Below are 144,179 nucleotides of genomic sequence, written 5' to 3' on the forward strand. Positions count from 1 at the left end.
GTTTCTACCTGACCCTGAAATGCTCCTCCCTTTCCAGTAGTCTTTTTCAGTACCGTCCCCTTCCATCCCCCACAACCTGACCACTCATGTTCCCATCCCCACCTGCCCAAAGTTCACCCATGAGATCTCTTCTATTTTCCCCTCCCAGGGGTATCTGGGTGTCCCCCCTTGAACCCTTGTTAGTTACCTAAGTCTGTGGGTTATAGCATAGTTATCCTTTATTTTACAGCTAATATCCACTTGTGAGTGAGTACATACTATGTTTGTCTTTCTGAGTCTGGGTTACCTCACTCAGGATGACTTTTTTCTAGTTCCATCATTTGCCTGCAAATTTCCTGATGCCATTGTTTTTAACAGCTGGGTAATACTCCATTTGTGTAAATGTACCACATTTTCTTTATCCATTCTTCAGTTGAGGGACATTTAGGTTGTTCCAGGTTCTGGCTATTACAAATAAAGCTGCCATGAACATAGTTGAGCAAGTGTCCTTGTGGTAGGATTGAGCATCCTTTGGGTATATACTCAAAAGTGGACTAGCTGGGTCTTATGGTAGATTGATTCCCAGTTTTCTGAGAAACTGCCATACTGATTTCCAAAGTGGCTGTACAAGTTTATACTCCCACCAGCAATGGGAGAGTGTTCCCCTTGCTCCACATCCTCTCCAGCATGAGCTGTCACTTGTGTTTTTTATCTTAGCCATTCTGACAGGTGTAAGATGTCATTTCAGAGTTGTTTTGATTTGCATTCCCTGATGGCTAAGAATATTGAACATTTCTTTAAGTGTTTCTCGGCCATTTGAGATTCTTCTGTTGAGAATTCTTTGTTTAGATCTCTACCCCATTTTTTAATTGGATTATTTGGGGTTTTTTTGATGTCTAGTTTCTTGAGTTCTTTATATACTTTGGAAATCAGCCCTCTGTCAGATGTGGGGTTGGTGAAGATATTTTCCTATTCTGTAGGCTGCCATTTTGACCTGTTGATGGTGTCCTTTGAATTACAGAAGCTTTTCAGTTTCATCAGGTTCCCTTTATTAATTGTTGATGTTAGTATCTGCACTATTGGTGTCCTGTTCAGGGAGTTGTCTCCTGTGCCAATGCATTCAAGGCGATTCCCCATTTTCTCGTCTATCAGGTTCAGTGTAACTGGTTTTATATTGAGGTCTTTGATCCACTTGGACTTGAGTTTTGTGCATGGCGACAGATATGGATCTATTTGCAATCTTCTACATGTTGACATCCAGTTATGCCAGCACCATTTGTTGAAGATGCTTTCTTTTTTCCATTGAATATTTTTGGCTTCTTTGTTGAAAATCAGGTGTCGATAGGTGTGTGAGTTTACATCTGGGTCTTTGATTCAATCTCATTGATCCACCTGTCTGTTTTTATGCCAATACCATGAGGTTTTTTTATTATTATAGCCCTGTAGTATAGCTTGAAATCAGGGATAGTGATACCTACAGAAATTCTTCTATTGTATAGGATTATTTTAGCTATCCTGGGTTTTTTGTTTTTCCATATGAGGTTGAATATTGTTCTTTCAAGATCTGTAAAGAATTGTATTGGGATTTTAATGGGGGTTGCATTGAATCTAGAGATTGCTCTTACAACCCCTGTATGTACTACATACTTAACCCCCAAAACCTCCCCCGTAAGACTGACTTCATCCTGCTCCTCTACTATTCTTTCACAGAAACTGATTCTTTTACAGGAACTGATTTATTTGCTTTATTTCGGAGCCATTGAGGGAGAGGGTGGAAAATACAGTCAACAAAGGGAGGGAAGAGAACAGTTTAAAGGAATCTTGGGAAAGAACAAAATAGGAAATTCAATAAGCCCATGATACCAGATAAAGTGTAACCAGCAATTGCCCCAGTACAACACAACAATCTGAGCTTAGGGGGCCTGGTGAGCTAGCTCAGACGGTAAAGACATGTTACCCGAGTTTGACAGCTAGAACCCATGTAAAGGTGGAATAAGTGGCTCCTCAAACCTGTCTTCTGACCTCTGCACACTCACCAGAGCATGTGTTCCCCCAAACAAATTAAACAGAGTAAAATCTAAGGTCACTCCCTCTTGGGTTCAGCTCCATACTCCTATTATTCCTAATCATCAACCCGAGTAGAATCTGGGAGATGCCCTCCTGTGAAGCCTCTCCCAGGTCCGGACTGCTGTGGGCTGCCACAGCTGTTCCCAGTTACTGAGCATCTCTATCAATGGGCACTACTCTAACAATGTACTTTGTTAAAGTACTGCTTCTTTCTAGTAATGTAAAATATAGAGACACAAAGGTCAATCTCTGCCCCCATTTAAAACAAACAAACAAACAAACAGAAAAGCAAAACACAAAGGTCAACACCATGGACTCAATTCAGGCCAATTCTATACACCCACCAGCTTCAGTTCCCTAGTGGGCTGTAGGCTCAGCTGAGGCGTCTACTGTCTCTGTGTTGAGAGGGGCTTGTCTTTCCAACCAGCGCTGCCAACCTTATTTCCTTACAGGTGCCTCCTTCAAAGAACTGCAGTTAGAACTTCTTTAGGAAAGGCATTTCCAGGATACTGCTTCAACGACACAGCACAAATTCACAGGGCACCTTAGTGTCCGTCAGAATCCGGACTGAAACTCATTTTCTCACCTCATTAACCCAGATCATTCCTGATGCCTACAGCTCTTTCTGTGGCCAAGGCTCGACCTATGAGAGCATAATTCTTCTTCCTATGAGGTGTGGGATACTGGTGGCTTCTATAAACAGGTCTGGTAGTAGCTAGCTGAGCTTGTTGTTACTTTAATAGCTGTTATTTTTGCTTGAGATTCTGTAGAATCAGAGCCTGTGATGAAGAAAGACTCAAGTGAAACTGATGTATCAGAAGCTAGGCCAGCTCCACTCCTGTGCAAGGGAAGTCACACACCTGCGCACTACACAGAAACCTGTGATTGACTTAATGCTCGGCCATAACGTTGTGAACTTCTTAAATAATTTTGAGCCTTTTTTCATTCTGTATTGAGTCACATAAATCATATTGCAGGTCCTGGTTGGGACCTATTCCCAAGAAAATTTGTCAGGAGAGTGGGAAGAAGAACAGGGAAGACCAAGGGCAAGGGAAGACACCCTAGGCAAACCGCTGGAGAAAAGGGGGAGCTGCAGAGAGTGCCAGGACAACATAGATGCAGCTTCGCCATTATCCCAGTTAGGGTCAAAACACAGTATTTTACCTCCACACTGCCGCCACTGGTTAAGACAAGATGCAGACAGTAAGCGGGGTGGTGGTGGTGCACACCTTTAATCCCAGCACTCAGGAGACAGAGGCAGGTGGATCTCTGTGAGTTCAAGGGCAGCCTGGTCTCCACAGTGAGTTCCAGGACAGGCTCCAAAGCTATACAGAGAAACCCTGTCTCAAAGAAAAAAAAGTGTAGGAAGAATGTTAGCCACCAGGCACTTCCGGCTGTCCTGTGCCCAGGCAAAGGACATCCTGAACTGAAAGTGGTAGTTTGACCATGACATGTAGATGCTGGCAGGCAAGAAGTACACTTGGAATCAGTGTTCTTAAAACTGGAGTAGGATCACAAGAGAGACAACCAAATGTTAACGGAAATTGCTGAAGTTGTGCATACACTTTAATAGGAACAGGCAAAAAGGAATGTTTGATGATCCAACTATGATTTCATGAGTGGAATTACTAACTGAAAAGGCATATACTCATTTACATGAAACAAGTGAGCCTATATATATATAATATATACATTATGTATTATATATACTATCTATATATACTAAATGCATATATATCATATGTATAAATTTTATATTTATATATATATATAAATAATAGGAGGCATGGATACATAGAGATGGAATGTGAGTTATCGAAGCTCAGGAAACAGGTCTGGAACCATGGGTAAATGCACAAACTGTGCAAACACCCTGCATTTAAAACCCGACTCAGCTCCTTTCAGATTGAGTGGGTTAACTTTGCTGTGGCTACCTACTAGGGTTGCCAGGAGAATGAAAAGATTTAATGTATGTAAGGCTCTTAAAGCAACATCTGCCACACAGGAAGTACTAGTTAAATGTTAGCTCTCATGGTTCTTGCCTTTTGGCTAAATGATCAGAACTTCCCAACTCTCTGTAGTACAGTTGCCCCTCAGTGCCCATCCTTCATTGATACGCTAAAATCTAAGGATGGAAAACTCTCAGATCAAATGACATAGTATTTGCATATAACTTACCTACATCTCACATATAATAATGTTTTAATTATTCCTAGATTATTTATTATCTAGTTCTATACAATGTAAATGGTAATTTTGTTAGACTGTAGTATAGATGAAATAAAGACAAGGAAAACATACTTGTTCAGTACAGACTCAATTTTGTTTTCAAATTATTTCTCAATCTGTAGTTGAATCTGAGGGTGCAGACCCACAGATATTAATGATTAACTGCATTTTAATCTTAATTTGTTGTAGGCTGATATTTTAGTACAAAACAGAGAGGCGGGGGAGAGAGAAATACAAAATGGGGGAGATGGGAAAAAACCAAAGGCCACATTTCAAATGACTTGACTTCAAGAGACAATTTCTGCAAAAGTTTGTACATGCTCTTGGATTTCTGTTCTCTCCTTGTGCGGATAGCTGTTTATAGACTGTTCTGTGGTTACAGTCTGAAGAGCACTGAAACAAGAATTCTTCAACAAGCCGCTTGGTTGTTTTTGTCCCAGACTAATGAGAGGAAAATTAAAAGTACACAAAAACACCTAACTGAGCTAGAGAATGGTCACAAGATGGAAATCACTGGTGTGACCGTAACAGTCCCTTCTTGTGTCAGGCCACTCTGTTTAGGGTGTGTCTTTGAACTGTCACTATCTGAATCAGCCGAGTGTATCCTAACCCGGTACAAAGTAGGAACTAAAGGGCAGGCTGTGGTTTGCACCCCAACAAGAACATTCTCTGGAGGCTGCCAAGCAAGGCACACTTGAGTAAGTGTAAACAGCAGTGGATTTAATGCTATCAGTGGGATTCAGTGCCTAGATCCCAGCATCCCAACAACTCACTTCTCTTCCTCAGTGAAACTCCAGTGAAAGACTCACCCACTTCTTGTATTTATTTATTCTTTGATTACCACAAATACTCGTGTGTTTCTTGTTTGATTTCTCACTTTAAAGAATGTTTTATTTATTCTTTGACAATTCATACATGTATCTTGATCACACCCAACTTCCTCTCCCACTCTCCCATCACAACCGTCAACATGTTTCTTCCTTCCTTCCTTCCTTCCTTCCTTCCCTCCTCCCTCCCTCCCTCCCTCCCTCCCTCCCTCCCTCCCTCCCTCCCTCCTGTAATGCACTGGGTCCAATTAGAGCTCCCTGCTCTCACCCAATACTTTAAAGGACTCTGCCCACATTGGTTCTTAGTGACCTACTTTGGCCTTCTATCTCTATCCTGCTAAAGGAGAAAGCAGATACCTAGGAGTGCGTTAGCAGATTGCTGATTATTACCATTTCTGCTGAACTCTAGCTTTTTGAAAGCAACCCTCCCTTGGGTTGATATCTCCTATCACGTTTAGCATAATACTTGACACGCAACAGGTGCTTCGTTTCGTTGAATGACTGTAAGCAGCTACTGTGGAAGCAAAAGTGGCCCTTCAATCTACCAAACTCTAAATTCATACCAAAAAAATTTAAAAAAAGACCAATCTGATCCAATTAATTTATTACGCACAACTTTGCCAAGTATGGGGCATTCGGAAGCACAGATTTCACGGGGATCTAGGGGGAAGGCACGGCAGATGATGTCCTTAACATTTAACAATCTGGCTTTACCTCCGTTCCCGAGAAACAACATCCCCGTGGCCCCAGAGCCCTTTAAATGTGATGGTGGCCTTTTCCTCAGACCTTTCTGGATCAGAGCCTCACTTTTGTGTAAGGGTTTGGCAGAGCTCATCTTCTCAGGCCGGGCACTGCGGAGAACTTGGGCGGTGCGTGGTGATTGCGGCGCGTGGGTCCTACCGCACCGCAGCGAGGTGCACCAACCTTGCCGCGGGCACGCGTGTCCACACACACAGACACACACACCGGACGGCCCCAGCAGAGCGCGGGGAGGGCGTCCCGGGCCGGTGGAACAGAGCAGGGGGGGGGGGGGGGGTGGCGGCGGCTGCCCCGCCCCCCGGGCCGCGCGCCCCGCCCACGCGCGCGGGGAGGAGCCGGAGCCGAGTCGGGAGGAGAGGTCGGGCGGTCCCGGAGCGCAGAGAGACCTTCTCCCTGGCTGCGGCGGCGAAGGCGGCGGCGGGTGAGTGCCGAGCGATCGCGGGGACCGGGCCGCGGAGACCCAAACAGGACGGGGCGGGACGCCTCCACTTAAGGGCCGCCGGCGGGCCCCGCGAACCGGCCGTGGGCTGGAGCGAGGGAGCGGAGGAAGGAAGCGCGGGCTGCGGGCGCCCTGGGCCGCGGGAGGGGAGTGGGAGCGAGGCCCGCCGCGGCCCACAGTCGCGAAAGTCCGTGGACACGAGCGACCCCCGAGGCTTGGGTCCCTGCTGCCACCCAGCCCGGCCTCGACCCGCCCGCGGGAGGCCCGGGAGTCACCGCCCAGCTCGCGGTGGTGCGGGAGGAGCGGGTCCGGGCCGCCACGCACGCCCCTCCTCTCCCCGCGACGGTCTCCGGACGCGCGTGGGCTGGCAGCCTAGGTGCTGGAGTCCGCACAGGGCGGGTGGCAGCGGGGAAGGAGAGGATCGTGGAGAGAACTCGGGTGACACTCCACGAGGGACCCTGCGGCGGTGACTCAGACAGGAAGGTCGGAGTTTAAACTTGAGCCTTGCGAGATTTCTTTCTTTCTTTTTTTTTTTTTTTTTTTTTAAATGTAGCGCCGGACGCTTAGCCCGTGGGTTAGAGAAACTCGTTTTCATTTTAGTAAGGGCCTGCCAATTAAACCTCATTTTAAGACGCCATTGCTAGTGTCTACTGACACTCACGTATCCTGGCCGTGGGTGTCTTGTAAACTTGACTTAAATCATTCATAACTTTCGCAAAGGGAGCCGTGATTCTTGTTAAACTTTGAGCAACTGGGGATCAGCTGGAAGGATCTGCCAAGGCCTGTGGTTTCTTGGTCCTGTGCGGGCGTGGCAGTGCACAAACAAGTGGGTAGGCAAGGAAGCAGCCCCATGCCTGAGCTGGAGGGGAGGTCTGTGCCCATGTGCCAGGGCACGTTTAACCGCGGCTCCCAGTGGAAACACTGGGGATGTCTTAGGCCTGGTTGGACAGACTTCACATGATTCGCCTCATTCCGGTCAGTTATTTCCTCTCCCCTCGGCTGTCTTTGGACACTGTTTATATTTCCTGGGGCGGTCGAAGCGTCTCCTGAATAGATTGTCTATAATGAATCTTTTGGATGTTGTCAGAGCCAGGCTCTGTGTCTGTGTGTTCTCAATTTTTAAAGCAATAGCTTGGCTTTGTTTTTAGAATTCTGGTCACCCTGCTGCACCATTGCTTGGCACTTCAGACCATGGATGTAAATTACCACTGGATTCCAGCCCTTCCCCAGGGAAGCCCGCAAAGCAGGCCACTCTAGAACAGTGGGGTTAAATCTAGCAGTCACTTTCAAGTAAGGAGGTTCTCCCGCTTTTTAGAACAAAAATGTCTATGTCGGCAAGGCCATTTTCCAATAAATAAACACGTGGTTCTCACATGTTCTTACTTTTTATTTTTGTCTGTTTCATACATGTATACCCCCTTACTCTCTTTCAACCCCCTCCCACCGATCACCCCCTTCCTCCTAGCCCCATTTTAAAAAGCAATCAATTGCAGATTGCTAACTAGATAAGATAGTAAGACCCTTTGCCTTCCTTAGCAGTCAGCCAGCACCATAAAGCTATGGATTAAGTCCAGTGAAGGCTGAACTACGATACCTTCGTATTTAGCACAAGCAATTTACTAGGCGTAGAACCCCAGTGCAGTGCACAGCACTTAGGTTTGTAGAGAACTGTGTAAACATGAGGATCAATGCTTCACAAGAGACTGCCAGTGTGGTACGGAAAGGCTACACTCACCTGTGCAGAAAGCTCCGAGCCTACTTGAAAGACAAAGCCTCTGACAGTTGGGTTGCTGTTGTCTCTTGTGACAGAACATGTGTGGTGATCTGGTTGTGAGAGCAGAGGACTTCAGAATAAAGGAGACCTCTGGAAAAGTTAGCCAGCGCCCAATGGTTTTTATTCCAAACCTCTCCCCAGTAGGAAGAAAGTGAGATTTAGAATGACATCACTGATGATGCTGGGTTTTCATGAGGTGGGTTTTTGGTTGTTTTTGTTTGTTTGTTCGTTTTAGTATAAGTCTTACCTAGGAAGGTAAGTTCTAGAAGCAATTTTTTTTTTCAGCCCTGACTGGGAAGAGAAGAGGTTTCACATTGGTTTACTGTGTAGGCTTTCTTGTCAGACCAGGATGAGAATAGTACTTAGCCTTTTCCAAGTTTTAATGAGATTGTATCAGCTAGGTGTTGGAGAACTGTAGACGGAGAATAACTATGGTAAGTGCTTAGAATGATCGCTTTCTTTCCTTTTTTAACTTTCTTTACTCAGTCAGCAGGACAAATCGGTGCATTGTGATAGCTAGAACCTTCTGGAAATGCCAGATACCACAATTTTAAGTTCCAAAGAATGATGAATGCCGCCATGGTAATCACATCTGTAATCTCAGCAGATGGCAATGCTGAGGCAGGAGAATTGCTGTGAGTTGTCAAATCCAGTCTGGACAACATAGTAAGTTCCAGACTAGCCTATTACTAGAGTGAGATCTTGCTCAAAAAACTAGAAAGATGACCAGATTATTTTGTGTGCGTAAATATGTATAAGCTTGTATGTCCTGTTTCTGCCATAGCAGCATGAATAATAATGATTGATGGACTGATAATTTTAATATGCTTTTGGTGTTGTTAAATACATAATATTTTAGGGCTAGGCAATTAGGAACATAAGTTAGCCTTTAAATTTAAAGAGAGTTCTTTTTTTTTGTGTGTGTGAGAGTGGATGGTTAGTTGATTCAGGGAATTAACAAATGGAGTGACTGCATCATTTGCTAAAATTTGCAAAATTGAAAACCCCCCTGCTTTTTTTTTAAATACATATCAGTTGCCTGGAATCAGTTTGGTCTGGATTGTAGCTGTGTCAGTGATAGTGACACAGAAATCCTAGTTTATAATGATTTCCAGTATAAAGGGTACAGTGTTCATTATGAATTGTTTTGGGCCCATGACATTGTGTAGTGAAAGACTTGATTGAATAAATTATTGCTTGCTTTTACTCCTAGAGGATTAGAGCATAATGATGGATTGCTGGCTTGTGTTCCTAGGCATGTAGATTGGACGACATGGTTAATTTCTCTGTGCTTCTGTTGAGGTTGTGGGGAATCATGAATTTGTCTTCACAGACCATGTGGACCATTGCCTGACATGGAATCTATATTCAATAAGTATTGGCATTTATACATCTTTGTACAAATAATGAGCATGCATTACTTTTATGACAGGAAAATGGCCACACAAAATTTTTTATATTTCTCTCAAATCCAAAAAGGCAATTATTATTCAAAACATCCTGCCAAATTGTACTTACAAAGTAAGAGACTATGCAGTGATTAGGCCATAGTATTTTGTCTTTTAAATATGAAATGAGTTGTGACATCAACTTTGTCAGCAAATAAATTCTAGATCTCAATTTCATTTTCCTTTCTAACTGCTAGCTCATGCATGAAATCTGTTTTGGGTTACACAGTTGGAAGACAGGTACAAATATAGTGCATTATTCACAATTACAGCTAGCTATGTATTTTTATAAAGGCTTGAAGGAAATACAAACAAGTGGATGCCTCCATTTTCTCTCAGTAAGCATGTACATATAACAAATCATTTGTAATATTTGTTACTCAAAATAAATTCTGGTCTATAACTGCATATAGCAAAATTTTGTTGCCTTGGGAAAAAAACACACCAACTTTTGTGACATATGAATGCCATCAAATTAAGTGCCAAACCTTTGCAGTAAATTGGAAATCCTTCAGAAGTTTTTAGATTTATCTTCGTAAGAGGTGTGTGTGTGTGTGTGTGTGTGTGTGTGTGTGTGTGTGTTACTGATGATTGAATCCAGGGCCTTGTACATGCTAGGTGGTGCTGCACACTGCTACAGGCAGGGGCCTCCTACCACCACCTCCCAAGTACTGGGGTGATAGATCTCTGCTGCCATAAGAGAGATAAGAAAGAGGTGTATATAAGCCAAGTCTGAATTCACAGAAGTTGATACTTCTCAGATCTAAGTCTTCTGCCTTGACAAGCTGCATTTATAGAGCACCTCTGGTCTGTCCTGGATACAGGGATGAGGAAGAAATGGGTGCTCTGAGGCTAACAGGAACATTGGATAAATACAATGCGGTTGCAGCACAGTTGAGTGCTTCTCGTCATTAAGCTGCCGTACACCCTGGGCCTTTTCTAGGCCTGTTCTGAGTCCAGACCTTGCTCAGTTCTCACCAAGTTCCGCATGAGGCTGGTGTTCCTTAAGCATCCACACCTTAAGGGGTAGAGCAAATTTTCCTCCAGAGTTGCCGTGATGCCATAGCTGATTCAGCACTCTGCCAAGAGTCAAAGGAGAGAGAGCAGAGGGCTTAATGCAGGGGGGTGGAGGGTGTAGTGTACTTTGGAAAGCTGTAAATCAAGTCAAGAGAGATAGAGAGGACATGAGAGACAAGCAACCAGAAGAGAATTATGGGTGCCTCTCCATTGGGGCTCACTGCCTCTTTGGCTGTTGTAGTTAGTGCCCCATATAACATCTGAGACTCAACAGGCCTGAGATACATCACAGGCCAGTCTTTCAGAGACTTGTCTTCCCACAATTCCCAGAGGAAGCCTTAGCCAGGCAGAAGAGAAAACTGGCCTACAAAGTCCCGACCCAGAGAAGCTGCTGCCAGCAGGTGCACAGCACCCAACGTTCTCTCTCAGGGCCAGGGGAGCAGTGGCGAGCAGCTTGGAGCTGGGTAGAGTGATTGAACTGGAGGTGACTTCCAGCTGGATTCTTCCCTTCCAGCTGGATTCTTCCGTTTGGGCCAAGTCTCTCTTGACAGTCCTTTCTGGTATCACTTAAATGTTTGGTTTGTCATGGCAGGTGTTATTGGGTATCGTAAAAATGCTTTGCTTCGGAGTGTCTGGTTGCTGTCCTCCACAAGAAGGGATTTTTGTCTTCTTTTTTTAATAGGTCTCCATTGCAGAAGGTTACTGAACAATGAGCCAGAGTGTTGCAGAGCTTTCAGACTTGTTACTTTGAGCTGTTCCCAAAGATTGTAGCTAAAAGAATTTCTTTTCTGGATCTGTCTGAATGAATCAGTTGTTAAGAACTCCTGCTTTTCACATTTGTTGACTTTAAGATTGTGCCTGTGGGGCTAGGGAGTCAGAAATTCATATATTATGTATCCTTTCGTGCAGAATGGTCTGTTGTCTGTCATTCCTTCTTGCAGGCAAGGTCAAGTAGTTGACATTTGGCTGAGAAGTACAGCCCAGGTTGGATTTTAAGTGGGTGTGGTCACCCGTGGTCACTGAAGTGTGGGTTCCACTGCCATGGTCTGCACTTGGTTTTTCTCTGGAGAGACGCCATGCAGCATGGCTGTGTGCAAGCCCCCACGAGACAGTCAGAGGGACATTTCGTTGATTGGTAATCTGCAGATTTCTTTTTAGCTGTAGGTGCTGCTGGCCAAGGTACCCCTGACTACGGGGCACTAAGCCAGTAGTTCCCACTGGAGTGCACTGACTCAGATCTCGAACTCATGGTAACTTCAAATTTTGTCCACTAGAATCTCTGTCAAATTAGGGGGGAAAAATAGGCCATATTGGGCATGGCAGTATATACCTATAATCCCAGCACTTAAGGGGCAGAGGCAAGAGGATAGCTAGAAAATTGAAACCAGCCATGTCTACATAGGGATTTCCAGGCTAGGCAGGGCGGCACAGTGAGACCCACTCTCAAAAACAAGCCCCCTCACATCATCAAAACAAAACAAAAACCCCAACAGAACATAACCATGTCCTGCAGTAGGACTGTTCTAGGATGGAGAGGTGTTTCTTTCTAGTTCACTTGGGGGTTTTGAGTAGTGGCGATGGGCTTTGTTTTCCTAACCAGAGAAATGCAGTGTCTGGCAATAGCTCTGCCTCTCAAGGCCTGTTCAGTTACAATAGCCTTCTCAGTGCTCTGAGCTGTGTGGCACATAGTCGGAGCTTAATGAATGCCAGAGGAGTGAAGAAATACGGCCATGTTCCCTGAATGTGTACCAGCAAGGTATGTAAGTCGCTGTCTTTTTTGTTTTTTAATCAAAAAAGAAAATTTAGTTGTATTTACTGGGAATCACACCATCAGAGGTACCCAGATCCTTGAATGTCTTCTTTCTCTTAGATTCATCATGCTTTAAGGGACAGCTAAAGACCTGGGTGCCCTTGACATTGTGTAGTGTTGATGGCACAGCAGCATTCTGGGCATCACCTAACACTTGCTGAACTGGAACAGTGCCTACATTCCTCTGCAATAATTTCTGCCCCCTAAAGCACCCCAATGTCTGTCTGTCAGAGGGAAGGGAGTCATAGGAACTGCTGGGGATGTGGAGAGGGATTCCTGTAGGTATTAAACAGATGCAGCCCTGCTCTTTGGGATGAGCTGGTAACTGTGGGACTCAGGGACTGCATCTTTTGGAAAAGCCTTCTCACTTGGGAGAGAAGTGGGGAATCTAGTGCCAGATCCACCAGAACTTCTGCCTGCTGGTTCTTACCATTCTCTTTTTCAGCAGCTTCTTCCTGGTTGCTGTCAGAATTAGCTTCCTCTCCCTGCATATTTTGGGAGGCATCTGAACAGCAGATGGGGGGGGGGGGCAGAGCCCTGATGGTGGCCTTGCCTGTGTGAAGGTGAAGGAGCCGGTCAGTACTCGGCCCTTTGGTTCACTGATGTTTTATGGACAGACCACCTTGTGAAAAGATGCCAGCATGTCTAAAATACTGAATACTTTCCACTTTTAATCTGGTTAAATGGAATCAGTCATCTTCAGTCGAACTTGTTTCTCCAAAGCAGAAATAGCAGAGGACAGTTCCTCATAAAAATTTCCTACAGACTTCCTTAAACAGCAGACTCATCTGCTATATCTCCATATTATTTCAGTTTTTAAAATCCCACAAGTTTCAGCTCTTGAGGAAGCTCTGTGCTGTGCCTTGCCTCCCGTTGAACCAGCTTAGTCTGTGAGCAGGAGGCCTCAGCCACTACTTGCTCCAGTTGCAAACCAACAGTCTGGCTGCATGCTCCCTGGGAGGCAATGCAGGCTTTCTGCCTTCCCCCTTCCCCTCCACTTCGCTGACTTCCTTCAGGCTATAATACATTAACAGGGACTCCAGGCCACCCACACCCAGGAGGACAGAAGTCACCCTCTCCACACTCACTGTGCTCACCTCCTGAACTCTGGCCTGAGCGTCTCTGACTTACAGACTTTGGCCTGAGGACGTGTCGCCCACACCCAGCTCCTCTAGTCCCTGTCTAGGCAGAACTCCTGGCATTGGTTTTCTGTTTTGTCTTTCTGAACTGATCAGACTCCATTTGTCATACTCCTAGGGATAACTTCATTAATAATAATAATAATAATAATAATAATAATAATAATAATAATAATTGATCTGTACTTCCCCAAGTTTAACAATCATATTAGAAGGGACAAATACTGAGACATGTTTCCATTCCTTTCTCATACAGGCCTTTCCCATACCACAGGTATCAACTTGTAAATATAAGCTATTATGAATGTGTATATTGTGTTTCTTCCCATTCTTTCATATAGATGGTTTCCATGCTGTTGCCTGCCATGCTGTTTCAAATTAGCAGTGTGTCAGTAAGTGCATAGAAATAGCTTCTCTTTGATAGCATCCGTCTTTCATTGTGTGGTCTGCCCCTGGAGCTGTGGGGTGTATCTAATCCCTTGATCTTACACTGCTGTGACAGTTTGCTAAGGACAGACAGTGGTCTGCTGAGCCACAGGGCTCAGTGATCACCTTGGGTAAGTATTGAGTCAACATGCTCCTCAAAGACCACCAAGGGAGTGTCAGTTCTTTTTTATTTTGCTAATCTGGTTGGCGAGAAATAACAATTTAGTGATTTTTTTTTTTTTCATAATTAGAAGTGAAGGAAGTTTGAGTTAATTGTGGGTCTTTGGGATATTGTCCAGGATGGCAGGCTCTCCTGTGGCTCTTTGTAGCCTTTCTTCTTGTGTGTAGTCTGTCCGAATTTCTTAAACGTAGACTTAAGAATGTGGCCTGGCTAGAGTGGGCTGCCAGACCTTTAGTACAGAATCAAGGCAAGTACAAAGTAGGGTTTTGCTGCATTGGCTAATGTCTGAATTACAGTCTTCAGCTAATGGTGTTATTAACCTGTGGCTTCTCCAAAGCCATGGAAAAAAAAAAAGAAAGAAAGAAACTGTCTTCCAGCCTAGAACTTTTCCTCCTTCTACACACATACACACACACACACACACACACACACACACACACACACACACTCACACACTCAAACATTATACATGTACACACACAAATGTGTGTGTAGGGAGATTAAAACACATAGATTCCAATGATATTTCCTGCAAAATCTTTTCAGAAGTCTAGAATTTTCCACATATTTGTATCTCTAGAAAGGTTTTACAGGTCAAATTAGTTTGTTTCTTTGCTCTGTGTGTTAGGCTGTTCTGTTCGATCTTCACAACTGGGAGTTATCGGCCATTCCAAAAGTAAAAATGGCTTAAGACCAGCAGTCTAGGAAGATGAGAGGCTGGAGTTGCATTCTGCTTTTGCGGTGCCCTGTTTAAAAAAGGTTTTTGTCCGTCCATCCATTTGTCTATCTATTCGTGTGATAGTATCTGTGTGAGTGCATGTCATGTGCACACTTTGGATCTTCTGAAGCTGGAATTACAAATGATGTCGAGCCTTCTGGTGTGGGTGCTGGGAACTGAACTTCGGTCATCTGGAGAAATAGGACTCAACCCCCAAACCATCTCTCCAGCCCCCCCAAGATACTCTTTAGTCATAGTAACCTTTTTGGGCATTGTTAATATCAAACTGATTTTCATTTTTAATGTTTTTTATTTATTTTTTTATTTTATGTATATTGGTGTTTGCCTGCATATCTGTGTGAGGGTGTCAGATCTTGGAGTTACAGACAGTTGTTAGCTGCCATGTGGGTTCTGGGAATTGAACTCAGGACCTCTGGAAGAGTAGTCAGCGCTCTTAGCCACTGAGCCATCTCTCCAGCCCCCTGATTTTCAGTTTTTAGAAGACTGAATTCTATCAAAAGAGAGGGAATCTGATTCGGTGAAGAGAAAGCATGGTCTTTTTTTTTTTTTTTTTTTTTTTTTTTTTTTAGAAATTCATAAAATGCAGTCCTATATAAAACTGGTTTACCACTACATAATAAACCACCTGGGCATGGTGACACATGGCTGTAATCTTACCTTTCAGGAAGCTGAGGCAGGATGATCATAAGTTCATGGTTAGCCAAGGCTGCAAGAGAGATTGAAGCCACTGTGGGCTGTCAGCAAGACTGTTCTCAAAAACAAACAAAAAACCCTGTAACAACAAACTATTTGTCAGAGCTCCCACACTAGCAGTAGTGAGGAATGACCTGCGAAAAGAGTCTCAGTCTCTCTCTCTCTCTCTCTCTCTCTCTCACACACACACACACACACACACACACACACACACACACACACACGTATATTGGTGAAATTATTAAGGCCACTCCACGTAGTTAAAAGGGAGATTTATTTTGTGGGGTAACTTACAAATGAAGGGATAGGTTGTAGGGCCTGGCAAAGGTATGGCGCAGTCATGCGGTGTTCTCTGGAGAACTCTGCTCAGTCTACCTCCAGCGTCCAGGGTCCCAGAACCAAGAGACAGGCCTCTCCTCTCAATCCTGGGTCTTCTGCTTCCTCCTCTGCCCCGCCTTGTGGGCGTGACCATTACCGAAGCCTCAATGGGGGTTGGAACTTCCAGGCCAATGCTGGGATGGCTACCCACTACACACAGATATGTATTTAATATGTGGTTCTTTTGTAAAAAGCATGGGCGTGCTCTAGATGCTTAACTTCTCTTCTCGCAATCATTGTAATGTGCCCTTACATCACATGACATTGATGTTCTCTGCTGTAGTGTTAGTGTCTACTCCATAAGGAAAAGTATGTGACCTATTTATCCCAGTACCTAGAAGGATACCTGGCACTTTTTTGTGTCTAATCCTTAGAAGATTAATGTATTTTTCTGAGGGTAAGTACCTTTGGGTCTTTGTTCAACTGTGTCTGGGATCTCGTGTTAGATGTTGGCCTGGGCAGCATCCTTTGGCCTTTATGGTGTACTCTAACCATTGGGAGCTTTGTGGAAGTGTACTCAATGCTTTAGAACTCAAGCCTGCAGTCTGAATTACCTGATGGCTAATCTTCTGTCCATTTACAAAACAGTTAATGCTGTATTTCCACTCATTTAAGATGCTGTCAGTTGTGAAATACGTCTCTGGACCACTAGGGAAAGAAATGCTGTCAGTTAAACTATAGCAAACACCAGCATAAGAGGGTTAGTTTTAGATGACTTCTATAACAGCTTACCATAAACTGGCCTTAAGACAACCCAGATGTTTTATCTCTCAGTTCTGTAGGTCAGAAGGTGTATGTGACTGTTGTGTTTCATTGTTAGCCAGCTTGGCTCTTATTGGAGGTTCTTTGGGGTTGTTGCTAGACTTCAGCTCCTTGAAGTTTGTTTCTTGCTATTTCTCAGTTGGGGGCTCTCCTCACTTCTTAGAGACTTTTCTGGTATTTGCCGTTGGGATCGAGACCCCAAACCCAGCATTAGCAGCGCTTTCTAGTGCTGGGACTTTCCCTGCCGGCCTCCCTGCTCTCTTTTCTCTAGCGAGGGAACATTCTCTGCTTCTGGGGGTTATTTGGTTATATTGAGTAGATTTGGTCCACCCATAGCATGCTTTCTTTGCTTAAGGCCTGGGGCAAAGTCTCTTTTGCTCTGTAGCAGCATTCACAGGTTCCAGGGATTAGATTTGAACACCTTGGGAAGAAAGTTCCCTGAAGAGTCATCCTAGTATCAGAAGTGGCAAGTGACTGTCTCTGTGTTAGGCGTAGAGGAGCAACTGATGTGTCTAAAGTACTGGGCATGTTAGAGAGCATGCTTGAGTGTTAACTCCTTCCATACAGATGCTATGATCACCGTGGTTCCACATGCCTACCACCTTTAATCTCAGTGCATTTGTCACACCCTAGTTGAAAGAATACATTTTGCTGACTGTAAACTTGACAGTAACAAAGGTGATGATTGCAGCCTAAGTGCCAGTGGTAGGCATGTGCTAGGACACTTTCTTGCTCCTTGTGGGAACCTGAGGTAGGGTGCCCCAGCTCCATTTACAGGGGAGGAAGTAGGTTTGGAAAGGTGTAGTAATCAGTGCTAATGACATTCCTGGTCCGAATCCACAGATACATGATTCTGAAGTTAGTATATTTTTTATGGGCCCATGTTGCTTGGCTCTCTGTCCCTGACAATAGCATTTGAAAAATGCCACAGGAGAGGTGTCCACCCACTAGATCAGGTGGTCTGCTAGCTAATGGAGGAGATTCAGGGGAGGTGACATTTTCCTCTGATGCCTTCCTTGGACCTTTGCTACTAAATGTCTATGAATTAGACAAAGGCCCTGAGTCTTCATCCTTTTAAATACCCAGATGATCTTTTTAAGTCAACAGAGCAGGTGTCTGCTCTGTAGAGATATGGCTTTAAACGTGATGTGAACAGTTCCTTAGTAAAACCACACTGACAGTATTGATTTGGGTCAGGATAAGTACTGTGAAGGCCGTAGAACTGGGAGTGAGGGTAAGAGGTAGCTGTCAGGAGAATAGGAGAGCTGCTTAGTGAGGAACCTCAGGAAAGACCTCTATGCAAGGTGGTATTTCTGCCAAGACCTGGGTGAGCAAAAGGCAGCCTAAGCTTAACAGTAAACTGGGTGCAGCTGAGCACACAAAAAAAAGGATCCTTCCTTCCTTCCTTCCTTCCTTCCTTCCTTCCTTCCTTCCTTCCTTCCTTCCTTCCTTCCTTCCTTCTTGCAGGAGTGAGGGAGAAGTCCAAAGAGCCAAATGACAAGACTAGGATAAAGTTCACTGAGAGTGCCTGTGTAGCATGTGAAAGGCTATGGGTGCAGTTATAAGCCACATAGACACACACACACACACACACACTCGCCATGTGGTAGCTTGAATGAGAAATGTCTCCCATAGTCTCATATGTTTGAATTCTTGGGCCCCAGCTAGTGGAACTGTTTGGGATGGATTAGGAGGTGTGGCCTTGTTGGAGACAGTGCATCACTGGGAATGGGCTCTGAGGTTTCAAAAGCCTATGCCAGGCCCAGTGTCTTTCTCTCCGTCTGCTGCCTATGGATCAGGATGTAAACAAAGCTCTCAACTGCAACCCCAACACTATGCTGTCTGCTTCGCACCATGATAATCATGGACTAACTCTGCAAAACTATAAGCAAGCCCCCAATTAAATGCTTTCTTCTATAAGTTTCCTTGGTCATGGGGTTTTGTCACAGCAAGAGAACAGTAACTGAGATACTAGGTTTAATGGAAATGCCAACAAGACTTCATAGACAAATAGCTGTTTACAGATAAGTGATAGTGAGCTGGGAGCCTTTTTTTAAAACAACAACAACAACAACAACAAAAAAAAACTATTTTAACTCTTGCTTTTAAAACCATTTTAAGTGTACCAAAGCAAAGCATATGAGTAGGAGAGTAGTTTGGCAGAACCAGATAAAAAGAGGGAATACCTGAACTCAAAATACTCAGGGATTGGGGCACAGATTTTGCCAAGAGAATTACATTCAGGTAAACATTGTTGAAAGCTGATCTCATCTTCCCCTTTGAGTCTGCTTTTCTTTTTGCCTCTTCCTAGATCATTTTTAGGACCTGCCGCTCCCTGCAGGATGTCAGGCTCTGAACTCCAGAGTTATCTGGAGCTCTCTCTCCCTGATACCTCCCTCCATCCCACACAACCCCGTACCTGGCCACTTACTAACCAGCCTCTGCCTCATGCCTGACTTTGCATTCTTCTGTCATCAGGTGATTTCTCTGAAATGAAGATCTGAATGGTCACTTCCCAAATGACAGTGGGTTTCCCTGAAATCACCCCAGTCCAGTCCTTAAAGACCCTTCCTGTCCAGGTTCAGGGCCAGCTGTGCTTCTTACCAGTCCTGCAGTCTCAGAAGCCTTTGAAGCATTTTGTCTCCGTTTCAATTCCTATAAAATGGAGGTGACAGTAGCACCTACCCCACAGGTAGACTGTAGATTTGAAAGGAGTGAATAGTGAGGATCAGCAGTGCCTGGTGTACAAATTCTCCATGAACATTATTAGCAAGCTGCCATCTGGGTGGCAGGCTCAGCTGGTCCAGCCTGCTGCTTTCACATCAGCCTCACCCAGCCCTTCCAGCAGACAACAAGATAAGTGCAGAAATTGAGACGCTACGATTAGTAATCTATGTAGCAGCCTCACCATCAGTGTTGAGCTGTTAAATCCAATTTTTTAAAAACTGGACTTGCATATTGTCCAGCTTATAGGAATTTATTTTTATTGCATTTTACAATTGCATTTACAAAAACATTCTTATTTATTGGAAATAAATAAGTGGGTCTGTTCCTGTGCACTCTTTCTGCTAGAGTTTATTGCACAGGCCTACTAAACACTTACCATAAAGTTGAGGACACAAGGAGGTTAATGCCTTACTTTTGAGAAAGTTTTCCTTAAATTAACCAAGGGTTTCTGCCTCTTTGACCAGCCTAATTTTGTGGATTGTTGACGCATTAAGAAGATGTGTATGAAACACCAGTGATTATTTGATCTCCTCTGGCCTAAGGACCAATGAGGGTCCTAAGCTAATGAGGGAGACAAGATCCGGAACAGGGAGTGTAAGGACAGTGCAGGGGAGACTGGGCCTGGCTGGGGAGGAGTTGGAGGAGTCAGGAGCGGTTTCACAGGTAAGGCCAAGGCAGCGTGATAGAAGATGGACGTGCGTGTCTTAGTGTCAAGCCAGTGGCGGAAGCCTTGCTGTAACACTCTAGCCTCGTGTGGGGTTGAGTGACTTCCTCCCTAACCCCTGAGACCTTTCATTTGTGACCTGAGGCTAGCAGCATCTGCTCCTCTCAAGATTGTCCTGAGGCTCGTGTGTGTGTGTGTGTGTGTGTGTGTGTGTGTGTGTGTGTGTGTGTATAAAAGTGCCTGACTTCAGAATTTGTAAATTACTGAGCATGGCTTTGCTCTGTTTTACATCATCTCTGGTCACATTAATATTTTGTTGTTGTTGTCTGTGTTTCCTGTAGCAAGCTAGTTAACCAGTATGCTAATGATTACCTTGGGCTAGGTAGTTTTGCCTATATTTCTGTCTTTCTTCTAGATACATTTTTTTCTCTTGAATTCAGTGGTGTTTTTTTTTTTTTCATTCACCTTTACATTGCTAGTGACAGGCTGTGTTTATAGAATATAAATCTATAGAATATAAAGTATAAATTATGATATTTATAGTATAAAGAAGTCTCTGTCTAAAGAATTTGTATTTAATTAAATTAATATAACTGAGAATTTGATAAAAGTTTTGGGAAGAATTGAGTCAAAACATCAACCTTACAGATAGGGAAACTGAGGCACTTCTAGATAGCTTCTGCTATTTGCCCAGAGTCATAAAGCTAGCAGGTAAATGGCAGAGACAGGATTAGAACCCCATTCCTCTTGTTTTCCTGGCTTTGTGTTGTCTTATCAAGTCAACCTCCAGAAGTAGGAGCTTTGCAGATGATGGCGGGCAGGCTCTGTCCCTCTTTGTCTCCTGGCTTTACCTTGCCTGGAATGGCCTATGGGAGAGCCTTAGGAAACACCCTCTCCCCCCCCCCCCCAGCTCCCTGCCTGCTGCCCTGAAGGTATTTATGGGTGTGAAGGTCCACCTGGAAACCTAGGGAGAGGTTGGGAAGGGTGGCCAGCAGCAGCTGCCAGAGAGTGGAGGAAGGGAGAGGAGGCGTGGTCCCTGAGAGTGAGTGATCTGTTACTAACTAGTGACAAGGAGGAGGAGCCAGATGGAGCTCTGGGGATGGGAACGCCATGGTAAGAAGTCCAAAGGGCAGTGGAGTCTGTCACAGACTACTTCTCGGTACACAACCCTTCCTACCTGTTCCGAGCGTTCCTTTTTACTTCTGCTGGGAAGCATTTCCCGGCTTACTCACTCTGTGTTGTAATCTTTATTGTGTCGGCAGGCAGGGGGAAGGCCGCACACAGAGAAAGCTGCCCTTAGCTGCAGTAGAGTTAAGAGTTCTTTGACTTGGTGTTCTTTTCAAAGTGTTGTTTTGTTTGAAAGAAAACAATGCTCAGAGCAAGTAGGTCCAACAGCTTCTCTGAAGCAGATCTTTCCAGGGTATGGGTCACACACTTGTCTGTGTGTTACCATCCACTGGGAGTGACTGAAAAATCACAACACCCAACCACACCCAGACCTGTGGAGTCAACCCTTCTGGGTGTGATCCAGAAGCAGTGTCCTTGGGAAGTTCAAGCAAGGAACAGCATGAGAGCCTGGTAGGGAGGCTGTGTGGAGTCTCTGCATCAGGGATCAGAGACAGGAGAGACTCAGCCTCTGGCTGCTCAGGAGTGGACAGATGACATTTTGTTTTCTTCATCTGTGTATGAGGTCGAAGAGGAGCCTTTCAGCCCAGGTCCATGTTCCTTGCAAGCCTCTTCCTTGAAACTTACTGAGACTTGTGTAATCCTCCCTTTCAAAGGGGGTGGGGTCAGACCAGAAACTTCCATATTTAAATTGCTGCTGCATAAATACAAAACAGAGTGCCCTCAGGAAGAATGTCTCTCTCTGTTCCCTTTTCCACACAATGAACAGCACAGGTGAGGCCCACGGGTACAGGGTGCCATTGGCTGAGGCTCCAAGGCCAGGTAGGCCTAGGAAGTGCTTTTCCTGAAAACTCAGGATCTTGGAATTCTGGGACATGTTACTATTGACCACCTTTTGTTACATGGAGCCTGGGAGCAAACTGATCTTTGAGGGCCATGTGGACCTCTAGTTTTTACTAGAAATGGCTTTCATGCACAACAAGAATTTTATGCCCAACATATTTAGCTGTGACTGTGAGGAAGGGAGCTTGGAGCATTTGTGTTCACATGAAGTCTGCAGTTGTAGGTTCAGGGCCAGGCTTATTTTGTTTTCTTTATTTTTTGAAACAAAGGTCTTTTTCTTGTCTTGTCTTGAGTTTTTGATCCATATATGTTGTTCTCTGGAGAGCAAGAAAGTTTCGGAAGAACCTGAAAGTAGGTATTCCTTTAGAAATGTTATGATCACAAACCTGTTAAAAATTTAAAATGAAATCTCAAAGATACAACTTGGTTTTGAAATTTTTTATAACAGTTGATTATGAGAAGGTGTGTCATTTATTTTCTTTTCCCTTCCTCCCTCCTTCCCTCCCTCTCTCCCTTCCTTCCCTCCCTCCTTTCTTCCTTCCTTTTTTTTACAACTTTGTCTCTGTAGCCCAGGCTGACTTTGTAGTCCAGGCTGGACTTAAACTATTGATTTTCTTGCCTTGGCCTCTACAATTTAAGGATTGCAGGAATGAGTCACCATACCCATCCATGTGCCTACTCTTGACCAGCTATTGCCACCTTCTAAAGAAAGTACAGCAGATTTTACCAAAGAGAAAAGTACACCTAAGAGAGGTATAGTGACTTGCCCAAAGGATGACACACCGTTCATGGAGAGCACACCACCTCAAGGCTTTTTGTGTTGTTGATGTTTGTTTTAGTTTTTGTACCTTTGGAAGACTGTCTTTTACTGGTCACGAGATTGTGTATAAAACACAAAAGGTATTTTCAAGCATTCTAAAGAGTCCAAGGAAGAGAAAGTAGAACCGTTCTGGCAGGTCACACGTTCCTAAGAGCCCAGTGTCACGCAGTCACGTGTAAACCAGTTTACAGCAACTTGAAGGACTTCAGTCCCCAGGACCCACTCGGTCTCTGTTTACTGTGAGGTGCCCTTGCTACGACCACAGCTGGAATTGCAGTTTTGCTGGCAGATAATGTCTTGGAGTTTTGGGGTTACTTTACCAGAAAACAGCGCTCAGGGGGTTTAAGAGTAAATGTTGGGAAAGTGGCACAATTAAAAGATCGACATTCTTTGGAACCTCTGAACAGAAAAGACTCAAAGCTGGCAATCTGGAAGAGTGTTCGGGACATGTCTGGAAACTGTTTGCTAAGAAAGTCCAGTTCTTTTTTTCTTTTTGGTTGCATGTCCCTGAAATGTTTTCTAATGGTCTTTCAAATGTCCATTGTCAGTATTAAAAACGGGCTTGCATACTGGCGACACAGAAGCCTGGCAGGACTTAAATCTCAGCCCTTTTCACTTTCTGTTTGTATGACCTTGATGAAGTTACTTAACCTGTCCACGCTTAGGTGTCTTTTACTGCAAAATAGAAACGATTTACTGTGAGGTGTGAGTCAATTACCAATGTGCTTATGACTGTGCTTGGCACTTCCTATTGCCATTTTAATTAACTAAAACTTAATTAATCTAATTGCAGGAGCCAGTAGAGATAATGGGGGGGGAGGAAGATGCTAAAATTGCCACAGTCCAGCCTTCTTTGAATCCTCCCAGGATAAATAATTCCCTTTAGCCCAGTGATTTGAGGTTTGTGTTTTCATTGGCACTGAATTCTGATTTTGGACTTCCTCAGTATAGTATAGTGAGAAGATCACCAAACCACTTCAACCCATTCTGTCCTGGAACTCACTATGGAGGGCAGGCTAACCTCAAACTCATGGCAACTCTCCTGCTTCAGCTCCTCAAGTCCTGGGATTATAGGCACAAGCCACTTACCTCTTAAAACATACTCTTTGCTTAACTACTGTTCTATTGCTGCAAAGAAATATCATGACCAAGGCAACTTACAGAAGAAAACTTTTAATTGGGGGCTTGCTCACATTTTCAGGGGGTGAGTGCACGATCATCACGATGGGAAGCAGACAGCATGGCGCTGGAGCAGTAGCCAGGGCTTTCCATCCTGATCCATAGGCAGCAGGTGGAAAGAGCAGATACAACTTCCCTTTACCCCATTATCTCTCTTGGCTCCTGAAATTACATGGCTTTGTACTTGTCACCATAACGACCTGTCTGTGCTCAGGTCAGCTGAAGTTAACACCTGGGGTGTGGGATTTTTAAACCGCACAGGCTGACACATTTCCTCCAACAAAGGCCACACCATCTAGTCCTTCCCAAACAGTTCCACTAACTGGCAGCCAAGCATTCAAACATATGAGCCTCTGGGGGCCATTTTCACTCAAAACACCACACTCTTAATTAATCTTCCAAGAGGTGGTAGATACAGCCTCTGCTTAAGATGTTTCCCATGGGTGAGATAAAAGGCCAGGAGGAAAGAGGTCACAGCCCTGTGCTAGAGGGAAAAAAGATGGTTACAGTTTCTGTGGAAAAGGGGCCTCCAATGCTTAGGCATTAATTCATACTCATTCTTCTGGAGAAACAAGATGGTGTGTGTGTGTGTGTGTGTGTGTGTGTGTGTGTGTGTGTGTGTGTGTGTGTTTTGTTTTGTTTGTTCTGACCCTAAATTGCAACCTTTTCCTCATAGGTTCATATGGGAAGGACGTTGGGGTGAGACTCTTCTCTATTTCCAGCTGGCTTTTCTGGTGAGTAGTCTTTTTATGACTGTTTCAGATGTTAACCGTTGGAATAATTAAAGCATGTTATTTAATTTGGATTTAGTGACTGATGCTCCAGGAAGTAGTGAACGCCTGATGACCCTTGATCTGATTTGATAAAGGGCCAGTAAGGGTAGAAGGACAGGTAGATTCTCCAGTCTCCCATTTTGGGTCGTGAGCAGAATCCTAGGATGTTGCTGCAGAAGGACCTTTTTTTTGTTTTTTTTTTTTTTCGTTTTTTGAGACAGGGTTTCTCTGTGTGTAGCTTTGCGCCTTTCCTGGATCTCACTCTGTAGCCCAGGCTGGCCTCGAACTCACAGAGATCCGCCTGCCTCTGCCTCCCGAGTGCTGGGATTAAAGGCGTGTGCCACCACCGCCTGGCAGAAGGACCTTTTTAAAGAGAGTCAATGGAGGCTCAGTTTTGCCTGTGTCCACAGACCTGCTTGGAAGCAGTTGCTGGACTCCCAGTCTGGCTGCAGGTGCCAGCAGTGACAGCCCTGTATGACAGGGTGCAAGCTGCAGCATCTGCATGGAAGGGCACCCTCTGCTCCTGAACTGTCCATTCTGCCTAGCATGGTGGGAGCCGCCTGTCACATGTGTCTCTTGAGCACTGGAAATACGCCCAATGTTGCTAAGATGTTGACTGGGTTGCTCTCATTCACTGGATCAATCTAGAATTTAGATGTGCATAGTTGTTTGTCCGTGTTGGACATCGTGGAGGAGTGAGTCCTGTCCTCACTGTGGTCAAGTGGAAGGCCCAACCTTCTCCCGCTTTCAGAAGGCAACTCTTGCCCAGTGAGGGCTGGACTAGAGCTCTCTCCGAGGCCTCCGCTTTGAGTGCTTTCTGACTAGACTGGGCTTTCTACCTGACATCGTAATGGCCTCTCTGTCCCCTGTTTCCTCACCTGTCAGCTGAAGTTAACACCTGTTCTGCCCTCCCAGGTGTTTGGAGAAGCTTGAGCTTGAAAGTCATGGGAGGAAGAGCCTTCCTTCACAAACTTCTTTCTTTTCTTCAAAAAGATAGTCTGTGGTGTCTGGAAGCGTTTCAGTTTGGGTACTAGTTATGGGTAGGTTTTCATTTCCCTGAGATGTAGTTGGATGAACTTGGTGTTTCCAGATGATCCTCATTGTGGGACGCAGCTCTCTGCTCTTGTGAACCGTGAGCTGGAAGGCAGAGTGCTGATGACATACAGGCCGTGCGGGGCGAGTGTTCAGGCTAACATTGCTGAGCTAGGCATTCTCTAACCCGTCATGCCTGTGAGCTGTTTCATCTCAGAAACCCAAGCAGGTGCCCTTCTGCTAGGGACTTTGTTAGGGTTTCTAATGCTGTGATAAAACACCATAACCAAAAGCAGCTTGGGGAGGAAAGGGTTTATTTCAGCTTACAGCTTTTATAGTCCATTACCCAGGAAAGTCAGGAACTTTCTCAAGGCAGGAACCTGGAGGCAGGAGCTGATACAGAGGCCATTGAGGAGTGCTGCTTACTGGTTTGTTCCCCATGGCTTGTTCAGACTGCTTTCCACGGTCTGGAAAATCTCCCATATTAATCATTAATCAAGAAAATGCCCCACAGGCTTGCTTACAGGCCAATCTGGTAGGGGCATATTCTCAAATAAGGTTCCCTCTTCCCATTTCTCTCTTTGGCTCCCTTATCTTTAGCCTTGTTAAGTCCCAATTTCAATGTTTGGTTCTGTGTGTTCTTCAGTAAGCAAAACCCTCTCTTGAGTGTCAATTTCCATAGAGCCTCAGTGGCTCTCAGACTTCTATTCCAAGACAGTAAGTGTTAGCTAGTAGGACACAGCATTTATAAATGCTCTGTTTCCCCAAGTACCTTTTCTGCTGAAAACCAGCCAAACAAACATTTTACCATGTTTTATCTGTCAGAAGCTTATTATATATTATGTACTTGTATCACGATATTTTCTGACACAAATACAAGCCTTCATGTGGCTTTTATAATAATGCTGGTTTTATCTTGATAACTTTGATATCTAATTTCATAACATTATTTGTAACAAAATCAATTCTCTATTGTAATCATTGAATTAGTGTTGAATGGCAACTGTGTCTTCCCATTAACAAAACCAGTGACCTCAACATTGACCAAATATGTGTATATTTCATGGGGGCAAAACACAGAAGCCATGCAGGAATATTTCTGCCTAGGCCAGTCCCTTAATATTTTTTATTTCCTTAATTGATTTTAAAAGGTTTTTTTTTAATATATGTATTTTTTAATTTTATAATTAATTTAATTTTACATATCAGCCATGGATTCCCCTGTCCTCCCTCCTCCCACCCACCCACACCCTTCCCCCAACCCACCCTCCATTCCTGCCTCCTCCAAGGCTCCCTGGGGATTCAGCTCAGCCTGGTAGATTCAGTCCAGGCAGGTCCAGTCCCCTCCTCCCTTCACCTAGGTTGAGCAAAGTGTCTCAGCATAGGCCCTAGGTTCCAAACAGCCAGCTCATGCACTAAGGACAGGTCCTGGTCCCACTACCTGGGGTTCTCCTAAATAGTTCAAGCTAATCAACTGTCTCACTTATCCAGAGGGCCCGGTCCAGTTCCATGTGGGCTCCTCAGCTACTGGTTCATAGTTCATGTGTTTCCACTAGTTTGGCTATTTGTCCCTGTGCTTTTTCCAATAGTCATCCTTTAAATGCAAAATTTAGTTATCTCTCTATTCTGAACCTGCAGTAGTTTTTTTTTTTTTCTTAGCCTGTTTCCATAATTAACATTTAAGAATGCCAGATCCAAGCCATTTCTCTAGGAAGCTCAAAATTAGCATTTCATTATCTACAGTTTGTTAGTCCTGACTGAAATAAAGTCTTTGAATACCATTGACTTTTTACCTCAGTCCCAAACTTAGCAGTTAATTCCTGATTTGGCTAGGCCTGGCTGAGGACCTGGAATAGCAGGTTTTCAGAAGAAGCAGTGGCAGGTTTGGAGCAGGGGCAGAGTATGATAGGCAGAGAGAGTAGGCCGTGCAGCCATAGCCTCTACACGTGAAAGCCGCAGTTGCAAGGCCGTGAATCAGCCTAAAACATTTATATTCATACGTGTACATGTTCATGGCTTAATTTAAGCATGTCAATAACAATAACTTTAGCACACATTAGGTTTAAATTGAAGTCATTAAAGATTTGTTAGCTTTAGAAATTTTATTGGCAGATTTAGTTTTGCTGCATGCTGTTTTAGACACAAATGACACAATACAGTTAACTCCTGGAGCTGCAGAGATGGCTCAGTGGTTAAGAGCATTTATTGTTCTTGCAGAGGACCTGGGTTCAGTTCACAGCATCCACATGGCGGCTCATAACCTTGCCCCCTATGAGGGGATCTGATGCCCTTCACCCCTTGGCCACTGTGGACACCTGTGTACATGTGGTGGTATACATAACCAAATGTTAACATAAATAAGTAACTGAAAATTTTAAACTGCAAAAACAATTGCAACAAACACACATAGCATAGTTACATTCAGCCAGAATGTATTCTTAGTAGAAATCTTAGTAAAAAGATCAACCAGTGAAACTTGTTATATAGAGTTAAGTTAATCTTCTGTTTATTACTTTTTTTATTAATTTATATGCATGGGGGGTATACGTTTCCCAGTTTGTGTGAAGGTCAGAAGACAGCTTTCCGGAGTCAGTTCACGCCTTCCACCACATGTCCTGGGGATCCAACCCCTCAAGTTTTCAGGCTTGGTGGCAGGCACCTAACCAGACAAGCTATCCAGTTGACTCAATTCTTGTCTTTCAGAGATAATCAGCAGAGAGGGCCACCTTTACAAAAGGAAATTTATGATTCGTTAATAAAGTCAGGAAATCCTGCCCTGTAAGTTATAATAGGGTGACCTGAAATTCTTTAGCAAATTCCAGAGTCCCGATGTGACTCGGGGAACTCATAACCAGAATGTTAACCTCGTGTTAAGCTCCTCTTAGGTTTTGTCTTCAGTGAGGCCACAACGTTTTCATTTGATGTGGAATTTTGTTCTCCTTGGGTTATCTGAGAAGAAGGGATGGAGGAGAGAGACAGAGGAGAGAGAAGAGCAGGACAGATGGGAACCTGACCTAAAGTTCGGATCTTTAGAATTTATGGTTGGTTTTGACAGTCTCTGAGGTTTTCTTATCAATTGCCTGGTCTTCAGTATCTCTCTTCAATTCTGCTGCAGTTTCCAAAACTCTTGTTATTCATCTCTTGTGAGTTAGAAGTTTTATCATTTCTGCTTATAAATGTGTTTAAGTTCCTGTTAAAGCAGACAGCTGGTACTTCATCTTTAGTTCCTTGCCTAAGACTTCTAGGTTGATGTGCAAAAAAATACCAATTTAGGAATACCACACGTTCCCCATCAAGGGAACCGTAGAGCCAAATTGTCTTTAGTTTCCAACACTTGGAAAGTTAACCATGTGCTTATCAAATGTAAAACCAGTTGGAATACCAAGTAACAGGGTCCCCCTCCCCAATATATTTCCTTCTCCCTTATATTTCTGTTTCTTATTTTCTCCTAAAGGTCACGAGTTGCTTGATGTTAGCAAGGCGGTGTGTGTTTTGAGGCTGCTTTCTGTGTTGTGTAGGGAATGGTTCCCCAGTTCTTACTCCAGGGTGGGTTTCCCTCACTGTATTGGGCTGTGTTACATGCTTATAGGAATGCCAGGCGGGGTGGGTGGGCTCACTGTTTTATGATTGTGGATGTGACGTGACCAATTGCTTCCAGTGCCCCAGCCACCTCAATGTTCCTGTCATGGTCACTATAGCCGTGAACTGTGGGATGAAATAATCCCATTCTTCTTTAAGCTGCTCTGTCGGTGTTGTATCATGTCAGGAAGATGAACTGTGGGTGGGCAGGGGTACAACAACATGGGCAAAGCCTGTTGTAGGTTTCAGGGTTGACATCTGTAGGGAGAGCCTAGTGGTCTGCTAAGAATACATTTTACATGTTTTCCTAGGCACAAGGCTGTTAGCTTGGACACAGGGCATAGGATATGATTGGCTTTCTGAGGGATTAAAAATAGCTGGGTTGGCTCTGGTCTGCAATATTTTACCATTTCTATAGTCACAAAGTTCAGTCATTTGGTCTTGTAAAATCATTACCATAGGTGTGCCCCCCCCTTTTTGAAACTTGTTTATGATGTCATAAAATTGTGAGGCTAGAGTAAATAATGAGGACAAAGCGCTCTCCTCGGGCTGACCGTGAGTGCCACTCAGGAGGCCTGTGCACAGGGTAGGGAAGAGCCTGCTTGACGGTGAGTTCCAGGACCTTTAGGACATTCTCCCACCTCCTGTGCTGTCACTGACCTCAATATCAGTTGCTTCAACCTGTTCTTTCATTACCACACGAGGAGAAAATTGTGAAGAAATTTGCGTCCAATAACTAGTTAAATGGAAATGCCACCCCTAAAGGTGGATTTAATACTGAAAGAATAAGTCGTTGTAATTGAGTCGGCTTGTGCTTTGGCAGGCTGTACACCACAGCGATGCCTAGGACTCCCTGTGGCTCGTCCCACCAAGAACCAGTTCATTCCATGGTAATGTAGCCCCACGTCCCTCAGTCTGGTTCATATGATCCACTCTGTTCTTCTGAAGCTCATCTTATACGATCTCTTAATTCTAGCTTCTCAGGCCAGAGCAAACTTCCTGCCCTGTGTGTCCCACAAGGCTCTTCCATCTGCTTCCATGGCCCCCTCACCCTTTCAGCATAGGCTGGTTGAGCATCCGCTGTGTAGAGAGCTGTAGGACAGGCTACACGTAGGAGAGGTGGACAAACAGAGTGGGAGCTGTGGGAGAGGTGCTAAGGGTGCTTATACTGGGGCAGAGGGGGTATGTGGCTGGATGTGGAGGCTGCCTGGGGCAGAGCTAGCCTACCTACAGCTGTGAGGGACCCAGGCCTTCAAAGGTAAATGTGGCACTGCTCACTTCAATTTGAATAATCTTTGTGTATATAAGAATGTTGATGCATGTGTATGTATTCTTGTGTGTGTGCATGTGGAGCCAAAAGTTGATATTAAATCTTCATCAGTTACTCTCTGTCCCAGTTAGGGTTACTATTACTGTGATAAAACACCATGACCAAAGCAACTTGCGAGGAAAGAGTTTATTTGCCTCACATTTCCACAGCACTGTTCATCATCAGAGGAAGTCAAGACAGGAACTCAAAACATGGCAGGAACCTGGAGGCAGGAGCTAATGCAGAGGCCATGGAGGGCTGCTGCTTATTGGCTTACTCCTCATGTTTGCTCAGCCTGTTGTCTCATAGAACCCAGGACAACCTCCCCAGGGGTGGTCACATCAATAACTAAGAATCTTATAGAGGCATTTTCTCATTTGAGGCTCTAGCTTGTGTCAGGTTGACATAAAACTAGCCAGCACCCTCCCCATCTTATTTTTTGAGACAAAATCTCACTCTTCTATTTGGCGGGACTAGCCATCCAGCAAGCTCCAAAGAGCCCCCTTTCTCTGCCTCCCAGCACTAGGATTATAGGCATACCACCATACCTGCTTGTTACATGGGTGCTGGGGATCTGAATTCAGGTCCTCGTGCCTGTGTGGCAAGTATTGTACCCACTGACTAGCCATCTTCTTGGCCCATTTTGCCATGCTCATAATGTGATCTTAATGTGCCGCTTTTGAATAAACATTGAATAAACATTCTATAGAAGAGTTGCAAGGGTAGAGTGTGCCCACATCCAGTGCCAAAAGCATCAGCTGTCAGGTTTGGTAGAGAGAATAGAATGGCTGGCTAGAGAACAGGGTGGGGCCAGACATGCTTGGCTGGCCAGAGTGTGGGAACCAAGTGGTTTTACAGGTATGTCTTGAGCATCCCGCCTCTCATTCTCCATCTGGCCTCATTATCAGTGCCCCATGTCCCACAGGTGTGTCTGTTCCTGTATTCTGTACCTTTCTGAGACTTAGCCATCCCTTTTCCACTGTGGAGTTGGGTGTGCTTTTCAGAGCCCTCCCCCTTGGCAACCTCAGCACTGCCTTCCTTGGTACCTTGGACCTGTGGGCACCTTCATATCAGCTCCATTTTGCTGGTCACCCAGACTTGGAACCTTGCAATGACATGGAGCTTCTTTCATATTCTGTTAGGAAAGACAGCAGGGCTGGCAGATCTGATCTCCGTGACACTGGCTTGCTTCAAACCTGTAGTCGGTAGATACTCCTCCTCCCTCTCTGCCCTGTTCTTCTTGCCCCCACCTGTTTTCCTATTCTCCACCTCCTTCCTCTTTCATCTCTTTCCTTTTTAAAGCAATGTTTATTAAGCCAAGAACTGTGTTCCTTTCCCTCCATGCATTATTTCTTTAAGTGCTCACGAAATCTGTGAGAAATTGATGTCAGTATCACTGTAAAGCTCTGCAGTGCGGGAAAGTAAGGACCAAATAGGATGTATAACTTGTCAAACCCATGCAGTTCGGCCTTGGAATGGGGACAGTCTGTGAGGTTTGTCCAAGACCCTTCCTCCTGACCAGCTGGGATCCAGATGGCCTCCCTTGTGTGGAGTCTCGAAGCTGGTTTGTTCTAATCTTCCCACCGCACACATGTGACCCTGTCACTTCCCAGAGTACCTGTATGAACACCCTCTCCCCCAGCTGTGTTTTTTCTGTTTCCCTGTACTAACACTCACCCCACCCCATCCCGGCCGTGTTTCCTGCCGTTTTGAAGACATTGATTTATGGGAAACAACATGGGTTTTGTGCCTTTGAAGGCCTGAGTTCAGCCCTAGAATTACTTCTTGTCTGTGTTATCATAAGAGGTAGTTCATTTCTCTGAGCTGTTCATCTGTTCTTTTAGTGAGTGTTGACTTTTGCATGTTTTCTCCTGCTGGTCCTGTGTAAGGGACTTGAATGTTCAGATGTCCCAGACTGGCCGTCTACTCACCTTTGACTTCTTGCTGGACTGTGTTGGGTGATCCATGTGGAGTGCAGTTTGCCTGGTGCAAGGTGCTCATCCCCCAGAGCTGTTTTCTTCTGCTTTGCCAAGCTCCCTGTGTCTTGTTAACTTCTTGTTTCAGCTTCTTCCAGCCTTTTGTCCCTTAGAAGATACAGTGCCATCTTTGTTTTTTTCTCTTCTCTGTGTGTAGACACATGTCAACACATACGTGTATCACCGCCCTAGTATGAAAGCTGGCCAGAAGTTCTCTATGGAGTCAGTTCTTGCCAGCTACCTTTATGTGGGTTCTAGAGATCAAACTCAGGCCGTCAAAGCTTGCAGTGTTGGGTGACAGAACCACTTCACTGGCTCCATCTTGTGTCCTCAGGATGGCTGAACTGAAAAGCTCTTTTATTCATTAACACTTTCTGGACCCTCCTTGCTAAATAGAATTGTGTCCTTTATGAGGGAGTTCAGCTGTTCTTGCTAAACACTTAAAAGCAGGTGTTTGCCGAGTGTGGTCCACGGACCCTGAGGAATCTCAGATCCTTTCCAGTGATTCAGATGTGTTTCTGTAGTAATAAAATATTACTTGGTATTTTCACTATGTTGACATTTGGAATATGCTGCAAAAGACGTGATGGATAAACTTCTATTGCTTAATTAGTAATCGGGCAATAGTCACATTCCTTATAACCTTATGTTCAGAGTGAAAAAAATGTTACTTAAGGATGTCCTTGAAGCAATAAAGATTATTTAACTAAGCCTCATTTCAAAACCCATCTTTTAAATCTACCATGTGACAAAATTAAAGAAATAAAGCTCCTCAGACCGGTAAGCCTGGTGTCTTGGGGAAACACTGATTATTTTATTGCATACTTAACTGGCCACCTTTTTTTTTTTCATTGGTTTCTCCAGTGAGTTCTCATACTCACATTTCTGATGTATCCCAGGCTTGACTGTGGACAGCACAGCACTGGAGAGGATCCTATAAATGTCGTTCTGCCTGTCTGACTTTGGACCTAAATAGGTGGTGCCATGTCCCGGGTCACAGTGATGTTCATGGCTGGACAGCAGTAGAGTCCCCTTTACTGAGGCGTTTTCCGTGACTGTGACTCTTTAACATGGGTAGTAATGCAGTGCATAATGCCTTTTCCTTTGGCTCTCAAACCTTCTGACACTCCTAAAATTGACAATCCCGTGGGGCTTTTATTTGGCTTAATCTGTAGACATATATAATAACTGTTGGCATATACCGTAAGAAACGGAAACTGAGAAGTTTAAAAACGTTTAATGCATTACAAATATAATTATTCTCATGGTGCCCCTCCCACAGGCAATTAAAAAATGCTGAAAGTGAGAGAGAGAGTCCTTCCCAGGGATGAGCCAGCCCCCCATTCCTTATCCAGTAGCAAGAGGTCAGCCTTGAATTACCGTGTTTAATATGCTAATGAGGTAACTGAAGGTAGGCAGCCCTTAGGTAGGTAGCTTCAGGATGAGGGTTGGCTAAGCAAAACAACCAAACAACCCAATGGCAAGAGCAGAAGGCTGTGGCAGAACCTCCTTGGAAGGAAAAGGTTATGTTGGCTGGTGATTTTAATTGGCCAGCCGTGCCTGTGGAATGAAGCCCTTCATAAAACTGAAGAGTGGGTTTGGAGAGCTTCCTGGTAGTTCCTGGGAGTTGATGCCCCTGGAAAGGGCATGATAGTTCTTTGTCTCTTCCCACATGTCCTGCTGTAGCTACCCATCCCTTTATCTGGTTTTCATTTATGTCCTTTTTAATGTCCTTTTAAATAAACCAGAAATGTTCTCTCAGTTCCGCGAACCGCTCTAGCAAATTAACTGAACGGAAGATGGGAATTCTGAAAAACCTGTTTCTGGCCAGTCAGTCAGAAGCGTGGATAAAGGTGCCTGGAGTCTGGAGTCTTAGGGGATGTGCTTTCAGAACGGGACACAGTGCTTCCTCCAGGTAGACAAGATGAGAGCTAAGTCAAATGGAAGGACATCCAGCTGGCACCCAGCTTGTTTGCTGGGGTGTGCGGGAAGCCCCATACACTTGGTTGCAGACATCTGGGTTAACTGTGGAGAAAACCAAGACTGGTTTTCTTTCCTGTTTTCAGAATCCCACTGTGCCAGCGAAGAGAAAGGCTCCTTTTGTGCACAGGAAGAACAGTGGCTGTTGTCCTGACTAGTCCTTACCCTACTTCTGCCGAAAGTCACAGCTGACGGAGGCTGATATCAGACAGGGGTCCGTAAGTTCAAGTCAGCTCACCCCAGGTTAAGCACCGTGTACCCGAATTCTTTATATGAAGTTGGAATAGGGGATTTGCATGTGAAGATGAAAGACACTGAGGTCAGAGGTCAGGGGACACCTAGGGGAGAGTCAGCCAGTGGCTGGGAAGACCACAACAGAGGCCCCCAGGCAAGGTCTGAGTGAATAGAGAGAGAAAAACTCAAAACTGTGGCAGGAGCAGTAGAAGCAGACCTCGACACCTTAGGTCCTCTTCAGCGTCGTGTCTGGCTCTGGGTGCTCACTGGAGAGCAGAGTCCAGACCCTAGCGTGTTTTGATACCACTTGTTTTTTCAGTCTCCATTGTCCTTGTTGTCATGGATATTTTTATGATTACAGTAGGGGTCGGAGAGCTGACATGATAGTGAAGAGCACTGGCTGCTCTTCAGAGACTGGACTTGATTCCCTGCACCCACAGGAGAGCTCACAACTCTAACTCCAATTTGAAGCCCTGGTGCCCTCTTCTGGCCTCTGTGGGCACTGCACAACCATGGTGCGTATGCATGCATGCATACATACATATGTACATACATACACACATACATACATACACAAGACATGTAAACTAAAAATAAATAAAATCTTGAAAAAAACTTGTAGTAGAAGAAAGCTTTGCCTTTCTGCAAGAGTTTAATGTGTATAGGGGTGACTAGAAGTTGGCCCCGTAGAGCGAAGTCTCCTTAGAGGAGTTAATGAGACCTGGCCGTACTAGAGTAGGCCAAGGCTGAGAAGCAGGGATGGAAGGGAGAGGGGTCACCAGAGCGGAGTAGGGACTAGGTTGTTAGCTCAGGCTGCCTCCTTTTGGGATGTATGCCAGAAAGCACACAGAAGAGACCCCAGAGTCAGGGAGAGGGGAAAAAAACCCTCAGGGTTTTTGAATGGGACTGAAACTGGAGGTTTGGGTGACAGAAAGAGGTGGTGAGAGATCATTTGAGTTAGAACCGGGACACTTTCTAGGGTGGTATCATGATCCACTGGTGACAGTGCTGGGCTCATCACCGCAGCCTTGTTTACAGTAAACTTGGGGATCTGGGCCTGCCTGTCACTTGGGAAAGCTTTCTAGTAAATGATGTGTGTGTGCACATGTTATACACCCACCCCCCACACACACACAGGTAGCCCTGGAGCTGCTGGACCAATGTTAGTTTTTCCATTTCCCAACCCACTTTCAAGGTAAAAACCTCTTCTGGTAGTGTGGAAAGCTTCACTGGGAATTATTTGAAGAAAATCAGTTTGGGGGATTTTTCCAAAATTCTGAACTTAAGAAGGGGGCTTTCTGCACAGGCCAGCGACCCCCTCGTTGGGCTTCCTGGGTTCTTGGTGTGCAGGTTTACTTGTGTGCTGTTTGCATTTGAGTTGATGTCTTGTTTTCACAATTATCTAAGTCACTGTTTCGTGCTGCCTTAGTTATGCTCAGCCTGCAGCAGGATGGCTGTCTGCATTGACTGCTCTGGCACCCACAGAGACCTCAAGGAGAGAGCTTTCATCCCTAGTCTTGGGCTTCATGACAGGGCAGGTTATTAGAAAACTAATCTGAGAATTTACTTCCGGGGGACATGATACTTATACTTTATCTGGTACTTGTTTTTGGAGTCGGGGGAGTGGGTTTCGAGACAGGGTTTCTCTGTGTAGCTTTGGTGTCTGTCCTGGATGTCTCTCTGTAGCCCAGGCTGGCCTCGAACTCACAGAGATCCGCCTGGCTCTGCCTCCTGAGTGCTGGGATTTAAGGCGTGCGCCACCACTGCCTGACTCTTATCTGGTACTTTTTAACTCGTGAAATCTTCCAAATGGGAACAAGGCAGAACTTAAAGAACAGTGAGCTGAGTAGGGCTGTCTCTGTCAGCCTTGGCAAACTTGTTAGCTTGAAGGACTGACTCTACCTCCATAAAAAGGCTGATAATTAGAATACTTCCTTCCAGTGTGGAGTGAGAGGTACATGAACTAAATTGTGGTGCAAGCAGCACCCTGTTTAGAATTTACTGAAGAAGCCAGACGTGACTAAGTTTAAGAACTTCTTGAATAAGTCAGAATTAACAGAGAGGAAGGTAAAGAAATACACTCCACTGGCAGAAAGCATCCTGGGTGTTCCAGCTCAGCCAGGCGTGTGTCTGGAACAGAGCCTGGGGTGTCCACATCTGTAGTGCAGTAATGTATGGGCTTCCATACAGCATTCATTTTTGTGAGGCCTTCAGATATTAGAAACAATTTACATGTTTGGTCTGCAAGTAAATGGATGTCCTTTGTCAGATGGCACCCTAAACTAAAAGAAAAAGAGAGAGCATTCATCATGCATACAAAGAACATGTCTTTTCAAAATCGGTCAAACATTTAAATTGTGAGCATACAGTTTGTAAGAATTTGCAGCATTGATAATATAATGACTCTAAAGATAAGCAGTAGAAAGAAGAGCCAGTTTCTATTATTTTATTACATTCTAAACTTGCATTGTACACTGAAGTGTTCTTATGAGTCCAGATTCACATTTTCACATAGATGGGAGACTGTGTGAGTCTCTTAGTCTGTCTTCACGTCTGCCCTTGTGTGAATTATCCTTTTCCATGTCCTCATGCTCCAAATCCTTCTTGTAGTGGCAGTAAAATAAATTGTGCCCTGGTAAGCAGTTGTTGGTTTAGTTTTTCACCTGAGTACTGGATATGTGGGTGGTTTCTGGGGTTTCACATTAGGACATACTTGTTGTACACATTGTGTGCACAGAGAGCTTAGTCAGCGACTTTGTAAACACCTTCTGGAACAGGACCCTGCCAAGGCATTAGAAATGTTATCACTTTCCGGGCTGTGGTGGCGCACGCCTTTAATCACAACACTCGGGAGGCAGAGCCAGGCAGATGTTTGTGTGTTCGAGGCCAGCCTGGGCTACAGAGCGAGCTCCAGGAAAGGCACAAAGCTACACAGAGAAACCCTGTCTCAAAAAATAAAAAAAATAAAAAAAATAAAAAAAAAGAAAGAGAGAAAGAAAGAAATGTTATCACTTTATTGCATTAAGAGTATCAAAAGCTGGCCTGCAGGGTTCCTTGAGGCAGCATCTTACTCTTTCACTTAATTTTCTCCTCATACACTCAGCATCTGCTCTGTGAAGAGCTAAGAACCACTGTGCCCCAGGGGGTGCACCGTGAAATGGTTAGCAAGGCCGGAAGGGCCTCACAGGAATGCAAGAAGAAGCTGTTACCCCAGGCATCACTCATGCTAGCACTGCTCTTCTGTAGGCATGGGTTGCTCTGACTGCCAGGTGCATGACTCGGATCACCTGTAAACTGCACTCACAGTCCAGGTGTTCCAGATGCACCACATGTCCAGAAGTGAAGAGACAGAGCTAGTAACTGGAGTAGTTTGTGGTCAGTCAAAATCGCAGAACATCGAAAAGCAGTACAGTTTCTTTGTAGACGAATTTCTAAATGGTCTTTTTAAATCAAAAGCTTGGAGCCAGAAATTTGAGTTAAAGCCTTAGAGAGAGATCGGGAAATAAGGAAAGCCACAAGCTAACCTTACCTCACCAACTCTGCAGCTTCCAAGGAGAGCAACTTCCTGTCTACCTAGGCTTATATGCCTTGCTTTTCTGCTCCCTCATTGACTCTTAGTCCAGCTACCTCACTTCCTCTTCCTACACGGTTCTGTCGCTGTCTGTCTTGTCTGTACAGACCTCCAGGTCTCTATGGTTGGTACTAGGATTAAACTCAATATATATAATTTGTATACAATACATAAAAATCCAATCCAACGTAAAGTATTTAAAACTAGTAGTTGTCTTTTAAAAGTAAATTATTCTCTCATTTCTTGTAAAATGTAAATTAGGCAAGTGCAGCAGTGGCCGACACTTGAGCATAATGAAAAGCGTGAGAGTTATGCCTTCAGATGCTGTAGATTTGAGTCCCAACAAGGTTGTAGACAGATCTCTAATGGAGAAAAAAAAAAAGTTTGAACACCGAGACCTCAGTGTCTTTGTCTCTGAAATGAGTATCATTGTTTTATGTCCCCGAGGTGGTTTGTATCACTTGTGCCTAATGCAGTGTCCGTTATGAAGGACTGGTTCCACAGTTAGCTCTTGGCGGAAGAAGGCAGCGCTGATTGGTGAACAGCTGTGCAGATGGAGAAAGCCCAAGGGCTGCTGTGTTAGACGGCATAAATACATCTAGAGTAAGCTGTCAGCTGCAAGTGTGCTAAGCAAATGTTAATTGAGAGTCTGGAAGCCTTGTCATTTCATGACTATTAAGACTAACCATATCAGAAAAGCAAACTGACCAGTCATGACCCTAAAAGTTCGGGGATGTATCGTGGAGGAGGGAGCTGTTCTGTCTGTCATGAAAGGTCTGTGCTTGTCTCAGCCCATTGAACCACCCTCTTGGTTGTATTGCTTTTTAATTTTGAATTTCCCGTAGTCACCAAATGGCTGTCACAGCTTCCAGCACTTTCAGAGAACCAGCCATGTGGCCCCCATTTTTTGCTGAGGAAATAGACTCCTTCCCGTGTTTCCCCTCGGGTCTCATTGAGTTGACCTCAGCTTGGCCGGCTTTCCAGCACTCCCAGCATCTCGACACAGGAACCCAGGTTCTGTCAGCAAGGACACATTGGGAACTGTCTGCTGAGTGACCAGTAGTGGCCTTGCACGTAACTCAGTGGAGCAAAAAGAAAAGCAAAAGATGGGTGTTCACTAGACAGGATTTATTGGTGAGATTCTGTACCCATGCTAAGGGATTCAGGAGGTGTAAGTCCTGAATTGTGGCTTTAGGGTTCTGTTAGTTTTGCATGTAGAAGGAACCTGTTGTGAAGATGTCTCTGTTGTGTATGTGAGGTTTTTCATCCCCACCCTTGCCTTTTAAAAACGTTCTTAAAAATATTTTTTCATGTACCCATCTGTTTGTGGGTACCCACTGAGGTCAGAAGAGACCAGTGGCTCTCTCTCAGCTGGAGTTACTGGAGTTACTGAATCATTTATCATAAGTGCTGAGAACCAAACACTTGGTCCTCTCCAAGAGCAGTTAGCAGCCAGCTCTCCAGTCCCAACCTTACTGTAATTTTGTTCTTTTTACTTACTCCTTCACAGTGTCCTATACATATACGTATTTTGACCATATTCACCCCATTACCCTTTCTTAGCCACTTCCTATGTCCTCTCCCTTACTTCCGTGTCTTAGGTTGTGTTCACGACTCACTGAGTGTAGTTAAGGTTGCTTAAGTAATCATGGTTGAGGGGGGGGGCGTTAAAAATGACTTTCCCTTTCCCAGCAACCATTAACCACCATAGGGCACAGTGGAGCTTCATGAATGTTGACGGACCCTGTCTTGTGCAGGCCGTGAGCAGGTAACCACAGCTGCTGTGGGATTGTAACAGCGATGACTTGTCCAGAAGACAGCATTGCACAGCACTCCTCCCACCATCCAGCTCTCCATATTCTTTCCACCCACCTCTCCCATGGTATTCCCTGAGCCTGAAGTGCTCACCTCCTTCCTTTCTGATGGCAAAAGAGTGGAGGAATTAAAGAATTCAATCAGGGAAATATTTGGAGGTTAGTGTTATGCATCTGAGATGTTTTAACCCTGACTCATGCCAGAAACGCTCTATCCAAACTGGCCGAAGGACTGTTAACAGATTGATTGCACAGCCAAGCTCAGTGAGAAGAAACTATGGAGCAGTTGAGGAGGCGGGCATAGCAGACAGGAAGCGTGTGTGCAGCGAAGCTCTGCCCAAGAGCGCGGGAAGGTGAGGGTCGCTCAGAAAGTCACCAGCTCAGGGTTTATGTTGGCTCTGCCTGTGCTGGGTTCAGAGAGTAGGGGAGAAAGGAAGCCAAGTAGCAGAGACCCCGGAATTCAGTCCCGAGTTAAGTTGTGCTCACATTCCAGGACTCCAGATTTGTGATTTTAAAGGAAAGAAAGAAAGAGGCCTTGCACGAGATACTAATTTGAATAACAACATGCTTCTCTTATAATGCATATTTAATATTTTCTTTGGATAAACTACCCAAAAGCTTAAATTCCTAAATGGTTAGAGAGCATCCTTATCACAGACAGAACCAATGGTAAGAGAACATCGTAGACCAGACCAAAGATGAGAGAGGGGTACAGCATCACAGACAGGATTAACAATGAGAGAAGGTTATCACATCAAACAGGAGCAACAGTAAGGGGGGTTGCCACATCATAGACAGGACCAATGGTGAGAGAGGGTACCACATCCCAGACAGGACCAACAGTGAGGGGGTACCGGATCACAGCCAGGACCAACCATGAGAAGGCGTTATAGCATCACAGGCAGTTCCAACAGTGACGGGGTTATAGCATCCCAGACAGGACCAACAGTGACGGGGTTATAGCATGACAGACAGGACCAACAGTGACGGGGTTATAGCATGACAGACAGGACCAACAGTGACGGGGTTATAGCATGACAGACAGGACCAACAGTGAGAGGGGGTTATAGCATCCCAGACAGGACCAACAGTGAGAGGGGGTTATAGCATCCCAGACAGGACCAACAGTGACGGGGTTATAGCATGACAGACAGGACCAACAGTGACGGGGTTATAGCATCCCAGACAGGACCAACAGTGACGGGGTTATAGCATGACAGACAGGACCAACAGTGAGAGGGGGTTATAGCATCCCAGACAGGACCAACAGTGAGAGGGGGTTATAGCATCCCAGACAGGACCAACAGTGACGGGGTTATAGCATGACAGACAGGACCAACAGTGACGGGGTTATAGCATCCCAGACAGGACCAACAGTGACGGGGTTATAGCATGACAGACAGGACCAACAGTGACGGGGTTATAGCATGACAGACAGGACCAACAGTGAGAGGGGGTTATAGCATCCCAGACAGGACCAACAGTGACGGGGTTATAGCATGACAGACAGGACCAACAGTGACGGGGTTATAGCATGACAGACAGGACCAACAGTGAGAGGGGGTTATAGCATCCCAGACAGGACCAACAGTGAGAGGGGGTTATAGCATCCCAGACAGGACCAACAGTGACGGGGTTATAGCATCCCAGACAGGACCAACAGTGACGGGGTTATAGCATGACAGACAGGACCAACAGTGACGGGGTTATAGCATGACAGACAGGACCAACAGTGACGGGGTTATAACATCACAGACGGGACCAACAGTGAGTGAGGGTACCATATCCCAAATGGGACTATTTAAGCATTAAAGAAACTTCATGTCTAAAAAGAAGTCCAAGACACATGCATGATTTGCTACAATGTATTTATTGAAGAGGTCACTGAATAGAAAAATCAGTGCTTTTTATTTATGTTATATGTGATTTTGACCACCAGATCCTTGAACTGTACTGTGAATTCTCAAGTGATTCAAAATTAAGAATATCTTTTTTGGGGGCCAGAAAAAATGGCTAAGTGGATAAAGGCACTTGCTGCCACATCCCACCTGAGTTTGATTCCCAGGACCTATGTGGTAGAACTCACTCCCTCAGTTTCTCCCCTGACCTCCACTTGCATGCCATGGCGTGAGTATACATACCTCCTCAGCCACTATAGATAAGTGCTTCCAACATTTTTAAAAGAATACCATATTGTTTAATGAAAGAATTCCAAAGTCTCATCTTTAAAAGCTCCAGAAAAATTATGCTTGAGAAGTAAGGGGCTGGAGAGATGGCTCAGTGGTTAAGAAACTGGCTGTTTTTCCAGAGGACCCAGGTTCAATTCCCAGCACCCACATGGCAGCTCACAGCTGTCTGTAACTCCAAGATCTGACATCCTCACACAGACATACATGCAGGCAAAATACAGATGCACATAAAATAAAAATAAATAAACCATTTTTTTAAAAAAGGAAGAAGAAACAGAGAGATGAACCAGGTGGGTGTTATATATCCCAGCACTCAGGACACTGGCTCAGGAATACTTCAAGTACTAGGCAAGCCTGAACTGCAAAGACCCTGTCTTACAACAAACATACAGGAGAGGGAAGAGCAGCTGGTGAGATGGTTCACCAAGTACAGTACTTGCTGAGCAAGCCTGACTCCCTGAATCCCATAAGCACACTGTAGCATAGCCCCCACCCACAACAATAAGAAATAAAATGTGAAAAAAGGAAACCAATTTGAAAAAGACAAGACTAGGCAAGTAGATGGTTGGCAGTTGATCAGACTTGCCGAAGCTGACCGGGGCTTGTTAGGAAGGCAACCAAAGAAGAGGTGAAATTGTTGGGAGAGAGTGGGCTCTGTGGGGTCCCCTATCTCCCAGCCTGGGCAGATGCCAGGGTAGAACGGCTGACCACTCGAGCTGACACTGCCCACTTAGTGTGCCCTGTCAGTGGGGCTCCTTCTGCAAGAGAAGCATCACTCCTCTGAAAGACATCGTATCAGCCAAGCCGCCCCAACCCAGAACGGTCGGAGACACTTGGGAAGGGTTTGTGCCTGTTTCTAGGACTCCCCTCTCCCAGGGGTGTTCCTGATGTTCCACAGCGTTTCAGTGGCACTTGGCCTCAGACATTATAGAACTGTGCAGCAAGGGTAGTGGTACAATCCACTTGGCACTGAGATCAGAGCCAGCCATATTAGAAATAGCTGGAAGAAACTCTGCTGCCGACCACAGACAGGACAATCAGGAGTGTAATGTTGAAAGGAGCAAAGCCTTAAGGCCTTAAGAGACCGAAGACCAAAGAACATCAGTTTCCTACCAAAAGTTTAGAGGATAGCCGTGATCTTTCCCATTGAACTCATGTCATTGCTCAGCAAGTCAAGTTGGCATTGTTTATTATTTAAATTTATTTACTTACTTATTTATAGTTACTTTTAGGAAAGAGGAGCACTTTTATAGTACTAACTGAAATACAATTCAATAGATACTATTTCTGGCTAGTTAAAAATGTGTATGTGGGAGGTAAAGGTGCTTCAGTGGGTAAAGCGCTTGCTGTGCAAATATGAGGACCCGAGTTTCCAATCTCTAGCACCCGTTAAAAGCCAGGCAGAGCAGCGCCAGTGGTACATACAGGCAGGTGGATCCCAGAGCTGGCCCCCAGTCTCGCTGAATCAGTGAACTTGAGGGTTAGGCTGTAGCATGATTGAAGAAGACACCTGGTTTCAGCCTCTCAGATCACATGCATGTGCTCACATACACACTACACATACACATAAATAAAATATTTTATTGGATGCTTATTTTTGTTAGGCTTCATTTCAGGCCCTGGGTACATCATTGAGCAAACAGTTCCCTTTATTCATAGAGTTTTCATTCCTGTGAGAGAGATGCATGTAAATCGGTAGCTAGAAAGGAGAGCATCAGGAGTACTTGGACATGCATGGCAGTGCAGTTTTAGGATGAGGAGGATGGCCCTTCTGAAGAAGGCTGGAGAGCCTGAGGAAACCAGTAGGCAGATGTAGGTGTCTGCCTAAAGTCCCAGCCGAAGGACAAGTAAATCTGAGGCCTCCAGACTGGTGCCTGCTAGCGATATTTGAAGAGAAGCAGGGTCCATGTAACTATATAGTAGGCTAGGCCGGGGGGCCTGATGGCCAGGGGATGGTCTTCAGTGAGCATGCTAAGGCCACCGAGACTTCTGAACGAACAGCTGTTTGCTTACTGGATGGAGAGCAAACTGAGGAGGTAAGTAGCAGGAATGAGGTCCAGAATCGGTAGAGGATTATTATAACATCTTCACAAGAGATGCTGGTGCCCGAGACAGGTGAGAGTCGAAGGCTGAATGGTTGGAAGGTATTTTGAAGGCAGGGGTGTTAGGATTTCCTTAGGCTCTGAATGTAGAGTTTTACTTAGAGTATTGGAGTTGGGATGATAAGAAAGGAGCCAGAAATGGCCCTGTATGGCAGCTCGTGCCTATGATCTAGCCCCCTGAAAGGATCAGGCAGGATGATTGCAATAAACTTGAGGTTAGCCTGGGCTACATAGCAAGACACTTTTCAGAAAAAAATCCAAAGGGGAGAACTAAGCCATGTGAACAGAATGATTATTTTCAACATAAAATCTCTGCCGAGAGGACTCTAATAAAACTGGAAGTTGCAGAAAGAAACATAATTTTAACATACATAACCAGTAATAATTGCTGCTAAATTCCACTTTTTTTTTCATTTCCTAAGGCTAAAACCCCTCTTTTCTTAAGTAGTTTTAGGTATTTCTTAAATAATTTGATTTAAGCGTGTTAGACTTTTACCACTGTTCATTAAGAACTAATGGTGTTAGATAGCATTGTTTTTTGTTTTTTTTTTTTTTTTCTTGGTCAGAGAAAAGTATTAAGGCTCACATCCCCATGTGTTCTTCTGACTACCAGGGAAGTGGAGCTAGATGGCATTTGCTAATCTTCCCGGGTAGATGCATTTGAAGTAGCATTTAATAGCAGGCCATTGGCACTTAATGGCTTGAAAGCTTTCTGCAGCTCCGGCTGGAAAGCCATTTAACCTGTTTTACATTTTCCTCACTACCCTGTTGTCTAGAAAGGAAGAGTCTTGAATAGTTCTGCTGCTTTAGTTAACAGCCCAAGTATATCCTACATCTTACGCAGAGTCCAAGTAGTTAAGTGCCTGGCTGTTAGTGGTTTCCTTGAAAACCACTGTCTTCAATAAGGTTTCAAAGTGAGGATGCTAGAGCTTGTGGGTTACTACTCCATTACTGCATGGTTTGCACGGTAGTTCGCTCACTTTAGGTTCCGTGAGACTAGTGTTTCTTAGGTAGTAAGGCGTCTCTCCCATCCTGAACTCCTTACAGTAAGCTCTTTGCAGCCCTGAATACCTAAGAACTCCGTCCCTCTTCTCACTAGCTCTGGTCACTCATCACACCATTTTCTCCGAGAAGCTTCCCATGAGCACTCTGGACTGGTACAGGCACTCTCCTGTCCTTAAAAAGCCCCTGTGCTTACTGCCTTCGCTGCTGTCATTGGACAGTTGCCTGATTGGGTGTCTACGTGATTGACTGGAGCTTCTCAAGAGGAAGGTCTGTTGTTTTGTTCGGTCTTATATTCCCAACATCTTTCTGCCGGGCACATACTGATAAGAGATGTGCTTAGGAAAAGCAAGATGGTGGAAGAACCAACAAGCTACAAACCTTCTGCCTCTACAGTATATCTGCTGTTCTCCTTCCCCTTCTCCTTGGGAGCGGATAACACTAGATCTCTCAGAATGGCTTATCCTTGCCATCAGGGACTGCCATCCAGTTCAGTTGGGTCTTAGTTTGTTCTATGAAGCACTGGAGATTTTATGAAAATACCTAGACCCCAACCAAGCCTGCCAAAGTGACATGAATATCAGTGGAGGGGTGTAGAACCTGAGAGCCTGATACATAGGGTGGGTGAATGTCTATCTGCATGTACAAAGACTATAAATACATTCTGTTATGACAAGTATTTCATGAGATGTGGCATCATCCCCACAGTTCTGAAGATGAGATGACACATAGGCTCTATTCTATTCAGTTGTAAATATTAGATGTTTTCCTTTTATTCACTGCTGCAGCTTCTTCTGTTTTCTTGTCAGTTAATGCTAATTGCTTCCTGTGCATTTTACTGTGTTAGGAAACAGATGTTCCATATTTCTATGAGTTCTTTCCAAATACTAACCAAGACTTTAGTACTTGTGGGATATGCAGATGTGCATACACACTGGACTTTTGAAGAATGGGTTAGATGTGAATTGCAGAAAAAAGTACACCAGATATGTTTACAGAAAGGCACAGATTGGTGCCAGGTTGTAAATATCTTGGGGCACTGTTTAATATAGTTTAGCATTGTTTAGCTGGCGCAGACTGTGGGCCTGAGGATGCTTCAAAACTGTCTCATGATAGGAGCTTGTTTGCACTGTAGCAAAGAACATACAGTTAATGCAACCTACACTTTCAAGTTTCTACCAAACTCTGCTGTGTTAACCATTGCCACTTAACTGTATAACATTCTTTTGTCTCCTTGTAAAACCCTGAATTAGGATTCTTCTGCACAGAGCAAGGTGCTAGACAGTGTGGAACTAGAACCACAGAAACAGTGGCCCCTTGAATCCTTCCTCTCCAGTCTAAGTACACTGTATTGTAAATTACAGTTGATAAAGGAAAGGTTACAGATCTTCAGGGAGTGGAGAGGTTTCACTGAACAAAGAATGAGAAAACCCTTGTGAAAAACTGTATGTTTATGTCAGGTTTAAAAAAAAAAAAAGTAGTTGTGGTGATGCACGTCTGTGATCCAAGCACTTGGGAGATGGAGACAGTAAGTTCACTGCCAGCTCTAGATTAGCCAGGGCTACATAGTGAGACCTTGTCTCAAAACAAATAAAATAGACCAAAACCTAGGTCATATCTAAGTGATTTAAACTATTAACTTCATAAAAGATGGGGTCAGGATGATTGTCATTTGGGTAGTCTTGCTGGATTTGCAAACATTTCTTGAGACCCTCCAATACAGCAGATAGTTCCTTGATGTTTTGTGTAATGGTTTCCAATTTTAAAAAATGCAACAGATTGGTGTTGTGAGACTTTATGAAAATAACACAACAAAAAAGCCAACAAAACATTCCAGAGTGGCATGAATATCAGTGGGGGTGGGGGGCATGGTTCAGAGCCTAAGAGAGTATAATGTTGCACACAATTCACCTCCTTTTTGTTGTGGAATGTTAGTTTAAGATGTGTTACATTTGTTTATGCTATGGAATATTTGATAATAATGCAAAAATATGTTGCATTCTTTTTTTTGTTGTTTTGTTTTTGGTTTTTCGAGACAGGGTTTCTCTCTGTAGCTTTGTGCCTTTCCTGGATCTCACTCTGTAGCCCAGGATGGCCTCAAACTCACAGAGATCTGCCTGGCTCTGCCTTCCAAGTGCTGGGATTAAATGTGTGTGCCACCACCGCCCGGCATTATTTTATGATGCATTTGTTGAACTCTGTGAAGCTGTGTTACTTTGCCTGTCTAAAACACCTGATTGGTCTAATAAAGAGCTGAATGATCAGTAATAGTAAGACAGGACAAAGGACAGGCGGGGCTGGCAGGCAGAGAGAATAAATAGGAGGAGAAATCTAGACTTGAGAGAAAAGAGTGAAGAATGAGAAAAGGAGAGGGAGGGGAGGATGCCAGGAGCCAACCACGGAGTAAGAAAGAAAGAAAACTATATAGGATAAAGAAAGGTTAAAAGCCCAGAGGCAAAACATAGTTAAAGAGAAACGGAATAATTTAAGTTAGAAAAGCTGGCAAGAAACAAGCCAAGCTAAGGCCAGGCATTCATAAGTAAGAATAAGTCTCCGTGTATTTATTTGGGAGCTGGGTGGCAGGCCCCCCCACAAAGAGAAAAAAAACTACACATTTTATCTTACAAAGTTTCTTTCCTGAGAGACCCAGAATCTGGTCTATAACTAAAGGACTCCAGGATTCTACCATGTCACCTGTAGTCTGCATCTCAATTTTCTGTGGTACTTGGTGGGAACTATTTTACCCAGAAGCTTCACAGACTAATTATAAAGTTCAAAGTTGATAGAAATAGATTTTGAAAAACATTAAAAAATATTTCACTAAGAAGCAACATCATAGTTTATGTGGCTTAAACAAATATGGCTGTTGCACATTTACTAAATGTCATTACTGATACAAACTACCTCAAAATTACAAATGCTGCTAGTGTGGTGGTGACGCCTTTAATCCCAGCATTTGGGGATGTAGAGGCAGGTGGATCTCTGTGAGTACAAGACCAGTCCAGTCCACATGGTGAGTTCTAGGTCCACAGCAGCTACATAGTGAAACCCTGTCTCAAAAGACAACAAACAAACAAGAACAACAAGTTTGCCAAAGTTTTAGGAATGTATTTGTAGCGGTATATGTGTGTTTCTATATTAATTGTTCATCATGAACTATGAAGAAGGCATTCATCGTTATAAGAAAAACAGCAAACTGGTACATGAATGAACAAAGAATATGAGTGTTTTCATTGTAACAAATAATAAATGGGAAATCTCCATCTTTACTAATTGTTAGAAAAAACAAAAATCATTAACAGTGTCATTTTATTTATAAACATTAAGATGGCTCAGTGGTTAACAGTGCTTACAGTTCTTGCAGAGGATAGGGGTTCTGTTTCCAACACCCTTGTGGCAGCCCACTACTGCCTGTAATCCAGTTCCAAGGATTGGACAACATGTTTTAGTGACCTCCGCGGGCTCCTGTGTGCATGTGGTGCACATACATAAACACGGACACGCACATGTCCATATACACATAAATTTCCAGAAATGCTTAGGGAACAGATCTTAGGAACTGTTCGTGATTTTGGTGGTGGTGTGTTAATGAGACAGGCTCACAAGCCCCACCCCTAACTCAGGAGCTACTGACAATTGATAGCTTCGGGAGGAAGAAGAGTCAGTCTTCCTTAATGGTGTGTCAACCCCTATTAGGTCAGCACACTCCAGTGGATGGCCCTACACCCATGAGTTGGAGGACCTAGGTTTTGTTCCTGGCACCCACATGGTAGCTCACAACCACTTAAAACTTCAATTCCAGGAACCCCTTTCTAACCTCTGCAGGCACCAGACATGCATGTGGTGCACTCATACAGAAGATAAATAAATCTTTTTTAAAAAATAGACTTTTAGTGTGCATGTTAAGGATGGTGTCTTACTCTCAGTGGACAGCTTAAGCCCGGTCTGTCAGCAAGGAGCCCATCTTGAGGTGGAAGCAAGAGTGATAACACCTTTGGTTAAAGTGGGCCGGTTCACCACCCTGGGGACATGCTGTTCCTAGGATCGAAGCCCCCCTGCCCCCATCTACACCATTGGCTAGTCTTAGTCATTTTACCTTCAGAGTCCATCCCTTCTGTCCCTGCTGTCACCATTCAAGGCCAGGACACCATCCGTTCCCACCTGAATAGCCAAATGGGCTCAGACTTGGTCGCCTTGAGCCCACGGTTGCTTCTAGGTACCTCCATGTAGCTGCAGAAGAGAAGCAGCTGAACTCCTCAGCAGTCATGACACTCTCTGCTCTTGTCAAGACTGTTCAGAGCCCCTCTTGCTTGAAATCGACTTCTTACTTTGTCTGCACATTATTACCCTCTACAGGCCTTCTGTCAAAAACACCACTGGCCTTATTCACAGCTACATCCCTAGTGCCTACAGCTAGGCCCAGCCCAGTATTTGCTTTGTAAAAACCCAAGTAAAGAGTGGGGATAGCAAAAATCAAAATACAAATGAATAATTTGGCCATAAGTGACAGGTGCTGCTGATACATTCATGAGAAGGAAGTACATGATGTCTCTACTTCGGATGGGCATTATAGCTAACTGCATTTGTCTGTGAGTGTTGTGTTGGTGCAGTCTTGGTGATAAACTAGAACAGGCTCCTCTCCCTGGAGGTCTTTGCAGGTCTCTGATCCTGAAGAGGATCATGTCCTTATATACAGTTGCTTTTTGTGGTCATCCAGAAGGAGTTTAGAAAGATGCTATAGAACTCTGGGCCATTTCCTGACAAGTAAGGAGACTTTTCATTGTGGGTCTCTTTTCTCCAGACAAAAGAATCGTATGCTAGTTAGACATGCTTTCCACAGAAGACCCATATGTAGGGCCAGGGAGGTAGCTCAGTCTGGTAAGTACTTGTTTTGCAAGTATGAGAACTGAGGTCAGCTGCAAGCACCCATATACAAAAGCTGCCTAGAGTAGCCCACAGTAATCCAAGTGTTGCAGAGAGTAACAGGCAAGACCCTTGTGGCTGGCCAGCCTGGCCTTCATGTAAAGTCCTAGGTCAGAGAGAGAGACTGTCTCAAAAACACAGACAGTGCCCGAGGAACAACACCGGAACTGCTCTTTGGCCTGCAGACACAGCAGACACACACATGCACACATGATCCCTATGCAAAGCAGAATCAAACCAATGAATAATCCCTTGGAGATATGGTTAAGTCAGTGAAACTCTCTTTGCTTGTGTTCCCTCATGCACTGAGTAGACCTAGGAGGTATCACTGCCTTGGTAATGGCGGGATTTAAAAGACTAAGGTGACCGTGCTTTGTTAAAGCAGATATCCAGTCGTTCTTTATGTTTTTATGAGTTCCTGTATCCTATCCTGGCACTGCTGCTTTGCCATGTGTCTTTATTGAGTACCTAACTATATACCAAACATCTTATGAGGTCTTGGAGACATAAAAATGTGATATAAAAGTGGTTCTCAACTTTCCAGGATTCTGTAAAAGTCTGCAGGGAGACCAGCACATCACCACCTCAAACCTGAGAGCTTCCTGTGACAGTAGGTGTAAGGGTGGTGAGAAGGCAGTGGAACCACATGGGTGGGATACGGTGTAGCAGTTAGATTGCAGGTTAAGGAAGCAGATTGTCTGGCTTCCCCATCTGGTGCTGTTACCAACATGCCTTGTGACCTTAGGCTACCAACTTCCTTATGCTTGTTTAACCTACCCGCTAAATGGGGCAATAAAGGGTGACTCACAGAATTCCTAACAGTATGAAGAAGCTTGTGCTACATTGGTACCTGGCTCCGTCAAGACCCGCTCTTACCGTGGCTGCTCTTTCCTGGGCGTTTGTCAGCTGAATTGAGCGAATGCTGCAGCGGCAACCATGGTTATCGCCGGTTGCTTGGCAGGGAGGTCTGGGTGACCGACGTGTAGCATGCCCATGGGGAATGGTAGGAATGTAGGAATGAGACAAGTGGGAGGTTCTGTGAGTCTTCTTGCAGGTTTGAGGCCCAGTGGGTGACTCTGGTGCAGCCTTAGCCTGCAGGTTCTGCAGTGTCATCGATGAGCTGGCCTGTTCATCCTGTGGGTCTAAGTTTCTTCACTGCATGTGATGTCTGCCCAGGCATTAATAAAAGAATGTGTGTTTGTTTTCTATTCAGAACTTTCTGTTTTATTCTTCCTGTCTTAACTCCCTACTGCTGCTAAAACAGATGCATAGATACATAGTTGTGACTTCTTGGAGAAGGATGGAGGTGATGGGCCTTGGGACAGATGGCAGAGACAAGGTGTTCTGTAGCTCTCATACGATCCTCCACCCCCCTCCCTCCCTCCCTCCCTCCTCACTTCCCCTTTCATCCACACAGATGCCAGATTCATTGCACTCTGCTTGACTCCAGGCCTGCTTGTGGTTTTCATATCCCCATGTCAAATTGTTTTTAATTTTCAAGCATAAAGTAACTCTCCCATCTGCCAGTACTGTGATTGTCTAACCATGTTATCATGAGAGCTGAATTGGATAGTTGGTGGTTATTGTTAAAAACAAAAGGGATGTCTTATTTTGAGATGGTCAGGCTTCCTTGAGGGTGGAGTAGCATTGCTCCAAGCATGGACTCAGGAGGCAGACTCTTATGCCTTGGCTAAGTCCTGTAATCTCATTGCACTTCTGTTGCCCCATTACATCCATACGACGCAAAGTTACCTTGAGGATTCGCCGAGGTGAAAGGAGCAGGAGCAGGTCCTGTAGGCCCCTGAATGGTGCTGTGGGATATTTGCTGCAGCCAATTCCTATCAAGATGAGGTGGTGATGGATTATTTCAAAGGAAATAGTGACCACTATCTCCATTTTGGCAGCTGGGGAAATGTCTCAGTGGATAAAAGTCTTGGCAGCCCAAGCCTGAGGACCTGAATTCAGGTTGCCAGCACCACATAAAAACAGTGCAGCGGCATACCATCTGTTTACCCTAGTTTTGTGGAGCAAAGACAGGCAGATCTCAGGGGCTCACTGGCCAGACAGTCTAGCTGAAAAGGTAAGCTTTAGATTTGGTGACAGACCTTATCTCAAAAGCATATGGTGAAAGAGCTGGAGAGGTGGCCAGGGGTTTACGAGCATTTGCTGCCCCTGAAGAGAACACCGTGGTGCACATACATAGATGTAATCAAAACATTCATACACAGAAAATAATTAATAAATAAAATATGATGAAGAGCAATAGAGGAAGACATCTCACAGTAACCTCTAATCTCAACACATCTCTGCCTGGGTGTGCCTCATACTCATATGCATGTACGTGTACACACACACATACTCCATTTCAATTGATTTTCTTTGTAGCTTGGGTTTCACTGAAAGCTAAGAATGTCTTTTTCAGTCTGTTCTGTTCTATGTACAGCCACTGGCTGTTGGCTATTCTGAGTTGAGAGGTACTGGATCCTCATGATTTAATTTTGAGCAGCGGAAGAATTGAACAGCTGCAGGTAAGAGGGCACAAAGGAACAGATGTAAGGTGAGGAAGTAGAAGCTTCGAACACCGATTCAGGTAATAATTTGTAGGAAGGATTTGAGCTGTTCTTGTTACGAAGTAACTATGAGATAAGGGGTTAATCACTGCTGCTGTGGGGACCATTTTTTCTATTTATATAATTATTTCATAATGTCATATATAACCTCAAATGTATATAATAAAGTTTATTTAAATGAAGAAATGTAAAATATCCTTATTAAAGTTTAATTTTCATGTTGCAATAGTGTTGTTAATCATTCAAATCTCTTGTGATGACTTTCATCCATTTCTTTTTACTTTCGATGTAGCTTATATTATATTTCTCTTGGGGCTTGCCATTACCAGTAAAGCAAAATGTTATTATTTACATGCTCAGGTGACTACATTGGAAGGCCTGGCACACCCTCCTAGTGTCCTTCAAGCTAGGCTTAATCCTAGCATCGGGGGTTGAGGGACCAAAGCAGGAACAACAAGGACAACCGAGGAGGCTCTTGCTCACTTAGAGTTTGGTTGAAAACACTACCATTTATAGTTATGCTGGCCCCAGCCTCCCAGCCACTCTCTGAGGCAGATGAGAGAATGCCTTCTATTCAGGAAGTTGAAGTATGTAGGCAAAAAAAAAATCACTCCCTACTCTAGTAGGAGCCAGGAACAAGCTTTGTTAATCGTTAACCAAAAGAATAAATACTCAGCATTACACAGTCACTTGGGATGAAAGCATATCGTTTCTACATGTGACTCACTTCGGGAATGTCTGTTTAATTCTCTTTCAGATTCAGCCCACCATTTAAAACCTGGAGACACTGGACCACGAAAAGCCTTGCTGGTAAGGTCTCATTCATTCATTATCAAAACAAAGTGACTGCGTAAAGTTACTCTTGAAATGCTAGACACACTTAAGTCAAATGCATCCCTAAACATGACTGAATATTTATTTGCACATTTTTTTCTCTGAATGATTTATGAATTTTCCATGCCTTAAGAAAAAGGGTGGGTTTTTTTTGCTAAGAATTGTGGCAAGGAACAGATCTGTGACTGCATGCCAGATGCTCTTAAAATAAAAATTTCTCAGGCTGGAGAGATAGCTCAGAGGTTAAGAGCACTGACTGCTCTTCCAGAGGTCCTGAGTTCAATTCCCAGCACCCACATGGTGGCTCACAACCACCTGTAATGAGATCTGGTGCCCTCTTCTGGCCTGCAGTCATACATGTTGCATATATAATAAATAAATAAATCTTTTAAAAAAGTTCTCTATACTGAAACCATTCCCAGGCCCATGTTGATGTTCTTGTTGCATATAGTATCCCAAACAACAGAATGTTCCTTGCCTACAGAATTTGTGTTGAAGTATGTTGTAGTGAAAATGGGTGCACAACCACAGCACCCGGGCTATATTCTCTTTAATACCGTTTTACCATTTTTCATTATGTGTATGCATGGTGTCTGTGTAGAGGTATGTGCACATGAGTGCAGCTGCCTGCAGAGGCCAGAAAAGGGCATTGTATCTTCTGGAACTGTAGTTGCAGGTGGTTGTGAGCCACCATCTGAGAGTTGGTGACTGAGCTGGGTCCTCAGATCCTCTGCAGGAGCAGCCAGTGCTCTTAACCACGGAGTCATCTCTCCTACCCCAGGCCATTCTTAGTGCTTTGTATTCATTCTCCTCTAACCTTAGTGTGACTGACTATCGCACTGACAGTACTTCACTGGTCAAAATCATTTTTTAAGTGACAGGCATCTGAGGATTAATATGGTATCACTTCCTGGTCTTGCAGCTTACAGCTGTAGTCTGTTTTTGTGGTGTTAGCTTTTGCTCTATAATAAGCCACCCCAAATTTACTCCTCTAATAGCAGTTGTTTATGCATCTTCAAATTCTGTATGTGTGTGTTAAGGGGTTGTTATATGATTCTTCAGGTTTGAACTGAGACTGCTCATAAGCAAAATCCAGATGAATGAGGCTTTGTTTCTGGCAGTCACGTGGCTGTCGGCTGAAGTGTGTAAAGCCTGAACATGGATAGATGCCACATTAGCTGTCCTTCAGGACGTCCCTGCTCTGCTCACAAACCATCCCTGTCTCGTCCGCTCCCCATCACACCAGCCCAGGCATCTCTCTCTGGCTTCTGTATTCCTTCTGCCTAAGTCCAGCCTCTCTTGCTCACTCCTTACTATTCTCTTTAGTCATTGCGTGTGGTATTTGTGTCCAAGCCAGAGGTCAGCCATGACCCTGTGTTTTGTTCTTTTTTTTTTGTCCTCACTGGGACCTGTAGATGGCCGATTAGGCTAGCCTTGCTGGTCAGCTCGCCCAGGGGTCTGTCTGTCTCCACATCTCCAGCATTGGGATTATAAGCATATGCCACCACAGTGGCGTTTTACGTGGGTGCTGAAGGTTGGATGTAGGTCGTCAGGTTTGCACAGTAAGCGTTGTATCTACTGAGGCATTTCCCCAGCCCCTATGCCTTCTGTTTTTGTCAGGCTAATCTGTTCCGCCCTCACATAAGGCATCTTCTTTCATTGTGCTTCCCTCTTCCACCCGAAGAGCCCTGGTGTTTTGTTGTTTTAAGGGCCAGTCGAGTCCTTTCCTGATTTTGTCCCCTGACCTCATCTGCTCCAGCCTCCTTCCCAGCCAAGTAGCACCCTCTTTTTTCACCTGGTCTACTCTGTCCTTCTTGGTGTTTTGTTAGCACTTGGAAAGAAGAAACTCCCGTCCGTCTTCCTCATCGTCCAACAGCATGAGCAGAAAGTACAACAGCTACTTAGTTAACCAGAAAGCAGCCAGCCCGGCACTCACTCTCACCAACCACCCTGGCACTCACTCTCACCAGCCACCCTGGCACTCACTCACACCACCCTGGCACTCACTCACACCACCCTGGCACTCATACCACCCTGCGGCCCAGCCCAGCAGAGGCACACTAGGCTCCTGTTACTTTCATTCACCATGCTTGGGGAGGACCACAGGAAGCAAGTGGCCTCACAGCTGGCAATCTCTTGTTAATGCAAGAACAAGAAACTTAGGTAAAGCGTGGGCTTAAACACAGCTCTAGCAGTTTCCTTACCTTTCCGAGCTACAGTTTCCCTGTCTGGAAAGTGGGGATGCAACTTAACTCAAAGCTTACTGGAAATGGGGAAATGAAAGCAAAACAAAAAACAAACAAACAAACAAAAAAGATTGTGTGTAAAAACATTGGGTAGACCATAAAGTAGAACTGAAGGACATCAGTTGCTTTTGGATCTCTAACTCCTTACTAGTTTGAGGAGGAAAGTTACCTATATAGTAGTGGTAGAGGAACAGACATTGGGAAATTGAGTGGAAAGGATGAAAGTGAATGATTTACTAAAACAGCATCAGTGGTCATAATTAGAGTCTGCTGTTCATTGGGTGGTGACTGTGTACCAGGCACTGGGCTGTCTGCTTACATACCGATTTCCTGGAACATCCCCATCCATCTGCAGGGCCATCTTTTTCTTAGGACAGGCTCTCACTGTTAAGCCCTGGCTGAACTGAAACTCAAAAATCCTCCTGCTTCAGGCCCCCATGCACACCCTGCTCTCGTACGTACCGTCCTTATAGTATATTTTTCTTTGCCATTGGTGAGCTTTCTGTGTATTTTCTTTTATATTCTTCAAAATACCTCATTAGATGGATCTGTCCTTGGCAAAGGTGTGGTGCTGAAGTTATCCCATTGACAGCTAGACTTTCTATAAGAATTTCATTCAGAGAAGTGACTGTAATACAGTCATAATTCCACAGAGACTGGTCTACTCATAGAAGGAAATCTCCTTTGGGCCTTTATTTCCCCTTAGTTAAGGTTTATTGGTTACAGTTATTCTGCTCATAGTCAGCAGAACTCCAACTTAAACTAAGTTATTGACCTACATGACTGGCATGTTTCTCCTTGAATGAGCTTTAGGCACAGTTGTGCCGAGGGACTTCAAGGCCTTCTTCATCCAGCCACATACTCCCTCTCTCTCCTGTTTCCTGCCACCTTAACTCTTCATCAGCTTCATTCTCATCCCTGTTCCACACTCCATCTCTGCACCATGGAGACAGATGGAACCATCAGTACCAGCCACCACTCTTTGCAGCAGATCTTAACATAAGTAATTCTTCTGCCGTACTTCTAATAGTAGTATCAAGGAGGTACTTTGACTGGCCTAGATGGATGGCCTGTTGGAATCAGCATGATTAAAAATGGGCAGTAGAGAGCAAGCAGCATGTCTTTAACCACACTATTTATATGTCCCATGACTGAAGGCAAGTCCACCAATACCAAATGTGGTGGGTTCCCTATGAAGGAAAAAACATTTAAAAAAGCGGGGGTGGGCGTTAGGGATTTAGCTCAGTGGTAGAGCGCTTGCCCAGCAAGCACAAGGCCCTGGGTTTGGTCCTCAGCTCTGAAAAAAAAAAAGAAAAGAAAAAAGAAGTTTTCCTAACAGTATGAGTGGGGAAAGAAGATGCCAGGCAGGCAAAAATCTCTAAGTATTAAAGTGGTCTGATTTAGAAGTTTACTAGTTTGGAATCAATTAAACTTGAAAGGTTGAAAATTAGATATAGCCTAAGTGATGCTGCTACTGGATTCAAGATTGGTGTCATGGTCCAGGCTTCCAGCAGTGAGCATATGGCGAGGACAAGAGTGAGTGGCCTTACTATGGGCTTGGTGGGAAGCTTCTGAACTGAGGATTGCGTGTTGCATCCCGAGGAGCTATGGAGTAGTTAGTGCCTAGAGGCAATGGTTGAGTTCCTGTTGATCTGCAGACCTTTTGTAATGATTTGTGCATGAGGGATCCTGGGTTCCATTACTCTCTCATTGGACCCAGCTGATAAACCATTGTTTGGCTTAACTGTGGCTGCTTTAGATTTGACTGGTTTAGTCTTTGGCATTATTCTCTGTTCTTGTCTCACCTATCAAAGTTTAGTGTCCATTGTAAACATGGCTGCTTGTAGAACAGACAATGATGTCAGTGGCTGAGCATTTTGTCTTAAATTATATATTGAGATTTTCCAGCTTTATAAAGTTTTCAGTCTTAGCTGCCATTTACCTACTGCCAGATTCTGCGACATACTTTATGTGCAGTATCTGAACTGCATATTTATGCACGTGACTAACTCTGAGAATCTTAAATCTGTCACAGTACATCCTGCTGGGACCAGCAACTTCCAGCTGCTGCTCAGGAAGCATAGAACATGGACTCTTTCTTCTCTCCTTTGTCTGCTCCAGACCCTGTCTCCACCTTCCCACCCACCAGTGATAGGATCAGAATCCCAACTTGGAAGACACTGCTAAAATCATGTGGTTCATTGCTTTCCCACTCTGCTCTAAACATGTGCATTCCACAGAAACCTGCTCACCTGAGAGAATAAAACAATTTAGGCTTAGCTCTCAGACTTGGTTCCGTACATGATCTGATTACTCTGCTTGCTTTCCTGTGTGATCCTGGACAAGCTGCTTGCCTCTGAGCCTGTTTCCTGTCAGATTGGATAGATACCTGTCTTATGGAATTGTTAAAGAGACTAAGTGAGGTTAATACCTCACCCCAACATACACATGCACACACATACACTCTTATTCATTTAGAAAATTGCAGTCCTCTCTAGGGAAGGCCACCTGCTCTTCCAGCTGCTTAGATTAGGATCTCTCTGGGTGCCACAGGAGAGAGAACACAGTCTCACAGCTGACCTGAACCTAAGGGCTGTGTTGTATTAACACTTCCTGGAAAGATGTGAACAAATGTCTGTTCACCCCAGATAAGGCAACAACAACCAAAATCCAACTTGGCAACCCAGTGAGTTTATTGGGCCTTTTTACAGCTCATTGGGGAAGGTGCTGCTTTCATGATTATCCTGAATGTCCCATGTCAGAAACAGACCACACAGTCGTGTCTTTCCAGTGTCCAAATTTCTTGAATAAATTCACAGGGTGTGGTAGTTCCAGTGTTGATTACTACTAATACTGATTCTCAGATGACACGCTACATATCACACACTAAATCTCTCTCTGCACATGCATATGTGTTAGTTATAGAGTGGCGACAAAGAATTAAAGAGGCAGGGAATTTAAGGGGCTTCGGAAGCCAAAGCTGGGAAACTAACAGGAATAGACAAGTCTCTGTTGATAAGACAACGAAGCCAAGATGCAATATATATACACCACAGTCTTGGGGGCAGGGTCTGTCTGAGAACGGTTTTACACAGTGTGGGTAGCTTGGAGCAGAGCAGAATAGAATCTTGGCAGTAGGTGAGCCCAAGCAGCTGCATCACCGAAAATTCCTACCTCTTGGTGAATAATCACCACATGGAGGCCCTCTTTCAGACAACCTTCCACTTCCTCTGTAACTCCAGCATCTCTCAAGATCCTTTGTAGCTGGGAATGTGGGGAACAGGAACAAGGACCTTGTGACCTACCCTTTCTACTAAGTCACCATCAGTAGCTGTGTACCAGTGCCATAGACCTAGCTACCACTGTTTGGTTTTGCTAATTAGGGGGTTCTTGGTGCCTTCCCAAAATTGTCTACTCCGAGATGGCATACATGAGCTGTGCATGTTATGGCTGGAGGGAAAAAAGCCATACTACAGCAGGCTGATGGAGGAAGGTGATCTCTTTATTGATGTCCTGTGTGGCTTTTTCAAGGTCCCCCCAGTGAACCTCTCTGTACCTTCGACGATCCTGCAGCATCCTCCTTCACAGCTTCTGGTTTCCAGTCCCCTCATTCATCTTTTGTAAGGGACACCCCGGCTGCCTTCCAGCGCCCAGGTTGTTTGTGTTCCCTTACTTGTGTGAAGGAGGGGACAAAGCCATTTATTCTGACATTTTGAACAACCCCTCTCACATTTGGTACCCTTGGATAAAGGTGCTACACTGTCATCCTGGAATTCTGCCAGAAGCAGATTTAAAACATGCCTCTCTGAACTTGAATCGAAAGGCCAACCTTGTCGGCACCACTTTGTGGTGGTAGAAATCAGAACATTTTCATCTTCCTCTAATAGTGTTGTCTATTTCCACTGCCCTGTCCTGTTTATACCCTTGTTATGGCCCCTAGAACTGGCTAGGTTGACTTCTTAGAAATTTCCATGTTATGGTCGGTCTGCCCCTTCCTTTGGAATTTCTTATGTGTCACAGCTTGATGGCTCAGCGGAAACTTCCACTATAGTGTCTTGTTATATTAACTCAGCTCCTGATCCAGGACAGGAAACCCTCTGCAGAAACCTAAAAAGGGTTTTTTCACCCCATTCTACCTTTCCAGGTAAAAGAGTCAGGAATGTGTGTGTGTGTGTGTGTGTGTGTGTGTACGTACGTACCATGAGGTACCTTATTTGTGCAGGAGGGTTCTAAAGTGAGTCTCAGACACCCTGTTCTCAGTGACCACACGGAAGCTTTTGACTGATGTCCCTGGGTAGGTTTCGCTGCCCTCATACCAAAGTACACTTGACATAACCCTGTAGAAAGCTGGTGCTTCTGAGGAAATGGCTCTGTCACCATTTCTCATGCTCAACACCCTGACACAGTTTCTCTTGATCAGAGAGCTGATTGCTGCACATCATGAGGGTGTTTTGATGAGGGCTCTGTGCAGAGCTTATCAGTTCCACAAAATCGAGCCTTATGGAATGTTCAACCTCTTCACTGGAAAAAAAAAAATTTAAAAGGCCCTTTTTTTTTTTCTGCTGCAGAAATAGTTCTCTTTACCTTTTTCATCAGCTTCCAAAATAGTGGATTCACTGTATCCTTTATATATTTGTTACTCTGTTCCTATTCACCTCTGTCTGTCCCTTACTCTCTTTCCTCCACTGGTCTCCTTCATCACCCCAAATAGCGTTCTTACAAGTCAGCAGCTGCCTCTCCCTTCTCTAGCTGAAGCCCTGGGAACAGAACCTTGAATCTCTGACTCTGCTGCTTTGGTTTCCTCTGTACTGGGGTCCCAGTGTCGTGCCCCCTCCTGCAGTGAAGGGGCAGTCCAGTCCAGTAAGCCATACATGTTACTATGGTTTGGGGGTCAGTTAAATTTGCAGTCACTCTGGGCACAGTGGTCTAACAGGATATTAAATGCATTGGGAACAGATTCTGTCCATAGGGCTGAGCATGACAACATTCTAAGTGTGAATCATGTTATATTTACTGGCTGTTGACAAAGGGGACACAGGATATAGTTTTCTACTTCCCTCCCAAAGACCCACGTGAGCCACATGTCCAGGTGATTCTGGGAGTCAGGACCCAGAAGAAAGAACTGAAGTCCTCCTGAACTGCTTACCTTCTTCTCTTAGCCTGACAACCTCTGGTGGTTTCTAAATGACCTTTTGAAGACCCGGGTACAGACATGAAATAATTCCCACACTCTCAGCTAAAACATGTTTACACATGTTGTTGTTACTTTCTAATGCCGTGTTAAAACACCATGACCAATGCAACTTATTGAAAGAAGAGTTGATTTCGGGTTTCCAGTTCTAAAGTGATGATAGTCCGTGGATGGCAGAGCAAAGGTAGCAGAAAGCAGGAGAAGGGGCCAGCTCCCATCTCCAACTGCCAGTGGGGAGTAGTGAGTGCTAACTTAATGCTGCCTTCCAAGACCTCAAAACCCGCCCCCAGTGACACACCGCCTCCAAGGAGGCAGCGCTTCCCAGTCCTTCCCAAACTGTCACCAAATGGAGACCAAATATTCATATATATGAGTCGTTGGGGGGGTTTGAGTTCTCATTCAGACTACCACACAGTACACCCTTTGAAGCAGGGAAGTGGATGCTGGACTAAAGAGGCCATGGGTTTGTGTTTTCTTCAGCTACTGAGACACTTGAGCAGTGACCTGTCCTTGCCGAGTCTCAGATACTTCATCTGTTAGTGGGATAATAAGTACATAAAATCTGATCTCTCCGCCAAAGGAAGCGCTGCGCATGATGAGCTGAGTGCAGTCTCCATCTCTGCAGTCAGTGGTCAGTAGTCAGCAGTTTCTAGATTATTGGCATGTGGCCATGTGGCTAGTAAGACACTTTTGAAAACTTTTAAAGTTGTTTTGTTTGTTTGTTTTGTTTTGTTTGTTTTGTTTTTTTTGAGACAGGGTTTCTCTGTATAGCTTTGCCCCTGTCCTGGATCTCACTCTGTAGACCAGGCTGGCCTCAAACTCACAAAGATCCGCCTGCCTCTGCCTCCTGAGTGCTGGGATTAAAGGCGTGCGCCACCACCGCCCAGCTTAAAGTCGTTTTTAAAGTAGCCTACTTCACCAGATTATTTCTTTAAATCAAACAGGAATTTGAGAGTAACCTAAAATATGTATGTGGTTTAGAAAAACAAACAAACAAACAAACAAACAAACAAACCTGTCTTGGGCTGGATTGATGGATCAGTAGATTAAGGCACTCACCGCCAAAACTGGTAACCTAACTTCTGTCACCAGAACCCACATGGAAGGTGAGAACTGTTTCCTGAACATTGTCCTTTGACCTCCACCCAGCACCATGATATGCTGTGCAGTCACGTGACTAAAGAAATGTTATTTTTTTAAACACCTGTTATATGAAGTCCATTATAGTGTAGCCCTAAGTGCTGAGGTAGCAGGGCTTACCTTCCTAGCTTACACGGGATAGTAGTGTCTGGTGTCATGGAAAGGTTTAAGTAAAACCGTTCAGCGCCTGGAACGGGCATGGCACACCGGAGCACCCCAGTTGTGATGGCCATTGTTTTCCCATCATGGTATCAGCTCCATTGTACAGACAAGTATTTGAAGAATGCTTTGTTCCCTGTAACAAACGACAAACAGCACCATGAAGACAGGTTCATATGTGAGAAGTTACTGTCTGTTTTGTTTGAGAAAGCTTTGGCAGTTGAGAAGCTTGAAGTCACCAAACGGTACATATAGAAAGCAGTTGCAGTGACCTAATTAGACAGCTCTCCTTTTTTAGAACTCATTTCACTGTTAAAATTTGAGAAAGTGATTCTGCTACCAGATTAGGAAAATTATTTCTATAATTTACAAGGATTAGGAAAACACATATTTACAGCTATATTTAACTAGCTGCTCTAAGTTCAGATGTTTACTTTTCTTTCTTTCAATAAAAGAGCAGGTGCCAACTAAAGGAAGCTGAGTAGGGAATGTGACTTCCCTTGGGAGGAAATGGGGAGGAAGCAGGGCCTGGGACAGTGGGGTGATACATACACACAGGGACTGATGGTTGAGAGGCAGGTGTGAGAGGTGGACCAGAGCAGAGATGGGCTAAGCCAGAAGGTGCCTGTTCACGTGGCAGGCACTCACTTCAGCAGCCAGTCTCCAGGGCAGTCAGAAGGAGATGGAGCTCCAGCCTCAGCCTCGTTATCCTGTGTCTTCCCAAATGACCGAGTGCCATGCTGTGTCAGGCACAGGGAGTGTGTAGAGCAAGGGCAGCATTATTTTGGGCTGAGCTGATTTTGTAGTTTGTGTTTTGTAATAAATACATGCCTGTGCACTTTTGGTGAATGAATAACCAGATTAGCAAGAAACCCAAGCCTGTGCTGGTCTTGACAACGCCTTTTGAGCAACAATCCTGCTTTGTATGGAAGGTGAAATATGGCAGTTGGCAGCAGGGAGGTGGTGGATGGGTCAGCGGCAATCAGCAGACCACTTTCAATGGCTGGTTAGCAAAGGCTAACCACTTGAGGCTGTAGGACTTTCTTTCTAAGGTCTTCATTCGAGTCTCAATGGCCTTAGAGAAGCACAAGGCTTATGGGAATCCCTGGTCTGCATATTTTTCAACCAGCAGGGCCCACCAGAAGCTAACTGTGGTCTCAGGTCTTGCCCTAGCAGCAACCACTCCCATCCCTGTAGCTCCTGTGACCAGCAATTTTGCATTATTTGAATGTTATTTTTGACCCAGGTTCTGCTCTTGTAATGATCCTCTGCCCCTGCCTTCCAGGCCCTCTGATTACAGGTATATATCAACATGCCTGGCTTTAATTTTGTATTCTTTATTTAAAGAAGACTCAAGGTAGTGTAAAACTCAGAACCTACAGAAACCGGATCTGAGTGTAAGTGTAGCAGGGTTGACTATCACGCCTCCAGGCCTGTCCTCTGATGTGCTGTGTGGTCACCAGCATGCCAATACTCAACCCTACTCCCACCCCCACCAGGCTTTGGCCCTGTGTGTGCAGCTAGATCTGGATTTTTAGTGGGGACACCTGACCCTCTTATGAAAGGAAAACAGCCCAGTGCGGAACTGTTTCCGGAGTCATTCCTGGCCTCCCAACCCCTTCCATGGTATGATGAAGTCCTGAGACTCCTGCAGGAAGGGAGGCCTTCATCCTCAACCCCTGCAGCTGGTTAGAAGCTCCCCAGAGGATGCGTTGGGAAGGAACCATGGAAGAAGCATCCACTGTCTGAATCAAACACTGTGGAAAGTTCTCTTAAAAAAAAAAAAAAAGAAAGAAAGAAACACTTGCTGCTCTTGCAGGCCTGAGTTCAGTTCCTGCCATCCGTATCAGGTGCCTCACACCTACCTGTAATTCTAGCTCCAGGGGATCCAACCTTTGGCCTAGGCAGGTCTCTGTACTCACCAACAATTAAAAATGAAAATAAGTATTTTTCAAAGATAATTTGTCAGAGATAGAGAAGCAATAAGAAAACCGGAATTTTCAACTATGAACTGAACATATATCTTCAGTCTTGAAAACAGAGCGAGCAACAGTGTCCATTTAGTTTAAATTGTTAGTATTGCTACTAGCAAGTACAGGCCCAGATTCCAGTCACAGTGAAGGAGTAATCTCAAGACAGCTCTCTACTTTTGTACATTCAAAGAAGTACTGAGAACAAGCCAGGGGTGTAGATACTTGCTATCTCATCGCTTAGAGGTGAGGTAGGACCATCAGGGCCATTCTCAGTTACGTTGTGAAGTCAAGGCCAGCCTGGGCTACAGGAGGTGGAGAGAGCCGGGGTTTACAAAACTGATTCAGACGTGGAATGGTCAAAGTCCAGCAGCCTTCTCATTTATTCCATCCTTCATCACACTATGATTTTGGATCCTCTCAGCCATTTATCAGTCAGCTGATTTTATTTGTAAGATTTGTCCTGATTCTTTAGCTTTTATCGGGTGCTTTATACATGGAGAGTCTCCATAGTAAAAATCTCACCCATGGTCCTGTGCTCACCAGCAGTACTTATATCTTCTGATGACCATGGTGTCATCTTCATCCCCTAAGGGAAAGACACAGTGGCAGGGTTTATACACACATGTCTTCATTTTCTTTAAACCTCTTTTCTCCAGAACCCTGAGGTGCACTTCAGTATTTGAGGGCATGGCATTATCAGGAGATTATGTAGTATTCCTACATCAGATCAGTTATTTCTTTAGGGGATGTTTTCCTTAAAACACACGCACATTATAAATTATTGTTAATTTTTAAAACATTTGGCAGAAGCATCTAATAATTACTGATAAAATTCTTACATATTTTATCTTTAACTTACATCTCATGTAATTTTTATATAAGAAAAACATGACTGTATCATCTGTTTACTTTTTTGCCTCGGGCTTCTAAAAACCAGGATGTGTTTCTCCCAAGACAGATTCTTAGGGGACCCCTCTCTTTTCTTGCCTCTTCCTCAGAGGCAGACGTCTCGAGGTAACAGTGGGTCCTGGGAAGCTAGAATTCCTGGTGAACTAGAGGAGTCCCCAGTACTGGCTGATCTCTTTTGTTAATACCTGTCTTCTTTGCCACTGACCTTCCTTGCCACCCTTGTTATGGGGAAAGCCGCCACCATTCAGAATCCTCCATGGTCACCGCAGTTCTTTGTATAAAAGTGGCATGTACCTGCACATGGTGTACACATATGTTCATGTATACTTTTTGATTTTTGAGACAGAGCCTTGCTGTATATCTCAGATTGGCCTTAACTCAATCTGCTCATGAATTGACTTCCTAAATACTAGGGTTATATGTGTCACCACACTTGGCCCCTTCCTGTATACTTTAAATCATCTTTTGATTACTTTTACTGTCCAATACATTGGAAGTCCTATACAAATGGCGTTGTGCTATGTTGTTTAGGGAATAATGACTCCCCAAAAGCCTGTACATGTTCAGTGCAAACACAGCTTTTTTTCCCCCTAAATACTTTCACTATACAATCGACTAAATCCACAGATGTGGCACTCATGGATACAAAGGCCTGCTGTGATGTAGATGAAACTAGTCATGCTTCAGAGACCCCACCCTCTTCTTCCTGGGCTCCTTAGCTACAGCTTTACCTGCTTATTTGTCTTTCTTGAAAAACTAGGCTCTTCCCTGCTGGTTCGGAGTACTCCTCCCAGATATCCAGAAGTCCTCGCCTATGTGTTTCATATCCCCTACCCCATTCTGAAATACTTGCTTTGTGCTGTTATTGGAGCACTCTATCCATTCCTAGAACACATGTGCAGAGTAGTCACTCGGTAAACATGAACTGAATAAGTAAACGAGAACAGACAGATGTATTCAGGCTCATGAGAGGACAGGGCTCTTGTAGCCATTCTTTAAGTTGAAAAGCCATTAAAACAGCATTGTACCAGGCATAGTGGCACACACTTTCAATCATAGCATTTGGGAGGCAGAGGCAGGCAGGTCTCCCATGAGTTCAAGGCCATCCTGGTCTATAGTAGAGTTCCGGGACAGACAGAGCTACATAGTCAGGCCCTGTCTTGAAAAACAAAACAAAAACAACAAATAGAAAAGAAAGCAAAACAGCATTGCAATACTGCCTCTTTTATGTCTTTCTAATTAAAATATATTTTATACCATGCCAGTATTCAGGACTAGGAAGGTACCCTAAAACAGAATTCCTTACCAGACTGCAAATTAAAACCTATTTTTTAAAGTTGTTAATAAAATGAAATAACAGCCTTGAGCCAGCTGTGATGGCACATGCGTGTAATCTCAGCATTTGCTAGATGAAAGGGTTTCAAGGATAACCTTAGGTACCTCATAAATTGAAGGCTACCCTGGGCTAAGTTAGAAACAGTGGCAACAATAACAAAATAATTAACAACCTTTATTCTTTTAAGAAAAGATAATGTAGATATTGTTAAAGAAAAGCCAGTAGATAAGTACTTGATAATAGGATTCAGTTTAGAAGTATAGAAAATTTACAGCACACTCCAAGATTTTACAGGAAGGAAATGTTTGTCCAAACGAAAGTGGTATATATTTGCATCTATAGTATCTATCCCTGTCAAAGGTACATACCTTGTGTCTTATAAGAAACAAAAATCTAGTAGTTTCAAATTACGGGACATTCTACTCCTAATAAGTAGCAACATTGTCAAATACAAAGAGAGGAGGTGCCCTGGTGAGGCTGGAATGAGATTGGCTCCCATAAGCTCATAGCTTTGAATGTTTCCCAATCGGTAGACTCTGTAGGAAGAATGAGGAGATAGGGGCTTGTTGTCAGGAAGTGGGGGGGGGGGAGTGCCTCCTCTCTCTTTCTCTCCCCCCTCCCTCTTTCTCTCTCTCCCAGTCTCTCTGCCTGCAACTTGCAGGTGAGACGTGAGCTCCCAGCCACTGCTCTAGCACCTTGCCTGTCTGCCTGCTGCCATGCTCCCCACCATGGTATTCATGCTGTTACTCTCTGAAACTGTAAGCAAGTCCCCAGCTAAATGCTTTATTTTATAAGTGGCCTTGGTCATGGTGTCTCTTCACTGCAACAGAACTTATAGAACTAAGACACTCATGTTGAAAAAGACTCAAGACATGGCAGTGGAACATAGCATACACTTTTGGATTTTCGTTTTCCTGAGTTGACTAATTAAAATAGGGCTATATAAGAGAAGTCCTTATAGTAGCAAATGCATGTCTATCTGCCCGCTTGTGTGTCTGTCTGTCTGTCTTCCCTTAAGAGTAGGTTGGGATTAAAATAAGTACAGTAAGATATTGAAGTTGGGATCCACCTGAGTAAAGGGCACAAGCTAGTCTCAGTGGTGAATACCTGTAGCCCTGCTCCTAAGGAGGCGAGACAGAGGACCACTTGAACTGAGCCGTTTCAGACCACCCTGGGCAGTATAAGGAGACCTGCACCCCAGAAAAGTCCCATAGCATGGTGTTCGTAAGTAATGTATTATAAAGAATCGCACCTAGGATGTCTTGGCTGAAGTGCCATAGCGGAGGAAAGCTTAGAAGGAATTAGATGTTTTGAGACAGGGTCTTGCTGGATGTCCCATATTGGCCTTGAACTCAATTCCCATGCCTTAACTTCCGAAATACTGGAATTACAAGTGTGTGTCGTCATGCTCGGCCCCCTCCTGTGTACTTTTGTTATCTTTTATCCACTTTAATGTTTTGCACATTTTCTCTAATAACGTATTTCTTTTTTTTTTTTGGTTTTTCGAGACAGGGTTTCTCTGTGTAGCTTTGCGCCTTTCCTGGATCTCACTGGGTAGCCCAGGCTAGCCTTGAACTCACAAAGATCCACCTGCCTCTGCCTCCCGAGTGCTGGGATTAAGGGCGTGCGCTACCACCGCCCGGCTTCAATAACATATTTCTTGAAAAATTAAGAGGAAAAATTTTATTTTTTAAGATAAAATTGAGGGGCTGGAGAGATGGCTAAGAGGTTAAGAGCACTGGCTGCTCTTCCCGAGGACCTGGGTTCAATTCCCAGCACCCACATAGCAACTCATAACTGTCTGTGACTCCAGTTCCAGGAGATCTGGCACCCTCACACAGACACACATGCAAGTGAAACACCAATGCACATAAAATTAAAATAAATAATTTTTTAAAAAGTTAGAGTTGGAGATAAATCTCTGTACAATGAATGCTTGCCTAGCATGCATAAGGTCCTAGGTATGGTCCGCAACAAGACAAAGAAAAGGCTCTGTGTCACACTAGAGTGACCTGTGGTCTTTGTTTCTTTATTACTCTGTTGTCCATTCTACTAAAGGGGGGCCATGTAGATACAAATGTGTGTATACAAAACATAACATACATGTGCATCAAGATAGGGTCTCAGAGCCCAAGCTAACCTCAAAAGATGACCTTGAACTTGTGGATGCGTGGCCAGCCACTAGGTGTCATCATTGGTCAACTAATAGTAAAAAAAAAAAACAAAAAAAAACACAAAGACACTGCCTGAGCCTGTGTGATTATAATTAGAGGCTGGTTGCCTCTGGATAAGTTGGTTGGCTTGCCTTGAAGAAAGAGGCAGGAAGTTGCTTCAGCATTTGCATATGTGGACTTTCCGGCTAAGTGTGATTGAGAGCCCACAGTTGTACTTATACTCAAACACAGGGGAGACTTATAGGCCTCTTGGCCACAAATGCCAAGTCCTGTGTTCAGGTCTTCGCCAGCTGATAAAAGAGCTATTTGCTGTCAGCATTAATTTGGGTTACTCCTGGAGTCTGATACTGTAAAACAGAGCTATTCTGTTGCTTGCCAAGTGGGCCTGCCAAGGGCCCAAGGGCTCCTCCGTTCCTTGTTCTTGTTTCACAAAGCCAGCTTTTCAAACAGCCTCTTAGGATAGCAGTGTGGTGCTGTGTCAACATGAGGGCAAAGGGCAGCCTGCAGTATATGAACAGACATCACAGCTACTTGGGGTGTCACTGCAGAGCCTAATTAGCAGCCAGCAGGATTTTGTAGGTAACTGGAACTCGGGGTGGAGGAAAGATAATGTCTTTGGTGAAATCATTCAAAGACAGGGTTTCTTGCATGGGCTGTTGTTTTTATCTGAGTGTATGATTCTTGAAAACTACTAATATTTATTGCAAATGTAATAACCATAAGGTGATACGCTTATTGCTGCACATGGTTTTTGACAGAGGTGTAATTATCCTGTGCATTTTTCGGATGAGGCAGCGGAGGCATAGAAGGGGTTTTAATAGGTCCCATGCTTGCTGCAGGTCAGCTGTGAGTCTAAGGGCTTTAGCTGTCCTTCTCATAACAACCCTGTAATGCATGTCCTGTCACTGTCTTCATTTTCAGATGAGGAAACCCAGACACAGTGAGGCTTCGGTGGGGTCACCTCCAGAAGGAAAGGTTCAGAACACAAATCCATCCTTGATTCCAGAGTCCTTAAAAAAAAAAAAAAAATGCTTGCTACGTTGTACTTTGCAGGCAGTAGCCACTTGGTAAGCGTCTGTGAAGGAGATAGTTCAGGACCTATAATCCCTCAATACAGAGAACTACTCAAGACGCCGTACACTTTACTGCTTCCACCCCAAACTGCACTTCTGCCTGCCACCATTAGTGTTCTGGGACACAGATGCCATTTCACGTGCTAGACTCCACTCTTCAGTTTTTGATAGAATTGCATGTCTTTCAAGTAGAAGTCAAGAAACAGCTTTCTCAGGAGAATCTTAGCTCATTTTATTTTATTTCCGGCAGGGCTTATTTGTTCTGAGATGTTGTGTCCAGCAAAGTCTGTGTTGCCTCAAAAGGCCAGGACCAGAAAATTGTCATGGTATCAGTTTATCTCTCAGTATTGCACCATCTGTGTCTACTACCACATGCACAAAGCTCCATCCAGCCACATGGGAGCATGCCCCATGCTTCTGATACCAGCCCAGGGAAGGTTCATGAAGGGTCATCGCCCAGGTCAGTTGGGCTGGATCGTGGTGGCCAGGGACCGAGGAGGGGAGCAGGGCTCGGGCTTGTTCATCATTCCCCAAGTGCGTCGGTTCTTTTGATTATCCTGCCAGAGTAGGTAGTTCAAATGGAACTGGGAGAAAACCTCATCAGGGCCTCAGGTCTGAGCACCAGGCTTGTTTGCATGGCCACTTGCCCCTTGTAGCGTGCTTTCAGCAAACAGCCATCAAATCTTCCTCTGATCTCAGCATTCCCGAGACATCTCATGGGACCCTGACTCCACCCTTTTAAGAAAAGCAGTACCTTTCTTTTAGAATTTCTCCCTCTAAATGCAAGAATGCTTTCCGCTGTAGCCAGAATGGCATCTGTCAGAAGTGGTGGGGAGAGTGTGGAGCTGTTGGGAGGGAGGTAGAGGAGGCACAGGGTTGACAGTCCAGGTGGACAGGGTTCCGTTTGTCATTGCCTCATTAGCATGAGTGATCCTTGCCTTCTAGCCACACTGGCCATTGTTTACCTTCCCAGTATGCAATAGGACCAGCTTCTGGGGAGCTAGTAGACACAGGGACTAAAGGAAGAGGATGGGAGGCTAGCAGAGAGTGGAGGCTCCTGTGGATGGCTTCCTTCCTCCTGTCTGCATCAAGATTACCTGTGTTCTCCAGATGACACACTTAGAAAAATCCTAATGTTGTATGGAGGAAGGTGCCCATGTCCTGTCTCCACTGGGCTGCCCCGCCCTGTCCAGTCATCTGTGGCTGAGGTACATCAAAACCCACACAAGGTACCGCTGCCTAAAAAACTCTGGGCCAGACAATTGTTAAGTGCAGACTGTCCCTGCAGTCTGTTTGATGTCAGAGACTGTGAGGCCTGGCCACTTGGTGGGGCTTGTGAGCAGAGTAAAAGAGGTATGGCCACTTGAGCTGGATCATAGAGGAATCAATGGCTGTGCTGGAACCAGACCGATCCCATTCTCACACCGCTGTGGGAAAGGGTGGCTGAAGAGGCAGGGCCTCAAATCACACATCAGAGCTCCTGGAGGAAGGCAGTTGTGAGCCACCTCCTGTGGGTATTGGGACCAGAAATCCAGTCCTTTAAGAGAGCAGCAAACATTCTTAACCTCTGAACTGCCCCTGCAGCCCTGCCTCCAGCTTGTTTTGAAGTTGCTTTTCATTGTCCTCAGCCTCCAACCTCTAAGCCCATTGAGGTCAGTGGGTCTAGCTGATCAGTGGTACCAGGGCCTGGCATAAACAAGACAGTCAGTGTGCACCCGATTTCTGCTTCATAGTACAATGCCCAGCTCTGCTTCTTCTAGTCAAAGCCTCAGCGGGCAGTGTCAAGCCTCTCCTGTGAACAAACAGAAACTTATTTCTAGTGAGGGCCTAGAACCTTCCAGTGATGTCCTAGGACCAGGATATATTTAGCACATTTGTTGAAGATTGCTCTTCATTGTTATGATCCCAGAATATTGTAAAATTCTTAAGTGCTCTTGACTCATCAGAGGCAAATTAGATTATTCATTTAGCAAACATTCTGAGTGTGCACTTTGCACAATCATGTGCTCAGTGTGATGGAGTGCGTCAGGGTAGGCTGACAGGTTTTCGTGAGGCTTTTAGATTTTCTTTCTATGTTGAACATTAGAAAATAAAGCCAGCCTGAAGAAAACTGATCTTTAGAATAGAGTTATATTGAATATAAGACTGAACACCAGAGGTGGCTCTTCACTCAGATTGCACCAGCCTTCAAGAGAAATGAAAATACATCAAATGCAAACCTGCCCTTATAAGCCCACAGGCTAAAGGAAGCAGGAAGGATTTTTTCCCAGGTACATCTAAGACACACAGAATGTAAAAAATACTGAGCTGTGGAGTGAGTTCCAGGCCAGCAGGAGAGAGAAAGTAAGTCTGTGTATAATCTGGCTCTGGTATACTGACCCAGCAGAGCGAGACAAGATCAAACTCTGTACCCTCTGTAACTCCATCCATCCTCAGAGCACCAGACGTCTCTTCTCATACTTCACAGAAGGGTCGCAACCCCCCATACCAGTGCCAGTGCAGAATGAAGAACTGCTTCTTTAAGAACCTCTCCATTAAGATGACGTTACCTCTTGAGGCCCACTAGTCAGCTTCCCCTCCTGTTTCCCTGGAGAGAATTAGGACACTTGCCCTCCCTAAGCTCATCCCTGATATCTACCCAGTCTAGATTTACCATAGTCACATGAAGAGGGAACTTAGCATGGCCAGTGGCAAGGAAGGGGAGGTGACTATCCAGTATTACTCAAGAAAGCACCACCACAGAAATCCAGAGACTCCTTAGGCACCATGGATAGCTCAGAAGATAAGTGGGCCCTTCAGAGTTTTTCCGGTACAGATGCCCAAGGAGCATGTGCACGGTGCACAGAGGCTGTGGAGTGATCAGTAAGGCTTTCTGGAGGAAGTGGAATTTGCAGAAGCCTGGGGAAGGAGATTTTCCTTTCAGAAAGATCACTCTAGTGTTGAGATCCATTGGAGAGGACTGCAGGGAAGATAGAGAGGGCAGTGGGGGAGCTGTCAAAGCACAGTACAGTCACCAGTGTGAGCTATGCAGGATCAAACCAAACCAGGTAAGAAAGACCCAGGAGGTAGAGTGAGGAGAGCCTGGACATGGTGGAGGGGAGGATGTGTAGGATGACTCTGGGGGGTCTGGGCATGTGCCCGGACATCTGTGCTACCCCCTGAGCTAGAGACCACAGCAGTAGGTTGAATCCTGTAGTGGAGACAGAATGATGAGCAGAGGTGTAACTAGTGGTCTGTGGGTCAGGATGAGCCCGGGTAGTCCAGGGCAGACATGTAGGGCCCCAGGGGTTGTGCAAAGAGGCCACACACCATCCTCTTAAGAACAGAACAGAGACAATGGTGAAGAACGATGGAGGGGAGGAGATGCTAAGAACGGTAAAGGGATCCTACCTTTCAGGTCCAGGCAGGGGCAGCAAGTTCTATGTGATGGTAAAGTGAGCTGCACAAAGGAGATTAGAGCACAGAGAGTCTCACCAGAGTGATAGCGTTTGCCCTGAGTATAGCAACCTTGTAGGTTGGCAGTGTGCTTCCATGCACTGCCACTTAGTGTTGGTTACTTGTCCTTTGAGTACGGGCATTCTTACATTGACAAGCGTTGTAACAGCCCAGGCAGGAGCTGCTGGAGGGAGCCGGGGCATGTCTGAATGTGACTCCTTGTCCCTTGTCTCAGGTCAGTGCTCCAATTACTAGAGACCTCTGCAGAGAGCCTTCATTCATCACTGACCAAGCATTTCCCAAAGCATAGTCCAGTACAGGAGACAGGGAAAGTCAGCAATATGGCTGCAGAGCACAAAGCACAAATCCCTGGAGCTGCCATGGCCCTGGCCTATGGTCTGGCTGGCCTACCCAGTACTGACTGATTAATAACCTCTAGTGGCCTCTAGATAATCTGCACACTATGGAGCGTGAATTAGAACTACTAGACAGGAGCTTCCCTTCCACATATTAAACACCCACTGTGTCTCAGCAGCATTTCAGATACTGATGGTGCACGACAAAGTTGTGGATCTTGCCTTTGTGGAGCTGAATCACAACAACAGAGCTTGGTAGGACAGGGAAGCAAGAACTGTAGAAGACAGAGGCTTCCGGTGCCACCCTCCAGGTCCCAGGGAGAGCTGCTAGAAGCTGTGATAACTTCCGATTCCTGCTCCCTTTGTCTCTTTAGCATCTTTCTAAGGCCATAGGGGTGGATGATAGCATTGAGTGTCTCATTGTATCTGGGACATGACAGTTTCTGGAAATACTGAGAGATAGCTGTCACTATAGCCTAGACAAGTGGAGGGATTTTGTGTGGTGGACTAAGGAGAATATTACTGAGATAATGGTACTTCAGTCACTTGTCAGCCATGAAAATTTGTGAAATCCACTACAAGAGGACTAACTCCTGGTTTTCAATGCAAGTTCTGTCCACAGTTGATCAGGTTCTATTTGTCATGGGTCATTAATTGACCTGGCATCTCTGTTATACCGTGTTAATGCTGAGGGGAGATGCACTTCTCTCAATACATATGCTCAGCAGATTAGGCTAGGGAGGGGCTCCTGTAACCCCTCCTGCTGAGAGTTTGGAACAGAGACATTAGTGAACTTACCTCTGGGCTGTGGCCCATTAATGACGACTGACATGCCCACAGAAGAGGAAGCAGCAGCCTTGATACCACAGATCTGCCATGCTGAATGGTGTGATAATTCAGCCAGCTCTGCTCTGACACAAAACTCATTAGTTTCAAGCACCTCTGCGTGTAACCATTTTTCAAGAACAAGTTTAAGAGGCATACTTGGAGCACAGCACATTGTTGGGACCATCTCACATGCTTCTGTCTCTACAGAGCTGCCCTCCCATCCCTGACTAGACCTGAAAGCAGAACAGCATCTGAATTGCCAAGAAATGGTGGATGGGTAGGAGCGGTGATTAATTGCTGTGTTGACTATCATAATCCTTGCAATGGGGAGTAAACAAATATGCATTAGATTCCAAAGGACATAATCTGAGTGTTAGCAATAAGAATACCCGGTTATCCAGAACTTCCCATAAGAGGACCACTCCAATCAGTCAAGGATGAGCAGTGTGGAGTTACTGAGAGATGTGACTAGGAAGGAGACCACTGTTTCTTGGCTCAGTCACAACACTCGCTGAGAGGCAGGTGTGATAGGAGTGTGATGACACTTGCCATACTTAGCAGCCATTAACCTGACATCTCTTTGCTCCCTGTTAATGCTGGTTTGGGTTAGAAAGGTAGCAGCATGTACTCCCAAAAGATGTGGGGGCATACATCTCATTTAGCTCATGATGCAGGGAGCAGGTTGGGTTGAGGAGAGACTCCTGTTTGCTTGTCAGCCCTCTAAAGCACCCACAGCATATTAGGACCTTTCATTGGCACAGCGATAGAAAAAGACATCTTGGTCATCATGCTGAATGGCTTGGAAAGCCATTTAGTTTTCTCTGCGGGTGCTGTTGGATGGGAAGAAGGGCAAGATGCAGCTTTCTAAGTTAACACAAGGTCTGGGATGCTGGTACATGGGAGCAGCGCCACATTGCAACATTGTGTGCATGCCCTTTGGTATTCGGGGTACAGCAGCCCTAACCTGCTTGAAGTTCCCACCCTGGAGAGGGGACACTGTCCTCTGGAACTACTTCAGCAGGCTCTGAAAGCTGGACATAGAGACTCCTTGCATTTAAGGGTATTTGCCCTTCCCTCTGAGCCACTGAAGGCTTCTAGCCCAGTGAGAAGGTATCTAAAGACTTCCTCCTACTGTGTGTGTATATGAGTTCATTCATGTGTGTGAATGTGATACACTTACATGGCATACATGTACAGGTTAGATAGTCCACACTCCTGCCTTGCCTGAGATGGCCTTTGTTCTTTACTTCTTTGGACACAGACTTGCTGGCCTGTGAAACTCCAGGGATTCTCTTCCCAGCTCCTCATAGGGGCACTGGGATCCCAGGTTATGCTGCTGCACCCACCCTACTTTTACTTGGGTTCTGGAATTTGAACTCGGCACTTCATGGTTGCACACTGATGTGGTTTTAATATGAAATGTCCCTACAGGCTCACCCTACAGGTTTGGACACATGGCTCTCAAGCACTGTTTTGGAAGGTGGTAGACGCTCTGGAGCCTTGCTGGAGGAAGCACATCTCTGAGGGTGGGCTTCGGGTTTATCACCAGGTCCACGTTCTTCTCACCATTTGCTTCTTGAGTGTGAGTGGAATGTGTGACCTGTAGTTGGAGTGCTTCTCTCCAGGTGCCACCAAGCCCCCGCGGTCCCACAGCCCACGTATAAAATAATCACTCAGATGCTTATATTACTTATAAACTGTATGACCATGACAGGCTTCTTGTTATCTCCTTTTTCTATCTTAAATTAACCCATTTCTATTAATCTATAACTTGCCACGTGGCTCGTGGCTTACCTGTACCTTACATCTCGCTTGTCACGGTGGCAGCTGGCCGCTCTCTCTGCTTCCGCCTTCCACTTCCCAGACTTCTCTCTCTCTTTGTCCCACCTATACTTCCTGTCTGGCTACTGGCCAGCCAGTGTTTTATTTTAACCAATCAGAGCAATACATTTGATATTCTTGAACATCCCACAGCAGTGAACAGCAGTCCCTTGCTCCTGCAGCCTTGCCTTTCCTGCCGGCTGTCATGCCTTCCCCGCCGTGATGGACTTTGTCCCTCTGGAACTCTGAGCCAGAGTAAACCCTACTCTCTTAAGTTGCCTTTGTCAGGGTGTTCGGTCACAGCGACAAGAGCAGTGAGACACCAGTGTACACCCTCTGCTGGCCTCATGGATTCTCAAGTACTGGGGTAATGAGCCTTTAGCTTTTATTTTACAGCTAATGTTTATTATTTCTCTTGTGGCTAGTAAATGTTTTTAAGTACCCAGAGACTATTTAAAGTGAGTATAAACTATTACAAACAAAATATGTATATAGCCAGTCTTAAACTTTTACTCTAGCTCTCTTTTGAAAATAAGTAAAATATAAGTAGGAATACATGTGTGTAAATGTTTGGAAAACCCTGGAGGGGCCTAAACAACAATTGGAAACCAGTAAGAATATTTTAATATAAATGGAAAAAACAAAAGCACTTAGATCTTTAACTGATGAGCAGAAATGAGCTCTTGCCCCTCCAGTGTGCAGAGACCTGGCCCTACATACATGCATACTAAGAAAATACAACCAATAAGATGAAAAGCCTGCAGGAGTTAATGTTGCTGTAACAAATGATCATTAAGGTAGATTTAAAGATATTAATGTATTCTGTAGTCTGGAGGCTTCTAAAATAAGCCCTTTGCTCCGTAATGTACAGAGCCCACTCAGAAGTGGTTCCCAGGGACCAGGACCACAGGTGTTTGCATCTGTACCCGTCCTTTGATTCCATGGTGTAGTTATTGGAGCACTGCCAATGTGATGGGAGACCTGAGACAGCGCTCAGGAAGAGGGCAGAGGAATTTGTAAGGGCGTTCTGAGAACTAAGTGGCCCTAGAAACCTAACCCCCAGCTGTTTCCATGGAGAAATATGCCCCATGAGGACCTTCTTTGAAATCAACTTTTGAACTCCTGCTGATTTATAAGTTGAGGGCTAATGGTATAAAGCCATCACCTACGGATGTGTGAAATTCTCAGCACTAGCCTGTCATCAAGAGTTCATTGAGTGACTGCTGGGTAGATTACACTGATAGGCGTAGCAGCGAGAGACAAAAGACAGAAAGAAGCGTGCGGCTGCCCTCCAGAAGTCTAGTGGGCCAGGGGAGACCTGACTATAGGGCTGTGGTGCCTGAGCCAAAACGCAGGAGTCTGCAAGCAGCAGCGGGGAAGGGATGTGAAGGCAGTGTGGTTAATCAGGGAAATGCAGGGTTCCACCCTGGAGCATGTTCTCTATTCATTTGTAATCCCCAGAGGCACCAAAGACTCTCATTCTTCCTGGAGAGCCCTGTAGGTAAAGAAACTACGGCTATAGAGATCCTGGCATGGGCAGCTTGAAACCACACAGGAGAGGGTCAAGCCTTATTCACCACCACCACCACCCACTCCCCCCACCCCATTCCCTTCTCCTGCTTCTGCCTCCTTGTTATCCTCCTTTCCTTCCCTTTCCCCTTTATTTATTTTTACTTATTTTGGGTAGTGGTTTCTATTGCTGTGTTCTGGTTTGGAGTTATTTTGGCACAGGCTGGGTAGAGGGTACATCCCATCCCAGGTTCCACCTAGTGAACCAGTGTCTGGAACCTGTCATTTGAAGCCCTTGGTAGTTTTGAGTAACGTTCAGTGAGTCTCCAAAGGAGGTAGTGCTGGCTAGTGATTCGCCCGGGGGGGGGGGGGGGGGATGCACATATGTGTGTGTGTGTGTGAGAGAGAGCGCGCACGTGTGCTGGGACAGGGCCCTGGCTAAGGCTTAGTTGTGAGCAGAAGTCAGTGCTTTTCATTTCCATCAAGTTTGAGGTTACCAGAAAGGAGAAGGGAAAATGAGAGAGACAAACAGATTGGGAGTAAAATTCTCAAATGTGGGCTGTGCTCCAGCCCACTGGGAACGCTAATGGCAAAAGAAGCTTCAAAGCTGCTAGGTTGAGGTATGCAGATCAACCAGTCTGGCCTGCCTCAAAGCTCCTAAAATAATCCCTTTACTCTGTTGTACACAGGGTTCCCTGAGAAGTGCTTCTCAAGGACTGTCATTAGCAAGGAACCACATCCAGACCTTTCCTTGTGATTCTGTAGTGTGGCTTTTAGAAGCAGTGGATCTTGTCTATGTGCATTAGCAGAAAGAACGGCATTCCCTTCAAAGGGTTGACCACATTATCGCCATCATTATCATCACCATCGTTGGCTTTCTTTGCTGCTGCAACAGAATTGTGACTAAAGCAGCTGAAAGGGCAGGAGAGATGGGGGGGGGGGGGCTGTGCTGCTCTTGCAGGGAACCCACATCAGGCAGTTCCTATCTGCTTATAACTCTGCCTTCAGGCGGATTGGATACCTTCTGCCTTCAAGAGCACTTGACTGGCATGCACATAAACACACACACACACACACACACACACTAAAATAAAGACAGTTTCTCATAAAGCAGCCTTCCCACTTTGCTGGATTACTCAAAAAAGCATAACTTTTCCTTTCTTTCCTCACTTTCCTAAGCACGTTTTCACAACACTCTTTCTAAATACCTGTTTAAAGGCCTTCACTCTTTCTCAGAAGCCTTCTCCCCACCATGTGGCTGGCCTCCATGCCTAGAGCTGCACTCAAACTATGTGGATTTCCCCAATTAATTTTCTTCATTGGTGAGACTCACACCTTGACTGCCCTGGGGTTTCTCTTTGAGACGCTAATAAAATTATCTTCTTTGAATAAACTTTGGTTTTGTTTAACTTTTAATCCAAGACAATGAAATAAAATATCTGAAAAAAGAAAGTAATTTAAAAGAAGGAATTTTTATGTTGACTTACAGTCCTTTATGGAATGAATCTTGACAGTAGGAACAGAAAGTGTTCGGACATGCTGCACCTGCAGTCAGGAAGCAGAGAGCAATAGATGCTGGTGCTCAGCTTAGTCTGCAGGTTGGCCCATGGGAAGGTACTACCCACCCATAGCTAATATGGGTCTTACTTCAGTTAATACAACGTAGAAGCTCCCTCACAGCCATGCCCAGAGGCTTATTTCCAAGGTGGCGTTAGATTCTATGCAGTTGGTGATATTAGTAGCGGTAGCCATTAGCACAGAGCATGTATTGAATATTCACTATGGTTTCAGTAATGAAGTACTCTGCACAAGTTTGCCTCATCTAATATCCCTGGAAGTGATTGTGTTGTATCAAAACTCCAAATGATATCATGCCAAAGTAGCAACTGGGCCTGCTAGCAGTTGCATTTGAAGAGAAGTGACTTGCATGGAGGTTCAGTAACCCGTCCAGAGCTTCGTTCCTATGACAAACACGGGCACAAACCACGGCTTGGACCTCCAAATACAGTATTCTTCTTAGATCCCTTTTCATTTACTGCCTTCCTGACCCAGGCTGCTGGAGGGCTAATAGAGATGGGAAGTGAGGAGAGGGAGAGGCCTTGGAAAAGTAAGTCAGAGATGAAGTTCTTTTCGGCAAGAGGGCTTGCAAGGGAATCGCTGCATTGGCTGGCAGCTGCTGAGGAACAGGCTCTTCCTGACTTCTCCTGTGCTATGGGAGGATGCATGTGTGGAGAAACAGAAAATAAACCAGCACACAGCAAGATCACAGAATGCTGGTCAGTCAGAAGGAGACTGCCTTTATAAAGTCCAAGTCTCACCCGCTCTCTGCAGGTTTCTTATTTGGGGGTTTCACTTCTAGAGAACAAAATCAGTACATTGGAATCTGAGTCTCTGTAGAGGCTGGGTAATTGCTTCAGGACTCTCAGAGGGACCGACTTCCGCTCTCCCGGCTCCCCTCTCCCCCTCCGTCTCCAGACTGCAGCTCTTCTTCCTCCGTGCATCTTATACTTCTAATGAAGATCCTACATCTTCCCCAAGAGGAAGAGAAAATACATGCACGCTGGAGCATTCCATCAGGTTTCTTCCCTGTGGCCTGTGGTAGGTTATGGGTTACTCAGACTTCTGTTGGACAGAGTTGTTACTGGTAGCTGCCACCAAACCCTTGAGGCTTCTCGGCCACTACCCTGGGAAAGCCAGAAACCTTTACTGACCACTCACCAAACTTCAAGAAATAGCTTGCAAGCAAAGAATCCCTTGAATGTATACTGCAGTCTGTGCTGCAGGCTTTCTCCTCCGTTTTTCCCCCTAAAAGGGACTTAACCTCTCCCTCCTCCTCTCCCTGTCCCCCCTGCAGACTCAACAGTCTCTTGTTCGAAATGTAGCACGTTCTGTAAGTCTTTGTGCTTTGCAGATTAGGAGACTGAAACATTTCAGCCACTGTCTGTGGGTTTACACTTTGCTCCCAAAGGACAGATCTGTGCTTCACCATACTTCCACAGCCAGCACCCTCAAGGCCCACTGTATTTCAGCCCTGGCATGGAGAGCCACGTGGTTTGCATACCATGCATTCCTCAACAATAGAAATAGCCAGCTCAACTTCCACCGTGTTCCCACCAGGTTGTGGGTGTTCCGGTGAGAGGAGGAGGGACGGAGCCTTTCATGGTCCACACACGATGCTACCCGCCCACCACACACACATACCGAGGTCTTCAGAGGCTAGCTAAAGTAGTACTGCTCTAGTTCAGGTGTGAGTTCAAACTTTTAAGTACGTTTTATCCAGAGGCAGGGAGTATGAATACTTGCCTCTTACAGCCTCATCCATGCAGCCTGCTCTGAGTATATGAAATAGCCCGAGATCCTGTCCAGTTCATCTTTGTTAGAGAAGCTGTCATGGCACGCTTTCAGAAATGGATGTTCTGGTTGGGAATGGTGCCAACTGAGAGAGACCTGACACTCTTATTCCAAAGGCATGACCTTGGACCACCCAACCCTTGGAGGATTCCTTACACTAAGTCTGCAAGTTAGGAGTTATTTACAGTTTTGTTTGTATGAAAGTGTATCCAGAAATGACATCAGGAAATGTGGACGTAACTTAGTTGAAACTCACCAGTTTTGTTTTGTTTTGTTTTTCCTGCTTCCTTGGAGTGGATTCTAGCACCCTCCCAACGACAGCATTTCCACACCTGCTGCTTGCTCTCAGACATCTAGCTGCCACACCTTTCAAACTGGAACTTAGGACATCCATGTCCTCTAACTCACATACATTCCTCTCTTTCACCCTTACCCTTCCTCAGATTCTTAAGGACGCTCACAGCGCTGGAGTTGAGATAAAATCACCAACTCCCTGAATGAATTGCTTGCCAGCTTTACTGCGTATTATTTGTATATAACTTATAAGTCAAGACACCAAGTGGTGGGTCTAAATCAAACTCTCTTTTTAGAACAGCACTAAAGAAATTGCATATTTTATTTTGAGCCACATGGTGCACAGTCAAGGGAGGTTCCTGGGTACTTCTCTCTCCCGGTACAGCTGCCTCCCTCCCAATCCCTCCCCAGCACCAGCCACACAGGCCATGACAGTCGGTTACTAGGAAGAAAGGGTGTTTTGCAACATTCCTTTTAGTTCTGGTAGATTTAAATGCTTGTTGAGCTGGAGGGGAAATAGAGACTTTTAAAATTAGGAATGGAGGGGAAAGTGTCCTCTCATTGCCAGCCAGCGTAATTACGCTGTGTCAGCAGGTAGTTTATAGGGGCGTCAGTTTCTGAAAGGAGAGGCTCTGGCCTTTAATTATCCCAGTTGGTGTTCAGCTTTAGAAAGCCTGTGCACTTGCTGAGTGTGTTAATTTAACCACTTTATAGTTGGCCGTTCTGGAACCCAAACCCCCTCCCTGGAGGAAAGAATTCTAGGATCAGCTGATGGGGAGAGCCCCTTACGTTTCTCTTCCTCAGCCTCTAGCTCTCCGGGAACCTTTAGGTGAGTTTTTAGCTCCTCCGTTCATGGATTTATACCCTTCTCAAGCCATCCATGAGTACAGGTTAAATGATGACCTCCCCAGGGCGTCCCTGTTTCCGGGGCCCTTAGACTGTAGGCCTGAGAGAGGCCAGTAGCAGACAGTGCAGGAGGTTGTTTTGGTGATAGGCACCACGGATATGGGACTGTCCACCTGTTACCAGGTATAGGCCATGCTCTTGGAGAGCCCCTTTGCCTCAGTGTCTGTCCAATTCAACGGATCTAACCCCAGCCTGAAAAGAGGAGGGAGCGCAGTTTTGTCGAAGTACATTGCAATCTAAGGAAATGAAGCAGTTTTTTCAAAGTTATAAACCTTGTTGACCCGAACAAAGGATAGCTCAGCTCAACCAAAAGTGCACTGCTGAGGTGTCTGATGGCCTGAGTTCGCTCCCAGCTGCTGTGAATAGCACAGTGACTAAGATGAAAATACAAATGTCCGGTCTGCTGTGCTGGCTGTGACTCTGGGAAAACAGACCCAGAAGCAGGATGATTAGATTGTATGGGAGTTAAAAGACATGTACATTGTATTTCTTTCACACAGTTAAACATTTACCATGTGTCTGGCACATTCCAAACACTTCACAAGCATTGAAGCATTATTTTTTTATTTTTTCTTTCTCTTTTTTTTTTTGTTTTTTGTTGTTTGTTTGTTTGTTTGTTTGTTTGTTTGTTTCCACAGCTGAGGACCGAACTCTAGGCAGGCACCCTACCTGAGCTAAATACCCAACCCTGAAACATTCATTTTTCAATTAATAAATGTGCTAGTAGAATGTCAACAGTTATTCTCCCCACTTTGCAGATGTGGAAAATGGTACAAGAGCAGAAGCAGTTTCCTCACGGTCACAGAGGAAGCAGGTTACACGGCTGCTCAGATCCAGACGAACTGGATTTGTGCTTTCGCCTGTGCACTCGATTGTGGCTGTTGTTTCCAGTAGGTCCATACCCTCTTAGGTGGTAAACTTAGAGAGACAGAAGAGCTTGCGTGAGAGAAGCTTGCATTCAGAATCCAGATGTTCACATTACTACGCTTGGGACTTAGGCATATACATGAGGCACATGAATGAGGACCACTCCTTCCTGTGGGCCGTGGAGCCTTATTCATCGTTGTAGACCTCAAGGAGGGTAAGATGAGGTAACACACTTACACCTTGCCCTTGCAGAACCAGAGTCTTCTACAGCTGCCCTGTGCTGTGCTGGACTGGATATGTGGACTCTAGACTACGTTGTACTCTTCTCAGAAATTCTTTGCATTTCTGAAATCTGATTCTTAAGAGAAATGCCAGACCACAGTGCAGGGCACTGCAAAGAAGAAACATATTCTTGGGACACCTAAGAATTGGAATGCAAGCAAGGAGTGGCTACATATGCCGTTAATCCAGGCACTTTCAGAGGCAGGCGGATCTCTGAGTTTAAGACAAAACCAGCCTGATCTACATTGTAAGTTCCAGGACATGTAGGACTGTGTAGTGAGACCCTGTCTTAAGAAAGACAGGGAAGGAGGGAGGGAGGGAGGGAGGGGGGGGGGGAGAAAGGAAGGAAGGATGGATTTAAATGCAGCCTCTGCTCTAGACTTCCATGCAGCTGTATAACGGCCCCACTGTTTAGCTCCAGACCATCTTGCTTAGAAAGCTGCTGAGTGGTGCTTGAGTTCTTCCATTTGCTGCAGTCGCTAGCTCTGGGTGACTTCACTTCTTCCTGCCTTTGATTATCTTTATATCAAAGTGGGAATGGCGGTAGAACTCTAACAGGGCGAGCATGTTAGAGGGGTGACGAGGTGATGTTGTGTAAAGTAGTGTCCGGAATAGAAGTGCTCAGCAAACACTGACCCAACCATCCTTACAGTGCCCTTCGGGGTCACCCCCTCCTCCCTCCCTTCCTCTCTCTCTCCTCCCACTTTCTGTGTGCCTCTTTCTCTTTACTGAAAGTGCCTTGTTACATGATTTCTACTAATGTTTGTACTACTCTGTTGCCAGATAAACTTTACTCTCCCTAGAAAACTGCCTGACATCCAGCTGGTATTTCCAGATCTCTTGGGGACCAATATCCACTTTTTTACAAATGTGTTGACTGGCTTGCCTGGTAATTTACCTCCTGTTTTTACACATACACAATTTAATGGTTTAATTATATCTGGAATGACCTAAGTATTACAGAAGTCATAGTAATTGCTATTTGAGTTTTTGAAGTTCTAAAAATAAATTATAAATTTTTAATTTGTTTAGGGGAAGGGGAATCAGATTCAAACAGGGAAGCTGAATGTAAATAATCTGTTTAATTTTACCAGGAAGAAACCCTGTGTGCAGAGGCCTTCTAGGTTGACCTGGTCCTAACCTAACTCTCCACTTTCCTTCTGGAGCCTCTGGCTATGCTGAAAACAGATAAAGAATCTGTCTGTACTATATGAAACCTCCCTGCCATGGGTTAGGACCAGTTTCTATTATCTGTTAACAAAAATATTGTATTATGACGTTTTGATGGTGGCTAGGACCACCTTGCTGTTGCTTCAGATATACTGAATCTAGATGCCACTTGCAAACTCTTAAATCTAGAGAGCCTTCATTCCTGACCAGTTGTGCCCCTTCTCTGTGAGACTGGAGATAGGAAGGTAGCTTCAGGGACATGACTACCCCATGACAGATGGTGGTGAATTCTGTGTACTCTGTGAGTTTGGAACTAAGCATCTGGAAACCTCTGTTTTTCCTGATTAGTAAGTAGGTATACTGCATCTCTTCCTTTCCAGTAAATCCTGCTATTTTTCATACCACTGGCAGGAATCATCATACCTGACACCATCTGGTATCAGATGTTTACTTGTTTTTCTTCCAATATATTTTAAATTAACTCACCTTTTAAAATTTGCTTTGTTGTATTTTATGTGTATGAGTCTTTTGCCTATATGCATGTCCATGTATCACTTATGTGCCTGGTGTTTACAAAGGACAGGAGAAGGCTTTGGATCCCCTGGAACTGGAACTATAGATGGTAGTGTTACAGATTGAACTTGGTCTTCTGTCTCTCCAGCCCCTAACCCACAGTGCTGGTTTGAATGAGAATAGCCCCCATAGGCCCATATTTTTGAGTGCTTAGTTCCTGGTTAGTAGAACTATTTGGGAAGGATTTAGAGGTGTGGCCTTGTTTCAGGAGGTGTGTCTCTGGGGGTGGGCTTTGAGGTGTCAAAAAGTCCATGCTATTTCCAGTTAGCTATTTTTTTTTGCATCAAGATGTAACCTACTCCAGTGCCATGTCTGCCTACAGGCTGCCATGCTCCCTGCCATGGTGGTCATGGACTGTCATTCTCTGGAAACATGAGCCCCAAATTAAACACTTTCCATAAGCTGCCTTGGTCATGGTGTTTTTATCACAGCAATAGAACAGTAACTAAGACACTTTTTAATTTAGTCTTATCTCACTATCGCTCATTAAAACACTGGTTTAATATGTAGTGTCTTTTTCTAACAAATATCAAAATAAGTATGCTAGGGTTTTTTCCTATTAAAATGAAGAGAGAATGTTTGTTATCCCCCAAATATTGTGTGTCCCACGAGTGGAAAACTGCTCTTTGATGGAGAGAACAGGTGGTGCAATTCACTTCTGATCTCGCAGTGTAGTTGATGATGGCGTTTCTACCCACCCCCACTCCTTGTGGAGTTCAGCTGTACATGGCATTTGTCCACTCTCTTCTTTAGAAGTGTCTCTTCATTTTCTTCGGACCCTAAGTGTCATGTCAGCCTCACTTTGTCCTCCAGATAATAATTACACCTGCTGGGTAATTTTGAGAGCAGGGTCCCCAATCACTGCCTGGGGTGTTAGGGCCAACCTCTCTATTCTGGTAGACCAGTTCGTGAAGTCAGAGAATTTCTGAATTTCTTGTGAGTGTGTGGTTCAGTGGCTTGCCTGTAGAACATGTATGTGTTAAGCAGTTACAAAGACTAGGTAGTTTTAGAGTTGGTCAGGAGAAATGCATGGAGTCTGGGGTCAGGAGAATAAAACCTGCTTGGCGTTAGTTGATTAGTGAATGCTGTGGTGGCCGGGTCTTACCTTGTGTTTTGTAAAGCCTTGTTTATACACAGTCCACCTTGCTTGTTTGGTGAATGCTGACATCCAAACTGTAGTCCTCATGATTGCCCAGCAAGATCTCTTAACATCTGAGCCATCTCTCTAGCCCCATAAATTATGCAGAATTTTTAAGTAACTTATTCTGTGTCATCCAACTTATATAATCATTAGAGCATCTAACCATGCTGGAATTCAAGAATGACATATACCTTTGGTGATCAGTTTCTGTTTGGGACAAAGCCAGGGCACTCTCAGCCCATGCTTGTGGCAGTATACTGCCGATCCCCAGCAAACAGGCAGCAGATGCCAGACAGACAACACTATAAGCCACTCCTTAGGGACTCTGGGTATGAGTCTTTCTCCCAGAGTTGACGTATTTTCGTGTAGTGCAGAAGAAACAGTTTGGAAGAAAAGTCCCTTTATGGCTCTATGATCTTACACAGAAGATGTGATTCTAAAGCCCAGGTGACCGTCAGTTGAAACCGCCAGGATCCAAAACACACCTGTAATCCTGGCACATGAGGGTGTGAAAACTGGAAGGTCAGGAGTTCAAGATCATAATTGGCAACTTAGGGAGATAGAGGTCAGCCTGGGCTACATGAGACCTTGTCTCAAAAAAGAAAGAAAAAGCCAGTAACTCAGCTGTTCTTACCAAAAGCTTGGGTTTTCAAAAACAAATATACTGAATCCCTAAATTTTAAAAATATTTTTCAATTCTCAGTTTTTAGAGATTTGTGTGTTTTTTTGTTTGGGAGTTTTTGTTGTTTTGTTTTGTTTTCGAAACAGGAATTCTCTGTGTAACCCTGGCTGTCCTGGAACTCACTCTGTAGACCGGACTGGCCTTGACCTCAAAGAGATCCTCCTGCCTCTGCCTCCTGAATGCTGGGATTAAAAGCACCACCACCTCTGGGCTCAATTCTCAATTTTAATCTTTTAACAGAAGCATCTCTGGGGGCTGGAAAGGTGGCCCAGTGGTTCAGAGCACCTCTTCTCTTCTAGAGGACCCAAGTTTGATTCACAACTACCTGTAATTCCCGTTCCATGTGATCTGACACCCTCTTCAGCCTCAGTGGGCACATGCACACACAACCTACATTTACACAAACACATAAAAATGGATATAAAAGCTAAGAAATTAAAAGTTTTAAGCACAGAGGGACTTCTTTGTCTTTCCCCAGTCTGTGTTAAGAGAAAAGTAAACTTAATCTCAACCTGGATAGTAAGCTTGCATTCCTGTGTAACCTTAGATGGCACCTTCTCCCTCTGCCCCAATGTGGAGGAGGCATTGAGTTCCTCTGGGCCTAAAGCCTGTTTGTGAAGATCCTCACCGAGGGGCTAAGTTCCCACAAGAACCTGGAGGGATTCAGACCCCAGAGTCGTATATGTGGTAGACTTCTTGATGGAGTGGGACGCTCCTCCCTTATCTGGATCAGGGTTTGACAAACCTGTTCCGTGATGGGATAGATAGTAAATATGCCGACTTTGTGGACCATGTGGTCTCTGTCAGAACAACTGCTCAGCTCTGCCATTGTAGAGTGGGAACAGCTGTGGATAACAGATAAGCAAGAATATAACCTAAGTTCTAAGAAAACTTTATTCACAAAAGGAAACCTGACAGTAGCCTAGATCCAATCCAAAGGTTGTAATTTATAGACCATTGCTTCATAGGAATAGGGAAAAATACAGACATCCTAATTTTCATTGTTTCACTGCTTAGGCATATCCGTAGTCCCCTCTGGCCAATTAACTTCATTTTTTTCTACCCACTCAATGTAATATGTAGTCTTTATATGCTTGTGGATTACAGAAATGAAATTTTATATATATATATATATATATATATATATATATATATATATATATATATATATATATATATATATAAAATTTACCTAACATAATATCCTAAAAGTGTTTTATATACCAACAAAATCTTCAAAGTTTGTACCTTCAGTGGTACAGAATGCACTATTGGGCTGGCATGCCACATTGCACACCATTCTATGTTTAGGAATTTTTTTTAATCCTTATATTTTATTTTCAGAAAATAATTTTTCAGTTTCTGCCTTAATGCAAGTATTTTGGGTTGTTTCCATTGGTTGGAATTATTGAGCACAAAGTATACATGTAATGTGTGGAGAGTGACATATGGTGCTGCGGCTTGAACACACAGGGCTCTGAGTATTCTAGCTAGGCAAGCATCCTCTCCCTGAGCTATAGTCCTAGACCTCAGTGTTGATGCTTTTGGGAAAGACTGGAACAGTGGCTTTATAACATCTGTGACTACTCCTAGACCATGTGAAAGTCCAACTCCATGGTGGTTTTCATGATTAGGCTCTGAAAATCGGAAGTCATGTGTCTGCTTCCTGCCCAGGGCTGACTTGTTCTGGTTGGCAGAAAAGGAAGCCAGACTCTTTTCACCTCTGGAATTCATCTGTCTGACATTTGGACCCATAGGGGCATCATATGAAGTAAATCCCCAACTTTTAGGGGTGTAGAATTGAGTCCTTTTGCTCTGTGACTTCCTAGCAGTGAGCACACCCCCACCTGATGCCTTGCCTCACTGGTACGATGTTGACTTGCTATCGATGATGTCATCCATTCCTGATAGTTCTCTTAAGGATGGGAGCTGTTTAGGAAACATGGGTTAAATTAAGATCACATGGCCCCTGTGATGAATTGTCTATACGTGTTACCTTAATCGGGAAGATGTCAGGTGGAAGACCTTCAGGTCTGAGCATTTGGGTTAATGATTTTACCATTCAGAAAGGAACATTTCTGAATGCCACAGGAGAGCATTTTGCCAATTATGACAGGAATGTATTCCAAGATTTGCCTTACACACAGAAGTTTGAAATGTTAAACAGGTGGAAGGAGATGAATGGCCAGAGCTCCAGGGAGAAGTCAAGCCTGGAGGTCAGGGAGGGGTGTCGGATCTTGGCTAAGATGCGTGTGTGAGTGTGTGTGAGTGTGTGTGTGTGTGAGTGTGTGTGTGTGAGTGTGTGTGTGTGTGTGTGTGTGTAGTTAATCTGTAGCTATTGCACAATGAAGTAGGTTTAGTGCAAGACTGAAAATTTGCTTCATTGGTACAAACAAAAAATAGAAACCTATTGTGTAGTTTCTTAGAAATAATTACTGGTTTATGATGAAATCAGAGCTTGACCCTTCAGGGTCTGTTAACGATGACTGATTACTGCCAGGAGCAAGCTGAATACCATCTTAAACTTAGAGCGTGACACACGTGAAGATGCTGCTGTGACTGTTTGTCATCATACGTTAATATCAGAAGGTTCCAAGGACAGTTGTCACGGGGAAGGACAGTTTAGTGTTTGGACGCATTTCCACACACTGATGTCCAAATCCTTCATTTCAGTAATGCAGAAAGGGAAGAGGAAGAGATGACAAGTGACCTGCATAAATTTTCCAGCTACCTGACAACTGAGCCTGGATTGGCCCTGGGCCTCTTGAAGGCTCTGTGAGCCATCAGTGTGCCAGTTGCCTTTTGACACTCTCTTTAGACCATACATTTCATGTTACTTTAGAACAGAAGTCACTTATAGTGGGCCTTGGAATTGTTTTAGTGATTTATTTTGCCAAATGTCTTTATGAGCATTTTAATGAGATTTTGATTTAGCAGATTTCAAAGCCCACTTGCAGTTTGCCAAACTGTCCCTCATTAGTGACGGGAGCGTGTGAGAAGCACGGGAAAGGTTGCTGAAGTAGGGTTTTCAGCAGCCAGTAGCAGAGTCGTGGTCGAGTTGAAAGTTCAGAACTGATTTTAGGTACAAGCATCAGTTTCTAAAAGCCTGTGTAGGGTTTCAGGAAGGGACACAGTCTTCAGTTCTTGATTCAAATTCTGGCCCCACAACTTTAGAAACTAAACAGATGTTGGCCATGTTCACTCCTGCAAGCCACAGTTTATACATATGCAAAACAGAGATGAGGCTCTCCCCTGTAGCACTGCTGTGAACACTGGATGCCTGCAGGAGTGACCCCGAGAGAGACAGGCCTGTCGTCTTACACATGAAGAAACAGAAACCGTTTGGAAGTGACCCAAGAATCCAGCCTAGAGCCCAATCCCTAGGTTTTAATTGTCCACCAACCCATGCCCTGTCTCCTGAGGTTCCTGGCTGTCTCCCCAGGCTGTTCTTGCCAGAGAATTGTCTGTTCTTGCCACATGGATGGGTTCCCTGGCAGAGATGGTGACCCATGAGGGCCACTGTTCCTGGGGTTGGCATCATGAGTCTAACTAAGCCTGAAGAGCTCAGCAAGCAAGTTCCACTGAGAGGCCACCCTGGCAGTTCTGTTATGCACACAGCCTTGCCGCACAGCAGCTGGGTCCTGGCTCATCACTGCAGCCTGTACCTATACTAGTAAAACAACAGAAGCAGGCCAGGTGTGGGGAGCTCAGCCACTCCCGCCACTGAGGGCAGCTTGCTTCCGGTGCCCTGGAGCCGGAGCGTCCATGTTTGCTTTGGGGAAAGTGGCCTTCTGCTACATCCCTCTCCCTCTTGCTGCTTGATGGACTTCCTGTTTCACTTTTCTGTCAGCTCACACATGTTTTCCAGGCCAAAACAAATATATATGTGTAATATACAATAAATAAGTAGAATATATAAATAAATGTATATAATAAATAAGTATAATATATAATAAATCTAATAAGGTAGGAGTGTGACATGTCTGGAAGTCAGCCCCCATACACAGAACCCCAGAGCACCCTCCCACAGTGCTGACAACCATAGATGAATGTACCCCACTGATGCCATGCCATTTTCTGCTCAGCAGTGAGAATCTATCCCTCCAAAATTGACACCTTTCCCATTCCCTGAGCACAACATGCCCATGAGTTTACCCTCTCCCTTGTGAAGGACATCTCACTCCATCACCACACAGGACACTGGACCATGTCCTTATCTGCATTGGTCACACTGTCAGGACTGTTTTTGTCCAAACAAAAACAAAAACAAAAGCAGAACATTGGGCAATTTTTGAAATGATGTTTTTATTATTTTTAATTATGAGTGTGGGCATGCCCATGCCCATGCAGTTACCCTCAGAGGCCCGAATGGTCAGATCCCTGGTGCTGGAGATGTTGTAGGCTGCCTGACATGGATGCTAGGAATGAGGTTGGGTCCTATGGAAGAGTAGTACATACTCTTAACTGCTGTGCATCTCTCCACATCTCTCACACCCTTGATTGTGTGGCATTCTCTAGCACCATAAGAGATTGTCTGCCTTTTTAAAGTATCATAATTCCTTGGTTCTCAGTTGCATGGCATTTTCTATCAGGAGCGCTCTGATGGGATGAGAGCTTAGAGCCAGGCACATTAAGATCTTTGAAAAAAGATTTATTTCAAATTATGTGTATGGGTGTGTGTAGGAAGCGGGGTGTGTGTGTGTGTGTGTGTGTGTGTGTGTGTGTGTGTGTGTGTGTGTGTGTACGTGCGCTACAACACACTAGTCTAAGAACAGTGTAATATGGTACCAGGCACGTTGATTTTGGAAGCAGAGGTACCTGGCTTCCAATCTCAGATGTGCTACTCCATAGGTAAAATATGTTGGTCTTCCGTGCCTCACAAGCCACATCTATGTAACAGGGATAGAATTACAGCATGCATTTAGGGAAACTTTGTGAGGATCCAGTGATGCACCTTAAGAAACTCATCAGTGTTGTGCATGTAGAGAAGTTGTAGCTGAGACGAGGCAGAGAGAGTCAAAACTTTTGCTTCTTGTGGGCTCTCACCAAAATGCTGCTTCATTAGATCTTGAGAAAATGTTGGAGAGAAAACACCCGCACACTTCCTCTCAAGGAGTCTGGTCCTCTCTCTGCCCCTTCCCCATCTGACTGCTCCAGATAGTGCCTTCAACCTGAGCTCTGATCTAGACAGGAGGTCATTGCCCTTGAGTCCGGATTAGCATTCACTTCTCCTGGGACAGTGTAATTGATTGGTTTTTTTACTCTTTTTTCTTTGGGGGGGGGCACCACCTAGCTCCCAAATAAATCACACAGAGACTTGTTCTTAACTTATGAATGCCCGGCCTCAGCCTGGCTTGTTTCTTGCCAGCTTTTCTTAAGTTATCCCATCTACCTTTTGTCTATGGACTTTTACCTTTCTCTATTTCTGTATATCTTTTTCTTCCTTCTTACTCCATGTCTAGCTGGGTGTCTGGGTGTCTGGCCCATGATGTCCTCCTCTCCTTCTTTTCTCACTCGATCTTCTTCTCCCAGATTTCTCCTCCTATTTATTCTCTCTGCCTTCCAGCCCCACCTATCCTTTCTCCTGCCTAGCTATTGGCCATTTAGCTCTTTGATAGACCAATTAGGTGTTTTAGACAGGCAAAGTGACACAGCTTCACAGAGTTAAGCAAATGCAACAGAAAAGAATGCAACACATCTTTGCATCATTAAAGAAATGTTCCACAGGATACACAGATGTAACGCATCTTCAACTAATATTCTACAACAGGACCGAGGGTGACTATCACAGGTAGTCCACATGATGTTGGTAGCCCAACAAAAGCTACAAACAACACACTGGTGAGAATGGAAACAAAGCTCTCTTTGAGCAATGCCACTGCACTTGAAAACAGCTGGCTTCCGGGCTTCCAGAAGTAGAAACACCCAGAACATTGCTCCCATCCTTCAACAGCTCCTCCAAGGAATGGCCGCTGGCTGAGGAGACTGCTCTCCTTCCTGGCCTGCCTGGGACACCAGTAGAAGTCCTTCCTCAGGCAGATAGCACGTGCTTGGGTCTGCTCGTTTCCTCCCCTGGAGAAGAGAAAGTCGTCAGCCATAGGGATTTCCTAACTTCCAGAATGACCCTCAGTATTGGACGCATTGTCCATCTATGTGTCATTACCCCCCCCCCCCGTTCTTATAGAAACTTTAATGTCTCAAAATTTAAAATAAGATCAGGAAAATAGGCTAGCCACCTGTGTGGCAAGACTGACTGCCCATGGTATGTGTATTATTGCGTGAAAAAGCAAGTTGCAGAACTATATGCGAATAGACTCCGTTTGTTGAAAAACTCATATCCACGTACATGGCCTGTTCATAAAGGTCAGTAGAAGGTGTGTGGGGTGGGAGGAAAGACTACGGCAGTAGCTACCCCTTTGGAATGAGGTTAGAAGGAAGGAATTGTAGCCTTTTGATTTGGTCGCATGAATACAGTTTGGGGTTTGCAGCATATTTCCTATTTGCTGCATTTTAAAAATGAAGAAAAGACAAATACCTGAGCTGGCTTCAAAAACCAGGGCCAAATAGTGGCTAGAAGCTGGCTGCAGCCTGGCTAGCCGGAAGGCTTTGCCTGAAGGCTTTGCCTGAAGGAGTTAAGACAGCATGAGCTCATTCCAGGTGGTTCAGCCCTGCATAGTACACACTGCTGGAGCTCACACACGGCCTCTGGAGTGTGCTGTTCAAGTGTTTCACTTCCCCTTCTCTGTGGTTGCTCTCTCTGAGGTGGGTGGGGGCAGCTGCAGCCTCTGCTCACACCCTTCACACCTCAGCTTCCCATGAACTTCCTGTGTTCATGAAAAAGCGCCATCATCACCCAATCTCAATGAGATGAAGGGGCCGCTCCACACTCCAGGACAGGCGGGAGAGCACTTACCACCTGCGTCACCTCTGTGGAGCCCTAGGTGTGCAGGGTGCAAGCCTCACCCACAGAGTGTGAGGCAGTAGAGAGTAAGCACCTCATTGGGAGTCAGGACTCTGCTCTGAGGGACCTCGGGCAAGTTCTCAGCTCTCCTTTGCCCCTGTTTTCTCCTATGCTGATGTCCACAGTATTACAATTATAGGGTACTAACGAGGTCCATAGTGAGAGCAGGAAAACAGCTTCAGAAGTAGAAGGTGGTACACCATGGAGGGGAACAGCACAGTGAGGAGCGTTCCCAGCAGCGGCCTGGGCCAGGAGGCCACCCCAGCTGTCAGCCTCCCAATGCTCTGCCAGAGCAGCTCTTTCTTGATGTGGATGCAGGGCTCTTTCCTCGTCAGCATCCAAGTCCTTCACGGCACACAAGCAGTCAGTGGTTCATCCGAGGATGGTGGCCGGCCGGGACACATTCCTCACTTCCGCCTTGTGTATACTTGTCCACTTTCTGACTTTGTCAGCTGACTGTCTCCCTTGCAGCAGTTCCTCAGTCTCGGCCATCACAGTGAACACTGGGGCGGAAACAGGATGTGCACGTGAAGCCGGAGTTCACCCAGAGCATGTTTATTGCACACCGTGTGGGGATTCCCCTTTTTCCTTTGGAGCATTCCAACTTTCCTTCTTCTTCCGTTTAGATGTATTTGAAATGGATGCTGCACATTCACTGGTTCCCCGTGTGTGAAATGGCACCCCAGCACCAAAGCCATCTGTCCTTCAAGTGAGAGGACAGTACCAGATCGTAAGCAACAGATAACCACAGGATAGAGCAAAGGATGAAACAGAACCTCACAGGCAGAACAATGTGTTTCAGACCCTCCAGAAAGGAAGTGACCCCCCCCAGTACAGGGGCAGGCACAGACACAGCTCTGATCCTGCAACTCCAAAACTCAAGCTCCCAAGCCTCGCTGCCAACCTTTCCACCCAGCCCACCTCTTTTCCCTCTCTCCCACATAGCTCTATCCTGCATAGCGTGCCCTTTTCTTCACGAGTCCGGGGCTTTCGCTACACTAACCTCTGCCTTCCACATATATTGCCCTTCCCTCCAAGCCCCAAATCCTGCAGCATTGCTGCCTCCTCCATGAAGCCTGCCCAGATTTCCCTCAACTAGGCGCGCGGGGGGGAGGAGAGGGACGGACTTCCCCATGAACTTAACCAGTTTCTCTCTTCTGATGATTTTTTTTAATTAAAATTGATTTATAATTGATTTATAGATAGATCTGTTGTCTGCCTGCTGGATAGAAAGCCCTCTGTGGTCAGAGAGCAGAGGTGGTCTATTTGTAAACCCTAAGTGCCTGTCATGGTATTACAGCATCCCCTCAAGGCGAACTGTGAAAGGGAGAGGGGTTGTTTTTATCTGAAGGATGAGTCGAGACTTGATGGAGAGGTAGTATGACATGACCTAGAAGCAGACATAGATTTCCCACAGAGAGGGAGCCGGAAAGGGAAGTGGTTTCTGAAGAAAACAAAACAAAAAGCAGGAGCAAGTTGTGGAGTTCAACTCGGGGACCGCTCTAGGGAGCAGGAAGTAGAGTAGGTGTTCTGGGCTCTGGGCCCTGTGACAACCCTGAATGCTGGCATGGGGGTGGGGTGCCTGCTGGGGCCTGCTGTGAGCCTCCCCCCAGAAAGGGCCCACGTTTCTCCAGGCATTTGGGTTATTTTTAAGGTTGGGGACCGCCCAAAGAGCAAGAAGCCAGAGGTGGCTGGTGCCAGTTCAGCGCACAGAAGGTGGAGGGGGTATTCAGATGGCAGGCGCTGCCCCTCCCCTGCCCACTGTGTACCACTGCCAGCCGCCCTGACTTCTGACAGCATAGAGCAGTTTGTCCTGTTTCTGTTCTGCATGTGGCTGAGACCACATGGGGTACACTCCATTTTCATCCTTTGTGGCTGGCTTCTCTCATTCATCCTTGTTTATAACCCACCCAGGTCACTACAAGTGTTTAAGCTTCCTCTTTGCCGGAGTCTTGGTGAACATGAAATCCACTGAGTAACTCTCGGTGCTCAGTTGGGCTGTCCCATTTGTAACCAGCTTTGACTAGGGCTTCAGGTCCCCTGGTGCACATTCATTGTGACTATTCCTGTCTGAAATAACAATATGTAAATACTCTGTTTGCAGGGTTGCAGATGGAATTCACATTCTTGCCAACTTGCTGAGTGTCAGGAAGATGGTCCTGACTACGGGGTCTGTGGTGTCTGTGGTGTGGTTCCAGTGTCCCCTCAGGCAGGCCATGGGGAGAGAAGGGAGATCGTGATGCTTCAGGCTCTAACCCCACCCCGTCAGAGCAGCCCCCTCAGGTCTGCTGGGTTGGCAATGCCATTGTCGGCATCTCAGGGTCAGCACAGCTGGCCCGTAGTTCCGAAAACGTGGAGTAGGGCATCAGAGAGCCCAGGAAAGCTGGAGTTGCTGCCATCTCCCCCAATACTTAGTAAGCAAGGCTTGAGTGGACAGTTGCGGGTGGGCACCTGAAGAGGGGAGCACTGCAGGAAAATGGAGCCAGTTCAGGCCAGCTGGTCCTGTGGATGTAAGGAGAACTGCTGAAACGGTAGCTGTAATGAAAGAAAGATCTTCTTGGCTCATTTGAGGAAAGCTCTGGGACTTGCGGGCAGCTGTGAGGCCAAAGACAGGCAGGGCTCCTCAGCATCCCCCAGGAGCATGGCGAGGGGGGGTCGGACCGGAAGGCAGGCAGCACAGGGCGGGTCTTCGAGAACAGCTGTGTTTAGATACCCGCAATGGGGCAGGCTCCGTTTGAAACATGAACACACTGTCTTAGATTGCTGTCTATTGCTGTGATAAAACACTAACAGTGATGAAGTGTAGCATGAATCTTAGAAGGTCTTATTAATAAAAACAAACCTGGAGCCAGGTATTGGGGTGAATGCTGGAAGACCAGAGAAGCAGAACAAGCCACAGCCACCTCACCTCTCTGGTTCCTCAGCCGATCCTGTTTCCTCAGACTGAACTGTGCTGTTCAAAAGCCTAAAAACTTAACCGACTCTAGTTCCTGGCTTTCACACCTTATATATCTTTCTGTTTTCTTCCATCACTTCCTGGGATTAAAGGTGTATGCCATCACTGACTGGCTGTTTCCAGTATGGCTTTGAACTCACAGAGATCCAGATGGATCTCTGCCTCCCAAGTGATAGGATTAAAGGCATGTGTGCCACCATTTTCTGGCCTCTGTGTCTGTCTAGTGGCTGTTCTGTCCTCTGACCCCAGATAAGTTTATTAGGATGCACAATATATTGGGGGACACAATATTATCACCACAATGAAGTAGCAACGAAATCATTCTGTGGTTGGGGTCACCACAACATGAGGAACTGTATTAAAGGGTCACGGCATCAGGAAGGTTGAGAACCGCTGCCTTAGAAAAACACAACAAACAGGTTTGCCCCCAGGCTAAAGATCAGCTACCTTTCTTTTACAGTGTAGGCCCACATGCCTAGGGATGGTGCCAACCCCAGAGGGCTCTGCCCTCCTGCATCAATCGACAGTCAAGAAAGTGCCCCACAGACATGCCCGCAGGCCAAGCTGATACAGGCAGTTCCTGCACTGAGGCTCTCTTCCTGGGTTTGTCAGACTGACAGGCAAGATCATCCATCACAGGTGGAAAGGCCAACACCACAGCCGACTAGGCGGGCTGTTCCCATGCTCACCTCTCCTCTGCCAGTGGGAGTTAGCCAACGCTTGAGCTTTGTCTGGAAACAGGAAATCTGGTGGAAGTGTCTTCTCTCCCTCCTTCTGTGTAACGGATTTCATGTGTGGATGTTGATCCCTCAGAGACAGCTGGAGGTGTGTGGGTTCGTTTTTCACCCCCACTGATGCCATTTTCTCTCCTGGATGCTCACTTGCCTTGGAAGCTGCCCAGTAGGCAATGCTGCCCTGCCTTATCCTCATGCAGCCCAGCCCCCAGCTAGAAGGGCTTCTAGGATTTCAGAAGAAGCTAAGTGATGGCCCCCTGAACCTTCAGCCTTATAGTTCATGGCTCCATCTGCATTAGTGAGCTGATGCAGACCCTACCTTGATCATCGGGACAATACAGACATATTAAAAGCTTGTCCCGTGTCTGGGTAGTTGTAAACAAGAGCAAAGTGCAGGACACCTACCTTGTCCCATGTTAGAGATGAGGACTCCAGGTTAGCCCGGAGGAAGTAACTTATCCAAGGCCACAAGGCAGAACAGTCAGAGGGACCTGCTTGTTACTAAGCAGTCCTGGTATCTTCTAGGCATTCGGCTTTCAAGGAGGAGTGCTCATCAGAACACACCCAGCTTTTCCAGAATGTACCCGGCCCAGGTCCCTACCCCTGCTACTCTGAGTTTACAAGAATAGGGGGAGGTTGGAACTTGAGAGTAACTGTAGCGTTTACTTAAGTGACTCTGAAAGGCAAACCTAGTAAGAATGTCTTCCTGGACACTTGCTTACTGATGTTTTCTTTGGCACATTATGAAGAAGTTAGTTTAGGTCACAGTTCTGAAGTCTGGAAGCCCAGTGTGTTGTGTCTTCTTGTGTGGCGGCATCAGGTGAGAACTTCATGACATGGTATCACAGTAGCAGAGATACATGCAAAGAGACCACAGTGGGAGACAGGAATCCAGGCTTGGATTATAACAACCCGCTTTCAAGGGAAGTAGCCAGGGTTCTGTGAGAACTACATTAATCCTTTCTGAGGGAGGCGTGCCCCCAGTTACTTAGGGGTCTGTCACCCGCTTCTACCTTGTAACGGCGCCACATTGGCACATAGTTCTTGCAGATGATGCTCACAGGGGTCATGCTCAAACAGTATCCAAGGCAAGCAAATGAGTTCATTTAACAGGGAGGGCAGACACTTCCTCTGTTCACTATCCCTGTAAAATTACTGAAAGTGAAAACATGCTAAATATTTAAGAAGGAAGCCCTTGATAAGCTACGAGGAAACAGTCTCTTGAGGAAAAAAAAAAATCTAGATTTTTTAAATCATCTTCAATAAAACCAACTTAGCATAAAACCTGAATTTAGCATAAATTTGTATGCTAAATTCAAGATGTTTACACAAGCCTACAAAAAGAAATTAAAATAAATTCTAGCAATTAATTGACCCTGTCCAGTATAGTATTTAAGAAAGGACTTTGTATTTTAAAATCTCTCGATGACATTCTCTCCAGCTTCCCAGAGTAGAAATACAAGACTAGGAAAGGAAGAAAGGACATGAGGCGAACAGCAGCACCCGCTGACAACTAGACATGTTTCCCAGCATGCATCTGGGAATGGTCTTCGTATATACCTAACTCCCTCCAGCCCAGGAAAAGCATGAGCATGTGAGGGCCGTGAGGGCCAGGTACGCAAATCCAAATCCTGGCCAGACCGTAATGGCTGTCTAGTCCTCCTGCTAAATTCAGCCTTGTGTGTCTGTGTGTGATACACACACGGTATTTATTTGGGCTTACTTGTGCATAAAACAGTCTCTGAAAATTCTTCCAGGACAGGCAGAATCTGCTTCAACCAACAGAAGCTCCTGTTGGGTCACAGCTGAACACAGCTTTCCTAGGGCCTTGCTCATCATCTAATCCCTGGGCTCATGATCGGCAGAAAAGCCTAATTCGCCGGACAGTCACATGAGTAAGAAAGCGGGTCGTGGGCGCTGTAGCCCTTAGGATGGGCTCCCTGCTGCCCCTCCCTCCACCCCTTTAGCAGAGAAGGCATCTAAGTCACTTCTTTATTTCCAGCTTCAGAGGAGAGTTTGCCTGGGTCAGTACTGAATATAAAGGGACAGTGCCTATGTGGATGGAGCCTAGAGGAGAGCTGGTTTTCAGAAGCAAAGACAGCCTGTAGCCAGATCACAGCATCACCTTCCCATCCACCAGGGCAGAAGTCCTGAGTGCACTGTGGGTGCACTGTAGAATTACCACAGAATTTCTCTCCACATACACGGGAAATTATGTAAAAATGCTGTATTTTAATTTTGGAGGTGCTTGTTGTGGTTCCTAACTGGTTTTTGGTTAGAATCATTGCTTAAATAGTTTCTATAGCTGAACTTTTGTCCAGTGGATGATGCATTTGGGGAAACATTCACTGGAGGAGAACTTTGGTTATGTGACACCATCCCAGTTCATTGGAGAAGTCTACTTTTCGTTTGTGTGTCTATTGGGGTCTTGCTCTGTGGTCAGCTCATTAAATTGTGTTGGGTCTTGCTCTGTACACAATTCCAGAATGTTGTTCCTCTTATTTCCTGAGTTATGAAGAAGACCTAGAGAATGATCTATTCTTGCTACCCACGTGTCATAATAAATCAAACCAGCCTGAACTTGCTGTTCGTGTGCTGCTTACAGAAGACCTAGGAACTGTGGGCATATGGCATCATCCCTCCAGGAGACCATGAGATAGATAGAGGATTAGGCTGAATGGAAGACAAGGGAAGCAGATGTCAACATCTGTAGAACTTTGCCTGCTAATGGCATCTCATGCAAATCACTATCTTATGAACGTGATTCTTGCTGCCCTGCCAGGCAATTTCCAGTGCTTCAAATAGGTCAGTCCCGGAAACTCCAGGGCTGACAGTAGCCATGACAGATCTTCTCCAGAGTTTACACAGAAGAACCGTCTACTCCACTTCATTTGAAAATCTTACTTTGTACAATCTTTTTAATTTCAGTGAACCAAATTTACCAGACAATTTGTGTATAGTAACCTACTGAATATTTAGTCTTTTGTCCAGTTGTGCATGCGTCTGTTCATATTCATTTTTGTCTACAGTTGTGTGTGTAGACCAAATGTTGACATCTGGTGTCTTCCTCAGTTGCTCTCCATCGGGTGGGAGTGCGGGGGAGCCAGAGGTCAGTGTCAGATGCCTTCCTCAGCCATCCTCAACATTATTCTTCGAGACAGTTTTTCACTGATTGCTGATTCAAGCAGATTGCCCTGCCAGCAAATGCTCCCTGTCCCCACTTCTCAATACTAGGCGTGCCCAGTCTTTTACAGGGTGCTAAGGATCAAGCTCCAGTCTTTACTTACACAGTGGTGCTTTACTGAGTGAGCTCTCTCTCCCCAGCCTCTCTCCGGGTGTTTTATTAAGTGATGTTTTGTAATAATTGGTCTCAACAGTCTTTTTTTTTAAGTCATTTTTTAAAGTGACTATCTTTTGAGAATAGTCATATCCAGCAGGTTGTAGGTTTAACCTGGAGATCCTGCCTCAACGAATAAGGTGAGAGAGCCATAGAGGGTGACACCTAAAATCAACCTTGGGTCTCGGGGCATATGCACACACATGTGCACACTTATCCCACACATGGAAACATGTACACATACACACCACATATATACTCGTGTGAAAATGAGGAGGAAAGTTCTTAAAAGCCAGGTAGCATGCCTATAATGCCAACACAGGGGAGGATAGAGGCAGGAAGATCAAATTATAGGCCAGCCTTGGTTATTTGAAACTGTGTCTTGAGAAAACAAGGGCCTGGAGAGATGGCTTAGTGCTTAAGAGCACATACTGATCTTGCAGAGGACTCCAGTTCTAAGGGTTCGAATGCCTTGTCCTCCACAGGCACCCGCTTACACCTTGTTTACATAAATTCATGTAGATATACATACACATACACAGATTTTAAAATCTTTTTAAAAATTAATTTTGAAAAACAGAAAAGATGTATTTATCTGGAGATGGACCTGTAACTTTCTATGTAGATCAGGCTGGATTTCTCAAAGAAAACCACCTTCGTGTGCCTCCCAAGAGCTGGGATTGAAGGCATGTGCTACCATGCCTGGTTAACAAAATATATTTTAAGTTAACTTCTCTTTTCTTTCCTTTTTTCTGTACCTGCTTTCAGCCCAAGCTCCCCGACCATTTTGTTTCCAGGCCTTTACCTTCTAGGTGTCTCTTCTACTGCCTCCTCTTCCTGGTTTCCAAGCCCAGTCCTGAGCTCATCCAGTCAGCTCTTACAAAGACCTCTTCTCCCGCCTCCTCTATTCCTGACCTCCCCGGGTTCCTTTCAGAAACACTGTCGCCAGCCATCCCAAACATCTAACAGTTGTCTTACCTTCGCTATCATGCCCCTGTCCCTGTGTGATGCTTCTCTCTCTGGTTTCATGGTGTATGTTACCCATCCTTCCTTCTGGAAACTCCTTGTTCAGAGAGCCCCCACTCAGAAGTCCTATGAGGGAGCCTTGGGCTACATTCCCTACCCTTCCTCCTAGTTTAGTGAATGACAGTTAGGGGGTTTGTTTGTTTTGAGACAGGATCTCTCTCTGTAGCCCAGGGCTGGCCCCAGTCTCCCTGAAGTCTCTGCCCTTTGAATGCTGGGATTAAAGGCATCACCGCTCCACCCTCCCAGCTTCTGGTGTAGCTGGGGCTGGGGTCAGCGTGGCAACTTCTCCATGCACCTTCTTGCTGGTCTTGGCTTTTCCCAAGCAGCTGCCTCAGTTCCCGCACTTCTAAACTGGGAGAAATAGTAACAACTTTATATACCGTCCAAAAGATAAAGTAATTTCTGTTGAGCCCTAGAGAATGATAATTGGCAAGCATAGGTACTGTCAAAGCATATTTCATTATCCAAACCAAAACCTCACAGCTGCAGTGGTGTGTGGACAACACTTAAAATCCCCTAGGATTCCTGTCACTGGCAGGAGGTACATTTTGGAATGTCTCCCTCTTACATGCTTTCTGAGTATGTTTTTAACTACAAATACTTCCATGGCTTTAAACTGCCTTCTAGAAGCATTCCCTTTCTTCCCCGGCTCTTGTGACATCATTGCTCCCTCTCTGCTCCTCTGGAGATGTCCCATGAGGTAAGCACTCCCCTCATCTTGTTTTATAGAGATCTGGGAGTTTGAGGAGATTAAACATCTAAACACCATTCTGCACTGAATGACAGGGCTGAGATTTGAACCCGGTTCTGCCTGACTGCCAGACCTTATCGTACTGGCTGCTGCTAAACCTCCCTTGACTAGAATCTGCCTGAACTTCTCTGCCTCGCTTGTCTCCCTTCTGAGATTGCCTGCTCACTTTTTCATCAGCTCTCTTTGGCCTGTCACTTGTGCCAGGAAACCTTGGCTGGCCTCATTTCACCAAGGAAACCACTCTAGGCTGTTGTCTACTGTTCTTGCCAGTAACCATTTTGAAATTCGTTTCCCTCTGCGTCTCCACCTTTAGTACCAGTCCTTTGAGGACTGAATCAACTGTATGCTCAGCCTGCCTGAGCCCTCACTGGCCCCTTCTTTCTCCAGGGCCCTGACTCCTGCCTTCCGATGTTTCACTGTCCCACTTAGTTCCTCCTCGTGCTCAGGAGGTAGTCCATCCTCATGGGAGCCTGAGCCACCGAGCCAGTAGCCCACACGCATTGTAGACCATGCTCAGTGCCAGCTGCTAATTGCCAGTGTTACTGAACTATACAGTCTTCTCAGGCCCTCCCTCCCAGGCCGATCCTTGTGAACCATCTATCCTGCCCCTTCAAGATGCAGGCATCATTCAAAGTAAGGCAGTAGCTGCATGCCCCTATAATCCAAAATGGATGCAGCAGAGTCTTGTTGCCACATTTTATCTCTTTGGGGTGTTTGCAAGTATTGTTTGGATTTCACTCTCAAGAAGCAAGCTCCTGTCTGTTTGGCAATGATAGAAGGCATGCCCTCAGCTTAGTGTGGAGCAAAGGCTAGGTCTTTGAGGCTAGAATGTTAATCTTGTCTCTTTTGCCCTGCCAGCTGGCCAGGAACTAGGAGAACAGCTAGCTACGCTGTGGACAACATCTAGGATAGGGAGGAGGTCTCCTTCCTTACAAACAGCCTTCAGCTCTGCTAAGCCAGGGAGATAACAGAAGGGCAAAGCACTGAGGTCCCCAGGGAAGGCTCATGGGGCCAACACTCAGCTGCTCACATGGATACGAAGGAAAGTCTCTGGGTTCAGGTATGGAAAGGGTCACAGACGACTTTATCATAGGTAGTTAGTGAAACCCCCAAACTGAGCGACTGGGATATTCTGCCTCTTTCCTCTATCACACTGATCTAAAGTCATGGCTACTTTTCAAGCTATGTGGAGGCTGTGTGCTTAGTTGTGGGATAACATCAGGAATGTGACCACGTTTGTTTAAATAGAACAGCGGGTCATTTATTTCATAGCCAGCTCTTCCTGCTGTTTGATGGCCCTGCTTTGCACCTGTCCACAGCAGTGAGTGCTTCCTAAATTTTAGGGGAGTAAGAATCAGCTGGGGGCTTTTAATATCTTTAGAATCCAAAGTGGTTCTCAACCTTCCTAAGGCTTCAACCCTTTAATACAGTTCTTCATGTTGTGGTGACCCCCCCAACCATAAAATTATTTCATTGCTACTTCATAAATCTAGTTTTGCCACTGTTATTAATTATAATGTAAACATCTGGAATATAGGATATCTGCTATGCAACCCCAAATAGGGTCACACCCCACAGGTTAAGAACTGCTGCTTTAGATTTATTTTTATTTTTAATTATGTGTACATGTATGTGTGTGGGTGTGAGCATGTGTGAGTGCAGGTGCCTGCAAAGTTCAGAAGAGAGTGTCAAAGCCCCTGGAGTTGGCACTGTGGGGTTTGCAAGCCTTTCCCTCCCCTCGCATGCTGGTGATGAAAACTGAACAAGGATTTTCTGCAAGAGAACAGTCTGAGCGCTTAACCACTGAGCTATGTCTCCAGACCCTCACCTGGAGTAGTGGAGGGGGCTTCTAGGACACACATTGACGAAGTCCACCCCAGATCTGATTCAGTAGGTCTGGGTTGGAATCACCATTCCTAAGGAATGCTCAGATAATTCTGAGGTTGCTACTGCAAGTGTGGAGACCACAGGCGCTGTACTAGAGAACACCTTCACTGGAGTCCGTTACTCTTTGTGGCTTCTTCCTCTCACAAATGTGTAAGACCACCACGGGGAACAGGGAAAACTGCTGTATGCCATTTGGAAGTCCCGACATTACTACAGTAGTGTGTGTGTCTACACCCGAAGGCGGGGGTGTGCCTGTGTATGTATCCTGGTTTGTATGTGAATAGAAGCCAGAGCATGACATCACTACCACTCTTTGCCTTAATGCCTTGAGACAGAGTCTCTCAGTGAACCAGAAGGTCATCCGTTCAGCTAGACTGGCTGACCAAAGAACTCTTAGGATCCGTCTGATGAGGGGTTAAAGGTAAACACAGTCAATACCCAGATTTTTTTTTTTTAAACCTGAGTGGGGATTTGAATTAAGGTCCTTGTCTTAGTTATGTTTTTATTACTATGACAAAACACCATGGCCCAGGAAGCTTATTTTAAAAAAGTGTTGGCTGGGCAGTGATGGTGCATGCCTTTAATCCCAGCACTCGGATCTCTGTGAGTTCAAGGCCAGTCTGGTCTACAGAGTGAGTTCCGGGACAGACTCCAAAGGTACACAGAGAAACCGTGTCACGGAAAAAAAAACAAAAAGTGTTTAACTTGAGCTTATCGTTTCAGAGAATGAGAGTGGAGCTCATGATGGTAGGACACAGTCATGGTGCAGGAGCAGCTGAGAACTTGCGTCTGGATCCTTAACTGGAGATGGTGGGGTGCTTGAAACCCCAAAGCCAGCCCCCAGCCTCAAAGCCCACCCCCTCTTTTTCCAACAAAGGCCAGGCCTCCTAACCTTTCCCAAAGCTATTCCACCTAGAATGGAGTGGTCAAGCAAAGGAGCCTATGGAAGCCGTACCCACTCAAACCACCACACTCCTTGCGCGAGCGAGCGCTTTTAGCCCTGAACGATCTCCTCAGGCCCAAGATAGCTGTGTTTTATTGTAGACCCTGTGGGGCTCTCATTAGTGCTTCTGTGTGTTAATACTCCTAACAAGAAACACTCATTAATGAAATGACGGTCATTTCTTTTTTAGGGGTGTTGTAGGGAGCAAATAAAAATGTGGGATAAAGCCCTCAACACGGTGCCTAGCCCAGAAAAGCCACCTCTGTGTTCCACACAGCTTTAGAGCTTGGCCTGCCTAAGTGACAGGGAAGGAAGAAAAGACAGAAAGACAGCACAGAAAAGCTGGGATCTGGTGAGCTGCACTTGCTCCAGTGCAGGACACCACCTGCACAGGCCTGAACCTTATTTTATACATCTGAGTCTAGGAGGTGAGCTTGTCGTATCCAGCTGAACAAGGAGGTAGGTTTAGCTAATCTAGGTAAGAGGTCTCTGTAGAGACAGGCTGCAATCATCCTGGAGGAGGAAGCTGTGCTTGATAGTTTCTGCATACACTGGTCAATCATTAGTAGACACTACGGCATGGACCAGAGGAAGGCTTTGCCATTCTCACGGATCTGAGGCATTGTGGTCCTTGACATGGCTCTGCTCATGTCAACACACATTGAGTCAAGCCTTCCTCTGCTCTCCACATTACTGTTTTCAACATGACATAGTTGTAAAATTCTTTCATTCATGTAGACGAAATTCTAAACAGTCTTAGTAAATAAGAAACACAGAGCCGAATACAGAGGTAAATAGCCAAAGAGATCAGAGAGTCACGACTACCTCATCTTATCACCTCACCACCTCCGCTTCCCCCAGAGAGAGAGAGAGACCTTCTTCCTGTGTGACTTGTGTTTTATTGCTTTCCTGTTCTGCCTTCTCATTGGCTTTAAACCCAACCACATGGACTTCCTCATTACTGCCTGTCTATACAGACTTCCAGGTCTACACATTCATTCATTCACTCATGGATAAACATGTGAGACATTTAGCTATCCTAAACCAATCATGAAAATATGAACAAATCTTTTCTGAGCCACTCTTGCTGTATAGGTAGCAGGTAAAACTTGTTCATAGCATTGTTCCCAGTGTTGACTATAAACATTTGTCTGAACAGATGGATGGAGTATGGCCCATCATAAAAGGTTGGGGGCTAAGTGCTACACTGCTGTAGGTGACAGGGCACCTTCTCATGTCCCTACCCAAACAGCTGAAAACTTGTTTGGATACCTCACATGGGTACACATAGCATGGCCCTTGGAACCAGAGTGCCATCTCATACTGGAGGTAAAAGTTCAGAGTCAACATTTTTGACCTAATCAAATATAGGGAAAGACCAGGAATTCCACCCAGGCTTCTAAAATTTGTGCAAGGACACATACCAGTAGTTATTCATTGGCTCAAAATAGGCAGTTTTGCTGGATACTTATGGGAAAGACCAGCAAGGTATACCCTGTTTCTAATACAGCAACTATCAGACATTAAAACAACCCCCGGTGATGATTTCACACTAGCTAATGCAGTTGCTGAGCTGTGTGTCTTAAACTAACACAGGTATTTATGGAGGTCTCTTTCTCTGCATTAGTCACTGAATGGGCAGGTAGAACAAGGCGATCAGGACATAGATTTGATGTTGAACAAATATGGACTAAAATCTACAACTTTGTGGTCTTGGGAATTCTGTAACTTTCTTGAGCTTTAGTTGCTATGGGTATGATAAATTGGGGCTCTAAGGATACTAAATAAAAACCTGTAGTTGCACAGAGCACTGAGCACCTGTTACAGTCACTGGTACATGGTGATGAAGACACATGGTCGCTACATTACAGTGCTTATATGAAACCAGTTACGTAACAATATGCATTGAATAGCAAATTGTTATTCATGCACAGCTTGCCCTGCCTACCCTTTCCATGCACAGGTCAGGCCCTTGAGGAATCCTTGAGCCCCTGAGCTATATGCATATGTAGCAGGAATTAATTAATAAAAGGGATTAGTTGCTGCAAGTAAAAGTAGTTAAGGAAGCTTGCTTTGAAGTGGGTAGCAATGTAAACAGGAACCTAAAGCAAGAAAAAATTTAGATAGAGCCAAGAAGCTGGCAGAGAACTTGAATGGAGGCTCAGGACTTGAGATCGCAATGTGCAAAGTCCAGGACTTGAACATTGTACACTGACACTACTTCTGGGTAGCAATGAAAATTCCAGGCCTGAATCCTAGAATCAGCTTGTCTGGTCTCAAATCTTATCCTAGCAGCTTTTTAGCTGTTTCTTGACACGTGCCTAATGTCATGTATGAAACTAGAAATAAAATGGAACCTCCCTGGGGTTATTGTGAGGACTTAGGACAGTGCACTGAGAGGCGTGGTGCATGCTGTATAGAAACAAGATTCTTTGTGATTAGGAGTTTTATTACGGATGCAGAATTGTGAGAAGGTCTTGAGTGAACCCCCTGGATCTTGCTTAAGTCAGCTTTTCAGAGATAGAAGCTGGAACTGGACTGGACTGGTCAGGACAGATGAGACTGGAAGGTGTTGTAACTATTGAGTACTCAAATGCTGCTGATGTAATTAAGACACAGTGGGTTTCAGTGATTCAGCACCCCAAAATGTAAACCATCTCAATAATTTTAGATGAACTTTGAAGTAAACCATCTTGGAGTAGCAAGTGACAAGCTGGGATTTTCATTTATCCAACAGTAAAAGCCCTTGATGGTTCTGCTAGACCAGCCCCTCAAGACAGCCCTGAGGGGGACCTGCATTGAAGACAGAGGGAGCACTATGGGAAGAATGCCACTGTGTGTGGCAGGCACAGACTGTCTAGCACTGTGGCACTCTCCAGAAGGAAGTGTCTGTCGTGGAAACAGACTTTATAGCAGAGAAGAATGTCAACCAATAGAACAGTCTCATACTGAAGGAAGTCAACCCTGTAGGCTACTGTCATCAAATAGAGAACCAGCCAAGGCTTAGTCAGAGCTTTGAAAAGTCACGCATAGACAGAAAGCAGCATTCTTCTGAATTGACCCATTTTAATTCCAGGCGGAAGTAAAGATGGGCAGGAGCCAGAGGCAGAGTCTGGCCATCACTACTGGTATTTCAGGAAAGTCTTCCAAGGAAGCTTTCACATTGTTTGTCTGGGCCCTGCTGCAGATCTCCTGAAGCAGGTTTCTGAAGCAAGTGCCCCAGGTGTTCTTAGATACTCCGTGAAGCCAGGGCCTCACTGCCTGGGCCAGCAGCTCCTGCCCACTGGATTTATTATGGAGATTGGCTTATTCTCCTGGCTCCTTCCCAGCACCTCAGCCCACACAGGATGTTGCAATCATCCATGTCTTTAGCAGTAGTCTCACCTAGGATCTGGGGCAGTGGCCCTAGTCTCCTTACAAATTCACTCCATGCCACACTTCTGCTCACACTGCTGTGGGGACCAACTGTTCAAATGACCCACTGAATGGAGTCCAGTGCCTTCTTTGTGCAGTGAGGCTAGCTGACACATGCCGCTCCCCTCTGGCGGCTGCATCCTGAACTCTTGCTTAATTCAGGACAAGCCTCACAGAATGATGTGTATAACAACATCTTGAGAGTCACAGAGCCTGACCTGCTTGTCCGCCATGTGTGACCTTAGACAAAGGTCAGCCAAAGAAAGGTGGGAGAGGAGAGCCTCACAGGCCATCTCGCAAGAGATGTTCTCCTTTCTGACTGGCTGATTCTGAACTGTGTAAATGTCTCTTAGAGACCTCTAGATGATCTTCTAGATCGATACAAAATACCTTCTTCATGCAAATGTGTGTTCCTACTCTCCTGCGCAGACGTCTCTTATTGCTTCTTCTCCTTTTTCTCCATCCAAACCATCAGTGTGATTGTTTGCAGGAGCTAGGTGGCATGTGCAGCCTGGCCACAGGCTTGACTGACCTCACACTCATAACCTCAGCTGGGAAAAAGAGAAGGCGAGTACGAAGACTCCGTCCTTCCTCCTCTGAAGTCTGGGAGTCTGGGGTGGTCAGCAGTGATAGCAGGGCAGTAATAGAAGTCCTAGCTAATCTGCAGGCTATTAACAGCAGGTTAATAACTCTGTGTGACTCAGGCTTCAGTTACGACCAACAGAAAGCACTCTGTAGTTTTCACAGAATTGGCCCGTGTAATCATTGAAAGGCAGAGCAGGTTTTCACAAGAGTCCCTAGGAAGGACTTCAAACCACCACAAAACTGAACTCAGGCTTGAGTGCTAGGTGCAGAACCAGAGAGCTGCCAGGCCCTGTGGCCTCTCTGTAACCGATTGCTGACTAGACTCCAGAACAGCCCACCACCCACGTCCTCAAACAGCAGCCCCCACCCTTCTTGTCTGCAAAATTCCTGTCACTCTCACCTGCAGGTCATTTCTGAATGCCTTGACCACTGTGCTGGTGGCAGGAGAACCTAGGTGTGGCCATTTTCTATGAAGACTCTCCAGTTACCACAGGCCACGGGCTTAAGCAACAAGTTTGTTTTGTATTGTTTCTAGAGATTAGAAATCCGAGATCCAAATGTTGGACTACTTGTCTCCCCTTTGTGAACCTCTAGGCCCAAATTTCCCCTTCTTATAAACACAGTGTCTTATGGGCTATGGGCCTGCTCTCACGATATCATTTTAGCTTAGTTGCCTCTTAGAAGACCCTGTCTTCAGACACAGTCAGACTCTGAAGTGCTGGGTTAGACTTTCAGCATAGGAATTTGGCGTGGGGAACACTTCATTCCTGTTAAGTCTTCCCATTAACATTGGAACATACCATTTCTTTCTTTCTAGCCCTGCAGTTCAGCTAGGTATGCCAGGAAGAGGGCAAAACTCTGCCAAGCACCAGGAAGTAGAGTAGGAACTACAGAGAGTGTGTAGCACACCACACAGTACCTGATAAGAGGATACAGGTACTAACACTCTGAAAATCATCCTTTATATTTATATCAATCTACATACTTTTTCCTAGTGGTAGGGATTGAATCCAAGGCCTCTCTTAGGCTAAGCAACCATCCTAGCACTGGACCATACCTATACTTATACTAATTTTATCTGTTCTTTTTAACAATCCTTTGAAATAGTAAAGTAGTATTGTCCCATTTTTACCCTGAGAAAATCAAGACTGTAGCTGTCAAGTCTTACACAACACCTTTGCTGGGAAGAGCAAGAGACCTTGCTAACCCTGGAACAACATGTCCAGGGCATGCAGAGCAGCATTAGAACTAGCAGCTGCCCATCAGATCCAGCTAAGGAGTTTCCATTTTTCTAGACATCCTCTGTCTGTCTGTCTGTCTTGTCTGTCTATCTATCTCTCTATCGTCTGTCTGAGACAGAGTCTCACTGTGTAGCCGTGGCTAGCCTTGAACTTTTAGATGTCTGTCTGCCTCTGCCTCCTGAGAGCTAGGAGTGCCTAGCTGAAATCTCTCTTTTCCAAAGGGTGACACTCAGTTTAAAGTCAGAGCACATACTGTGCAGTGATGTGGAGCCAGCCCAGTCACACCGTCTGAGAGTGGCATAGCCTTTAGGTGCTGATGTGAGTGCTAAGTGCTCATGAAGATGAAGGCCTGTAAGAGCCTGCTCTGCCCGTCCTCCCTCTTAGGCTGTGTTAGAAAGCTGTTGCTACCTCATCACAGAGCTTTGTAATTCTCCAGCAATGCACCAATCTTGGGTCACTCCAAGAATGTCAGCCCCAAGCCGAGCATTTCATAGTATCCAGGTATCTGGTGCGTTGAGAATAGTGTGTGTCTGTGTCCCATCTCCCACAGCCCTAAGAGGCAGGTCTTCTTGTCCCTCCTGTATAGACAACATGGAGGGAGCTGGAGTAAATGGAAGGCTGCTCTTTTGTTGCAGCCACAGAGGGTGTTTGCTCTTGGAAGTTGTTTCGCCCCAGTGATTAGCTCTGGGCCAGGCCACTATGACTTGTCATTCAGACTACAAGGCTCCTCTGTTCCTTCTGCTGAGTGTATGCTCAGTGACACTTTTTATGCCCACTCTCCTCTCTGGCTCAGGTCCTCTTGACACAGATTTAAATGTCTGTTTTCCTAATAGAACATCTTGTTCCTAGGATTTCTAAGAACCTGAGAATTTAGGCAAACCATAGTATCAAATCCAGTGCAAACCATTTGATTAGCCAAGCACTCCATGTTTATTCCATTAGTGTTGCTCCTGCATGAAGCAGAAAAGAAGCAATAGCCAGGTTACATCAGATGGACACTGGCTCAAGTTCCTGAGTTTTACCTCTACTGGTCAAAACGGAGTACTCGGATTCCATGCCCCCCCACACACACGCCCCAGTACTGACTTTAGCCTGTGAGCTACAGAGACTGTTCTTTGACAACTCCCGGATGCAAGAGTGAAATCTACTCTGGCCGTGGGCAAGATAAGTCTTGTGCCCAGCGACTGAGTCATAAACACCAGGCAGCCAGCGAGCCCCCACTCCTGTTACAGAGTGTCAAAGGTGCTCCCAGGGAAGAGCCATGTTGTGGGACGTCCTGCAATGCCTCTAGTGTGCATGAGTCATCTTCATTGGAATAGCGCACTTTCTGTGGGGCAGGTGGGAAGGGCGACTTCTGGAGAGAGAGGTCTCACCTGCTGCACAATGCAGACTGGGTTACCTGGAAGCCAGCCTTCCTAGATCCAGTTGCCTCACCTTTAAAACAACAGTCATGGCCCGCTGTGGGGTTGTAACAAGGCTTCCTGAAATGCTGTATGATAGCAGCAAGCGAGCTCCCTGTTTCCATGAGGATGCCAGGTGGTGTTTGCCCTAGAGTCTGTGCTTGGATAAAGCAAGCTGGTGCAGAGACAGACAACCTGGCTCTCCTGCCCAGAATAGAAGAATGGAGACGTTCGTGATTGTTTTCCCAATCTCTCTGTCCTCTGGCCCAGGACATTACCTGAAGTTTTACCAAGTATCTGCAGCGACGAAGGTCATCTCTAGCCAGTCCCAGACCCAGAAAGGCCTCTCCTTCCAAGCTCTGAAGAGCCGCAGCCTCTGTCTAGATCTGAGCCAGCTTAGTAGATGAATTCTTTGTCTCTGGAAGAGGCTCCTCAACTTAAAATTAGAAAATTTTGATCTGATTTCTCTTTAAGAACAAATCTATAATCAGAGATTCCTTTCCTTCCCAGTGGCCCAGTGGCTGTTTCCTAGGGCTGCCCACAAGTAAGTACCCCATTGAGTTGACTTCCCAAAGCTATCACTACAGAGATACAGTAGAAGCTCTTTGTATTTAAGAATGAAGCTAAAATGCTAACTAGTTTTCTAGGTAGGATTATCCCTGGACCAGCACAGAGGAAGGAAGTGTCGGAAAAATTGCATTTGCACTGGAGACTGAGTAGGGTGGCAAGCGGTGTGGCAGGGATGGGCTGCCCTAAGACAGAAAGGGAAAGCAAGCATTTACTTACTCCCTCAGCGCTGCCTCTGTGAGGGTGGGCTTGTGTCTTTCTGTCTTTCAGTCTCAGCACACCCCGCCCAGTACTGGTAGTGCTTACCTGAAAACATGTTGCTCTCTGTGGTGTCTCAAGCCTGTCATTTTCCAGCGCTTGGGAGGGAGGCATGAGGATTGCCCCAAGTTCAAAGCCAGCCTGAGACAGTATGCTCCTACCTGTGTGGCCATCTGCAAATAATCCACAGTCGTCGGGCTCTACTTACAAAAGCCTGGGAAGGCCCCTCTCTCGGTGGTTAGAAAAAAATACCTACCTTTTGAGACCCTGCCTCAGAAAAGGGGATGGGGAAGTTACTAGGCCCAACATGGTAGCTTTTGCCTCTAGTTCCTGCTATTTGGGAGGCTTCGGCAGGAGGGTTGCTTGCACCTAGGACACTGGAGCCAGCCTGGGCAACAGAGTGAAGACACCCTCACCCCACCTCCACCCCTCACACCCCATTTCTAAGAAGGAAAGAAGTGGGTGTGGAAGGAAGAGTGGGAAGGAAAAATAAAAGCCTGAAAGTATTGTGTGGACCTCTTAGAGCCTGGGAACTAACTGGTAAGATCCCCCTTTGGAAGGGGGCTGCGAATGTGATCAGGTCCAGTGAAGGAGCAATAGAGAGGCCTGAGCCAGCAAGAATGAATTGTGGGTTGCTGTTTTTACCCTTCTTCATCTTCTTTTGTTTTGGCTTATAAGCTAGCTGCTTTAAATATTAGCTATAACACAGTGGGGAAGGGGAGATGTCCTCCGTGTATCTCCGTCTAGGTATCTTCACTGGGTGGGACCATTCCAGGCTTTTATAAATAGAGCTTGACTGTGGATTATTTGCTGATGGCCACACAGGTGGGAACAATGAGTGATGCTGTCCCTATGTGACCTCCTCTTCGGTTACAAGAAAATTTTCCCTGGCTCTGGAAACAGCACCCTGAAGGTTGAGAAAAAGAGAATGCTTGGCATTATTTTCATGCAAAGGGAACATAGCAAAACCCTGAGGGTGCAGCCTACAAACCACAGGCCGCTCAGAAAAGGAGCCATGGTCACATTCAACCAGCCAGCAGCTGGAAGGAGATTCCCTTCTGCTAGGCTGCAGGGACAGACTTTGTCACCAGCTTGTATGCATCAGGGCCCTGCACAGAGCAAGGTAAGGTTGCCCATGCCTCAGTGGCACTTCAGACACCTGGTTCACAGACTCTGGCCAGGTCTGTGTGTTGAATCAAGGTCACTTAAGGCCTGAGACAAGGCAAAGCCACCCTGTCCTGTCATACACTTCCTCCTCCTGTTTCCTGTACCTCTGTCCTGCTTCCCTATTCCTCCAGTGTTCTATTGGTCATCACCACTGCTTTGTTTCTGCTCTGGTACTAATGGGGCAGAACTGCCTAAGGACCTGTTCTAAAGGGCCCTGCCTAGACCACATCAGTCACAACCCTGAGATCCACCAGGAGAAGGGGGGTGGGCAGCACCAGGTGCATAAGCAGGGGGTTCCAGATTAGCAGCTGCATTGTTCTGGGCCCCACACTAGATACGAATTTGTGATTTGAATTTGCCCTACACTGCAAAGAAGAAGAAAAAAGTTTGTGAGGTGGATGGTGGTGTCCTTCTGTGACAAACAAGAAGATGGGCACACAAAGGTGAGACAGCCTACCTGGTCCCCACCTCCTCTAGAGTAGCAGTGGACCAGCCAAGCTTGGCACCAGGAAGGCTCACTCTGAAGTCCTGCGCTCAGATTGACGGGCAGTGTTTTAGTTCAGGTTTTGTTTTTTTGAGGTAGTGTTTTTTGTTTTTGTACAAATGTGTCAAAATGGACACCAGAAGGTTCAACCCTCTCTGCTCATTGACTCGGGCCATGGAGACATCTGTGTCTGGGGGCATTCATGCGATCCATCACTGGTGTTCTATACCTTGTCCCGTCTAAGCTTTGTGCAGTAGCAAGGCCTCCCAAAGAGTGAGTCAGCCTGGGTTTGCTGCTGGCGCCATGGTGCCCTAGACTGCTGAGTCCTCACATAGTGCCAGGGAGACACACCTACTGCCCACCTGCTCCCATGAGTCACGAAGCTGCCGCCCTCCTGCCAGCTCTGCCTTTTTCTCCAGTTACCACCACTCTCGGTGTGAACATCACCATATATGGCAGGGGCACCAGGCAGCACTTGCCCCGGGCCTGGCTTCCTCTTGAAATGGTGCCATTGCCTGAGCAGACAGGTCAAAGGACAAGGACCAGGCTCTTTCCACTGCTTTGCATCAGGTGCTTGTGAAGACAAGGCAAGAGGGCAGCTTAGACTGCAAGGGCGCAAGCCAGAGTGGAGGATCAAGCCTCCAATATGGAAGGGCGGGTCACAGGCTGGGCAAGTGTCCTGGCCACCAGCACAAGGCAAGACAGAATGATAACACTTTACTATTTCAGACTATTGTAAGTTTGCCATTTACTGTAGCTCTCTCATGGAGAGTCCTTCAGCTGGAGATCCCCTCCCCTCTTTTTTAATACAGACTGGTTTATCTCCCAACAGTCTTACACTTACTGCACATCTGATGACCCATGACATTGCCCTGTGGGCAAATTTCTTTAGAGGAGAGCTTCTCGCCATCTCCTGTGGCTTGAATTTTTCATCAGGCTAATAGAAATAGTGACATCTTCCATTATGGGGGTTGTGGTGATAATGACATGCTGTGCTGACGGTTGTTTGCTTTTGCTGTGGGTCCTATAACTACTCAAAGTGGCTTTGTTTTTCATAGGAAGTTCTTTAAAGGACAATTTTCTGTACTATGTTGGGGCACACAGATTAAACTGATTGGTGCTAGATTTCTGCAGAAAGGTTTTCTAGATACTCAAATAAATGGCCTGCTGGCACATCTGGATCATCACCAGAATGGCTGTGGGGCATTTCTGGCTGGGATGGCTGGGAAGATGCAGTCTTCCCCCTTCAAGTAACACATCTTAATAAATGTTTAAATAACCTAAAAGAAGTGCCAATCACCTTCTTTAAAATTCTCTTCAGATTTCAGGGAAGACTAACCGTCCAAGATGTCCAGCAAGACAGCAAGCAGCAACAACATAGCCCAGGCTAGGAGAACTGTGCAGCAGCTGAGATTGGAAGCCTCCATTGAAAGAATAAAGGTAAGTGTGAGCAGACTGGCGGTGCGTTCTGCATAATCCCCACCCCTCCTGAGCAGAAGCATAAGTCAGAAAAGGTACAGCCCTGGCAGCATGCTTCTAGGCTTTTCCTGGAGCAGGCTGAGTAAGAGTAATCTGGTTTTCATTTCCTATCTAGCACAGCTGTTATTCTAAAACAGCTGAGGGGCCAGATATCTCAGCTGGCCTCTCTGTCAAGCCCTAGGCGAGATTTCCTGGGAGTCTGCTGTTCCTGAATGACTGTGATCCAGCCTTGTCATGACTGCCTTCTGAGTGGGGACAGGATTCCCAGTGGAGTTGATAAACATCCTTGACATCCTCCTGGAACTTATCAAGTATTATAGAGTTATCAAAGTGTTACAAGTCAACTATCAGTCTAAATCTCCCTTTAGGAAAATGCTGTCTTTCCGTGTGACCACCCTGTGGCCCCAGGTTTAGGAGAGGCTCTAGGCCAGGTACATTTTCTTAGGTACCTGGACCTTGAAGTGTCCCCCACAATCATGAGAGGACTGGCCAGTAAGGGCCCTGAAATGTTGTGACTATAACGCTGTCTCCTGAAACGGAAGCAGTCACCTGTCTGAAAAGCGTGAGGTTCTTGTAGTGGCCCTCAGAGCTCTGGTCTCATCACTCCTGAAACCCACCTCCAGATTCCTTCATGGTGTCTTCTCCATACCACATGAGAGAAACAGGCAGAGTTCCTGCCTGTGCCACACCAGAGTAAAGCCTGGTGCCTTCCTATACTGGGGTTGTGCCTTTCACTTCTCACACTAGGTCACTAAGTACCTCTCCAAGCTTAGTCAGGGGTGGGCTCCAAACTTCAGCTCTTAGACTCTCTTCTGTGTTCCAGTCTCCTTTCTCTTGGATAGAAACTGAAGCATAACTTCCCTTTGATTCACACACCTTTCTTTCTTTGCCCCTAACTTTTATTTTTAAACATTTCATACTACAGAATGGCAAATATCCAAATACTCATTTTTTCATTACTAATTTTTTTGGGGTGTGTGTGTGTGTGTGTGTGTGTGTGTGTGTGTGTGTGTGAGAGAGAGAGAGAGAGAGAGAGAGAGAGAATGTGTCAGTACCAGAGCACACGTGTAGACTTTAGAATACAGTTTTAGGAGACCATTCTCTCCTAGTGTGGGGGTCCTCAGGTCATAAGGCTTAGCAGCAGGAGCCTCTCCCACTCTGTCGTCCGTCCGTTCTCTCCACTAAGATTTCACAGCCGTTTGTTTACACTTGTTACTACTGAGCACTGTGAAATGTGACTTGCTTTTATTTTTCTCTCCATGTCTCTCTTTTGTTCCACATTTATACAAAAAACACTAGGACTTTTTCTTTAAGCTTCTTGAAAAACCATTGCCCTTCAGGGTTCTATAACAACAGTATTTAACTGTGTTTTATGGCAGATCCAGGCAACTCATTTCACAGTGTTACCATCACTTAGAATTGAGAGTGATTGTTACTCATTTCTAGTTAAATGTTTTTGTACCTTGCTGCTGAGGAGACCTCAGACGATCATTTGGTTGAGGCAGGTCTTACCTGCCAGCGCCATTATCCTTGTACTTGACAAGCAGTCTGAAGGCCATGCTGTGACACTGATTATTGGGTGAGGATCCTGGTCAGTGAAGTCTTCTCTTTTTTATTTGTGTCCACCATAGGTCTCAAAAGCATCTGCAGACCTGATGTCATACTGTGAGGAGCATGCCCGGAGCGACCCTCTGCTGATGGGCATACCGACCTCAGAAAACCCATTCAAGGATAAGAAGACCTGTATCATCTTATAGTAGACCGGGAAGCAACCCCTCGCCTCTTAAAGCAAACCACAGCAGCAACCTGAAGAGATGCCTTCAGCTTACCCAGTAACCACAGCTAGTAACTAAAACACTCTTCTCTTGGAATAACAGACCCCGAAGTCTCTCTCTTCCAAGTTGTCCTTTCTTCGCCCTTTACTGATTTAATACAGAATAACAATCTTACTTTCTGTTTGGTATCTGTGGTATCATGTTGGGTTACTGTATAAGGAACGTGGCAGGGGAGTTGGGGAAGTCTTTACAATATACAGTCGATTAAGATATGTTAAGACCTAAATTGTCTAAGCACCGGTAAATTAAAATGTCAAGAATCACTTCAGTCCGAAACCTTTATAGTATGTTCTTAATAAGGCTTTTGCCAACCTGTCTCCCACACAGGGGGCCTGGGAAGGCAGATGTCTACAGCCATGTCTTTTTGCACTATCGACACTAATCACACTGAAACTTCCTGCTGTAAGATCAACCCCTCAGAGTTACACCTTTATTCTTGAACTCTGTAGAGGTAAAATAACAGGTTCCTTCCATATAATTTTTTTGTACAAAAAAGGTAATGAAAGAATGTCGTGAAGCTCGTCTTCATCATAATGAGCTGATGCTGTTGTCTCTCCTCTGTGGGAATCGTGCTGGCCCCTAAGTCTGCAATAAACTGTGCCAGTTAAAACACTAGGACTAAACTGAAAGCCCTTTGATGAGGTATTAGTTCATATCAGTCATTTGGGTTTCCGTGATTCTGAGGTTAAAAAAGGGCAAGAGACCCTGGACAGCTTCACTCCAGGGCCCATGATCTCTGCTGGATTAGGGTGGCCACCTCACAAACTCCCACCCTCATGGCTAGAATGCAAGAATGCACTGTGAATCTCAAGTTGAGGGGAGCAAGACTGAAAACAGCTGCTCTCCAGGGCCCAGCTTTGCAGGCAACCCTCTCCCTTCTTCCTCGCCAGCACGATGCCTGACCCTGGCTGCTAGAGCAGCTGTTTTCAGGGGGGACATTCTCGACTACCCTGATCCAACTGGGTGGAACACAGCAGGGGAAAAGCATTCGAGCAATATACAAAGACACTTGAGCTCTTTGCAGATGCCTACTTACAGTTTCATCAGTACCGGGTCTACGAACCCCCGGGGGGAAGGGACCCTTCCACAGGGAGGCTTGCACTCTGTAGACCAGTCCACCACATCCAGCACTTGGGTATTGAGGTCGTCAGTTTTACTCTGATCATGAAAATAGCCCACATACCCTCAGAGTGTCTAGTGAGGACCCCAGAGGCACATAACCTACCATGATCAAGGACATATCTTGACTTTGTCACAATGAGAGGGTTCATTTAAAATATTCATTTAGAAGCCCAAACCAAACACAAGGCCTGTGATATTTTAATTCATTTTCAGTTCCTTAAGGTAACTACTAAGGAAGGATTTTTAAAAAGTGTTCTCAAAAAGGACTCAGCCCTCCAATTGTTTGGAGAATTTCCCCTACTTGTATACAGTATGCCCTAAAAGAAAATCTCTTTTAATATCTAATGCCTGGACTTTGAGCATCTTGTTTCTTGATAATAAACAGATGCAGCACTATTCCTAAATGGCTCAGAGACATTCAGTATTTCTCCAAGTCACCCATCTGGTCAGCACTTGGACTGAGCATGTGAAAGCCGTAGCACTGCCCACAGCCTGTTCTCCCCGTTCGCTTAGTCCAGCTGCATTAAAGGCACCTGTTCAGGAGAGAGAGAAAGCTTTTTTACCTTGCAAAAGGTAAAAATGGAAGTGTACGCCAAAAAGACAATTTTTACATTTAATGAAACATTCTTTTTTTACAAGTATATTTTTCTATTGATGGTTTCAGAACACTAATCTTATATTCACTCTAATTTTAAACGTGTTTCTTTAAACATTTATAAAGCAGTTTATTACAGAATATTTTTATGCAATCATGTGCACGTTATTAGTAGCAAACATAGTATATTCTTTAGTTCTTAAACATATGTTTCTTAATATGCTTTTAATGGTAAGAAATGAACTTGAGGTCCCAAGGTATTTTGTTTTATTTTCATTGGTTAGAGACAGTAAATGTCATGTAACTTCCTAACCAGATCTGAGCTGTACTCACAATAAAAGTGAAATCAGATCCTTTGATGCTGGACCCAAGAGGGAAAACATTAAGCCAAATGTTGATTTACTTATAGCTAAATGTCTATGTGAGAAAGTATAATATATGTATGCATATATGTGACATGCAGAAGTCACTTTTATTTATCTGTCTTTGTTCACTTATGGAAGCCCAATAACTGTCTTCAGCAGTATGTTGATGATGGACTGAATGAATGGAAGTCCTGTGTGGGATTTTTTTTCCTACACTGACAACTTGGCTTCATTTCTCTATGTTCAATCTGTTTTGTCTGTAGTACCACTCCTGTGAGCAATATAGTGTTTATACTCTGATCCCCACAGTCCATCATAAATTGTCCAATTTAAGCCTTGGGGCTGTGGCAAGATAGAGTATGCAAGATTCCATGACTCCAAAACATTTTGAAGAAATACATGTATTTATAAACAGGGGAAATACTTTATATACCAGCTGGTTCATAAACTGTGGGTTGTAGCTAAATATTTTGTTTTTCTGAAATCATGTTTTTCAATTTTTTACCATATGGAAGTAAAAGAGTATCATACTTAATTTTCATGGGAAGATTTGGCCTGTTTTTTCTGTGTTTGGGTTATTTTTATACTTTACTAATCTTTAAACTATCCATGGGGAAAATTTTATACCAATGAGTTAATAATTTTGACTCATTGTTTACACAATATAAGATGTGTCAAACTGGGACCAGCAAGATGGCTCAGTGGGTAAAGGTGCTTGATGCCAAGCCCAGCAACCTGTGTTTGCTCCCTAGGATGTACAAGGTGGGAGAAAAGAACTAATTCCTACAGGTTGTTCTCTGACCTCTACATGTTCGATGTGTTACCCCTGCGTGTACACACATACACACACACACACACACACACACACACACACACACACACACACACACACTAAAATAACATCTAAAAAAAGATGTGCCAAAATACCTATTCAGGTGCCGCCTCTCTACCAGCTTGCCACTAAGAACTGTCAGACTCATCACTTTGAATCTGTATTAAAAGTATGTCCATGCACAGGCCCAAGGGTCCTTTCCAGTGGAATAAATGTAATACCGAAGTATGCTACGAAGTTAGTTGTTTTCTTTCATGGTAAACCTGTTAGTAGGAAAACTCCGTCAAATCAAATAGAATAGAGCACTTACCAGTGGTTGGTGGTCTGGTCAGTCCTGTGCCGGGTGACTTTGGACCGGGCACTTCAGCTCTCCTTTCCCCCATTGTCACAAGGATGTAGAAAGAGATGCTGGCTGAGACCCTCCCTGTTCCCAGATGCCTTGGGTGAATGACCTGCCTCTCGGCCGGTCCCGCCTGTGTGTCGGTGCTATGAGCTGCTTCAAATACCAGCTTGTCTGTCATGTGTGCTCTCACCTAATGGCTTACGTTGCATAGTGCCTGTCCTAGATTTATGTGTGCTCTCACCTAATGGCTTACGTTGCATAGTGCCTGTCCTAGGTTTATGGACTTAGTTCCTGTAACGTCTCATTTTTAGCCATGTTAAGTACAAACTCATATTCTCTTATGTCTCAGTAAAGTTTCATTTGATAAATTGTTGTTGAGATTTTGTTATTCGGTAATATTCTTTGGCTACTCATCCAGCATCTGACTCATTGTAACTCTGTGATTGTTATTTGGAACTCTGTTCTGTGGAAAGAATAAAAGCATTTTTTTTTTCACTTGCTAACATGCTCACAAATGTGAGAGAAGAGTCATTAAAAGCTTGCTTTACTTACTGGGTCACTGCGTCATTGACTTCTTCCTGTGTTTTGCCCAATAAATGAATAAGAGACTACTTCTCTTCCCTTTTCCCTCCATTCACTTGACATTTCCTAAGTGCCTTCTGAGAGCCAGGTGCTGATGACATGCAGGCAGACAGGGCTCACCCAGGCTCTGTCAGCAACCTTCGAGTCAGGCCTGGGGAGGATGGGACAACCCATACTTACCTCGCTTGTTGCAGTACCACGTGTAGATATGAGTCAAAAAAGGAGCATTCTGGGAGCCCAGAGGAAAGACAAGTGTCACAACTCAGTCTTCCAGGAGGGTGACTAAAGTGGCATGTATGCTGAGGTCCCAGAAGCAGGGAAAACACTGCAATGACTTGAGGAGGAAGTAGATTCCAAGCTCAGGTGTAGGTCCCCCATACACTGGGTCTGCCCTGTAAGAATGAGAGGTTTATGAGGTGGTTAGTTGTGACACCCCCCTAAATCCCCTCGGTGACCATGGAAACCGGTAACACTGCAGTTGCTGAAGACACCCCACTTCTAGCCCTGGAACCCTCTGCCGCGATGAAGGTCAGACAGCTTCTTTGGAAAGGTTAGGAGATGGGAGCAGCCTTCCCCCCAACCCCAGGGGATAAAGCAGGTCTGCTAGGGAAGGGCCCTCCTCTGCAGAGCCCCACCCCCACAGCAGGCACTCCGTGGGACAGGAGGGTCTCAGCCTGTCTGGTCAGGACTACAGATGTCATTACTCTGGCCATGAAAGTGAGGCTTCAGCTGATGAGCACTTAGACCAGTTGCTACCAAACTCCTTTAAAAGCTGTTTTTAAATTCCCCCTTTCTCATCCCTGCTACACCCTCTCCCCCAGTTTTTGTGATTCTCTGGAGACAACTGTACTGGGAGTGATGGTGGAATTTAGTAAAAGTGAATTTTTAAAGAGACAGGAAATAACGAAACTGAGAGGGAGTGGGCCGTAAGAACAGCAGATGAGTGGACACTCCCCTGAGGGGAGGCACCTGCCCACAATGGCGGGTGAGTGGACACTCCCCTGAGTTACAGACAGCAGGCACCTCCCAAAAGTGGCAGACAGAGTAGTAGATGGGTGGACACTCCCCTGAGGTGTGGACAAAAGGCACCTCCCAGGAATGGTAGGTAGTATACACTACCCAGAGCTATGGACAGGAAATACCTGCTGACAGTGGCCATAACAGCCTGGGGATGCAAGCCTTTTAGGCTTTCAACCCTTCTTGACATGTGCCATCATCTGCTTTTCACTGACAAGTGAGTTACACAAAGCCACGCGGACAGTTATCACAGCCTTTGTGCTGAGGGGTAGGAGTCTGACACCCGTCTGTGTCCCCTCTCAGTCTTCTGTCTTACAGTCCTGAGCCTGTTGGTCGAGTCCAAGCCACCATCTGCTCCCACCCACCGTCTTTGTGCAGCCTTGATACAGGCAGCCCCTTTCACTGGTCTGCCTTTTGCTCTCTGCTACCCCAGCCCAGGACTGCTGTGAGCAACCAATGACCTTTGCCTTCAGCTGGGCCCTTCCTGTGCTTGGTCCTTATGTGTGTCATTCCAACCTACATTTAACTGTAGGCCATCCCAGGACAAATCCATGGACTGTGAGTCTTAAGAACATTCACCTCAACAGTTCATTTTTTCAGAATCCAATATTGCCTCTGCCCTGCAATAAATTACAGTCTAGGGGCTGGAGAGATCGTTAAGAGCGTGGGCTGCACTTGAAGACCTGAGTGAAGTTCCCAACACATTCCAGCAGGCAATGTAAAAGTGCCTCCAAGTCCAGAGCCAGGGAATCCGATGCCTCTGACTTCCCCAAGCACCTGCAGGCACAAGCACATACCCCCCCCGCCCCCCCCCCGCCACACACACACAGATACATACTTATACACATGACTACAAGTCATAAAATCCTAAGAAATTGTAGACCAAGGTGTTAGTGGCTTAATATGTTAGTTTGTTGGCACCATAAAGTAGAATTAGGGAGGAAGCAATGCTTACTAGCACAAAGGAATACAAGATAATAGTAAATCTTTAGGTATCATTGGAAGCTATTACAAAGGCAGTATCCCAGATAATACCTTCCAGTCCTCCCAGGCAGTCTGTGCCACTATGAAAGTGAGTAATAGAAACAGTTAAAATACAAACTAGATGATGCCAGACTTGACACCATCATGCAGATTGTGCTTCTGGTCTAGATTGTAGGCCCAGCACCTCTACACACCTCGCTTAGTGACATTCACTAAGAGTGAGAGGACATGTGACCCAGGGACCTTGGGATCCATTAGATTCTGAGCTGGATGGACCTAAAGCAGTCACATGGGTGAGAGAACCTGCTGACCCAGGCACCAGTTGACTGAGTTACTAATGTGCCCTGGGATTTGGATCAGGACAATCATACAATGGGTGTGTGAGACTTAGGTGATGGTATACAGTTGTTTTCCTTTGATGATGTATTGAAACCAGCACCTCAAGCTTGGTTAAGTGCACCCTCCATACTGACGGAGACACTCTCAGCTACAAATTAATCCTTTAGCTGACCAGTAGTGAATGTCCAAGGAAGCTAGAACAAGTGTAACAAGTTAGATAAAGTCAGCTTCGGAAGTATATTTTTAAAGTAAACCAGTTCATGCTCTTTAAATCTAAGTAGCACAGCCTGCCTTTAGTTCAAAACTATACTGAGACCTCATGGTTGCTCTACGCACAGGCTTACATTTCTCCTTCTAACCTTGATATATTTTTCCATGGCCAATGTATTAGAAGTGGCTTGTTCTAAATAAGTCTCTGAAATCTGGTATTAGTGAGGCACATTTCAGCAGAAGCCACAGAATATCGGCCTATAGTTCTAGACATTTGTGCAGTTGGAGAGAGAGACTGACAGTGTGGGCATTGTGCACATTCTGCTTCTGGCTCATAGCTTCTGTTTAAGGGAAAGTAAATGTGATTTCACCTCATAGGTCAAGAAACGGGCTCAGGAAGATAACATCACATCCTGTTACTCAAAAGTGCTGGAGAGATGACTCCATGGTTAAGATCACTTGCTGCCCTTTTCGAAGTCACAAGTTTGGTTCTCACCACCCATGTTGAGTTTCTCACATCTGTAACTCCAGTTCATGGGATCCAGTGCTCTCTTCCGACCTCCACAGACCCTGTGCTAATTCAAATGAGAATGACTCCCATAGGCACCTATATTTGAATACTTGGTTCCCGACTTGTGGAACTATTTGGGAAGGATTGGGTGGTGTGGCCTTGTTGAGAAGTTGTGTCACTGGGGACAGGGTTAGGTTTCAAAGTCTATGCCATTGATAGTTCTCTTTCTCTGCCTTATAAAAGATGTAAGCTCTCAGGCACTGCTCTAGCACCATGCTGGTCTACATATTGCCATGATGCCTGCATAGACTTCAAGCCTCTGACACTGTAAAACCCCAATAAAGTCTTCTATAGAGTTTGGTCATGGTGACTTGTCACAACAAAAGAAGAGAATGAATATAGGCACCTGCATCCATGTGCACACACACATACAAAAGTAAAAGATAAAATGAAACCTGGCATGGTGACCCAAACGCAGGAGGTAGAGGCAGGTGGATCTCTGTGAGTTCCAGGCCAATCTGGTCTACACAGTGAGACCCTGTCTCAAAATAAATCTTTTGTTTTTATTTTTATGTTTTTAGTGTAGATCCTAAGCCCATGTCACCCAAATTCTATACCCATGTATGCCTCCCTGTTTTTAGTTTTGAGTAGGCATTTTTTAAATGACAATAACTTTGAATCTTAAAGACAAGAAGGTAGGGGCTAGAGAGATGGCTCAGTGGTTAAGAACATTGGCTGTTTTTCTAGAGGACCAGGGTTCAATTCCCAGCACCCACACAGCAGTAACTCCAATTCCAAAAGATCTGACACCCTCATACAAACATGCAGGCAAAACATCGATTGATGCTCATAAAATAAAAAATAAATAAATTATCTTATAAAAATCAAGAAGGTAAGGTAGACAAATAAGTTCCTTAGTAATCAAGAGGACCAGGAGGTGTGATGGTTCATGCAGAGAATCCCAGCACTTGGGGAATAGAAGCAAAAGAAACTCTGAAATTCAAGGTCACCCACATAGTGAGATCAGCCTGGGCTACATGAAACTCTGTTTCCAAGGATGAGAGTATAGTGTCTGGACAAAGAATAAACAGTGGTGTAGCTGAAGTTTTCCTGTGTCCTGCCTGGCCTATGGTCAGGACAAATCTCTCTCACCCACCAGTCCTGCAGCTGCTCAGTCCCAAATAAACACACAGAGGCTTATATTAATTAAAAGTGCTCGGCCATTAGCCCAAGCCTTCCACTGACCAGCTCTTACACTTAAACTCAGCCCATTTCTGTTAATCTATATGTTGCCACATGTTCCGTGACTTACCTGTGTGAAGTTACATGCTGCTTCCCTGGACAGTGGGGCTGGTATCTCCTGACTCAGCCTTTCTCTTCCCAGAATTCTCCTTGTCTGCTTATGCCACCTATACTTCCTGCCTGGCTACTGGCCAATCCACATTTTATTTATAAACCAATCAGAGCAACACATTTACAGCATACAGAGCAACATCACCATCATGGTGGTCTAGTCCAGGTACTTACTATGATCAGATACTGTTTGTAACATTTTGCATCTATTAATTAATTCTCACAGCAAATCCAGGCAAATCCAGACTATTTTTGTCTTAATTTACATATGCAAAATAGAAGCCTAGAGAGCTCCAAAAGGATATTTAATAAGCTTTTCAAATTAAAATTCTTAGAGTTTAATTTATGTAGAAAACCACATGGCCCCCAATAACCCTTGCTGCCTTTTCCCAACCACAAGGGAACAACACACTCTAACACTGCCAGTGGGTGTCCTATGTAGACTGCTTTTTCTTGTATGTACATACTTACGATAAACTTTAATTTTAAATTGGGCACAGTAAGAGTTGAATATTAGTAACATAATAAAATGATTATAAATATGCTATCATAAAATATTTGAATTGTTGAAGTTTCCATTTAGCATCTTTCAGTCTTAGCTGACTACAGAGGAGAGTGTCTAAGTAGTCCCTTCTGGTTGCCAGTTTGCTGCTGTCTCAGCACAGGATAGTTAGGACCTCTGGTTTTGTTTTCTTGTCTAGTAAAAAGAATTCAGGCTAGGCAACACCTAATGTTTTCCTCTGGCTTTAAATTGCATCATGAAATTGAATTTCACCATGACCACTGTCTTAGCTTCCTATTGCTGTGGTAAACACCATGAACAAAAACAACTTGAGAGGAAAGGGTTGATTTCAGCTTGTTCTTCTACACCACAGTCCATCGCTAACTGAAGTCGGGACAGCAGCTCAAACAGGACCGGAGCCTGGAGACAGGAACTGATGCAGAAGCCATGAAGGAGAGCTGCCTACTGCTGCTCCTCTTGGCTTGCTCTGCTTGCTTTCATATAGAACCCAGGAACACCAGTCCCTCTACCCCTTGGGGGGTACCACCCCAAAGTGAGCTGGGCCCTCCCCTATTAATCACCAATTTAAAAAAATGCACCACAAGCTTTCCCACTGGCCAATCTGGTGGGGCACTTTATCAATTATTGTTCCTCTTCCAGAATGACTCTAGCTTGTGTCAAGTTGTAATCCAAGCTAGTCTGTACAATCACCAACGTGTACCTCTTTTTGCCGTGTACTTCCTGCTGTTTTAGCTATGGAACTGTCACCAGGGCTAGAGAAAATTCTTAAGAAAACAAAATTAATTGCAGAAAGGTATTTTAAATGTTAGTTGTCTATAAATAATAAACTCTTGGATAAATCCCTAACCAGACAAAGATAGTTTTGCAGGGAGCTGGTGAAGACCTGAGTGAATGAATGTATTGTGTTGATAGGAGCTTGGCCATGTCCAAGGACTCCAATGCCTCAGACCAGTGGGAATGGCAAGACCTGCATTCCCTTGATTCCAGTATGGATGTTGACAGTATGTGCTGAAAGTATCAACGAAAGCTTCCTCCTCCCCAGGACTGCAGCCTGAGACGGCTCCTCTATAGAGACCCCTTATCCAAATTAGCTAACCTACCTCTTTCAGCTGTACATAATAAACACTGAGTTTCCAGACTACTGGTGCATCCACTCGAGAGAGCATGGCCCACTCAACGCCAGCCCATGTACAGTCGCTGTGTCTCCGTTGTCTTCATTCCCATTCTCCATTGTCTTCATTCCCATTGCCCCAGGCAGGTCGGTTACATCACAGTTTGTTTGGAAAGAATGGAGAATGAGCAGTAAGATGAAAAGATACAATGTTATCCATCATGGCAAAAGCTGTGTTAGCTAGCTGTTGCTGTGCCTGGAGGAATTAGCAACGGGTTCCTGGAGAAGGCAAAGCACCAGTGGGGCTTTGAAGGACCTTTTTGGTGAAGAATGGGGAAAGGACTGTGGACTTGTTGCTTCTTGTCAATGACAGAAGCAATTTTAAGGGAGGAATAATTTATTTGGATGCATGGTTTAAAATGATACACCATCTTGGCGGGGAAGTTACCTGTGATTAGCACAACTACTTTTATCTTAGCAGAATAGTATGCACAGAGAACTGGAGCCAGAGCAGGAGCCGGGCTATCAGTCATGACTCATACCTGTGATGATCCACTTCCTCCAGCTAGGCCCCACCTCCTCGTGGCTCCAAAAAACAGTGCTACCAGCTAGGGATGAAATGTTCAAGCGCATAAGCCTATGCAGGAGACATTTCACACTCAAGCCGTAAGAGCTCAGCAGCGAAAAGAATGTGTGCACAAGGTCTAGGTTCTCAAGAAGCCTGGAGTGTCACACCAACAAAAATCTTTGGTGCAGAAGTATGGGAGGTGAACACAGCTGAAAGGGAGTTTGAGTCAAGCCACCAAAGCTGCACTGACATGTGTGGGTGGAAAATTTGGAGAGGGTCTGGACGTCTTTGTTATGAGGATATTTACAGTGAGAAGGAGATAATAGTAGGAAATGTGGCTGCATTGTTTCAGTCTCTGCCAGGGCCCCGATGATATTTCATAACCCTTTTGTTGGTCATTGATGAAGTCCTCCATCAGAAATGTTTCACCCTCCTTGCCACTGTGTGAATAAGTTTGTCATCCAACAATATACATGTCTATTCATGACCACCTGGTGACTTCTCTGGTTTTCCCTGTTTTTCTTGGGAGATGACACCAGCTCTTCCTGTGTTATGCTGAAGGCTGGATGATGTGGGACTTCTTTTCCTTAGGGTTCTTTTGTTTTGATGCAGCGAGCCTTTCTTTGTCTTATTTTCTTTCCTTGCCTTTGAGATAGGGCCTAGCTGGCCTAACATGCATTGTGTGGGTGAGGTTGGCCTAGAAATTTCTGTGACCCTCTCTGCCTTTGTTTCCCTGTGCTGAGTTCATGGGTCGGTACCACCATGCCCAACTTAGGTTTTGTTCTTTTTGAGGTACTGTTTTTCTTTTGTTTTGTTCTGAGGTAGGAATCCCACCGTTTTACCCTGATTGGTCTTGAACTCTTGGGCTCATGCGACCCTTCTGGCTCAGCCTTTTCAATAGCTTAGGAATATGCCACATGTCTGCCCTGCTGAACAATTTTTGGATTTTTGTTTTTTCGTTTTTATGTGTATGGGAGTTTTGCTTGGACGTAAATGTATGCAGTGCTCATAGAGGTCAGAAGAAGGTGTTGGACCACCAAAGACTGGAGTTTCAAATAGTCGTGAGCTGCCATGTAGTGCTGGAAACTGAACCCAGGTCCTCTGAAAGAGCAGCCAGTGCTCTTCACAGCTGAGCCATCTTGACGGCCCTCTGCCGGGCATTTTTAACACATTAGGACCCGAAATAGAAAGCCAAGGCTAAACTATCCCCTCCCCTCAATTGGTAGCTCTGGTATCACTTAGTTGCCTGATCTGAAAGCCCAAGAAGCATTCAGGAATTACCTCCCATTTTTCCAACCGAGAGCCAACTTATGCCTGCTTGAGTCCCAGACACATCTCAGACCCATGCCCTAGTTTCTTAGTTTTCTGAAACATTCCTGCCCTGCCCTGACATTGGGGTTTGTCTTGATTTACCCTACCTTCGGCTGCAAGTGAAACAAGTTCAAGGACATCACTAAAAATCCCTGGGCTCACCCTCAGGTCTAGCTGCACTTGGCTCTGCTCTCCAGCTTCTTCTCTGTCCTTTAGACTCTGTCTCTAAAGTAGGCAGCAATGATGCCCATGTCTATCCCCTGCATAGCACCAGAAGAAATTCTTCTCTGGAATAAAGGTGTTAGGAAGATCTCTGATTGGCTGGAAAGTTACATTCACTATTCCCAAACTGTGGTCAGGAGGATAGGTCCCATGCACATGATAAAGTCCACCCTGAGGCTGGGCTGACAAGTTCAAAGCATGGTAAGTAAAGTGCAGGACAGGAGCAGTAACTAGCCCCCTGCCTGGCAAGCCGGTTAGGTCTCTACAGCTGAATCTACCTGGGCACCTGAATCTACCTGAGAGGAGAAAACCAGGAAACATTCAGATCTGAACTTATTTGGAGGGGGGATATAGAAATCTTCAAGCCAAGTGTGATAGCATGCACCTGTAACCCCAACATTTGAAGGGTGAGATAAGAGGATCGGGGAGTTCACACCTAGGATTGGCTACAATACTGAGTTCAAGGTTTACTCAAAATCCTTTCAATAAATAAACACAAATAAATAATACTGAGTCGCCTCTTTGTCTGCAGAGCAAAGTCCACGCTGCTGTGACAGGTGTGCAGAGACCTTGGTGTGGTGTCTCTGCCTTTCCAGCTTGCCGGTCTCTACTCCTTAACTCCTAAACCTGGGTCAACAACACAGAGGGAGATCAGTGAGTGCCACACCCTCCTCCCTAAGAGGATCCTAATGAGGCTTCGTGACTCAGGTCAGGCATCACCCTTTCCTGGAAGGCTTTCTGACCATCACACTGCACAGGCAAAGGGGTGCGGTTGGGAGTGTTTACCAAACTTTCCTTGGTGCCACACTGATCTCAAAGTTGTCTATGTGCCTGTCTGGTGACTGAATGCAGGCAGAAACCGCATGCAATCAACCTTATGGAAAAAACTCTAGCACAGGGTTGAACACACAGCTTGTGCTCAGTCCTGGATGCTTGTCTGGCTACGTAGCAATCCTCTTGCCTCTGTCTCCAGAACATTGGGATTACAGGTACCAACCCTCGACTTTGAACAAAACTGTTCTGGTAGCCCAAATGAGAGAACTAAAGTGAGCGCTTGTTTTCAGACAGGTAAGTGATAACATGAGTGCTTCCGGAAGCCCCCTTGATAAAAAGGAAGCAGATTAGTGATGCTGAGTGCCTAGAAACTGAATGTCTGCGGCATCGTTGCCTTTATTTTGACTAATTTTGGGGGGCCCCTCTAGACAGTAATGTTTCAAGAAACAGTCGAAGTTTGCCCATGCTTAAGTGGATTACACCTGATTTTTTTTAACTGCTAAATATTGCGTGCACAGAATTTCAGTTGGCTGAACTTTCTAACCTCTCAGGGTTTTGCGAGTCAAACCAGCATCTTTCCAGGCTCTCTCATGGTGTGATAGTATCCTATGTCTTCCCTCAGTTGTGCCATATAAATATATGTAGAATTTATATGTGTGTAGATGTTCCTTTTGTCATTGCATTGTACTACTGTTCCTGGAGTGGCTCTGTTCCTGGAGTGGCCCCAACAAGCTAAGGAATTAAAGAGACCCTAGTGAAATGCAGAGAAAGGAGATTCCCATTGGGAAAGGGAACAAATAAGAGGTTTGGTGACCTCCTCCTCTGAAGTCCTGACATGAGGTTTAGATTTAAATTGAGGGCAAGAAATGTGCAGTCCTGGTCAAGGGGTGGCCCTCCCCATCATTGACACATCATTCATTGTCTTGGCTCCTGCCTCCAGGTCTGTCCTGCAAGTCTTCAACACTGTGTGACAAATCTTCCCTGCTGGCAGGCAGCTCAGCTCTTTTCTTCTCAGCATGAGACTCCTGGGGGAATTCCAGTTCCTTGGGGTCCATTGTCTCTAGAGTCTGATAGCCAAAGGGAAGGGCAGGCTTACATTAGAATGTCTTCATTCCTTCCAGCATAGTTACACAACCCCAACTCTACCAGTTATTTTTAAAGAACTTTCCATCAGCAAGTGGGAAAAGCTTGCCTTTCAACAAAATCATGGTTTGGTGTCCTCCATCTTTCCTGCCTCATTACCTGTCTTCAGTGGACATGATACACCTTGGCTTTGCCACTCACTAATAATATGCTTCTGGGCAAATTAGTCTCCTTTCAGCTGAAGCATGGGGACAGGAACAGAGCCTACTGACATAGGACTGTTGTGAGTGCTAGTGAACTGCAATTGGTAAAGTACTTGGCATGAAGCTGTGTTGGCATGCCCCCAGGAACTGGCCCCACACATGCCGTGATCTGTGCTTCCCCCTCCAAGAATAATGGCAACCCCACCACCTGACCTCCTCCAGCAACAACTGCTTCAGTTTCCCTGGGAAGTGGTTCACTTCAACCTTAGTGTCACTGGACCTGTCTTGTCTCCTAACATCAGGAACCCTGAGGTGTTGGGTACCTCCCACATCACCCAGTGTTACGGCAGCAGACACACACACACATACACACACACACACACACACACACACACACACACACACACACACACAAACCTACTCCCCCACCCTCCACCCTGCACATGCTTGAAGGTAAGTCACTGCTGCTTTTATGGCCCTGGGACCTAACAAGGTGCCAAGTGCCTGATGGGCATTCAATAAATCCATTATAGGAATATGCTTGACTTCCTTACAGATTATAAACTTCTCAATGCCAAGAGGCCCCATAGGCTACATCTCTGCAGCATCTAGCAGAATTATATCCAATCTGTCAGTCAAGCACTGTTATGCTGTTTGCAAAATACAATGCTAACTCTGATCAAAGAATTTACAACCTTTCTCTCCATTCTATTCCATTTGCCCCGGGGAAACTTCTACCCTTCACACGACCACAATAGTCCTTTGTGCATTCTGTTGCTGGGTTCTGCTTTAGGCCAAAACAATGGACTTTCTGTGTCACTAGACTGTGAGCTCCCTGAGGCCAGTGTCTCTTCAGCCAAGGCCTACGACTGTAGTAAACACTCACTAAATAGTTTTTGGTGGTTTCACAAATACAACTTTTTGGTGAGTTCTTATGTTTATGTAAGAATTGTTTAAAAGATAAGATTCAGCTTCTAGTTTGAGGGACTCTGGCTTGGCTGTGTCAATATCATTGAGCTTTGTTCATCTGAAGAAAACAGACCTTTTACTGGCAAGGAATAAAGTGCGTAAGAGTAAAGGTAAAGGAAACAATTATTTCATTTACAATAAGGTCATAAAGCACACTCTAGAAGTTTCTAGGTAGGAGCTCTTTCCTGCAAATAACCCCTTTTTATTTCAGTTGGGGAAATAGTTTATTATAGCAGATTAATTACTTTCATGGACTCTTTATTATAAAGCTTTAACTTACAGCAGAAGACAAGGACAAAAGCAACATTGACTCCAGTGAAGTCACCTGTGGGAAAATACGTATCTCCCCCTTTTCAACAAATAATATATCCCAGGCAGGCGTGTCAAGTTTTTGTTCAAGTATGTGAGGAGGCTGGGTGAGTTTTTTTTTTTTTTTTTTTTGTTTTTTGTTTTTTTTTAAGAACATCCCAGGCTGGGTTGGTGCTATGTAGCCTAATGGTCTTAAACTCAAAGTAATCCTTCTGCCCCAACCTTGTTTGTTTAATAATTTTTAAAGCAATTAACTAATTATTAGCATAAGTTAGAGGCATATTTTATATGTGCAATTGTGTACTTATTTACCATTAGCTCATAGATTTATTATTATAATTTCTGTGTGTGTGTGTGTGATGGGTGTGTACAAGTCACAGCACTCATGTGGTCAGAGGACAACTTTCAGAAGTCAATTCTCTTCTCCCTCGGGTTTCAGAGATCAAACTCAGGATGTCAGGTTTGGGTGGCAAGCACCTATTGAGCCACCGATGGCTCATAATTAAGATTTTTTTTTAAGTCATGTTTAAATTATGTTATGAAAGAACAACAAAACAAAAATCAAAAGAATACCTAACTGTAGTTATTGTTGATATTTTCAAGAATTGGAGTATTCTTAAGATTGTATCCAGCTACTTTATGTCACTAAGAACTGTGATTTAAGTGACTCAAACTCCTTTTTAAAGTGTGATAAGTAACAGATCCCTCTGAGGCCTTAAATATTTTCCTGTTGCTATCATCTGAGCAAATACCATGTACCAGGTAGTAATTATTTTTCCCAATGCCGGAGACTGTCAATGCAGGGTCTCATAATGCTCTATCGCTAAGCCACAGCCCTGAGTTTATATTCATTATTTCTAATCATTCACTTTTTTTTTTTTAAAACAAATATTAACTCAGCACCTACTGTATGGATCCATCTATGGACCGGGTACAAAGCTATAGAAGGTACCTCTGTAGGATGGGTAATGTGATCTTTATTTTACAGATCAATCAGGATGGAGGAGACCTAATGGAGACATGGCTGTCATCAATGCTCTTTCCAGCTTTTCTCCCAAACTGCTGCTTCTTTCCATTCATCCTACTTGGTTTAACTTACTCATCTTATTTCATGAAATACAACAGTTGTGGAAACAGATTGAAGGATCCTTTAGTGGGAAAGCTAAAGGTCTCGCTTAAAAAGTCAAATCTTCTGCTAATATAAAAAGCAAATGTTACTACTCCAGTTGTTTAGGATTACACACTGGCTTAAAGCAAAGGCAGATGAAATAAGGCCTAGACACCCACATTTCTAGGAGTCGAAGATGTTACTACTCCAGTTGTTTGGGATTACACACTGGCTTAAAGCAAAGGCAGATGAAATAAGGCCTAGACACCCACATTTCTAGGAGTAGAAGAACAGAAGGTTCCTAAGCCTCTGAGATATGCAAAAGCTTAAGGGCTTTTTTGATTGTTCTGCTCTACCTCCCACTGTCACAGGAAGGGTGGCAAACAGTAGGGGGACCCAAGGAGCTTTTGTGAGAGCTGGAACCTGAAGACCACAGCTTTGTCCGGCCTTGTCTTCAGCACGCACCTTTGCTTCCTTTGGCTCTGCCTGCAGGGGGCTGCTGCACTTAATTATTGGGTGCAGTTCTGAGCAGACGCAGAAAGGCGTCTACTGCAGCCTTTCCTTTGCTTCCTTCTTCTCTGCCATTTCTTCCATTTCACATAACCAGATCTGTCACACCAGAAGTGGAAAAACAGCTGAAGGCACCATGCCCTAGGAAGAACCTCAGGGCATCACCAAACTTGTCTTTTGTCGTGTTCTACACAAATGCATTGCCTTACACTGGTACCTACTAGTAAAGCCAGCCATTCACACAATTAACTATCCCTTACAGCCCCATGGTATCTTCTGACAACACTGACCACATGTCACTGCCTTCTGCAGACTGAAGGCCTCTGCAGACTGTGGCCAGTTTACAGAGGGAAGCTCAAATACATAAGGATGCTGCAAGAATGCCTGTCGAGTCTGAACCTACCCCCCACCTACTCTTTCCAACTCTCTCTCCCTTATCTTGCTCCGCCAGAGGCACGGAGGCAGCTTCTCTGCAGACCGTGATCTTTCAGGCCTCCACACCTTTGCACAAACTGCTGCAGCTGTCAGCAATATCCCTTTCCTCTCTCTGGCTAGAGAAATTAAGCTCATTTCGGACCCTAATAAAAGGATTTCTCCTTGGCAAAAGCTTTACACACCTTTCAAGCAGCCTTGGTTGCCCTCCTCTCTGCTTCCACATGCTGCATAATTTTTATAGCATTAAAATAACCAATTGTAGTTGTTCAGACTTTGCAAGGTGAAGCTCTAAACATTCCTTTTCCCCTCACCCAAGCCATCAAAAATCACCCATTTTTTTTCTGCCTGGTGTAAAGCAAGGCTTCAATACAATGTTAATAGAGTCACTGTTGTAAAACACAAACCACACATTGAGAAATGATGCAATTATTCCATACCAGTTTATTTTAGATATTGTGCTTCAAAAACTTCATCATAAATAACCTTTCATGTCATAAAATAACTTAGTACGATTTATAATAAAACTTCTGAGAATTTAACATCTCATCAAAATACATTAACCTGTGGCTTTAAAATACAATTATTCCTTTTCACTTTCCTTTTACTTGAGGGCATAAAGACAGGAAAAACAAAAACAAAACAAAAAACCCAAACTACTGCTACACATTTAAGGTTCCAACAAAGCGATATTTGGCTTATTTCGATGTAACTCGGCCATCCAAAATCAATAGTTTTCTTTCTTGCACGGTTCTTGGTAGTTTTTGTCTCTTTTGACTTAGATTTCTGTTTCGACACAGCTTCCTTCTTTATATTCACCTCTCTCCATGGGCAGACTCACCTTCTAGCCCCCATGTAGTTGAACTCACTCAGCCCCTTGACAACAGTTTCTGTAATCCTTGCATCAGCGTAGGGAGTAACTGCTTGAGTAACTACAAAGGTATTTCAAAACTTCAGTGCAATCTGGTTCAGTTATTTCCATTCAGATGCCATCACCGTTCGGGGAGATTAATCACTGGAACCCACTGATCCATGTAGCGACTTTCCCGGCAAAAGCAAATAAGTTGACTTAAGGCAGGATCCTTCCATTGTGATGAATGTGGGTTCTGAGAACAAATTTAGAAAAATTACTTCCCCATAAGATGATCAGCTTATACTACCAATTGTTCTACTTTGAGTAAAGGGCCAAAACCTGAACCTTCTGTTAAACAGCATTTGGCAAAGTCTAAACACCTGTAATGCACACAGCGCCACACAGAGCTTTGCGTAATTATCTGTACCATTGTGCATGAGGTTATCATTCATAAGTCTGCCCTACCAAGCAGTACCCCAGTGGGGTCATAAGTAAAATAGTTCTGAAAAACATTCTGTGCACACAACGATGTGAGAGCTGCAGGGCAAGGCAGCTAACGCCAGTTCTTATCTTCCCTGACGATGCATGGCACTTTTTCACTGGCAGCAAAGGTAATCAGGCTGCCACTTCCCTACACCAGTCAAAACAGAGAAGGGACAAAAACAAAAAACAAGACCAAGACAGCACATTTCTCTCTGAAAATACTATCCACCCATCAGAGATTTTTAAAGGGGGTGGGTGGATGGAAAGGGCCCATCTAAAACAAACACAAATGTGCAGAGTAAAGAATTCCACTCTGTACACTTCAGAGTATCTCCAGGGAATTAATAAGGCTCTGTCTCCTACACTATTTCTATCTTTAGCTTTGACAGCATATGAAGAATGAAGCTGACTTCTTAATGAAGGGTGAGCCAGGAATTTATTTGGCTCTATCTAATCTGTCCTGCTCAAAGAATTAGTCACGCGAGGTAGTGCAGAGGTAGGCAGGGGTAGCTGGGCAGCCTGCTGACTCACAGGGATATCTTCTGCCGCTGGAGGCCACCCACGAGCTTAGACACGCTCGGCACCATCAGAACCCCCGCGAGATCAGCGTCCAGCACGGCCGAGGTCCACCCCAGCAGATTCCGGGCTGCAACCCCGGGTCCCTTACCGTCACCAGCACGCAGTGCAGGTCAGGGGGCTGCGCGGCGCCCCCGCTCTCCGCCGGGCCCGCGTCGGTCTCCAGCAGCAGCAGCTCAGCTAGCCGGCCGGGGTTGCTGACCCGCAGGATGTTGATGTCGTTCTCGCAGCAGAACGCCTGGATGAGGGTGAAATGGATCTGCAGAGCCACGTCCCTGTCGTCGTCCTCGTCCGCAGCCAGCAGGCACAGAACCACGTTGTCGGGGTCACTGCGGACAGCATGGGCAGCGGTGAGTGCACACGCTCCCGGGGAGCACCGGGTAGAAACAGGCAGGAGGGCAGGCGGGTGGCGGGGGCGGCCGGGGCCACTTACACATTGAGCAGCTTGGCGGCCTCGTACACGCCGACGGTGATGGTGCGCTGACTCCGCGCCTTGCTGAGCACTTCCTCCAGGGCATCTCCCACCGTGTCCATCCTGCGGACGGGCAGGGCGACAGCGAGTCAGCGGGATCCCCGGGGTTGCGGGAGGAGCAGCGGCCACCGAGATCGCAGGCACACTTACCTTTCGGTCTTCTGCTCTGCAGCCGAGAATTCCTCCAAAGTCATATTGCAAGCGCGAGTCCCTTCACGCGGCGCGGGCTGCTCCTGCCCCCCCAGTGCGCGGCGCCCGCTCAGCGCTCGCTCCCACCCGCCTGCCGCTCGCCTAAGTCTCGGCAAGCGACGACGGCACGGCTGCCTCCGGGCCACTGGAGGACAAAGGGACCGATTCCCGAGTTATGGGGCCAGCCCTCAGCCAACCACGGCCGACCTCATTTGCATGCAACGCAGCCATTGGCGCATGCAAATGAGCAGACTTTGACCCTCCCACCCTAGCTCCACCGAGGCAGTAGAGCGGAAGGGGGCGGGGCTACGCGGGAGGGAAGCCCCCGGGATGAGTGTGGTGCAGAAGCCGGGTTGGTGGGGTCGCGAGCCAGCTTCTCGGAGTTGGTGGAGCCATCTGGTGCCGAGGGCTTTGCAGTGAGTGGTTCAAGTGTCCTCAGCTTGAACTGAAAACAGCCTGCCAGTTGTTTTTCTACTTGTGGGCATCTTTTGATTGTCGTGTCGTGTCGTTTGTGTTAAGGGGCAGCTTTTAAAACTTATTTCCAGGGTTAATGCACCCCGGTCTAGCCGTTTTTAGTAAGCAGATTACATTTACAAAGTGTCCAAATGTACCAGGCCAAGCTTGCTTCAGACGTGTTGTTTACATGTAAGTGTCAGGTAGTGCAGCTTATTCCCAGTAGTATTCTTTTGGTGCCTTGATGCCTGGCTTGATTTATTTTTGGTTGGTTGCAAGAATTTGAAGCTCCAAAGAGAAAACACACATTGGTGTGTGCTGATGGCATTGTACCAAGCTGGAATCTTTTCCACAAAAAGCTGGTAAAAATTTCTGCCTGCTCCATTGTAAGGTGTGTGTGGGGGCGGGGAGCTGGAGATCACATGCTTAGCGAGCCAAATTCAGCATTAAAATCTTTCCCGAAAGCACCTTCTGATCAGGTAAGAGCTGAGAGACAAATTATGGATCTCGCAGGAACCAGAGTCTAAATTCAAAGTGTTCCTGCCATTCCCTGAGCTTCCCTTCACAGGCAAAAGAGTATGACGCTGCCTATGATCTCACTCTGAGTTACTGATGCTGAATCATAAAGCTGTAACTGTAGAACATTTTAGCCATGTGCTAAAATTTCACCTTTGCGATAATGGCAACTTGTAGGTGGAAGGCAAACTTTCATAACTGCAAGCAGGAGTCACACATAAAAACAGTGTTTAATGCAGACTTTTACTGAGTAGTCCAAAAGTCTCTTTGTTTTATGAGCTTATTCGATCAATACAAAAAAGCATTGCCTGACACACTACTGAAGTAACCAAAGTGGCAGAATTGCCTCCCATGTGCTTGCCTTCATAACAGTGTTTATACTGAGGTCACTAGGCAGCTTACAGCCACAGAAGTCAGTTTTACAGGGGTACATGTGAGTTTAGTATCTTTAAGTTTTTATTCTTGTGGACAAGATATTTTCCACTTTTCTTGATCTTAACATAATGGAAAAGTGGTAGGTTGGTTTTCTTGTTCACTTTTTGGAGATAAGAGTTTTCCATTCAATCCCTAAGGGCTTCATCACCGAGAGACAATGTTGAGTAAAGGAATGAGTGTCAATGTGTGGCTCACCCTAGGGTGTTTGTGTACCTCATAGCTGTACCTTAACTCTACATGGGATGTGCTTGTTAAAGAATTTCTCAATGTTGGGCCTGGGAATCCAGCTCAATGGTCGAGCAGTTGCCGAGCATGCTCCAGTCCTAGGCCCAAATTTGATCACTAGCCCTGCAAAACAGCAAGAGGGACAAAATTTCAACATTGATGTTTAAGCTTCTATTGTGATGGTTAACACTGATTGACACCTTAATGGGGATCTAGAATAATCACTAACATAAGCCTCTGGGCATGTCTGTGATGGATTCTGTAGATTAGGTTAGTTGAAGTGGGAAAACCCACTCTTCAGTGGACATCATTCCTCACTGCATGTAAAAAGGAAAGCTAGCTGAGCATGGGCATTCTTGGCTCATTCCTGACTGGGGATGCCAGGCGAAGAGCCACTGCCAGCTCTTGCTGTCAAGCCTTCGATGGACTGTCTCCGGGGACGATGAGCCACAATAAACTCTTCCTTCCTCACGCTGCCTCTATCAGGGATTTTGTTCCTGCAATAAGTATCCAACACGGGAGAGCACTAAAGCACTTTTCAAGTTTGTAAAACTAAAATTACACGAAATGATCTGAGTCATCCTTTGGAGATAGGTGAACTGTGTTTCCTAGAACTCCAGGGTTCTACCCATTAGAGATTTCTTAGAAGTTCTCTGGAAGGAATTGTGATTGTAAGATGACAGAGAAATTAAAGGACCATGTGACAGCAGAGACTATGACTTCATCAGCATGGTGTCCTCAACACCCAGCACAAGTCCTACATTCAATAGTAGAGTGGGTGTCATGAGTTGAAAAGAATTGGAAAATTAACCAACATCTCACAATCCTGCAGTCCTTGCATGAATTCTCAGATAACCCACCATTAACATTACTTCAAAAATACAAACACTGAACAATTCCTGGTCTTTGACCTACAAAGACCTAATGATCTAATTGTTACACACATCGTATTAGTCAGGGTTCTAGAAAGTAGCACAACTTCTTTTTTTGTTTGTTTGTTTTTTTTCAAGACAGGATTTCTCTGTGTAGCTTTGCACCTTTCCTGGATCTTGCTCTGTAAACCAGGCTGGCCTCGAACTCACAAAGATCCACCTGCCTCTGCCTCCTAAGTGCTGGGATTAAAGGCATGTGCCACCAATGCCTGGCAAGTAGCACAACTTCTAAAATGAATGTGTGTGTGTGTGTGTGTGTGTGTGTGTGTGTGTGTGTACACATATATATGTTGGGTCCGGGGTCTCACAATAATGGAGGACAGACCACCAAAATCTATTAAACCAGAAGCAAACTTTATTCCAGAAAAATTAAAAAAAAATGAAAAAAATGAAACACCACAGAGTACAGAAGTTTATCAGCTAGCTGAGACCACAGCTAGTTTTGGAATTCTGAGGTTGTGGCAATGGAGGTGGGTACTGGCCCACTTTTGTAGTATCAGGCATGGGATGCATGCTAGAAGTCATGTAGAAACAACTATTAAAAGTTAACTTTGGTCCAGGTAGTTGTTGGCTATAAGGGGGTTAAAAGTTAACCCCTGGCTGTTGTTGACAGAGGAGCTGGCTGTAAAGCAGACAGCCATTGTTAGCAGTCAACCTTTAGAGCTGATGACTGTCAGTTTCCATCTCTGAAGCTCATAATTTATATTTCTAAATTCCTGGACAATGGGGATTTATTAGAATGACTTACAAGCAGGCTATGGTCCATCTAGTCCAACAATGTTATGAACAGAAAGCCCAAGAATACAGAAGTTGATCTGTCCACAAGGCTGGATGCCTCAGCTGGTCTTCAGTAGATGCTGGGTCCCAAAGAAGTTGGCCCTAATGCCAGTGAAGGAATGGACTTGCTAGGAAGGCTCGAGCAAGCAGGCAAAGAGCAAAAGCTTCCTTTTTCCATGTCCTTATATAGACTTCCAGCACAGGGTGTGGCCCAGATTCAAGGTGTGTCTTCCTGCCTCCAAGATCAAGATTAAAGGTATGTGTCTTCCTGCCTCAGGATGTGGATTAGAAATGGATCTTCTTACTTCAAATTAAGAAGAAAAAAAATCCCTCACTTATTGGTGAAATTATTAAGGCCACTCCACATAGTTAAAAGGGAGGTTTATTTTGTGGGGTAACTTACAAATGAAGGGGTAGGTTGCAGGGTCTGGGAAAGGTATGGCATAGTCTGGCGGTGTTCTCTGGAGAACTCTGCTGGGTCTACCTCCAGCGTCCAGGGTCCTGGAACCAAGAGAGACCTCTCCTCTCGATCCTGGGTCTTCAGCGTCCTCTCTTAGCCCTGCCTTGTGGGCGTGACCATTACGGAAGACTCAATGGGGGTTGGAACTTCCAGGCCAAGGCTGGGATGGCTACCCATTACACTCACTGGTATGCCTTCCATTTTTGAAGCTTAGATAATTCCACCAGAGGTCGTCAAGTTGACAACCAAGAATAGGCATCACACCCGTGCTGGAACTGGATTTTGATACAAAATGGTATTCGCTGTCATCGGCTAGCTATGCTGAAAGTCCTATAACTTTCTCATGTGAGTGGAAGTTGTGGCACAGAAGAACCATGGACTGCTGTCATCAGTTCAGGTAAAATGTAGTACAACAGTGCCCCAATAAATACAGTTAAGTTTAAAATGCATATAAAATAGTAAAGTGTGGTAATAATCCCTCAAAAGCTGTGTTTAGCCTTATAAGCAAGACATTTTATCCAAGTCTTGAAGGAGTCTTCTGGTATTCAAAAATAATCATGTCATACTCTCTGACTCAGACAAGCTTGTGTCATACTGCCTCATTGCTGAGCCTACCTAGAATGTTTTATCAGCGATTGTCTTCTGTGCCTGTTATGGTTGGAAACAGGAACTGTATTCAGCTTCCCTGCTAGACTGCAGTTGTATAGTAGTGACCTGGATTATAGTGATAGATGTTTATAATCAGCACAATAACCCCAATATGTGAAGTTAGTGTATTGGTTAGGGTTTCTTTTGCTGTGGTAAAACACCATGACTGAAAGCAACTTGGGAAGGAAAGGGCTTATTTGGTTTACACATCCTGAATCACAGGCCATTGAGGGAAACCAAAGCAGAAACTCAAACTAGGCAGGAGCCTGCAGGCAGGAGCTGATGCAGAGGCCATAGAGGAGTGCTGCTTACTGGCTTGTTCCCCATGGCTTGCTCAACCTGCTTTTTTATAGAACCCAGGACCAGCCCAGGGGTGGCACCACTTACAATGGGCTGGGCCCTCCCAAGTAAGTCACTAATTTTAAAAATGCCCTACAGGCTTGCCTACAGGTCAATCTCATGGAAACATTTTCTCAATTAAGGTTCCCTCTTCTCATATGACTCTAGCTGTGTCAAGTTAACCTAAAACTAGCCAGCACAGTTACTATTTTGTTTGTTGTGACAGGGCCTCAAGCTCCCAATCCTCCTGCCTCAGCCTCCTGAGTGCTGGAATTATAGGTATGTACTATCACCTATATGTTATTTTTAGACTACTCCAGGTAGTCTCAGGTATTGAACTACAGAGGACTAGAATGACATTTTAATTATATGGGAAGTTATGGGAAAATATAGACTAGAGAATTATTAAATTATTTTGCTGTTTTGCATATTAAAATCTTTGTGACACCATCCTCATTCTTATCATACATGCATTCCTGTTACTGGTTCTATAGCATGGAATTATAATTTTTCCTTCTTTCAAAAAGTAAGTAGCTTTTGAAGGACATGCTTCTGAAGGACAGACCTAGTTCCCGGTCCCTTCCTCTCTCTTGCCTCCTTTCTAGCAGGAGGTAGCAGCCTCTGCCTCATGTTCCCATGCTATGATGGCCTCATAATTGGCCACAGTCAACAAAGCCTTTGAAACTCTGAGCTATAACACATCTCCCCTCCTTGTTTATGTCAGCTATTTTGTTTTCTTTATAGCAATGAGAAGTGTGTCTAAAGTAGAATGTAACTTCAAGGTTGAATTTCTTGGACCATCACAGTGATGGGGAAAAGTCCAAAATGACCATGACGATCTCAACCCTCCCCCAAGCAAGAGCAAAACTTGTGACTTGCTTTAACTGATAAAATATGACAATAGAGTTTTACATTCCATTGTAAAGAGGAAAGGACTTTGTCAGTGTAATTAAGGTCCTTTATCAGTTGACTCTGGATGAAAGAAAAGAAAATTCTCCTGAATAGCCCTGACAGACAGGTAAGGTGTATGGGTGCATGTTCATGTGTGTGTGTACATGTGTGTGCCTGCCTGCCTATGTTGTGTTCAGGGG

The 144,179-nt window shown here is 45.2% G+C and overlaps 2 protein-coding genes across 2 annotated transcripts; one reads left to right on the forward strand and one right to left on the reverse strand.

Moving 5' to 3' along the window:
• Window positions 1-6,186: 6,186 nt before the first annotated feature.
• Window positions 6,187-118,468, forward strand: Gng12 (G protein subunit gamma 12). The gene is made up of 5 exons (XM_036182421.1): window positions 6,187-6,282; window positions 24,702-24,759; window positions 53,837-53,889; window positions 116,362-116,480; window positions 118,151-118,468. The coding sequence occupies exons 4-5, from the start codon at window positions 116,388-116,390 to the stop codon at window positions 118,274-118,276; spliced, it is 219 nt and encodes a 72-aa protein (XP_036038314.1). The 5' UTR covers window positions 6,187-6,282; window positions 24,702-24,759; window positions 53,837-53,889; window positions 116,362-116,387; the 3' UTR covers window positions 118,277-118,468.
• Window positions 118,469-136,151: 17,683 nt separating this feature from the next.
• Window positions 136,152-138,463, reverse strand: Gadd45a (growth arrest and DNA damage inducible alpha). The gene is made up of 4 exons (XM_036180235.1): window positions 138,265-138,463; window positions 138,076-138,177; window positions 137,734-137,971; window positions 136,152-136,836 (listed from the first exon to the last, which is right to left on the reverse strand). The coding sequence occupies exons 1-4, from the start codon at window positions 138,306-138,308 to the stop codon at window positions 136,723-136,725; spliced, it is 498 nt and encodes a 165-aa protein (XP_036036128.1). The 5' UTR covers window positions 138,309-138,463; the 3' UTR covers window positions 136,152-136,722.
• Window positions 138,464-144,179: the final 5,716 nt, after the last annotated feature.

Source organism: Onychomys torridus, chromosome 3 (genome assembly GCF_903995425.1).
Source record: "Onychomys torridus chromosome 3, mOncTor1.1, whole genome shotgun sequence".
In the NCBI taxonomy this organism is placed as follows: domain Eukaryota; kingdom Metazoa; phylum Chordata; class Mammalia; order Rodentia; family Cricetidae; genus Onychomys; species Onychomys torridus.

What these genes read in the sequence shown, in the direction of transcription:
- Gng12 (XM_036182421.1), top strand. Translation starts at nt 116,388, where the DNA reads ATGTCCAGCAAGACAGCAAGCAGCAACAACATAGCCCAGGCTAGGAGA. An exon ending in CCTCCATTGAAAGAATAAAG is followed by an intron (nt 116,481 to 118,150) that starts GTAAGTGTGAGC and finishes TGTCCACCATAG; the next exon opens with GTCTCAAAAGCATCTGCAGA.
- Gadd45a (XM_036180235.1), bottom strand. Translation starts at nt 138,308, where the DNA reads ATGACTTTGGAGGAATTCTCGGCTGCAGAGCAGAAGACCGAAAG. An exon ending in GCAGAGCAGAAGACCGAAAG is followed by an intron (nt 138,178 to 138,264) that starts GTAAGTGTGCCT and finishes GCCCGTCCGCAG; the next exon opens with GATGGACACGGTGGGAGATG. An exon ending in TGCACTGCGTGCTGGTGACG is followed by an intron (nt 136,837 to 137,733) that starts GTAAGGGACCCG and finishes ATTTGTTCTCAG; the next exon opens with AACCCACATTCATCACAATG.